A 141,512-nucleotide genomic window follows, 5' to 3' on the forward strand; every position below is an offset into this window, starting at 1 on the left:
TGATTGTGAAGAAAGCGAATGTAGACCTCTATCGGCGGGTCTTTCAATCGCCATACTCAAAACCTCCATGCTTTGGTAATTATTCCCTGTCAGGAGCCGTTCTCTTCATTATAGTTAGGTAGGGTTGTCAGATAAAATAGAGTCAGATTTGTTTTTCAGACAGCTGTAAGTCTCCATCTGGCAACCCCGTTGGTTTGTTTAAAATACAGTGGTTAATTGTAGGATGTGGAGCACCCCAGGATTCTGAGAACTACAGCTGCAATAATTCTGAGAACTACAGCTGCAATAACTGTTCCTGTCCCTTGGAAATCCAAAGTCCAACCTCATCCCAGGGTGCATGAGAGTCACTACTCTGTTAAGAACGTTATCCCCATGGAATCCTACCTCCCACCCATGAAGTATATAGAAGAGAACTTTACGGCTCTGTCGATCATTTTGGTTTATTCAAAAAGAGGATCAACCTACGTTAACACTGAAGAAGAGGACCAGTGGCAAAGGCTTAGTGTTTGCATAATTAGAGTTTAGGGGACAAACACCCGAATTTGGTGGTCCCAGCAGGTTAGCCTTGGCCACTCGCCCCATGCACCAATTAAAGACCCGAGCAATGCTGTAATGATGAAAGGCAGAGGGAAGAAAGTTCCTCAACAAAGCCACATTGGGCAGAGGAACAGTTGGTTACAGGGTCCAGTGACCCCCAGTTCCATCTTTGGGAGTACTACATGAGCTTTTGGGTTCTTGTTTCTTTAATTTTTAAAGCTTTATTTTACATATATGACTGTTTTGCTTGCATGTATGTATATGCACCACATTGATGCCTGGTTAAACCCTTTTAAAATACCAATTTGTGCACAACACAGTGATCACCACTAAACTACTCCTAAATTGTTCATTTTTAATTGCACATGGCCCCTGAGCTTCAGTCCTTCCAACAGAAGCTTCTCCTCTTCCCAGAGGGACTGCATTTCCCTATGAGTTGACTCCCAGTCCCAAAGATGAGAATCTCTCTCCACCTTCCTCCCCATAGTCCTTGTTCTTTGATTCTCCTTCAACTGCTTTTCCTGCTTGGAATGCTTCCTGACATTGTTCTAGGCAAGGTATTTGGAATTTGATGATGAAGCAAGGTAACAAAAGCAAAAAGAGAAAAGTGGGATTGCTGGGGAGATAACTCAGAAATGGAGGACTTGCCTAGCTCCCTGGGCTCAATAGAGAGAGGGAGAGAGGGAGGGAGAGAGAGGGAGAGAATATTATGTATGTAGGCACGTATGGATGTATATATGACATGAAAATAAAAGTAAAACTAGGATGACAACAGAGACTAATGGGAGGGGGAGAGGTGAGAAAAGGCATAATGGGGGTTCTGAGAAGGAATATACTTGACATACAGCATATACTTGTATGGAAATCTAAAGAATAAAAATTCGAAAGATGGGCTGGAGAGGTAGCTTAGAGGTTAAGAGCACTGGCTGCTCTTCCAGAGGTCCTGAGTTCAATTCCCAGCAACCACATGGTGGCTCACAAACATCTGTAATGAGATCTGGTGCCCTCTTCTGGCCTGCAGGGATATATGTAGACAGAACACTGTATACATAATAAATAAATAAATCTAAAAAATTTCAAAAATAACAAATATTGGTGAAGATATAAAGAAAAGAGAACCTTACAGTGGTTGGTGAGAGTGAAGATATAAAGAAGAGGAACCTAATAGTGGTTGGTAAGAATCTGAATTAGTGGGGCTGGAGAGATGGCTCAGTGGTTAAGAGCCCTGACTGCTCTTCCAAAGGTCCTGAGTTCAATTCCCAGAACCCACATGGCAGCTCACAACTGTCTGATACCCTCTTAAATAAATAAATAAATCTAAAAAAAGGATCTGAATTAGTAGCCTTAAAATATGACTAGCGTATGATCCAGCAACTGGGCATATATCCTAAGGAAATAAACTCAACATATAGGAGAGCATCTGCCTTACCATACTTATCGCAGCATTATTCTCAAAGCCAAGAAATAGAAATAACCAGCACCCACTAACCAATACATAGTTAACAAAATGTGGTACACAGGTACCACAGGGGCTAGGAGATGGCTCAGTCTACAGGGAGCTTGTTCTGTAGTTATGTGAGTGGAGTCATCCCTACAACACCTGTAGCTCCCATGGGAATGGAAGACTGGAACATTGCCAGGGCTTGCTGGCTTTCAGCCTAGCTAAGTGATCCCAGTTCAGGCTCTGCCTCGGAGGAAGAGGCAGAGAGTGATAGAAGAGGACACTGATACTCTCTTCTGGCCTCCATGTATTGTAGAAGCAGCCTGCATACACATGTGCATAAACACACACACACACACACACACACACACACACACACACATTAAAAGAATAGAAAATGGGGTACACATACACAATGGAGTGCAATACAACCTTTTAAAGAACGAAACTGTCAGCCAGGCAATGGTGAATTAGAAGCCAGCCTGGTCTGTAGAGCGAGTTCCAGGACAGCCAGGGCTACACATAGAAACCCTGTCTTGGTGAAAGAAAGAAAGAAAGAAAGAAAGAAAGAAAGAAAGAAAGAAAGAAAGAAAGAAAGGAATTGTCAATTGTGTCAAGATGGATGGACCTGGAGGACATTATACTAAGAGAAGTGAGCCAGGAACAGATAGACAGACACTTCATGATCCCATTTACATGAAGAATATTTAAAAGGCTGAGCCCATAAACATGGATTAAAATGGTAGTTACCATGGATGGGGAAGTGTGGAGGACTGGTCAAGAGGTAGAAGGACTTCATGCAGGATAAACATGTTCTGACCTATTGTACAGCTCAGTGGCTGTAGTAAATGACATGTATGGTGCACTTAAAATTTGTTGGGAGAGTGTCTTAGTCTGTCATACTTCTGTCCACACTACCACAGATTGGGTAAATGATAAAGCAATTAGGGGTGTTAGAACTCACAGTTCTAGTTCTAGGCTGAGAGTGCCTCATCTGGTGTTGACAGACCTAAAGCGTTCCATGGTGAGAGACAGGGCTGGCTCTGACGTCAGCCACTTTCATGATGATCCATTCACTTATTAATCAACTAATTGCAAGAATGGATACTACTTAGGGCCAAACCTTAATCGCCTCTTAAAAGCTAACTTTGCCCCGCTTACTATCCAGTAACGATGCTGAGGTTTCAGAGTTCCCGGGGTGACTCATCCAAACCCAAGCGAAGGGCAGAACTCAAGTGTTCTTGATTCGAAAACCTGATTCGTGGATACATGAGAATGGTGATTGACTGAATGATGAGACCAAGTCAGGCTTACCCAGCTTGTGAGCACAGCCCAACCTAAAACCATAGAACTACTTAAAACACTGTGAGGTGAGCTTTTTTTTTTTTTTTTAAATGGATTTCAAAATAACTCACTTGCATGATACTCAAGCATAAACCTTGAAGATAAATGATCATGTTGCAATCTCAAAAGTTTGGACACTCCTCAAACATATCTGTATATCTGACAGACACAGTTAGTATATGAAATTTTATTTATCACCAGACTGTTAAAAAAAAAGCTAATAGAAGTTCATAGTCAAATGTTCCCCTTAACTAAGGAGCTGTGACGGTTGATGGCTTCTGGGGAAGGAAGTCTGTTTTCCTTAAGGGTGTGGCTCCACACCCAGGAGTCATAGTTGGCACAAATTAGGCTCTGAGGTTATCCAAAAAAGGAGAGAAAAGGAAAAAAAAAGATGAAGACATGAAATTAAGGGTAAGGAGATGAAAATGGATATGGGAGGAATTAGGAAGAGTAGGGAGTAATATGACCAAAATACATAGCATGAAATTCTCAAGGAGTTAAAATATTACTCTCAGGTAGGCAATGGGAAGAGGTGGGGGTTGGGGAAGAGTCCTTTCTTGACCTGGCTTATGCTTATGGCCTTTCAGCAGGTGAGGGGCTGCATGGTGTAGGGTACTAGTCCAGGAGGCCTGAACTCATTAGACACTGCCTCTTAGGAACTTTGGCTATGAGAAATTCTCTTTCCCTCCCTGCCCCCCATCTTCCTTCTCCTTTAAAAAAGTTTGATTGTTAGCCCGGCAGTAGTGGCACATGCCTTTAGTCCCAGCACTCAAGAGGCCAAGGCAGGCAGAACTTTGTGAGTTTGAGGCCAACCTAGTGTCTACTAAGCTACACAGAGAAACCTTGTCTCAAAAAACCAAAAAAATTTTTGATGATAGATTTGTTTTCATTTTATATTTATACGCATGTGTCTGCCACATGGATGTAGGTTCATGCAGAGGCCAGATTCAGTTCTGGGAACTGAACTCCAGTTTTCTGGAAAAGCAACAAATGCTCTTAACTGCTGAATTATGTCTCTGGCCCTTCTGATTTTTTAAAACATGGTTTCACATGTATCCCAGGCTGGCCCTGAACTAGCAATCCCCCTGCCTCCACCTCCCAAGAGCTATGATTAAAAAAATAAAGCAAAACAAGAAACGCTGTGTCTGTGCACCATACAGACATACTTTTCTATAAATCTAAAATTTTTGAGGGACTGGAGAGATTGATCAGTGGGTAAGAGCATTCAGCACCTCTTCCTGAGGTTCTAGATTGAGGTTCCAGAACCTACATCTGGCTGCTCACAATTGCCTATAACTCTAGCTCCAGGCAATCTGATGCCCTCCTCTGCCCTCTGTGGACACTAAATTCATGTCTTAGAGTTTCAATTGATGTGATAAAACATCATGACCAAAAGTAACTTGGGGTGGAAAGAGTCTACTACAGCTTGTAGTCCGTCATCCAAGGAAGTCAGGGCAGGAACTCGAGGCAAGAACCTGGAGGTAGGAACTGAAGCAGAGGCCATGAGGAACACTGCTGGGACCTTGCTCCACATGGCTTGCTTAGCCTGCTTTTTATAGCACTCAGGACCACCAGCCCAGGGATGACACTGCTCACAGTGGCCTGGATCCTTCATACCAACCATCAATTAAGAAAATGAACCATAGGCTTGCCCACAGGGCAATTCAGGACATTTTCTCCATTGAGGTTCTCTTTCAAAATTACTTCTAGGGGCTGTAGAGATGGCTCAGTGGTTAAGAGCACTTGTTGCTTTTGTGGAGGACTCAGGACACAGGAAGCTCACAACCATCTGTAACTCCAGTACCAGGGGATAACCTCTTCTGACCTCCAAGGGCACCAGACACAGCCATAGTACAGAGACATGCATCAGGCAAAACACTTATACACATTAAATAAAACAATCAAAATGACTCTTGCTTGTATCAAGTTGACATAAAACTAGCCAGCACAACTCATGTGCACAAACTCCCTCTACATGAAAACACATAAACTAAATATTTCAAAAGTAAATTGTGTATGTGTATACATCCATGTATATGTCTGCATTTAAATTAATAAATATGATTTATAGAGGATTTATAAAAAATCATTCAACACACCATGAAAGCTAATTAAAAATAAGCAAGAATATAAATTAATAAAGTTATGTCATGTCTGGCTGCCAAACCACCTTCATGCTGCAGAACAGTGCTTTCTTGAGACTGTCTCATTAGCTGTTGTGTAGAAAGTATATTCCTCTCATTTTAAGTTCCCTGTTGACTGCCTTCATTATCGTAGGATGTAAACACCAATTACAAAAAGTTTCCCATAAAACCCCCAGGGAGGATCTCAAAAGGCGTGGGTTAATGAGGTCTTGTTACACTGCTCCCTCTGTCCCTGCCAACACTCCCCGTTCCCAGAAAGCCAAGCTGAGCTCCACAACCCCACCCATTTGCAAGAACCAGCAAGTGTCAAGAGGCCAGGAAGGGCTCATGGGAAGCTGGGCATTTTTTAACTGCATAAATGCATCCCCCTGACATGGAAACTGGATCCCCCAATCCTCACCCATCCCAGTGCCTAAGAAGGAGCCTTCCTAAGGTGGCTGTACTTTATACTCAAAACCTGAGTTGGCTATTATTTGAATCCAATGAGATGAGGCTTTCAGTAGAGCAGGAAGATCCCCTGAAGGAGCTCAGAAAGTAATGAATCCCTTGCTGCTGAATCAACAATCATTCTCACTTCTCAATGAGGCCAGAGGGTAATTAACCCCAGAAGCAAGGACTCACTCCGGTAGCCCCATTAGGATTGATCACAGGTGATAGTATTTCTATTAGTGGACACACACTCAATTATCAGGCTTGCCATAGCAATAGTGGTAATTCACACATGCCCTGTGTTCACACCTATCCTCTGTCCCTATGCTAATTTCAGGTATTCCTCCTGAAAGAACTGGGAATAGCCTGTCTTCATCATTTTCCTACTTCAGAGATGAAGTAAATTGGAATAATCTCAGCCAGGTCTTTGACAACCATTGGTGGCACAAAATTCCTTAAGAAAGATGCTAGTCTGCCGTTTACACACAGGCTTGCCTCATGTGAGGAAAACCTTGTGTTCCAACAGCATACTGTACTACAGGCCAGTTACAATGGTTGTGTGTGCCAACCACCACTGCCATGTGTAGCAGGATTGAAATGGTTTCTTTTGCTTTCCCTTTAAACTGAGTTGCCTTGCTGAGTGGGAGCCAGAGATCTGAATGCTGAGGCTCGGAAGGGAGCTGGTCTCTGCTTCCTTCCTTATCGAATATGTAAAGAATGAGCTGGGGCAGAAGCAGAGGAAAGGTGGGATTATTTTTGCCAGGCATTGTCCCTCCAGCAGGGAAGGATTTACCTGAATTATTAGTTCCAAGACTAATTTGGAATGAGTTAGGTTCTGGACAAGACTGAATTTAGGCGTGACAATGATCATGGCTTTGTTGTGTAGCAATTTCCTCAGAACTGAAGCATTCCACCCAGAAAGGAGCTCCTTAAGACTAGAGAAGTTCAGCACTTGGGTGGCAGTGGCAGGCAGATCTCTGCCACTGAGTTTAAGGCCAGCCTGGTCTACAAAGAGAGTTCCATGACAGCCAGGGCTGTTACACAAGAAACCCTGTCTTGAAAAAAAAAAAAAACCCCAAAAAAACTCCAAACAAAACAAAACAAAAAACCCAACAACAACCACAAAACCCTTCCAAAAAACCCAAAATCTAGGGAAGTTCTAAAGAGACACCCACTGAGACCTGAGAAGTAAACAATTCACAAGTCTCAGGAAATCCCTGAAGCTTATGAGATTTGTAAGTTTCTCTTTCCCAGGAAGATTCCAGTAGAAGGGAGACTCTCCTGCCTGTTGAGCTGCTTTGACTTCTGCAGAGCACTAAGGTTCATGAGTAGTCACCCATGCTGGGTAGTGGGGGGCTTTCAGAGATGCAACCATCTTTGAGTCATCTATACTCTTGTAAGTAAGCCCTCACCCATCCTCTTGTTGTTAACTCAATGAACTCACTGGTTTATCAAGTCAGACTTTAGTGATATTGTTCCTTAGATCTGTTGTTAGAGTAAATAAATGTTCATTCACATCTCTACAGGAATAGTGCCACAGAGCAGCCTTGTTGGAGATTGTATCTGTTTTCTACCAGTGATGTAACAAAGGAACATGAATTTGGTGGCTTAAATAAAAGAGGATTTACAAAGGTCTTAAAGTTCTATCTATCAGAAGTCGGAGTGTTGGCAGGCTGCATTCTTTCCGGAGACCTTGGGACACAGCATGCTTCCTTGCGTTGGATTCCCTACCATCCTCCCCCTTCAGGCTCATACTTGGTCCATTCTCCACTTGCAAAGCCAGCAGTGTGGGCTGAGTCATTGTCACACCCCCACGCCAGCTACTCTTCTATTTCCTTCCATATTCAAGGACCCTGTGATTACATCTGGCCCAACCCAGGGCTCTGAGCACCGCGTCTGTAAGTTCTGCTGATAAGCAGCCTCATTCTTTGTGCAGCCTTGATCCTCACCATGTTAGGAAACATGGGTTCTGGGGATTAGAATGTGGACAGGTATGGGGAGCAATTAGTCTATCTATCACAGGTGTGACAGTGCATCAGTGGCCTTGGGACCACTTTGAAATTTTAGTCATGGATTCAAGCTCACTAACCTTCGATACATTTTTAAAGGGAACGTGGGAGCATGTAAAATGTGCTTAACCTTTAGAATGTGTCTAACTTCCCACGAATGGCGAAAACGGTCATTCTGTGGCTGCCAAAGAAGCCAAAAAGCAGCCTGCAGTCTCGGGAGTTGGCATTAACAGGGGTGTGGCTGCAGGGATACTTACAAAGTCATTAGTGAGTAAGTGTGACTCAGGTGTATGATTACACTTAAATGGTGTGGAGGAGACTGTAGGCTACAAATACAATGCAGACAAGCGAGGGGCTTAACTGGGCCTTGTAATTACTGAGGCTTGTTCTGTAAATTTTTTATAGAATAGTTTTTCAGTTATAAGAGTCATACACATTCATTATAAAAAAACATACACACACCCATATATATTTAATATGTATGTGTATATCATGCAACAACAAATACATATGTTTATATAAACATATATATATATATATATATATATATATATATATATATATACATATATATCAGAGGGCTAACAGATATGTATAGAATGAAGTCAGGTGGCAGTTAAGGTGAAGTAACCCATTATTTTAACTTACAAAGACTTCCTTAATGAACTCCTAATGGGTGAGTCGTGTCTGTATTTTTTCTAGGTTTCTTATGTAAATATGCTTGTCCCATAACTAAGCTACTGTGACAAGTGCTGGAGTGAACATGGGTGTGCAATACATGTACCATAGAGTGGTGTAGCTGGGATCACACAGTACTTCCATTTTCAGTTTTTTTTTTTTTTTTTTTTTTTTTTTTGAGGAAGCTCCAAATTGATTTCCTTAGTAGTTGTACTAATTTACTTTTTTTTTTTTTTTGGTTTTTCGAGACAGGGTTTCTCTGTGTAGCTTTGGAGCCTATCCTGGCACTCGCTCTGGAGACCAGGCTGGTCTCGAACTCACAGAGATCAGCCTGCCTCTGCCTCCGAGTGCTGGGATTAAAGGCGTGCACCACCAACGCCCGGCTTCTAATTTACATTTCTACCAGCAATACATAAGGATTATTTCCCTCCCCTAAATCCTTGTCTGTCTTTTCTTTCTGTCTCTTTCAAAAAGATTTATTTAGCTAGACATGGTTCCAAATGCCTTTAATCCCAGCACTCACAAGGCAGAGGCAGGCAGATCTCAGTGAGTTGGAGGGCAGCCTGGTTTACACAGTGAGTTCCAGGGCAGTCATGGATACAAAGATTTCTTTCTTTCTTTCTTTCTTTCTTTTTTTTTTTTCGAGACAGGGTTTCTCTGTGGCTTTGGAGCCTATCCTGGTACTAGCTCTTGTAGACCAGGCTGGTCTCGAACTCACAGAGATCTGCCTGCCTCTGCCTCCCGAGTGCTGGGATTAAAGGCGTGAGCCACCAACGCCTGGCTAACGTGTTCTAATTTTGAAGGACAGTTTTCTAGACTTATTTATTTCTATTTGATGGGTATGAGTGCTTTGTGTGTGTGTGTGTGTGTGTGTGTGTGTGTGTGTGTGTGTGTGTGTGTGTGTGTGTACCATGTGTTGTTGTGGTGCCTGAGAAAGCCAGAGATGTCAGATCTCCTGAAATTGGAGTCACAGATGGTTGTGAGATGCTATGTGGGTGTTCAGAATAAAACTGGGGTCCTCTGAAAGAACACCAGGTGCTCTTAACCAGTGAGCCATCTCTCTAGCCCTTGTCAGTGTTTCTTGTCGTCTGTCTTCCTGATGACAGCCATTCTGACTGGAGTGAGATGGCTCCCAGTGTAGTCTTGACTACTTTTCTCATATATTTATTGGTCATTTGAAGAAATCTTTAAAATGGTTCAAGATTCTTAGCCTTTGGGAAAATGTAAGTCAAAACTGCACTGTAATATTTGAATTTCTTCTTTTGCTGACCATATGTTCAACTCATTTGTCCATTCATTACTATTGGTTTGTGTTTTGTTGTTTAATTTTTGGGTATTGATGTGCTGTTAGGTTTGTAGTTTGTGATGATTTTCTCCCACTCTACAGCTGTCTCTTGGCCCTGTCGATTGTCTCCTTTGCTGTTTAGAAGCTTCTTAATTTCATGCAATACCATTGTCAACTCTTGGGGTTATTTCCCAAGTTACTGGAGTCCTTTTCAGAGCATCTGACTATGCTTACACCTCCAAAGTTTTAGTTCTTCCCTTCCCTTCCCTTCCCTTTCCTTCCCTCTCCTCCCCTCCCCTCTCCTTCCCTCCCCTTCTCTTCCCTTCTCTTCCATTCCTTGCTTCCCTCCTTCTCTCTCCCTTTTTTCATTCCTTCATTTTCTTTTTCTCCTTCTTCCCTCCCTCCCTCCCTTCTTCCTTCCTTCCTTTCCTTCTTTCTGGGACAAGGTCTTGCTATGTATACCAGGCCGGCCTTGATTCACAGAGCTCTGTCTCTGCCTCATGAATGCTGAGACTAACAGTCTGGGCCACCATGGCTGGCATGTTGTCTTTGATCCATTTTCCACTGAGTTTTGTACATGGTGAGAGACAGGAATTTGATTTCATTCTTCTAACCCAAGCTATGTTCTTCTGGACGTGGTAGCCCATCTCCACAGAACCATTCATACAGAAAGTGCTGTTTCTACAATGTCTGTTTTTTACTTCTTTGGGAAAAAAATAGAGGATGTAACCATGCATTTATTCGGGATCCTCTGCTCATTGCCTTTGTCTGTGTGCTGTGCCAGCACCTTGCTGGTTTCATTACTGTGGCCCTGAAGTGTAGTTTCATGTCGATGCTGTGATTTCCAGTCTGTTCTTCTCCTTGGGGTTGCTTTTGTTATTTGGAGTCTTCTGTGCTTCCATGTATGTTTTAGGATTATTTTCATTTCCCTGAAGATAAGTTTGTTGTTGAATTTTGAATATTGCACTGGATTTTCAGATTGCTTTTGATAATGTAGCCTATTAATATTAATTTTGCTACTCTATGAGTGTGGAAGTTCTTTTCATCTTCTAGTGCCTTCTTCAGTTCCTTTGTTGTTGTTGTTTGTTTACAATTTTCACTGTAGAGGTCTTTCACTTCTTGGCTAAGTTTACTTCTAGATTTTTCTTTCAAGGCTATTGGGAATGGAATTTTTCCAGATTTCTTTCTCAATATGTTCCTTGTTGGAATGTAGAAGAGCTCCTGGCTCCTAGAACTTGATCCTGCTGCTCTAAGGGTTTTCTGTTGGAGTCTTTAGGGGCTTTTAAGAATCACATTGCTGAAAATAGAGAAAATTTGACTTCTTACTTGTGTCTTATTTTTTTTTGTCTTATTGCCTTATTGTTCTGGCTAAAATATCTAGCATAATATTGAATAAAAATGAGGAGAAGGGACACCCTTGACTCACTCTTTTTTAAAAAGATTGAGAGATTGATTGAGACAGAGTCTCATAGAGGCCATCCAGGGCTGCATAGTGAGACTGTTTCAATCAATCTGCTGAGAAAACTCATATTCCACAGCTGTTAGGAGGAATATTCTGTAGATATTATATAAGTCCATTTGATCTATGGCACACCTTGCTTCTGAAGATTCCTGGTTGATTCTGTCTGTCTGTCTGTCCGTCCGTCCGTCCGTCCATCCATCCATCCATCCATCTATCTATCTATCTATCTATCTATCTTCTATCATCTGTCATCTATCTTTCTATCCATCTATCATCTACTGGTATATCTGTCATCTATCATCTACCTGTCTGTCTGTCATCTATTTATCTATCTGTCATCTATCTATCTATCTATCTATCTATCATCTATCTGTCTATCTGTCATCTCTCTCTCTCTCTCTCTCTCTCTCTCTCTCTCTCTCTCTCTCTGGCATATTGAGGGCATCCACTATTGTTGTACTTGGGTCCATCTTTCCTCTCTGTTCAGTGCCTGCCTTATGAAGTCTGGTATGCTAATGTCTGGTGTGTGCACATTTGCAATTGCTGCCCCTTTTGATGAATTGTTCCCTCTATAGCATATAGTGACCTCTCCACCTTTTTTGACTAATTTTGCCTGTGGATACTCTTGCTTGGCTTTGCTTCCTCTTGCTTGGTATAGCAACTTCCATTCTATCTAGTCTGTGTGTATCTTTGCCAGTGCACTGTCTTTCTTCGAGACAACAGGTAGTTGGATCTTGTTTTTAGTCTCATCAGCTAGTCTGCATCTTTTAATTGGATAATTAAGACTACATTTAGGGTTATAATTGAGATCCTGTAATTTTCCTGGTTGTTTTTCTGGTTGAGTAGACAATTGTTGTTGTGTATTTATTTGGCCAAAGTCTTGCTAGGTAGTGCTACAGGAACTGGAACTCACTATGTAAACTGTATGTACCTCAAACTCCAGTAATCCTCCTAAGGGCTAAGATGCCCAGGTGAGCCACCAAGCCAGATCTCTTTTGTACTTGCTGATTCTATTTCTCTCTTTGTCTCTTCATTGAAGAAAGGTGGAAGGGTTGAGGTGTGGTGTGAGCACCTGGAGATGGACTTGCCCCTTCTTCCTCTGGTCCAGAGCTTCTTAGAATTCTATGAGTGATAGTGGTGAGGACAATGGGAGTTAATTTGGTTATTTGTAAAAAGCCCCTAAGTGGTTGGAGTTTAGCTTAGAGCTGGAATGTTTGTCTAGTATGAACAAAGCCCTGGGTTTGAATTTTAGCATCTTCATAAAAAAAGGTGAGGCTCTAGGTTCAATCCCCAGCACCACATAAACCTACCATAGTGGTCCATCCTTGTAACCCATGTGCACAGGAGGTGGGGGCAGGAAGATCAGGAGTTTCAGAACATTCTTGGCTACATAGACAGCTTGAGGTCTGCCTAGGCTACATTAGACCTTTCTCCCCCACCAAAAAGGGTAAAGTTTTGAAGCAAACTCAAAATCATGAGGCTATCTCCAAGTTCAGAAGGGCCATATAGATGCAGACTCCCCTTTCCAAGCTCAGGCTCTCTGTGCAGCCTAGCTTTCTGTCTCCACCATCTATCTCAGTATGTTCCTTTCATGTCTCTGCCTAGACTCCCAGTCTCTGCTTTTCACTCCTGCTTGGCCAACCCTGCAGTTATCAAAGCAGAACTACTTCACTAAACTCACTCTTGCAAACAGCAAAGAAAAAAATAAAAATGACACCCAAGTGTCCCCTTCATCCCTGGGTCACAGTTTTATTTTAAGTTTTGTTTTCATTTTTATTTATGTGTGTATCTGCATGGGTTTGTGCACACAAGGGCAGGTGCTTGCAGAGGCCAGAAGAGGGAGGGCATCAGATCCCCCCTGGAACTGTAGTTACAAGTGGTCTTGAACCACTCAAGTGGGGTGCTAGGAAGAGGACTTGGATCCTCGAAAGAGCAGCTAGCTATCATAACTGTGGAGCCATCCCTCCAGTCCCTGACAGCCAAAAATAAAGTGATGGTTCAATAGATGATGATATATATTTGTGCTATACCTATAGACATTGAAACTATGTTTAAAAAGTGTATATTATTTCATATTCTTTATTAGTAATTTTACTGTTGTATCAGTGTTCTTAATCCCATAAAACAAAAACAGGACCTGTTCAGAGTGGGACTTAGTAACAAATACTAGTGCAATTAACAAATGATACATAAGGGAACAGCATATAATATTTTTAACATTTTTTCCTGGTCTTTTCTGGAAGAGCTTTAAAAATGACTTAAGATAGATATTTGAATTTTGTATGTGTGCGTGTTCTTGTGTGTGGGTGTGCATGTGTACAGGTGATTGCACAAATGCATGAGGATGTGGGTGAAGTCCAGAGGACAACCTCAGGGTCCATATTTAGTTTTTGAAACAAGGTGTCTCACGGGCCCAGATCTCACCAAGTAGGCTAGCCTGACCATCTACCAAGCCTCCACAGACCTCCTGTTTCAGCCTCCCTAGTACTGGAATTATAAGTGTGTGGCACCATGCCCAGGGTTGTTTTCATCTGGGTCCTGGGGCTCTAACTGATCCTCATGCTTGTGTGGCAGGCACTTTACTAACTGAGGTATCTCACCAATCCTGATGTTTAAATTCTGTGGACTATGTTAGTGCACTTTGTGCTTTCTCTTGTCTCAAACACCTACCCCTGAATGGCAGGACATTTTTGAATCTGTGGGAGGGACATCCAGATGTTTCTTACATTAAATGTTTTATTTTTATTTTTATTTTTTTATTTTTTTTTGAAATAGGGTTTCGATGTGTAGCCCTGGCTGTCCTAGAACTTGTGCTATAGACCAGGCTGGCCTCAAACTCAGAGATTCACCTGCTCTTGCTTCCTAAGTGCTGGAACTAAAGGCATGCCAAGCCTGACTCTCTTTACATTACCATTTAAAACTGTTCTTGTATGTCCTCTGTCACAGCAGGGCTCCAGACACAACTAGAAATGGTTTTCTTTTCCAGCTGTGAAAAGTTTGCCTCTTATTTCAATACACAACTTATGGTTTAGCTTTGCCCACCTTACCCAATCTGAGTGTCATTTCCTTCTTTGTGATATGGAGATTAGGCTATTGAAAGGTGACAGTGGAAGGGATAAAGTGGCTGGGTAAGGGCTGTGGAGTGAGGCATGTATGTGGTTTAGTGAGGACCATGAGGAAGTCTAACCTAGGCACAGAGAACAGCCAGTATCAAGGCCCAGAGGTTGCAGCCTGCCTGAACTACTACTTAGTGGCCAGAAGGAGGCAAGAGCAAAGGAGGTTGAAGAGCAATAGGGGCAGAGGCATGTGGGGGCTCCCATCCCTGATTTGTCTTCTTTCTCAATGAGAAGGTGAAGCAGGGGAGGGAGGCCCAAAGATGTAGAGCTCAGGAGGGGAGGGCAGCCCAAAGATGCAGTCCATGGCCCAACACATTCACAAACCGTCCTCCGTGGCAGCTTTGAGACTTAAATTTGATTTTCCCCATCCAAACAGGTCTCACTGAGAGCAGAGAGGTGAACACTCTTGGGTGTGCCAGGTAGGAAAGCCATGCAAGGGCAGGCCACACCCAAGATTAGTGACAGAAGAATGGGGACAGCTGTTGCCAGAGACACCTGTGTAGATACCCAAGGTAGAAACATACCAACATGGCATCCCCAACAGAGCTCAACCACAGGTAAAACTTCCCCACGTGTACCTCCTCCACTTGTGTGCCTCCTCCACATACGCTCCTCCACACACGCTCCTCCACGCACGCTCCTCCACGCACGCTCTTCCACGTAGGCTCCTCCACGCACGCTCCTCCACGTGTGCCTCCTCCACAGGTGCCTCCACTGCAGTAGCTTCCTTCATACCAGCTGAGCCTCCTTCATGCATACTTAGACTACACATACCTCTGTCATGTGCACAGCCCACTGTTAGGATAAATCTTTCCGTGGAAAGACGGAGAAGGTCCAGAAAGGCCTCCCTTCAGTTCTGTTTCCAGCCCAGGATGAATGAGAATTTTTCCCATAATCCCCTTTGTTAATGAGTCCTTTAGGAGGGTATCTGAGGATATGGGTTGGCCCAGACACAGATGGGCAGTTTTTCTTGCGGTAACTCTGAGGAGAATCAGGGTCTCACACTATTCAGTGATCTGGAGAAGGCAGTGGGAAGAAAAAAGGTAAGAGGTAAGAGCAACAGAGATAGAGCCTGGTGGGGGCTATGACCCCTGATAAGGAGCCATAGCAGGTAGGAGGGGAGGGAGAGCAGAAGATGCAGACATATTCTTGAACAATCCCTGCGGCAGTCCAAAGGCTTAAACTTCATTCTGTCTTCATCGGTACAGGTCTCACCGGGCAGCTGTGTGGAGCTGTAATTCCATCACTCCATGTAACCCACATTTGCAGTCTTTTCCCGAAAGCGTCTGCCAGGGCAGGGAAGCCCCAGTCCTCCGCTCACACTGATGCTGTCTCTAGAAATGAAGCTTGCCCAGGGAACTGGGGCCTGCCATCTTTGAAAACCCAGGGAGGGGCTCACTGGCCCAGCTGGTCCTACTACCCACCTGTCTGGCTGAGTCCTAAGAGAGGGAAAGGCTGCCTGCCCTCTTGTCCTCAACAGGGTTGATTTTTCTAGATGGTTCAGCCTCACAGAAGACGAGGCTCAATGACCAACAGTGGGAATGGAGTGCAGGTGAGGGGGGTGCGGTGGGTGGCAGTAGGGGTGAAGGATGGGGGTGAGGGTGGAGGATAAAGGATGGCATGCAAGTGCTGAAATTCAAAATACAAAAAATTGTAGGAAGGTGGGGCTAAGGCACCTTGAGCTCCAGTCATGGGAATTCCCAGTGAGCCATATCGAAGTCAGTGATCCAGGGAGAGGGACTCACCCTTGTCATTGTCTTGTCACCATCACAGCCACCCCCAGACAGTGATCACCTTTTGTGTCCCTCTCTTCTCTCCCCTACTGTCTGTCTACTTTCATTTCTGAGATCAGCAATCAATTGTTTTGCCAACATAGTAATCTAAAATAGGATTTGAATAATCGTGAGTGAATGAATGGAGAAATACACAGTGGGATATGACTAAGCCCTGGACAGGAAGGAAAGTCTTTTGCATAGCTGAGCCCTGCGGACATTAAACTAGGGAAAACAAAAAAGTCTCTCTCTCTCTCTCTCTCTCTCTCTCTCTCTCTCTCTCTCTCTCTCTCTCTCTCTCTCTCTCTCTCTCTCTCACACACACACACACACACACACACACACATGAGAGGGGAATGAGTCTGTTTGTAAAAGGTGATGCACGACAGACATTACCACAGAGGCACTAAACACTATTGAATTGTACACTTAAGAATGATTTTGGGCCTGGAGAGATGGCTCAGAGGTTAAGAGCACTTGCTGCTCTTCCAGAGGTCCTGAGTTCAATTCCCAGCAACCACATGGTGGCTCACAACCATCCATTATAAGATCTGGTGCCCTCTTCTGGTGTGCAGATATACATGGAAGCAGAATGTTGTATACATAATAAATAAAATCTTAAAAAAAAAAGAGTGATTTCAACAGGGGCTGGAGAGATGGGTCAGCAATTAAGAGCCCTGGTTGCTCTTTCATTGTACCTGAGTTCTGCTCCCAGCACTCACAATGGGCAGCTCACAACCACCTGTAACTCCAGTTCCAGAGGATCTGATGCCCTCTTCTGCCCTGTGTGGGTACCTGCCCTGTGTGGGTACCTGCATTCTTGTGTACAAACATGCACACAGAGACACAGAGACATAGACACGTATGATTCAAAATAAGACAGATCTTTTTAAAAATGCATAAAACAGGGCTGGAGATGTGGCTCGGCTGATATAAAATGCTTGCCTAGCACATATAAAGTCCAGAGTTCCATCTCTAGCACTGCAAAAGCAGGCATGGTGGCACATGTGTGGCATCCCAGCACTTAGTAGATGGAAGCAAGAGGAACACAAGTTCAAGCTCATCCTTAGATAGACAGGAAATTCAAAGGCTGGTCTAGGCTACCTGAGACCTTGTATCAAAAAAAGGATAAAACAATAAATTTCAAGTTATGTATATTTTATTGCATAAGCATTTATATTTTTCAAGTGGAGACATATTCCCAGAAGTTCCCCCATTCCTCCCTCATGTTCAGCTTTCTGTCCCAGTCCCACCAGGGGAAAGATGTGTCAAAAAGTCAGAGGTCACACTAGGGGCATTCACTGGCCATCTTTAATCTCACCCATTGCAGACAAGGTCAACAGTGTCAACCGATGCTCACTGTCCACATTAGCTTTCTTTTGCTGTGACAAAATAGTATGGCCAGAAATAATTTTTGGAGACGAGGGGAAGGGTTTATTTAGCTTATATTTCACCACTAAAGTCCATCACTGAGGGATGTCAGGGCAGGAACTCAAGTGGCGGCTTCAGCTGCTGCAGGAACCATGGGAAAAAACTGCTTACTGGCTTGTTTCACTTGCCTGTGCTCAGCCAACTTTCTTCTACAACCAACGCCACAAGCCTAGGGGTGGCCCCACCCAAAGTGGGCTGGACCCTCCCACATCAATCATCTACCAGTCAAGACAGTGTTCCACAGACCTGCCCACAGGCCAGTCTGGTGGAGGCAATTCCTCAGTTGAGGTTCTCTCTTCTCTGGTGACTCTAGTTTGGGCAAATTGGTAAAAACTAACAAGCACCCTCAGGTAGGTCACGTCATGTCGCTGGTGAGAACTCAACGTTATCTTCAGACTTTAGACTGCCTGCTCCCTATTAGTGGTTGTCATCCCCTGCCTTGTTTGTGCAGCACCTCTGGAGAGTCATGTCGGAAGGCAGGATGTGGAGGTGTGGCCTGTTTGAACGGATCTAGACAGAGGGTGGCTTGGAGTTGGGGGTCCAAAGATAATGAGCAGGGCTTCCAGGACACAGATGCCTTGGGACAAGTTAGAGTCCTGCTCCTGGGCCTCATAGACTTGGACAAGGGTTTCCCTACTCAAAGCTCCTGCTCCCACCAGGGAGATGAGAAATTCGGAGGGGCTGCCTCCCAGGACCTGTCATTCCCAACCATCCTGGTCCTATTGTATCCCTGTGTACAGGAAGCTTCCCAGCAGGGCAACATGGCCAGCCTCTGATATCCCTGCATATGGAGAAAGGGGAGTATAGGATGTTGGACAAGCCCAGGACCTGGAAGTTAAGCCAAGGCAGGCATGCAGGGCGCTGGGGAAGGATAGCATCAGGCTCCAATCACTTGAGGGTCTGGGGATCAATGGAACTGAGACATATGTCTGTGGCTTGTGTGATACCCATGCCCTGCCCATTAGGAAGGGCAACCTGCTGTACGGACCACCCATTTAATGATAATATCACCTGAAATGTCCTCACAGTCACACCCAGAAATATGCAGGTAGACGGCTAGGTCCAATCCAAATGATGCACAGAATTAACCATCACAGGGAGAAGCTGCCATGATGATATTTATATACTTGACAGAAGTATCTCAGAAACTGTCTGAAATCCATCAATGCTCATGCTGTCCTGTTATCCTGCTGGAAGCCATATTTTAGGTTATTATTTCAGTTGCATGTCACAAAATGGCCAGATCTCCTTGTCTGTTATTCTATACTGAGTTCATGACACATTTTGATGCCTGAGCATGTGTGTGTGTGTGTGTGTGTGTGTGTGTGTGTGTGTGTGTGTGTGTGCATGCACACACACATGTATGTACATGCATGTGGATGCCAGAAGTTGATGTCAAGTGTCTTCCTTCATTACTGTCTACTTGATTTTCTCTAAAAAGTTTTTAATGTGGCCGGGTTTTGGTGGAGCATGCCTTTAATCCCAGTGCTCGGGAGTCAGAGGCAGGCAGATCTCTGTGAGTTCGAGGTCAGCCTGGTCTCCAGAGCAAGTGCCAGGATAGGCTCCAAAGCTACACAGAGAAACCCTGTCTTGAAAAAACAAACAAGAAAAAAAAGTTTGGCTGCATGCAGCACTCAGAGGTCAGAGGAGATGTCAGATCCCCTGAGACTGGAGTTACAGAAGATTATGGGTGCAAGGAATCCAATTTGGGTCCTCTGGAAGAGCAGCCAGTGCTCTTAATTACTGAGCCATCTCTCTAGCTCCCATCTTGTCTTCAGAAGCAGTCTGTAACTGAACTTGGAGTTCATTAATATAACTATGCTGGTTAGCTAATGTCTCCAGGGACCCGCCTGTCTCCACCTCTCCAGTGCCAGGATGCAGACGTGCGCCACCACACCCAGCTTTTTACGTGGGTGCCAGGGATTAAACACTGGTCGTTACGCTTGCACAGCAAGTGCTCTTATGCACTGAGCCATGACTGCGGCCTAATCAGGCTGGTTTCAGGGCTGCTATTTTGATTGGTGTCCTCACAGAGCCTTGGCTGTACTTTGATGTCTTCTTGCTTTCAAGTGAGATTGCAATGGTTATTTTTCTTCCTACCTGATAGCTCTATAATTTGGAAACACTACTTGAGAATTCTTGTTTTTATGAATACATGGTTATTTTCATAAGGCCAATAAGGGGCTGTCCTCACTGTAAGAGGGCAAAGTTGGAAATGTCACTTACATTGCCATCACTTGGATGAGAATAATGTTTTTGATAATAACTCATGAAGTGTGGTACAAGCAGGCAGATTTAAAGAGCTAAGCTTGACTTCACAGAGCTTATACTTGCAAAAATGAGTTTGGATTTTACCATGAGTGGGTAGGGGCATCATGAAGCTTCACCCTTCCTCGAAGATCTGCCTATACACAGCTAATGATTTCTGGAAGAGAGACATTTTCTTTAGTGTTGTAGCAGATAGTAAACTGACCATTCTCCTGCAAGCGACCCTAGTGAAGCTCACTGATTCACAAAACAAACAAACAAAAAGACATGAAGCAGAAGAGGGACTAGTTGGGAAGAGGTGGGAGTCAGTGGGAGTGGGGATGGGACAAACGAGGGTGAATATGATTAAGGTACATTATGTACAAGTGTGATAATGTCGTAACAAACCTGTTATTATGTGTAACTAATATATACTAATTTTTAAGAAGCTAGTCTGGAACCCGCTTTTTAGAATTCCCAGCATCTCAGGTCAGTAAGTTCACTTCCTGAGAGTCCTAAGCCCCGGGAGTCTTTTGGAAGAGAATCACCCCAACCTACCAACATTGAAGGAGAAGTCTGGGGGAGAGTCCTTGGCTGGGTGTTCTGACCTCAAGAGGCTTTGCAAAAGCTGATCTGCAGTCCCTTGTGTGACTTTGCAATAAACTAACGTTGGAAACGCCTGTGTGTTTAGCTGCCATTCTTGATATGCTCCTGAAGACAAACAGAACGGCCAGGTGTGGTCGCCCTGGCCTGTAATCCAAGCACTTGGGAGGCTGAGCAAGGAGGACTTGTGAATTCCTGGTCAGCCTGGACCACAGAGTGAGTTCCAGGTTAGCATGGACTAGAGTGAGATTCTGCCTCAAAAAAACAAACAAGCAAACAAAAACCAGTTGCCAAATATAATGAAACTAGACCTATTTGGTAAATAAGAATGGCCTTACATTGGTTATAGAGGTGTTGGAGGCCAGAGAGATGGCTCAGTGGTTAAGAGCCCATGCTGCCCTTTCAGAGGACCTGAGTGTAGTTCCTAACATCCACATCAGGCAGCTCACAATTGCTTGCAACTTGAGCTTCAGAAGGTCTAACACCCTCTTCTGGCCTTCGTGGGCACTGTGTTTATGTGCATATACCCCCAGACAGACACATATGCATATGCATAATTAAAAATAATGGTGCTGGCCAGGTGTGGTAAACATGCCTTTAATCCAAGTCCTTGGGAGGCAGACACAGGTGATTTTTGAGGCCAGCCTGCTCTACAGAGTGAGTTCCAGGACAGCCAGAGCTACATAGTGAGACTCTGTCTAAAAAACAGAACAAAACAAAATAAACAAACAAATAATAAAATAAAATCAATAAAAATAATGAGGCTGGACAGATAGTTCAGTGGTCAAGAGCACTTGCTGGGCTTACAGAGGACTCAGGTTCAGCTCCTTCATAGGACCCGAGTTCAGTCCCCAGAACTCACATCAGGAGCTTACAAACTCCTCTAACTCGAGTTCCAGGGGATCCAATATCCACTGGCCTCCAAAGACACCTACTTGCACATGATGCACACAAATGTATGAAGGCACACACACACACACACACACACACACACACACACACACACATACACACACACCTTTTTAAAATAGGGTAACTGAAAGCAGAAATTGTGTGGTTCAGTGGAAAGCTATGGGCCTCCCATGGAGTCTCAGTTCATGTAGTTTCCTTTGGAGTCTGGTTCCTGTGCTCTAAACTGACCTTTCTAGTTTTTCTCCCCACTCCTGATTTGGAATCAGTTCTTACACAACACAATATCTGCCTGCTTATCTGACTGTCTATCATCTATCAGATGAGAACGGATGCTGTCCTTTTCTCCAAGTTCTGAAAGCTGATGCTGGGTGATTTGATTGAGGCTTCAGCGACCTCATCCACTCACATATGTGAGCCTGCTGCCCTGGGGCACTCGGAGAACTAACAGGAACCAGACTGGTCTCAAACTCAGAGATCCTCCTGCCTCTGCCTCTGCCTCCTAAGTGCCATGATTAAAGGTGTGTGCCACCACCACGGGGCCACTGATCTCACTTTGAGGCAGGCACTCTATGTGGCTGGGAGCTCACTAAGAAGCCTAGACTGGCTAGCCATTGATTCACAGAGATCCATGTGTCTCTTCAAACTGGGATTCAAACCTGCACCACCACTCCTGCCTTTTGTTATTATTTCATTTATTAATAGTGTGTGTGGTGAGGGTGAGTGCTATACATGCATGTGGCAGCCAGAAGACAACTTTGTGGAGTCAGTTCTAGCCATCCATCTTCACCCAGGAATGGAACTCAGGTCTCAGGTCTGTGCCACTGGGTGGCAAACACCTTTGACTGCCAAGCCATCTTGCTGGTCCCATTTCTGGGTTTTTCATATGTTCCTGGAGATGAAGTTTAGGTTCTTATGGTTGCAGAGCAAGCACTGTAATGACTGATATATCTTCCTAGTCTGCTCTCCCCTCTACCTCTATCTTTCCTCTCCTCCACCTCCCATTCCCCCCTCCCCCTCCCTACTCTCCCTTTCTCCTCTTTTCTCTTTTTCTCCTCTCCCCTCCTCAGCTCCTCCCTCCACTTCTCTGTCAAAATTTGAGACAGGATCTCATGTATCCTAAGCTGGTTTTGAACTCAATCTGTAGCTAAAGATGACACCTGATCTCCCTGCCTCTACCTCCCAAGCACTATTATTCTAAGCATGAGCCACCATGCCTGCTTTATGCAGTGCTAAGGACCGAACCAAGGACCTCCTGCATGCCAGGCAAGTGCTCTACCCACTAAGCTATACCCCTAGCTCCTGTTTAATTTTTTATCCTCTTACATCCATTTGACTCCTTGGCTGTAAATCTCCACTTGTCCTTGTTGTATTAAAAATCCAGTCCAGTCTCTAATGTACCACAAAACCCCATTGCAGGGTAACAAGAGGATGCAATGGGGAAAGAATGTTGCTTACAGAATGTTATTGGGAAAATTGTATTTCTGTGTGCAAAACAATAACGAGCTGGCAATCTCCCTCCTGAATGGAAACACAAAGGAGATAAAAACACCACCTCTTCTTTCTTCTTTTTGTTTTGTATCTTTTGAGACAGGGTTTCTCTATATAGCTCTGGCTGTCCTGGAACTCACTATGTGGACTAGGTGGATCCACCTGACTCAGCCTCCTGAGTTCTGGGATTAAAGGTGTGCACCGTGACTCCCAACTTGAAATAATCACCTCTTAAAGATATCTGCCGTGAAATATTCATTGTAGAACTGTCAAAATAACTGAGCTATGGAAATAAACCTCAATCAACAGATGAATGGATAAAGAACATACACCAGTTATATCCATGATATCTCTCTCTCTCTCTCTCTCTCTATATATATATATATATATACATATATATGTATATATATGTATATATATACATACATACATATATGTATATATGTATACATATATATGTATATGATATATCTAAGCATATCTCTCCATGCATATACATATCCAAGTATATGATACACACACACATACACATATATACAGACACATAGGCATAATGGATTTTTTTTCTAGACTGGATTTCTCTGTGTAGTTCTGGCTGTCCTGGAACTTACTCTGTAGACCAGGTTGCTGGCCTTTAACTCACAGAGATCTGCCTGCCTCTGCCTCGTCCCAAGTGTTGTGATTAAAGGTGTGCGGCATAACCACCTGACATATAATAGACTATTAAACATGAAAAAATAATATTGCCTGAGCACATTTATTTGTGAAATATATTTTAAAATCTCATAAATCTCAAATATATGGTGACAGAAAATGACACAACAGTTCTCATGAATGGGGCAAGGGGAAGGGAGAGGAGATAAGGAGATGCAGGTTAAAAGTTATATAATAATATATAATAGGGGCTAGATAGGATGAACAAGTTTAAAGATCTAACATACAGTATGAGGACCAAGTTCATTACATTGTATTAAGGATTTTTACATGTTGTTGTTGTTGAATAGATTTAGCTGTTCATGTCACATATCACACAGGATGTAACCCATTGTAAGATGCTGAGCTGACTGGCAAGGTGCTCCATCTGGTGCAATAGTGCCATGACATTATGGGGGTAACTAACTGCCTTCTGGTGGGCGATGAGACCTGCTCAAGTGAAGGAATTTCATGCCTGGTATTGGTCAAAAAGTCCACGACTGGGGAGATCATAGGCCATAGTGGGGAGCTTACTATTGTTGTTGTGTTAAGTGGTCATGCTTTCAGACTTGCTTCTGAATCTTTATGTTTATACCCATGGATTTGTGTTGTTCTCTCAACTTCGGTCAGAGAAGCTTCATTCTCCAGCGGCTGGTGAATAATGCAGACACTCATGACTGGTCAAAGAGTCCAGTATAAGTAACTGTGAGTGCTCAGCTGTGGAAGGATCATCTGTATCAACCTCTCTCTTTCCCAGGCTCAGGGAACTTTGAGAAAGAGGAGATGGAAAAAAATCTAAGAGCTGGAGGATGTGGAGCTGTGAAATGTGGGCTTCTGGACATGACACGCCTATTGAAATCATCAACTCAACAGCAGTTTTAGGTGCCTGTATAAGACCTGCACAAGACCAAGCCAGTTGACATCTCAGTATGGCTCCTTGGTGGAGGAGTTTTGGGTTGGGAGATGGGTGCTGGCAGACTGCCCATGTCCTGGGCACACACCTATGCACATATAGACTGCACTAATGGACTCAGGAGGTTATTAATAACAACAACAACAAAGGTGGATCTGGAGTTGGGTAGGAGATGGGGTGGTAACACTAGGAAGTGTTAGACAGAGGCACTGGCACATACAATACATTGTATAGTACTATGAAAATTTGAAAGAATAAATGAAAATGATACATATCATGATAACATTCTCCTTAATTAGGTCTGCCTTGCAGTCTTTAACAAGGGTCATGAATAGTTCTTTTATTTAATAAGAGCCAGGCTCAGAATTAAGAAGGACAAGAGGCAGGGTATTCCCATTGGTGCTAACACCACATCTGCCACAAGAACATAGCTCTGTGCAAAAGGGCAGAGAAGACAGACCCCTGGGAGATTGGACAACTGGAGGCACAGGGCAAGCTCAGGCTGTAGCCCCCTTCCACCCAGTGGACTCTCTGCTGTGCTACCATCTCCCAGGAGACACCTCAAAACTGCCAGTCGTGCTAGAACCTTCTCTCCTTATGTAGCTTTGAGAAGGGAAATACCAGGAACAAAGGTGGGGACAGAAGCCTCCCCACAGGCACAGCAGGTCACTGGAGTTCACTCTCTGTAGGACATGAGGATACAGAGCCCGGGAGCTGGGTTACTGATGGTGGGAGGCAGAACTGAGGACCCACTCCCCACCCAGTGGCAGAGGTGCCAGGTCCTGCTGAGCCACTGGCGGGCACACCCTCTTGCACCATGCCTCTGCTTGCATCAGGATGAAAGCTTTGCCCTGGATGTCACACAGAGGCATATACATCTGTCTGAACCCACCCTCTTCTCTGTTCTTCTCCAAACTTCACCGGCAGGGACTGTTGGCCGACCTGGGAAGTAGGGAAAAATAAGGGAGCCCAGCTCATGATAGAGGAGCAGAGATGGCCACTTCCTGGTCCTGGACTCTGACCTCCACTCACCCTCCTCACCACTGACAACTTGCCCAAGCTCTGGCTCTGTGGACATGGATGCTACCAGCTCCAGGCAGGCTCCTAGGTAGGTCTCCTTGCCTTCTTTTCCTGGATGAAAGACCCTGGAAATGACCTCTCTCCCAGCTTGTCTGACACCCTAGAAGGGTGTGCTTGCCTCCTCTGCCTGTGCCAGGTCCCTCTTTGCCTAGACACAACAGCCTAAGATTAGTTTCTTGGTAGGATACTAGGACACAGGATAGTGAGGGTCCCTCTGGGGTGAGCCCTGACTTCAGTAACACAGAATGGACCCAACTCTCCTCCTATGCCATAGGAGTGAGATGGTACAGAGTCACTCTAAGGTGGAGAGAGAGAGAGAGGCAGACAGAGACAGAGACAGAGAGAATTGTGTGTGTATTTTCTGTAATGTGTTGTGTTATGCACGTGTGTTGTGTGTGTTATGCATATTGTATGTGGCATATGTGTATTGCATTTTATATGTGACATGTGTGTCCCTTGTGTGTGTGGTCTGTGCTCATTGGGTCTGGAACTGAACAAAGGAAGCGTGTGAGCTGTGTGTCCCTCTTCCCTGAGCTGTTTTGGGGGCAACTCTCCATTTTCCTGGGTTTCTTCTCTCTCTCCCTTCTGCCTTCTCTGCATACTTTCTCCGGCCCCACCCCACCCATCATGATGTTTTTGAACTTCTGTACTGTGCATGCATTGCAAGGCTAGACTCCTGACCTATATACTGACTTGCTGTGCCTTACCTAGCTGACTCTATCCAGGAGGAACCAGGGCTCTGCTTGGTCACAGTCTCTTTCTGTGTGCAGAGCACGGGTGATTCCTACATGGCCTGTGGAGTGGGTGCAGAGGCAGACACAGGAGGTGCAAAAGGAGAAAGGCATGCTTGCCAGTGCAGGCTCCCAGCACTTTGAGGCAGAGCATCTACCCACAGTTCCTCATCCTGCTTTTGTGCTTCCTGTACTCTTACAGGTTCTACTCACAGTAAACAGACTCAAGCATTGGGAATAGAGGACAGCCACCTCCCCCCATCCCCAAGCATTGCAGAAGAATCCTTACCCTTGCTGCCCCAGTCAAAGAATAAACTGAACTGCACATGGTGGTCCAAACCTGTAATCCCAGCACTGGGGAGGCAGAGTCAAGAGGACTACCGTAAATGGGAGGCTAGCCTGGTTCCCAAAGGGAATTCCAAGCCACGTGTCACAGACTCTTTCTCTCAAAGGTTATTTAGACTCTTTCTCTCAAAGAAGGGAGAGGATGTGGCTGGAGAGATGCTCAGAAGTTACACACTTGCTGCCTTTTGTCAGGATCTAAGTTTGGTTCCCCGTATCTACATCAAACAGCTCACAAATGCCTGTAACTCAGCTCCAGAGGACCTGGCACCTGGCCTCTGTGGGCACCCATACACACATAGCATATACTCAGACAGAGAGGCAGATGAACCCCAAAACAGACCACAGGACAGACCTCAGGATAGACCCCAGGACAGACACCCCCAGGATAGAATCTTAGGACAAATCTGGAAGCTAGACATTCAGGACACACCCTCAGGTTGACTCCTCCACCACAGGCCCTAGCGCAGACCCTCCTCTACAGATCCCTGAGAGCAGACATCCTGGGACAGTATCTTTCAGATAGAGATCCACATCAATCTTGCAAGCACATGGCAATCTCTTTGTTACTGGTGGTCAGAGTCTAGACTAGGAGTTTCCAGGTTCTTGGCATCTTATTCAGAAAACTGAAATAAAGACACACATAAAATAGCAAAAGTGGAGAGGAATTTATTCAAAGCAAAATGGTAGTGCTGGTCAAAATGTGCCCTCAGAGAGCTGTGGGCCAGGTGAGTGAGGGTACTGAAGGGCCCTAGTCATTGTTTGGGGGCTTTCCTTTTATGAAGTTCAGTAGAAGGAGGAGTTTAGTTGCTAGGAGGTGTCCTGTGGGTGGTTCTTTGTTTTGATTGACAGGCTTGGGTTATGTAAGATCACTATGCACATCCTTTCCCATAATGCATCTGATTTTAATCATATTGATGCCCAATTATGCCTAGGTATTAGATGGTAAATAGCTTACTCAGGGAACAGTTTGTCTTATTATGCATGTCACCCAATACTGGTCTAGGGTGACTCAGCCCATCTCTCTTGGTTTCAAGATGTGTTCTAGGATATGTGTAGAAATGGGGCATTATCAGGGGTGGCAAACAAGAGGAACTTACTTCCATTGCTTGAAGCAGTTATACATGCAGCCTGGCACAGATGGGGTCCTGGCTTGCTAAGCTAGTCCCTATTTGTGCCAATCTCATGTTGACCAAACTCTGCATCCCCAGGGCAGCATAACCCCTTCCTACATATGGAACAGAGGACAGACACCCATAGTAGATGAGATTTCCTTTGTGGTGCAAGTGATGAGTAGACCAGTAGCCCTGGCTGGAAGATAATCCCTTGTGTCAAAAAAACACATCTCATTTCACACTAGAAGCATCCCAAACACCACCTGACCTTCTATTCAATTATTATATTTTATTTTATCCTACCATTGCCTTATTGTCTGTACACACCCATGCGTATGTACGTGTGAATGTGTGCTCATGCAACACACTTTTTTTTTTTTTTTTTAAAGAGCTGGGTTTCATTTATTACAATCTGTCTTTGAACTTGCCACATAGCTGAGGCTGGCCTTGAACTTCTGATACACAGAAGGCTTCCACCTTCTGTCTTAGTTAAGGTTTCTATTGCTGTGATAAACACTATAACAAAAAGCAACTTGGGAGGAAAGGGTTTCTTTCTGCTTACAACTCTTAGGTCTATCAAAGAGGAAGGTGTTAGGTCCACAGGAAACTCCAATTCCCCAAACTCTCAAAGGCAGTCCAAATATTGAGAAATGAGCTCAACCTGGACAATAGGAGGATTTCTGGCAGTTAGATAAAACCCAGCCTTTCTCAGGAACTTGTGAAACTGGTTCCCACCTACCAAAGGAGCCATTTCTCTTACCTCTGGCAGAAGGGACATATGGCTACTTGTATTACCTATTAGCTCATCAAAGCACATACCAACCTCAAGGCTCGTTTGTATCACAAATACACATTTCAAAGTCCATGCTGGTAAGGACTTTAGCTCTTCTCAGCTCCTTTTCTACCCTAATCCCCCTCCAGCTCATTTCCCCCTTCCCCCCAGCTTCTCATTCTCCTTATACTCCTGCTATTCTTGCTATGTGCCCCTACCCCTGTCTCTGGTTTGCTCCTGCCTCTCTCACTATGTATTCTCTGTCCCCTGTTATTCTCCCCTCTCTTGCAGATAGCCCAGGCCAGGTACAGTCTGCTGGCCGTGTTTCTCTTTCTGCTCTGTCTGGCTGGTCTCTCTATTATATCTATAATAGAAACCTTCCCCATGGAGTGGCCATGTCATCAGTTTATACAGAAGGCCAAGGCAGGAACCTGTGGACAGGAATGAAGCAGACTATGGAGGAATGCTGCTTACTGGCTTACTCCAATGGCTTTCTCAGTCTGCTTTCTTATACAACCCAGGATCACCTGCCCATGGGTGGTACCACCCACAGTGGCTGGGCCCTCCTTTACCAATCATCAATCAAGAAAATGCTCCCACAGGCTTGCCTACAGGCCAATCTGATGGAGGCAGTTTTTCTCAGTGGAAGTTCCTTCTTCCCAGATGACCTTGGCTTGTGTCAAGTTGACGTAAAAACTAGCCAACATACCTCCCAAGTGTTGGGATTGGCCCCCACTTTTGAACCTAGGAAAAGCAGTGAGTGTGTGTGTGTGTGTGTGTGTGTGTGTGTGTGTGTGTGTGGGTGGGTGGGTGGGTGTGGGTGTGGTTATGTGTATGTGCATGTGCGTATGCTGTAGAGGCCAGAGAAGGCTGTTGGATATTCTGACCTATCGTGCGCCATTTTATTTCCTTGAGACTCTGTCTCTTACAGAACCTGGAGCTAGAATCCAGCCAGTAAGCTCCAGTGAGTCACCTTCTGTAACACTGGGTTCACAGGTGCATACAGCTACATCTGGCTTTTCACGTAGGTGTGTTGGATTTGAACTTGGGTCCTTATGATTACACAGCAGGTGCTCTTACACACCAAGTTGTTGCCTCAGTCCCTGAAAGAAAGAAAAAATTAAGCCAAGCATATACATTCCTTATTGAGCACTTGGAAGGCAGAGGCAGGAGAATTAGTAGTTTAAGGTTAGTCTTGGCTATATAGAGAGTTTGGAGCCAGCCTCAGCTACATGAGACACTCTCTCAAAAATTTTTAGAAATGTAATTTTAATGTTAGCATTGGGTTTACTTTTAAGTTTTAGAGCTGGCTTATGAAATTTTTATAAAACTTATACTGCCCTGCATACATACTCATGTGTCACTCAGGTGACATTGTAGAGAATTTCTCATAGGCCTAGGAAGGTCTCCCATGACTGGTCTCAAATAACACCTTTCAGAGATCAGCCCTGTGATCACTTCTGTTGTTAGAGACAGAGTGACCCTTAGCCCAGCTGGCCTGGAACTCACTGTGTAGCTCATGGTGACCTCAATGCCATGGATAGCCTCCAGCCTCAGCCTCTGGAGTGCAGGGACGGCAGGTGTGAGCCTCCAATGGTCCATTTATCTCCATTTTCAAGTCTGTGGGGAATCACTATAGATACGTCACCTGATTTTCTAGTTCATGGTGTTTCTGGAGTCCTCTGGAGACGCTGGAGACACCCTAGGAAGCAGCCTGCAGTGTTTTCCTGACTGGCACTATGTCTGTCTCTGATGATCCCCCCGGCCGCCGCTGTAGATCTGTCTGATTAATGAGCATGGGAGGAAATTAAATTGGAATAGCATGAGATGGGATTTGAGGGTCAAAACCCAGAGTCTGGCGAGGTTCTTGCTGGATAGGGTTGAGCTTCAGGAACCCTCATGACTCTAGATTTCTGAGGACCAGAGCGAGGCTGTGCCGGGCACCAGGTGCCTGTGCTTGTATTTGCTCTCTTCACCCACCTCTGCCTCCCACCAGGTCCAGGCTCGATCCTTCTGCAGGTGGTTCTGCAGGTGTACCATCCTTTACATAGACTCTACCACACCTCCAAGGCTCTCCATCTCACAAGAGGAGGGATAGGGAAGGACGACAGTTCTCAGAAGGGCTCCAGGAAAAACAGGCCCAAGTTCTGGAAGCCAATGGTGTGTCAGAAGAACAGCATGCATCAGGGAGCACCAAGCAGGAAACGAGCTCAACCCTGGAGTTTCTGTTCCTAGTGCCCTGGAGCACTGGAGGAAGAAGGAAGAGGTAGCCTTTTCAGTAAGAGAAAAATCTAAAAGGAGGGAAAGGGTGATAGAGAGTCTGAGGGCAGACTGGGATACACAGTGAGCTCCGAGCTAGCCTGGGCTACATGGTGAGACCCTGTCTCAAAAAAAGGAAGAGAGGAAAGAGAGAGGAATGGATGGAAAAGAAGAAACACACACACACACACACACACACACACACACACACACACACACACACACACGTTGGTGGAAGGAGGCAGGCAGAGTCACAAAGCCCTCAGTACAGATGGTGGAAGCAGTAGGGAATGGGCAAGAGGAAGAGGTATATGCTGAGGTAAGGGGTTCGAAGGAAGCAGTACTGAGGAGCCCTGGACACAAACTCGGGAGGGTCTAAATCTCTCCTAAGGTTTCTGGCCAAGAACTGGTGAAAGGATTCATTAATCCCCTAGTGAGTGATAAGAGCTCAGGTGTAGGCAGTACCAGATTGTGTATGATCCCCCAGGACTTGGGCTTTCTTCTCCAGCCGTCCCCTGCCCCTCCCGCCAGTGCCTCCTGTGGTAGAGTTGTGATTTGAGTCTCAAGACAGTGGAAGCTCTGAGGTGGGAGAGAGGCATGCCCTGACTGCCCACCCTTAGACAGACTCAAGGACCTGGAGCCAGCTGGCCCCAGGAGACCTGAGTCCATGCTGGGCTTTTGTGAGACCCCCAGGAGCCTGCTAGGCCAGGGCTCTGGACCACTTTCAGTCGTCCCTTGTCATTCCCACTGCCAAGCTCTAGACCCAAGGTGACTCTGGTTTCCAACCAATAACAGAAGTGAAATCACCTGACAGGTGTACTTTGAAGTAAACAAAAGACAGGCAGAGTTGGTTTCATTTTAATTAATTTGTTGTTTTGTTTTAGTGGTTTTTTGTTGTTGTTGTTGTTTTTTTTGTTTTGTTTTGTTTTTTTTTGTTTTGTTTTCCCAGACGGGGTTTCTCTGTGTAGCTCTGGCTGTTCTGGAACTCACTCTGTAGACCAGGTTGGCCTCAAACTCACAGAGATCCACCTGCCTCTGCCTCTGCCTCTGCCTCTGCCTCCACCTCCTGAGTGCTGGGATTAGAGGTGTGAGCCACCAATGCCTGGCGTTGTTTTAGTTTTTTAATGACAGGATCTCACATATCCCCCTCAGAGTTCAAACCGTAGCTGAGGACCTTGAATCCTTGGTCCTCCTGCCTCCACCTCCCAAGTCCAGGGATTACAGGTGTTCACCACCACGGCCAGCTCTGCTTTTTTTTTTTTTTAATTGCACATAATGATCATATATATTCATGGAGCACAGTGTGATAATTTAGTACATAATACAGTGTGTAATCATAGGGCAGAGGCAGTTTTCATCCATTTACACAGTTATTGTTGTTCAATATCTTTCCAAATTCCCCTCGTCTTGTTCTTTACAAAATATGTAAGGAAGCCAGACATGGTGGTACACACCTGTGGTCCTGTCACTTGGGAGGCTGAGGCAAGAGGATCGAGAGTTCAAGGCTAGTCCAGGCTACACAGTAAGACCCTGTCTCAAAATTAAACTAAAGCTGGGCATGGTGGCTCAGGCCTGTGACCCCAGCACTTGGGAGCTAGAGGCAGGAGGATTAGGAACTCAAGGCCAGCTTTGGCTACCTGAGATCCTGTCTCAGAAAACAAACAGGAATGTTAATTAGGTTGTCAGTTACCTTATTGTAAAACATTAGAACCTTTCCTTGCCCTCTTTCTCTTTTTTGATAGGTATGCATGTATGTATGTGTGTGTATATATACACGTATGCAATGTATATGAATGCTTTGTTTGCATGTATGTCCTGTGGTCATATGTATTGTGTCTGATGCCCATGCAGGCCAGAAGAGGGTATTGGATCCTTTGGAACTAGAGTTACAGATGGAGGTGAGTCCCTTGTGGGTCCTGGGAATAGAACTTATGTCCTCTGCAAGAGCAACCAATGTTCTAACTGATGGGCCATCTCTCCAACTCTCCCCTTGGTAGATTTTTGCTGTTGTTTTTATAAGACAGGGTCTCTCTGTGTAGTCCTGGTTGTCTTGGAACTCTCTCTGTATACTGGGATAGCCTCAGACTCTAAGATCTGCCTTCCTCTGACTCCTGAGTGCTGGGATTAAGGTGTATGCCACCATGCTCAGTCTTATTTTATTTGGTAGACTTATTTTATTTTATTTTTTGAGGCAGGGTCTCCTGTAGTAAATTCCAGGCCAGCCTGAGTCGCTTTGGGTGAGGCTTTATTTCAAAGAAACAAACAGATTCAGGATATGAGATTTCCATGTCCTGTTCCCCACTTGCAGATTTTATCCATTCCTCCAACAAAGTCATTACACGTACATACACACTATTTCTGTGGCCATTAGGGTTGATGCAGTGTGAATAGGGCAAACATGGCTCCTGACTCCAGCAGACACATGGGGTTTTCAGTGGTCACCCTACAACAGGCACAGGCAACCACACTCTTTAAAGCCACGGGTGGGCAGAGGGACGCTAGGGCTGTGGGCCTGGTGTTGGCTTCATCTTGTACAGTAAATGCCTGTGGTTGCCTGGGCCACCACAGGCTTCCTGTCTCTGTTCTTCCTGTCTCTGTTCAGAGACTGTGGGTTGTTTTGATAGCTCCTGAAGCTCAGAGATACTTTGTTCTCCTCTGCTCTGTAGTCACCTTGCTGGCATGGCTCTCCAGGGCAGGGCAACTGACAGGAAAATGAGAGCAGCCCAGTGTAAACTTCCTTCACTGGGGAAAACAGGTCAAGGTAGCTGTCTTTCCCAGAGGGGCCCAGCCTTTTTAAAGGAATGGTTGCTGGGAATTTCAAGCAATATTTTCCAGCAATACAGCAACACAGTAAGGTGATGGGTGCATGCCATATGTGTGTGTTACAGAATCATCTTGAATCATGCACCTATGTACAAGGAATAAATGTAAATAAGTGCATCACAAGGGGGTAAAGAGGGAAAACCCCAGACTTCCGGTTTCAAAGTTAGAATCCACTTCCTTGGTCCTAGAGATGGGGGAATCCAAGGGGTGAAGGAAGGCTGGGCTTTGGTCATGGTGTGTGTGTGTGTGTGTGTGTGTGTGTGTGTGTGTGTGTGTGTGTGTTCATTCTCAGTGATAATTAGAAAGTTAAATGCCCAGTGCACAGGTTCACAGAGGGAGTCTGGAGTCAGGCAGGCCCTGAGGAAAGCAGACAGAGGAGGTTGTAAAGCTGAGTTGAAGGATGAGCAATGACAAGTTCAGATGAAACCCCAGCCCCTGGCCCTGGCCCCAGGCCTGGTGTCTGTGATGACTGCAGAGGCTGGAAGACAGCCTCTGTCCATGTGTCCTTCCCTCTGTCTACTCATCCACTCCTTTACCCACCACTTTGCCCTCTGTTCACTCTCCACACTCATATTCCTCAACTGCTCTGAGAACTCCTAGGAGCCACTCTCTGTACAGACAGAACTGATTTCTGATTCACGCCGGATAAGACAGGTGGAGCAATTATCTAACGTACGGAGTACTAGCATTGGACAAGAACACAGGGGCATGGTGATGGGTGGAACGGGATGAGAGAGCAATCAGTCATACACAGGTGGCAATCCCTCTGCCTCCATTTTCTGGAATGCTACTACATGTTTCAGTGGTAAACTCTGTTCCTGGAGAGAGGTACCCAATTGATCTTTTCTCCACCATCATGGGGAAACATGCAGAGGAACAACCTGTATTAGTCAGCTCAAACTGTGTTAGAAGAGTATGGTATGTCTCATGGTGGATGGATGTCTCAATGAAGGTATTGCTTGTGGGCCTTGGTCTCTTACAGTTTCTCATCATGTCCTCATGGGTATCACCTTTCTGTGTGGGCATCCCTGGTGTTTCTTTTAGGGTCCACATTTCATCTTCCTTTTTAAAAATACAATATTATTATTACTCTTTTGAGACTTTCATGCAATGTACTCACTCTTAACAGCTCCTCATAACTTCCCAGACCTACTCTCTCCTCCTTATCCCTACTTCCTGTCTTTTTTCTTTTTCTAAGAGACTATCTCAAAGTAGATGTCCTGGTCCTTTGGCTCTCATAATTTCTCTACCCCGTCTTTCTTGAGCAGTAGCTGTAGGGACTGTGTTGTAGATGTATCAGTTGGGGCTGGGTACCCACAGTCAGTTGTTCTCCTCATTGTGACTGCTGTGACTTCCTGCAACCGTCTCTGCTGCAAGAAGAAGCCTCTTTGCTGATTGATGAGGGCTACACTCACCTGTGGGGCTAAGGATAAGTATTTAGGATGCAGTTAGAAAGTATACTGGTAGCTGGGCAGTGGTGGCACAAGCCTTTAATCCCAGCACTCCGGAGACAAAAGCAGGCAGATATCTGTGAGTTCGAGACCAGCCTGGTCTACAAGAGCTAGTTCCAGGACGGCCTCCAGAGCCACAGAGAAGCCCTGTCTCGAGGCGGGAAAGAAGTATACTGGTTTAGGCAGGAGGCAGTACTAGTTCTCCTTTAGGCTCCATGGTCTACACACTTCCACTTTTTATGAGGACATCACTTTGTTGGGGGAGCCACCCTCACAGCTTCATTTTAACTCAGTCATCTTTTCAAAGGCCACTATCCCTAAACGGAGTCCAATTGTGAGGTGTTGTGGGTTAAAGCCTCAATATAGAAATTCTGGGAAAACACAATTTGTCCCATAACACAGACAATAGCTTTGAAACCAAGAACTCCACTACCACAAAACACACACTTTTGATGGGCTCTCAGAGGGAAGGTGTGGCCTGCTTCTCCCACAGCGGAGCCAGAATTGACAGAAGCGCATCAAAGGAGAAGTGTGAAAACACAGGCTCACTGCTGGGCAAACTCTAACTTCAAGGAGCCATGCCCATCTCTGAGAGGCAACCCTATGAAGATCCTTTGGGCCTGGGGACCTGGTGATCTATTGTGCACATCTCGGGGATTATTATATATGGTTTCAGGCTTCGAGTCTTCCGTCTTCCACAGTGGTATAGTTAAGGGTCTTTACATTGCAGCAGTCTATCCATCTCAAATGGTGGTGGAAACGGGGAAAGCCAATGTGGTGGGCAGGTCTACCTCATTTGCGTGCATGGCAGTCCCACTGACTGAAGGGAGGGAAGGCACCTTGGGCAGACATGCACATGTGTCACTCCCTGAGTGAGAGGCTTTGGTACCTGAGGGGCATTTGTGGGCTAGCAGGAAGAGTGGCAGGTAAACTTGGGAGGACCCATGACTAAGGCTCTCTTTGGTAGGGGAGTGCCTAGTGTGTTGCATCATAGGTCCAGTGATAAATCTTCTTCAGATCAAGGGTTATGGCCAGTCCTCCTTCATCCCTAGTCATTTACCTAACTGCCATATCCACAGCTATGTTCCCAAGCTGGCTGGCTCTCACCCTCCTGTCTGTGCTGAGCTTGGATACCCAGGCCTTCAACAGCCAGCTTGTCAAGTGCTTTGAGGATCCCCGGTATGAAGAGCTGCTGCAGCTGGCTCGAAATGGACTGGGGCAGACAGCAGAGAGGAAACAAGTGGTGGTGATTGGGGCAGGCATGGCTGGGCTCACCGCTGCCAAGATCTTGCAGGATGCTGGCCACCAGGTATGTGGTGGGGCAGGGGACAGTCTCTTGTGGCTCTAAACAAGGAGGCAGAAGACCAAGCTGAGGACATCCCTGGGGAGCTGGGGCCAAAATGAAGTTCTAGGGCTCTAGGGGAGCTGGGGTAGGAGAGCAGGTAAGCTTACCTAGTAACAAAGAGCAACTTTCAGAAAGAGGCAGGATGAGCATAGGGTTGTAGCTCAGTGATAGAGTGAGACACACCATGTGGTTTTCATCCCCAGCACTGAAAAAGAAAGGAAAGAAAGAAGGAAGGAAGGATAGAAGAGATGGAGGGAGGGAGGGAAGAAGGGAGGAAGGAAGGGAGGGAGGGAAGTAAATTTGGGTCTGTCAAGGGAGGAGGGTGTTGTATGGAGGGTATTTGACAAGCCTCATTGAGTTCATTAAAGAGCTGCCTGTCTTTCCAGGTGACTGTTCTGGAGGCCTCAGGGCGTGTAGGTGGCAGAATTGAAACCCACAGAGTTCCTGGAGCACACTGGTACATAGAGCTGGGTGCCATGAGGATCCCTATCAACCACAGGTACTCCTGAGAACAGTAGTAGCAAAAGAAGGCTAGGATGAGGATTGTCACACCACAAGGACAGTGGATGGAGTTCTTTCCGGGAAGTTCAGGGGTTAGGATCTGACCCAACTGATTTCTCAGCCGTAGGGCAGCCCAGGAGCGTCTCTTAGTCTCGGGGTTTAATACAAGTAAGAAGATAACTGTGTTAGGTTTGACTGACAGGGAGGATGGGTTGAGGATTGCAGAAGACAGGTGGTCCAAGATAAACCTGCTAGAAAGACAAAAGCAGCCTACTGAGTTTGCAAATGACAGGAAGCCTGGTATCCTTCCAGGAGATTCTTTCTGAGCAGGTGAGGAGTTTGGAGATGTTCAGGAGAGCCATAATGAAGGATGGCTCCCCAGACACACTCTGCATGTACATCACCCCTTATTGTGCCTCCAGGAACTGGATTGCTCACATTTGAATGTGTGAAGGTTCCAGGTACCACACAAAGCGGCAGAGATCTCAGCCATCATAGAGGGCCACTGACAGGAAGTCCAGTTCCCTCTTGGCCTTATGGCCTCTAGTCTATTGTAATGACCAGGGTGCTTAGCATCCCTTTCATGGAGGAAGGCCAGGGGTAGTCTTGGTGAAGCCAAGGGAGGCAGGAAGTAGGCCCAGGAAACAAGAAGGGCTGTTGGCTCTCAGCCTGAAGTCTCTGACTCCCTTCACAGGCTTTCTCATGAGCTCATCAGGAAATTTGGGCTGATGCTAAAGGAATTCTGCCCCTGCAACAATCAAACCTGGGTGCTGGTGAATGGAGTTCGGCAGCGCTCTGGAGCAGTACAGGCTGACCCTGGCCTGCTGGGTTACCCAGTCAGAGCTGATGAGGTGGGGAAGACGGCAGAACAGCTCTTTGATAAGTCGCTGAGGAAGGTAAGGCAGAGTGGAGAGCAGCTCACCTCTTCCCTCGGGGCCACCCTGCACAAACAACCTCAAGTTCCTCTGATTACCCAGGGAAGAGCTTTAGGGGACCCCAGAACCTTGAGTGCAGGAAGACTACACCAGGTTGACCATTACTGGCCTCCATTCCCTCTCATGACTGTCCTGTGTCAGCCACTGGCTCTGCAGCCAGTGTATATATTCTCAGACCCCAGACACCTGTGCCTGTACAGACATGTATAACTGCCATGAAATTATCATGCTGGGACTAGGTTAATTTCAGAGAGAGCCCTACAAGCTCTGGGTTTGAATGTGCTGTGTGACTCCAGGCAAAATACTTGCTGGCTCCCTTCTCTCTTCTCCATTATTCTCAGAACCTCTTGTGTCCGGGATGCTGTGAGGATTAGGTGACAGGATGTGTGACAGTGATAAAATAGTGCTAGGGACAGGACCAGTGCTCACTCTATAGTTGTAATGATTGACAGTTTGCCAAGAAAGAGCAATTAGCCCTCTGCCCACTCGTGTTTTCTATCTGGCCCAGCAGTGACAATGCCTTTGCCTCCTCTGACCCATGACCTGGAAGGACCTCAGTATGACAGCTGAGCTCAGTGGGAACAGACAGCACTCCCAGGAGGCATCTGCTCAGATGTCCCCCAGTGTTGTCCTGCTGTGGCTCACTAGAGGTCAGCAAACCCAGCCTCTCTCTGCAGATATGTGGGTCCAGCCTCTAGAACCTATATGCTTCAGGGAGTCAACAGAAATGCTTCTAACACAGGACAAAGAGGTAGACTTCCTCCAGGCTAACAGAGGAGCCTGGACACCTACATTTTGTATACTTGGTGTCCATTCAAGAAGAGATGAAATTCCCATCATTCCCAGATTGAGGACACAGTTTTGGAATCCAGGATTCATACAAAGTGTCACATACACACAGGCTGTTGAACAAGTGTGGTGCATGGGGACGGACAGGGAAGGGATGATAATCTATGTGGGCTGTTGCTCACCACCTGTCCTCCCTGTCTTCTTCCCTCCCGAGATTGTGGAAGAGCTGAAGAACAGCAGCTGCCGTGACGTCCTGGAGAAGTATGACTCCTTCTCCACCAAGGTCAGTCTTGAGACCACTGTGCCCTGAAACCACACCAGCGAGAGTGCTACCTGGGGCACATTGTGCTGCAATTTAATTGTCTAGCTTAACTGTCTGCCCTGATAGAATGCAAGCTTCATTAGGGGAGGAAGGGAGAGAAGGAACTAAACAGAGACCACTCTAAGGAGGGCAATCAAGGCTACTTATGCAAAGCTTGCTGTATCAAGGAATCAACCATAACACAGAGTCAAAGGCAGACAGAGGTATGGGAAAGCCTTATATAGGTGTGTGTTGCTTAACAAGGGGTTAATGTCTTTAGATGATTATATAGTTGTAGAAAAATCACAATGTTTACTTGCACAAACCAAGATGGCTACAGTATCACTTGGCTACATACTCTGGGGACCACTGCTATATGCAAGTCACTACTGATGAAAACATCTTTCGTAACACATGACTATAGAGAATAGCAGGAAAGGCTGGGCCTACGGTATAGCCCAAAGGTGTAAGAGCTGATCTGTCATGTGTGAGGCCCTGGGTTCAACCCCAGCACTACCTATATAAAAACACAAGGAAGGTTCCTGATGTGGCCTTATTGGAGGCTGTTGGCTCATGGGTGCTGGAGCCAGCTCACCCATGGGCCTGGGGATGGGAGAGTGGTGGGTATTCTCCAGCTGATCTTGAGAGAGTAGGTGATTGTCATTTCCAGGTCTTGACCATTCTAAGTAGGCCATGGTTTGCCTCTGTAGGCTGCTTGCTTCACATGTTGGGTGGATCAAAGCCTGTTGCCATGTGTGTGGTCTGACCATTGTTTACTCAAGTGTGTGAAGAGAGAGATTAGAGAATAGAGATAAGTCAGAGATCACCAGGACCCACACCCACTGAACACACCCTCAGACTTGGGGCAGAGATAATCTCTTTGACCCTTGGTATTGAAGATCCTAACAGATCCAGCATGCCTTCAGGAACCCTGGTATTGCTGTTCCTAGGATTTCATGGCCCTGTGGTTTAACCTCTGGTTTATACAAGTATGTTGAATAGTGGCATTTTCCCCAACCAGTGGTATCCAGACATCTTAGCAGGTTGTTTCAGTGCCCAGTCTCTAGCCTGGATTGTGCTAGTGACAGAAAACAACGTAGCCCCAGGCAAACTGGATGGCCACACACTCTAACTGGTGAAGCCATTCCAGCCAGCTTTGTCATGTCCATCCTGGCTCTAAGGCAATGAAGAGACAGAAAGCACAGGGCACAATCAGGGCAACAGGTGCAGCATGAGCCAGCTCCGAGGTCACTGGCTGGGTCAGGAGGTGATGGGCAGGTCTGGGAGGTCAGTATAGGATAAGGAGGTTTTGGTACTCAGATTCTTCCTAGCCTAGTCTTCCGGAGAAACCAGGCTGGGTCCACATAGGAAGACATAGAGACTGGGCCTCAGTTTCCCCATTGGCAAAGCAGGAATCCTTACTATTATTTCAAGTATTACATGAATGAAAGGCTGAGTGTGGGCTGAAAACTATACCTAGTGCTAGCTGTTTTCCCTATACGGGGAACCAAGGGGATCATGTCTGGACACATATACATGGCAGCCTTGGGACCCAGAGAGAACACACTTGTCCTCCTACCCTGTGCAGATCTGTTCCTTGCTGTCCCTGGATAGGAAGCCAGGCACCCATGTTAGCTCCTTATACATTCTCATCTGCTTGCCTTATTTCCTCACGCACGCGGACAGGAGTATCTGATCAAGGTGGGGAACCTGAGCCGAGGGGCTGTGCAGATGATTGGAGACTTGCTGAACACAGACTCTGGCTACTATGAGGCCTTTACAGAGACCTTGCGTGGTATCATCTCCTTCTTCCAAGAGCCCCGGTGAGAAATGGTGCAGGGACAGGGGGTCACTAGTTACTGCTGAGGATAATAGTGAAAGGAGGGACTAAGAAACCAGGAAAAAAATCCCTCCAAAATGGGAAGCCAGGTGTGTTACTGCACACTACCTTTAGTCCCAGTACTCAGAAGCAGAGGCAGGGGGATCTCTGAGTTGAAGGCTAGTCTCAAAAACAAACAAACAAACAAACAAACAAACAAACAAAAAACCCAAACAAACAAAAAACAGGGAAAGAAGGAAGGAGAAAGGAGGGAATCTTGACTCCAAGACTCTCAGAGTCACTGGAGCAGATGGGGGTTTTAAGCACCTAGGGTAGAACCCGGAGAGATGCTTTCTGATATGCTACCTACCTCAGGACCCCACTCTGAGAACCTCTTGATAGACTAATGAGTGTGAGCCTCATCAGTTCTGTGACAGGGACTGTGGCCTCAGCCCTGCTTCAAGGGACACTTGTCATCTTTCAGCTCAGGAAGACTTATCAGGGATACAAACCTGAGACTCCAGTGTCACCATTGGTCACTGACCATGTGATCTGCAGCTATAAAGATAAAAGGGCGCCAGGCAAGGTGGTGCACACCTGTAATGTTAGCACTCATGAGGTAGGGGTGGGAAGATCTGAAGTTGTCTCAAAAAACAACAAAAAGATAAAGATGAACTGGTTTTATATTTAAAAGAATACAGGCTACAGAACAACTGAACTGAAGCCTGGGGCATTGATTTATTTAGACAAAGGAGTCCTTCTGGCAAGGACTCCTGCCCTTCCTATCAATTTGAATACAAGCTTTCAGGGAGCAAGGGAGGGGAGGATGTTTTAGGACAGACTAAGCAAAACAGCGCTGTAGCATTTAGCTACTTTCCTTGAGTAGCCCCTGAGGGTATTATGGAAGGGGCTGAAAGAACCCTGGGTCAGGGCTGGGGTTCTGGCTTAGTTGCCAGACTGCTTGTCTAGCATGCATGAAGTCCTGGGTTCCATTCCTTGCATCACATAAAACTGGGAGGAGCAGAAAATGCCTGTAATTCCAGAACCTGGGTGGTGGAGGCAGGAGGATCAGAAGTTCGATTTTTGTCAGCTCATAAGTTTGTCAGCTTATGACCAGGCATCCTGGGTGGCAATAGAAGGTAAGTGACGCAGAGGAGGGGGTTGTATGAGCTCAGAGCAGATGCACATTTCTGATTTGGCACCCCAAAGCAGTGCCTTTCTCTAGTTCCCTGGAGCTAATGGACAACCTGCTTGCCCTTGTTCTTTGCCAACAGTTTGTCCCTCTAAAATATGGTTGGGACATGCCCGTGAAGGGACTGAGACACTGTCCACTTCCAACAGTCTGTCTTCTGAAAGCCTGTCCATCAACCCACTCATCTTCCTGTCTGCTGGTTCACTCTTAGGTTTGATGAAATCGTTGGTGGCTTTGACCAGCTCCCCCAGGCCCTACACAATTCGCTCCTCCCAGGAACTGTCTGGTTCTACTCAGCAGCAGAGGAAGTGGAGATGTCTGGAGACTGTGTCCACGTGACCTACAGGACACCTGACCCTCTGCAGCCCAGGGCCCGGCTGACTGCAGATTTTGTGGTAGTAGCCACCACTGCCAAGGCTGCCCGGCTCCTGCGATTCCAGCCATCTCTCTCACTCAGCAAGCAGGATGCTCTGCGCTCTGTCCATTACAATAGTGCCACCAAAGTGATCCTGGCCTGCACACAGCGTTTCTGGGAACGGGATGGCATCTTCAGCGGAAAGTCTAGCACTGACCGGCCTTCCCGCTTCATCTACTATCCCAATCACATCTTTCCCAATGGTGTGGGGGTCATCCTAGCATCTTACACCCTGGATGATGACTCCACGTTCTTTACAGCCCTGGACCACACCCGAGTAGTGGACATTGTTCTGGATGACCTAGCTGCTATTCACAATAGAAACAAAGAAGAACTCCGTGCCCTCTGTCCCTATTTTTCGGTCAAGAGCTGGAGCCAGGACCCCTATTCCATGGGTGGATTTGCCTTTTTTACCCCTTACCAATATGTAGACTATGCCCAGGAACTCAGCAAGCCGGAGGGGTTGGTCTTTTTCGCAGGGGAGCACACAGATATGCCCCATGGCTGGATTGACACTGCTATCAAGTCAGGGCTCAGGGTGGCAAAGGACATTCAGGAGGCTGTGGACTTGGCTTTGACAAGGAATCCCAGAAACATAAAAGAATACTTCCCCAAAAGTGAACTGTAAACATCCATCTGGGCTTCAGGACCTGGCTGGGGTGATTCCAAACAAGTTTGTCCATCCCACTCTCACCCATCTTCAGAGATTTGACCCAAGGCCCATAACTGGATCCCCAGAGTAACAGACTGCCATGACCCCTAGATTTATGACAGTAACTCAGGAAGAATGTGTGGCACAGACATAAAAAAACAATAAAGCAATTGTTTAATTCAACCATTACTGTTTTATTTTTATTTACAAATTTTTTTAACTTAAATTTTATTTATTCAGTGTGTGTGTGTGTGTGTGTGTGTGTGTGTGTGTGTGTGTGCAAATGCCATGGTTTGAGGCTTGGAGGTCAGAGTGTTAACACTGGGGAGTCAGTTCTCTCCTACCATGTGGGTTCCAGAGACTGAGTCCAGACCACTGGCTCGGTGACAGGCATCTTTAGCCTCTGAGCCATCTGGCCAGCCCAAGTGTTTCATGACATTCTAGAGTCTCTAAATAATTTTACAGTTGAGTCCTGAGGGCAGGTGAGACTCTTGCCTTTCTTGGGCCTCTCTTTTTATCCTTTATCTAGTCCTAACTCTCTGGCTTACTTTTCTGTTGATAAGAAGACACCATGACCAAGGTTGCTTACAGAAAAGAGAGTTTATTGGTGGCTTACAGTTTCAGAGGGCGAGTCCATGATCATCGTAGTGGGATCATGGCCGCAGACAGGCAGGTGTGGTGCTAGAGCATCAGCTGAGAATTCACATCTTTATTTGAAAGGGGGAGGGAAAGCTAAGCTGGAAGTGGTGTGGGCTTTTGAAACCTCAGAGCCCACCCTAGTAACACACCTCCTCCAACAAGACCAAACAGTTCTTAGTCCTTCCCAAACAGTTCCACCAACTGGGGAATCAAGTGTTCAAACATCAAGGGGGTTGTTCTCATTCAAACCACCACCTCCCCACCTCTTTTCCAGTTCTCTGCCTTCCATGACTGCATTTAAAAACAAAAAAAACAAACAAAAAAAACCACAGGTTTCTTTGTGTAGCCCTGGATGTCCTGGAACTCATTCTGTAGACCAGGCTGGCCTTGAACTCACAGAGATTCACCTGCCTCTGTCTCCCCAGTGCTGGGATTAAAGGTGTGTACCACCACTGCTCAGCTCCATGACTGAATTTTAAGGGAAATTGAGATGTTGGTCACTTGAGGCCACTGTAGCCAGCATTGTGCCCCATGCTTCTGTGTTGTTGCAACAGCCTCAGTGGACAAATGATGATAGTGTTGTTTCTGTGATTTTCAGGGTCAAGACTTAAGCCCCAATAAGTCAGGCTTGTCCACCCATCATTAACTGACTGTTTAAGGAGACAAATAATGGGGCTAGCAAGATGCCTCAACAACAGGTAAAGGCACTTACCACAAAGCTTGATGACTTGAGTTCACTCACCAGGTCCCAAGGAGTTGGAGAGAGAACTGAGAGAACTGACTCACAAGTTGTCCTCTGACCTCTGGGCATGACCCTGGAACAATCTCTCTCTCTCTCTCTCTCTCTCTCTCTCTCTCTCTCTCTCTCTCTCTCTCTCACACACACACACACACACACACACACACACACACACACACACACACACTCCTGTAACTCCAGGTTCAGAGGATCCAATCCAGGCAAACACTCAAATACATAAAAAAAATACCTTTGAAAAGAGAGAGTAAGTTAGTGCACACCTTTAACTCCAGCACTCAGGAGGCAGAGACAGAGGAATCTCTAAGTTTGAAACTAGCCTGATCTACACAGAGAGTTCCAGCCTGCCAGGGCTACATAGTGAGTCCCCGTGAAAGGAGGAGGGTAGCCATAGCTTAAAGTAGAGAAAGGAGACTTAGTCAGTGTAGCCACACTGGGAAGAAAAAAGGCAGTCCATCTTCAGGGCTGCTGACAAAAGTGTAAATAGAAGGCACAAAATTTGAATAACTAAGCAATTGTGTCACGGTCCCTGCCCACATTGACCCATCACTGTCTCAGCTCTCCCTGGGAGACAAGCTCCCTCTCTGCCTGGCACCAGGCTTTGGCTTTGCCCTCTCTCTGTAGGAGACTTCAGAGGAATTCCAACTCCTTGGGGCCCATTGTCTCAATAGTCTAATGGCCCAAGGGAGGACACCTGGGCCTCTCTGCAGAACACCTCCATTCTTACCAGAACCATCTAGTTGTCACTGCAAATCCTTGGCTCTGGCTTACTCTCCTTTGTGCTCATATAACTAGTGATTCACATTAGGGACCTGTCACAATGAGTAGGTTAAGTGTTTGATGAATACAGTGTCTCAGAAGGAACAGGGCTGCATCCCCTCCCTGTCCCTAGACCCACGAGGAGGAGTGTAGAGATGGCAGAGTTGATGCTGATGACGCCTTTTCATCAGAGAGATAACAAGATGAAGGGCATAGAGGTGGGTGCGCTGTAAAGGAGCCCATCATTTGGCAGTGGCTTGGCCTGAATTTTGTCCTGAAGGGACTCTTGGGGTTATGAGTTAGTCTCCCTGAGGGTCACAGGAAGAGACCAGGTGGCTACATAGTGAGGTGACAGTTCAAAACCAAAGGCAACTAGGCACTGTCACGAATCTGCTGAGATAAAGTTGGGCGGTGGTGGCACAAACCTTTAATCTACTGCCTTATTTTCTCTGTCCCTGCAGAGAGCAGTGAGCTGTGTCCTCCCACTTCTGTAGTTGGGTCAAAAGCAGCTTAGGGAAGGTAGGGTCTGAATTATAGCCCATCACTGCAGGGGAGCCTAGGCAGGAACATAGAGCAGCTAGTCATAGTCCAGAGCAGAGAGAAGACACCTGGAGAAATGGCTCAGCGGTTAAGAGCACTTGCTGCTTACTCATGAAGACCAGAGTTTGCTGGCCAGGAACCATGTTAGGTGGCTCACAAACACCTGTAACTCCAGCTCTCAGGGTCAGCCCTCTTCTAGCTTCTTTGGGCACCTGCGCACATATGTGTGCATACATTGCAGAACACACACACACACACACACACACACACACACACACACACACACACACCAGAACAAATGAGGCTGGAGACATGGCCCAGTGGTTGCTCTTGCAGAGGACCCATCTTTTTTAAAAAGAGCAAAAAGAGAATAGATGAATGCACGATTTGTGCTGAACAGCTTTCTCTATTCTTACAGTTCAGGGTCCCAAACCAGGGAGTGATGTTGACCTTCTTCAGCTAGGGCTTTCTACCTCCCTAAAGCAATCTCCACGTCCACATGAGTTCTTGTTCAGGGAGGCCTTGGACCCTCTTACAATACAGCTTCTTGTTATTCCTCTTGGGTGTCCAGAACTAGTTAACAAGACCCTGTTGCTGAAGACATTACATGCTCTCAAGGCAAATTACGGAGAAATCAAACTGGAACTGAGAAATCAAATCTGCTGACCAGTTTTCATAGTGTAGGAAGGTACGATGGTGGCTGCAGGAGAGAAAAAGCATCAATGGTCTCGCCAAGCTGAGAACCCTATGAACTAAACTACCAACCTTCCAGGTAAGATGTGCCTACTAGTGCAATAGTGGCATGACTACTACGGGGCAAACCAAACCCTCTCTGATAGGGTTTGAGACCTGCTCCACAAGAGGGAATTCATGCCTGGCATTGTAAACTCAGTTCAAAACCTATGGCCAAGGAGGTGTTAGGTGCTAGGCAAAACTTGCTACTGCGATTTAGCTAAATCAACACAATGCCAAGCTGTCTTCTATGTATTTACATTCACATTCATAGCCAAATGCTACTCTCTTAGAGAATCTTTTAATGGATGGTGATGAAGGCAGAGACACATGGCTGCTCATGGTGCTGAGAATATGTGATGGTTGAATGCTCAGTTCTACACAGAACATTGACACACCCCCCTCTAACAATGCAAAGGGAAAAATGCAGAAGAGGGGGCAGGAAGACTGTAAGAGCAGAAGACAGGGGGAAAGGCTGTGAAATTCCTTCTCTGAGCATGACATAACCATTGCAACCATGATCTCAAAGCACAGTGCTGACTGCAATGGGAATGCATGACTGGGTCTGTACAAGATGTCAGTCATAGGTAAGGGAGGGGCCATGAAGCGTTATATCTTCCTGTTGAACAATGGGGGTACTGATGGATTCTGGGGGTGGGGCAGAATTGTCTTAAGTCTTGTACCTACTGGTAAACCCACCAGGCTCTAAAGAACACTTTGAGATCCATGGTCACACAGCCCTAGTTAAACTCAGGGGTAACAACATAACAGAAAGGCGTGAATGGGAAAGAGACTGGGGCGGGGGCGTGGGGTGGCAATAGGGGTGGGAAGGAGGGAAGAAAGGACCAGGAGTAGTCGGGGTGCATTATATGCACTATGAAATTATCAGAGAACTAAATGAATAGACTAGTTAAGGGGGAAATAAGGAATTTACAATCTCAGGACAAGGGACTGCCTTCCTAAAGTCCTTCAAATACAACTCCACTCAAAGGGCCCAGAAGGCCAGGCCAGGTGACTTCTCTCAATTGCTATAAAAAAAAAATCCCAGCCCCTCTCAAGGGAGTGATTATTTATTAAAATGTTTATATCAACTCTGATCTGGTAAATTCTTTTGACTCCAGGCTCTGGGTCACTCCACCTACAACAGTCACCTTGGATTTCACCTTGTGCCTATTACACAGTGCCTAGTAGACAGATCCCTGTGTGCTGAGGTTACCCCTAAGTAGAAGTCATTGTGAGGGAACCAGCTTGTTCCTTCCAGCAATAAGGACTTCTTTGAGCTGTCCTGCAGAGCCAGGGTGGATCAACCAGAGCACACCTTGACCAGGAGCAGTTATATAGGCCTTGCTCCCTGGTCCACTTCTCTGTCCAGGGATGGGCTGGAATGCTCACTTTCTACCTTCCCCACACTTGAGCTTAAATTTGTGTTTTATCATTTAAAAATATTTTAGATTATTTTTCTATGTTGTGTGTGTAAACAGAACAGCGATAAATATGGCTGAGCAAGTATCTCTATTGTAGGATGGACAGTCCTTTGGGAATATATCCAAGAGTGGTGTGGCTGAGACATGTGGAAGTTTTTTTTTTTTTTTTTTTTTGTGAAATCTCGATACTTGTTTCTGCAGTGGCTTATATCCCCACTAGCAGTGAGTAATGGCTCATTCTCCCCACATCCTTGCCATCATTTGCCATCATTTATTTTCTTGATAGCCATTCTGACTGGGGTGATATGTAATCTCAAAGTAGTTTTAATTTGCATTTCCCTGATAGCCAAGAATGTTGAACATTTCTAAAAACATTTATTGGCTGTTTGTATTTCCTCTTTTGGGAACTTTCCGTTCAGTTTGTTAGTCCATTTTTAAAAGTTGGGTTGTCTGTTTTCTTGTTTAGGTTTTAATTCTTTGTATATTCCAGGTATTGATCCTCTATCAGATGTGTATCTGGCAAAGGTTCTCTCACATTCTGTAAGCTGATTGACTGTAGAGAAGCTTTTCAGTTTCATGAGGTTCCATCCGTCAATTGCTGGCCTTATTCCCTGAACAACTGGAGTCCTGTTTAGGAAGTTCTCTTTTCTGTTTTGAAATGTTTTCCCTATCTTTTCCTCTATTATTTTCAGAATTTGAGGTCTTAACTTAAGGTCTTTGGTTCATTTGGAGAGGATTTTTATGTAGAGTGAGAAGTAAGGGTCTAGTTTCTTCTATTGGTAACACCCAGTTTCCCCAGTACCATTCATTAAGAGATTGTCTTTCTCCAATACAGACTCTTGGCATCTTTGTGGAAAATCAGGTGTATGAGTTTGTATCTAGGTTTTCTATTCTGTTCTTTATTTAAAGATACATTATCTGTTTTTTTTCATGCTGTTTTGTTTTGTTACTATGGCTCTGTATATAATATCAAATTATACTTCAGTGTAATTTGAAGTCAGGTTTAGTAGTGCTTCTAGCGTTGCTTTTGCTCAGGGTTGCTTTGGCTGTCAAAGATTTTTTTTTGTGTGTTTTTAAATAAAATTTAGATTCCTTTTCTATTTCTGTGAAGAATGGCATTATGATTTTGATGGGGATGGCACTGAATCTGTAGATGGTCTTTGGCAAAATAGCCAGTTTTGCAATATTGATTCTTCTGATCCATGAGCATGGGAAGCCTTCCCATCTTTAGAGTCTTCTTGAATTTCTTTCTTGACTGTCTTTAACATTTTCATTGTAGAGATCTTTTACTTCATTGGTTGGGTTCATTCCAAAGTATTTTAAAAAATTGAGTCAATGTTGGATTTCTTTCTCAGTGTGCTTGTAATTGGTATGTAGGAGGGATCCTGATTCTTGTGTTAATGTTGTATACTGCCATTTTGCTGAAAGTGTTGTCTCAGTGTGTCCTGGGTCTCCATGTATAGAATCAGATTCACCTTCAAGTAAGATACTTTGTTTCTTACTTTCCCCCTTGTATCTTTCTTATTTGTTCTCTCTTACTGCTCTGGGACCTCCAGCTTTATACTGAATAGGAGTGGAGGAACAGAACACTGATTCTAATGGAAAAGCTTCATTGTTTCCTCCATTTAGTATAATGGTGGCTGTAGGTTTGTCATATGTAACCTTTATGTTGAGATATGTCCTTTCTATTCATAAAGCAATGTCAAAAGCCTTTTCTACATCTTACTGAAATGATCACATGATTTCTGTCCTTAACCCTTTATACTATGTTTTATATTTATAGACTTGTTTATGTTGAACCACTCTGTATCTCTGGAATAAAGCCAACTTGATCAGGGCGAATGATCGTTTTGATGTGATTTGGAATTTGATTTGCAAGTACTTTGCTGAGAATTTTTGCATCCTATCCCCATCAGAGAGGTTGTTCTATAATATGTGTGTGTGTTTGTCTTGTTTTAGCATCAGGGCAATAGCATCAGGCCTATCAAAAAGAGCTTGGAGGTGGTGCTTCCTTTCTGTTTCATGTAGGAGCTTGAAAAACACTGCTGTTAAGTCTTTGAAGGTCTCATAGGACTCAGCAATGAAACCATTAGGACCTGGACTTTATTTAGTTAGGCAGAGCCTGCCTCTGCCTCTGAGTGCTGGGATTAAAGGCCTGTGCCACCCCACCAACGCCTGGCTCAACCTCAAAAATCTTATACAATTGGCTAACTTAAGCAGTGCAGTTGATAGGCACTCTTTGACCTTGATCACAGAAAGCTTTTCATTGCAGGACAATGTTAGGAGGAATCATTGACAAATGGTGTTTTTTCGTTTTTTTAAAATGGTGTTTCTGGGGCTGGAAAAGATGGCTCAGAAGCTGCAGAGTTAATTAGGTAGCACAACAGCCATGTCAGGCGGCTCACAATAGCTCGAGGGAGGGGGGCGGGGGTAGGGCTGGCTCCTGCACTCACAAGTACATATCATACATATGCAGGTGCACACACATAATTTAAAAACAATTTAAAAATTTTAATGGCATTTCCTTTGTCATATTTAACCCTGGAAGAAAAGATGGCATAGATCTCCCATAGTTTGCACAGTCCTAGGCACACAGAGTGTACACAACACGGATCTGGAGAGCTAGAAAAAGGGCCTGGGGAGAAATGAATAGTTTGATTGATAGCAATAGAAATTATGATAGAGACTCACAATCTTATGAAGATGGTGAAGATGCTAAGAAGATTAACATGTGAGGCCTGGAGACATAGCTCACTGAGAAGCACATGCTTGGAGGCTTTTGGCTGAGCCCCAGCATTGAGGGAAAAGGAGCCTGATATTTAGAACACAAGTGTCATCTAAAAACTTGCACTTGTTAATACGAATTATTTTCCACAGGCAATGGAAATTCCTAGAATGAAAAGCATGACCACCGTGGAGGGCTTAGTTTCAACTGAAGTTTTGCACTAAAATCCCAAAGAAAGTAGGAGGACAAGCTAATGTCAATGTTCTTAGGTGTCTGTGTGAAGTAACAGTAGGAAACTTTCAAGTGGTAGGATAGGGAGATGGACACCTGTGGATATTTATCTGTCTATTAACCACCTGTTTATCAGTTATTTATTAATCTTCTATTAATCTTTTTATTATCTGGCAATCGCTATCATTCATTTATCATTTTATTTATTTATTGTTTTGGTTTTTTGAGACAGGGTTTCTTTGTGTAACCCTGGCCATCCTGGAACTTGCTTTCCAGACCAGGCTGGCCTTGAACTCAGAGATCCACTTGCCTCTGCCTGTGCACCACCACCGCCCGGCTCATTTTATTTATTGTATTATTCATTTATTATTTAGCTATTATTCATTTGCTAATTGATTCGTTCATCCATCTATCTATCTGTTTGTCCATGATCATGAATAGTCTATCATCTGTCTACCTATCATTTATCTGTTTATCACCGATAATCTGTCTTCAGAGAGACAAAGAATGTGACAAAATATTGACCAGCGTTGACTCTGGGTAAAGAGGACACCAGTGTTTTCAGCACTGTTTGAATTATTTCTATTTATTTTCTAACTCGGAAGGCAAGCAAGCGCTGGCAGAGGACACCCTGGTAGCCTAGGGAATCATGGTTTCGGGCAGGAGTCTCTGTTAAAACAGAAAGTACCGAATTCTAACGCGCTTTTATTTCTTAAGTGAAGTGTTCAGTCTGATGTTTTTTTTTTTTTTTTTTTTTTTTTTTTTTTTTTTTGAATAGTGGAACTTCAGAAAAATAAAGCAAAACAGAAACTTCCCTGACCGGGAATCGAACCCGGGCCGCGGCGGTGAGAGCGCCGAATCCTAACCACTAGACCACCAGGGAAGAGATACCGAACTTCCTTTCTAGCGACTCTAGACTAGATGACGACAGGATGTTAGGCAACTACAGCTATGCCCGGGAACTCGCAACTAGGCAACCTGGCGACTCGCCGTTCTGGAGGACCCGACAACACCACCAGGTGAAAGAAATCTTGCATGGGAGGGATAGTCTCCTAAACGGAGGAAAATAAAAATAACACGTAAAAAGTTACATGTGTCAGAAGTGGGATTCGAACCCACGCCTCCATTCGGAGACCAGAACGCCCGTAGGGGAAGACTTACGCCTTGAGTCTGGCGCCTTAGACCACTCGGCCATCCTGACACCTGAGAATTTTCGGCTTCTCGCTTGTCCTGTAGCCTGTGCTGTGCGCGCTGCTACGTGTAGCCGCCCTACAACGTTCCTCCCAGTTGGCTCCAGCATCCAACAGTGAGCGAGCTCCACGCTGTCGCCGCCTCTAAACCCAGAAATGCAACGCGGGAGAGAAGCAGGCAGTATGGAACAGCAGCCGCGGACCGCAACGTCATCCTTGTTCCCCTGCAAAGGCACTCAGCGTTCGGGGTACAACCGGAGACCAGAATGGGAGCTCCGTGCTTCCCTCTCTGAGCGACCTGGGTTACGTGAGCGTCGCTTCACCAACGACGACACAACTCTGAGTGAGTTAGCTTGCAAAGGAAAGGCCCAGGACCTCCCTGCAGAACGGTTCTGGACAGGCCGACCGAAGGCCGAGTGAGTGCCTTCCACCCAGGACCCCACCCCCGCCCCCGCCTCTTCCTCCATGTGACCCCCAAACTTCCCTTTGTCCTGGCGAAGTGATGACGGAGGTGATCAGTACAGCTATTCAACTCGCGAGAAAAAACAAACAAACAAACAAACAAACAAACAAACAAACAAAACCAAACAAGGCTATGGGAAGGCAGAGGGGTCAGAACTGCTGCGGAAGGCCTCATTAAAGGCAGTTTCCTATTGAAAAAGTATTCCTCAAAAACTAATATGCAAAGGCAGGACGTAGCCTACAATCCCATTACTCAGAGATGGAAGCAGTGGGACTGGTTCAAGGTTATTATCCCCAGCTGCACAGTGAGTTCTGGAAAAGCGAAACCTTGTCTCAAAAAACGAAATGAAGCAAAAGACTAACATACGCCCCACCCAATCATGAGTTTTATATATTTATCGAGATTTTATTTAATTAACGAGTGACGCTAAGGAAAAATATCCGGCCCTTGTTCAAATGGAGAAGAAGGCTATTCTAGTCAGATTATCGTAGAAGCAGAGAGAACGCAAAGACAGCTGGGGGTTGTAGCCAGGGAAATGGTGGCCAGCGTGGGTGGAGAGGTCTTAAGAGCAGATGTCAATCAAGGACAAGGGGCTTCCCACTAAACAGGCCCTAAGAAATTCTTCCAAAAACCAAGCCAATGGCTTAGACGTTAAAGGTGAGGGATGATGATAAAAGGCTATTTCTTGGAGCAGGGGTGGGGAGAGAATTCTCCATGGACTAATCCAGGAGGGTGGCTAGTGCCAGAGACAGGTGGGGGTCAAGGTACAGGCCTAGTCAAAGAAAGGGCTCTGAGGAGCGGAACTACAAGTTGATTAATGATGGGTTTGTAGGACGTTAAAACCATATACCGGAAAGTTTGAAGAGATTTAAAAAAAAAATAACTCATGTACCCAAATTAGTGAATTAATAATAAATAAATGGTGTAAAGAGATTGCTGATAGAATCGGGTGAATTTATGTCCCCATTGTAATAAGTGATGCTGGACTGCTTGACGTTTTATGGCTTCTTAAGCATTTATTTATTTACTTAGTTTTTGGGTTTAGAGACAGGGTTTCTCTGTGTAGCTTTGGAGATACTGGAACTTGCTTTTCAAACAAGGCTGGAATTAATCCCAGGACTCGGGAGGCAGAGGCAGGCGGATATCTGTGATTTCAAGGCCAGTCTGGTCTACAAGAGGTAGTTCCAAGACAGGCTCCAAATCAATACAGAGAAACCTTGTCTGGAAAAACAAACAAACAAAAACCCCATAAAACAAAACAAAAAAATTATATGGGGATGTGTCTGGGTGTGGGTTTGTGGGCAGAAGTGCAGTTACCCTCAGCGACCAGAAGAGGGTGTTGGGTCCCCTGGAGCTAGAGTTACAAGTGGTAGTACCAGGAACAAGTCTGGTCTTCTGTAAGAGCAGAAAGTACTCCTAACTACCAAGCCATTCTTCCAGCCCCAGGAAGACAGTCTTTAAAAAAATTTTTTTTGGAGACAGGGTCTCACTTTATAGCTCTGGTTGGCCTAGAACTCGATATGTAGACCAGGCTGGACTGCAACTCTCAGAGATCCATTCACCTCTGCCTTCTAGGTGCTGGGATTAAGGTGTGCACCACCACATCTGGTGACCATCTTTAACAATAAAAATTAATTATTTTGTATGTATGTTTGTAATATGTGTGGGCATGTGTGCCATGGCTCATGTCGTTCTCTCCTTTCACCATTATGTAGTTTCTAGGGATTAGAGTGAGGCCTCCAGACTTGCTCAACAAACACCTTTCCCTGGTGAGTTACTTCACAGTTTATGATGAGGGTCTTGCACACTGAAACAGTCTCCCCAAACATCCATGTTCTAACTACTGGACTCTATGAAAACTGCTTTCTGTAGCAAACACTTTGCAGAAGATTGCTTGAAGCATTGAGATTGGGAGATTATCTGGATTACCCAAGTGGATTCTATATTTGAAAGAGGCAAAGGAAGGCTTGCCCTAAAATGAAGCCTTTCCACCATGGAGTCAAAAGCTGATGGGACATGGTCAGAAGTCAGGGAATGCTAGGCACCACTGGAAGATAGGAAAGGCTCTGCGGGCCTTCTGACCTCCAAAACTGTAAGGGAGCTGTCAAGTTTGTGGTGATTTGCTGTAGAAAAGCAGTCAATAGTGCAGGTGGCTTGGAGTGAGGTTTGAGCTCACCCCCGCAGCTGTTCACTGTTAATATCCTTGTACTAGGCACTACCCTAAATTCTTTATCTGCATGAAGTGTATTAACTCAGTTAACCATGGAGGGTCAACTAGGGAGTCAGAGGAGTCTGGAATCCAAAGACGGTAGCCAGAAACATAAACCTGGGGGCCATCAATGGGTGACTTAATCAGATCACACCCAAACAGCATATCCAAAAGAGAGGCTTGCCAGTTCCTGAGCCTGGTACACTCCATCCTAGAATAACAGAATAATCCAAGAGAGAAGAAAAGCCAGCGAAGAGGCAGGTGACCAGCGGTAGATGAAGCTGAAGCTGAGGAGAAAGTGAGAGGAGTGCGGTGGCAGACGGGGAGAGAGCTAAAGTTTCCTGCAGTTTAGGGCAGAGAGGAAGCAGAATGGGCACTTCATTTAGCAAGGCAGAGGTGCAGGCCTGTGATCCCAGCACTTCAGAGGTGGAGGCCCAGTTCAAAGCCACCTTGGCTACATAGTGAATTGGCCATCAGTCTGGACAATATGAGACCTTGTCTTACGTAAAACAAAAAGCAAAAAGTGTCCTTGGAAAGCCCTCTTGCGGTTGCTTGATGGAAATAACTCCACCAGAGCCATTTGTAGATAATGTGAAATGAAAGCGTCTGCACAGAATCTAGGCAACTTATTGAAGGAATGTTGACAGTGGCAGCTTATGGGCTGCAGCTAGAGGGGGGGTCTAGCGTTCAGAAAGGGCTCTAGTTGACTTCAGGCGACGGATCCTGCAGCTCGCGTTTGCTTGGTGGCAAACAAGAGTCAGAGATGCTAATAGAGAAAGTTACGTTTACAGCACGATCCCATAAGTCTCATAAGACCAGGGCTAACTACAATTCCCGGCAGGATTTGCGTGGGGCTGCGCAGGCGCAGGCCCCTGGCTGCAAGACCGGACTGCAGCCGCCGACGCCGAGGGGGACGGTTTCTTCTTAAAGGAGAAACAGAGGCGGCGGCGCGCGGTGGGCCCCAGTCCTCCCCGGGCTCTCGGAGGGAGCACGCGGGACCGGGAGGCGCACGCGCAGTCTATGCGAAGGCGGGTTGGGTCGCGCAGGTAAGACCCCAGCGTGGGCCAGTGCTGGGCAGGCCTCCTCTGCATGAGAGACAGTCAAGAGGCCGAGGCGCGGCTGCATGCAGACCCTACCACCCGCAGACAAGGAGGGCAAGTTTCCCAGTGGAGGTCTCTTGCCCCTGCCTGCGACTTCTGTACCCTGAGTACCCACCCTGGCTCTAAGAATGGGTGGCTGGATCCAAGAGCCGCGAGTGCTTTGGAGGCAGTGTGGTCTGGCCCCCATTCAGCGCAGACGGAGCTGGGGCTGTGACTGCCCGGCACGTCCCGACAGCACCACGTCCTCCCGCAGGCCCGGGTGCGCATGGCCTCTCAGGTGGCAGATGCATCCCGCCGCCGGCGGGAGAAGCGTAGGCAGCTGGACGCGCGCCGCAGCAAGTGCCGCATCCGCCTGGGTGGTCACATGGAGCAGTGGTGCCTCCTCAAGGAGCGGCTGGGCTTCTCCCTGCACTCACAGCTCGCCAAGTTCCTGTTGGACCGGTTAGGGGCCGGGAGGGACTGGGGTGGGCACCGAGGCAGAGCCCCCAATCTGTTCCTACAGCCTTGGGTTTCTCGATTAGGCAGGGAAGGCTGCTCCTCCCCTCACAGCCCCAGCGAATAGGAGGTCTGTAGGGTTGGCCCCTTAAGTGTGTGCGTGCCTGGATGAGGGTGGTTGGCTTCCTAGATTCTGAGCTGACCCCGAGCTCTTCTCTGGCAGGTATACCTCTTCAGGCTGTGCCCTCTGTGCAGGTAGGTAAAAGATGGCAACAGGTACTGGTGGTGGCAGTTCCCAGAAACTTACGCCCCAAGAGAATTGGGTCAGAAGTCCTTAATGAGTTTCGAAGGGGACCAGCCCGAAATAACCTAGTGCAGCAGCCTTTGGGAAGGATGTGTGTCTAGACTTAAAGCCAAACCAAAACAAGAGCAAAACAAACAAGCAAACAAACCCAAAACTCTCCAGGGACAGAAGAGATGGCTAAGTGGCTAAGAGCGGGTGCTCTCTGGCAAAGGACCCAAGTACATTTTCTAGCACTCATGGCAGGGGCTCACAATTGCCTGTAACTACAGGGAGATCCAACACCTCTGGCCTCCAGGAGCACCTGCATTCATGTGCACGCCCCCAACACATAAAGCTAATTAAAAATAAGATTTTTTTTTTAAAAAAGAATACTTTAAAAAACGATAAACCAGATTTGGACTGAGGTTGCCCATGGCTTTAGAGGCATTCGGATTCTCTGAGTGGCTTTCTGGGTGAGAAGGGTTTTCAACCTTGCCTGACTGTATTATCTTACCTCCAGGTCCAGAGCCTCTGCCCCAAAAGGGTCTGCAGTACCTGGTGCTCCTGTCTCATAGGCACAGCCGGGAGTGCAGTCTAGTGCCTGGGCTTCGGGGGCCTGCAGGTGGCGATGGGGAGCTTGTGTGGGAGTGTTCAGCAGGGCACACATTCTCCTGGGAACCTTCTTTGATTCCTACTCCCGTGGAGGAGCCCAAGCAGCACCTCCTTTCACACACTACTGAGAGGACCTGGTGTTCAGGGGCCAGGAGGAAGGACCCTGAGGGTGAGTGGGGAAAGAAGGGTTTCGGAGAAAGAAAAAAAGCTCTCCAATCTTCTCTAGCTCATAACTGGTCTGTGAAAGTGATCTTATTATTATTTGTTAATTTATTGGTTGAGATAGGGTCTCATGTAGCCAAGGAGCCTTGAAGTCCTGGTCCTGCCTCCACCTCTCAAGTGCTGGAATTACTAATAATGATCCTTTTATGCCAGCAAGGAAATAGATCCTCCCATGGGTCGTTAGGTATAGAAAGCAAAACCCTAGAGTGATGGTATGCTACCTTTGACAGAAGCTGGAAATAAGGTTTAAAAGAGAACGCATTTGTAAAAAGCACCAGGTTGCCACTGGGAAGAAACTGTCCTCAGACTTTGAGCACAGGCCTCCTTCTCTTATGACCTGCTTGTGCCAGCAGGTTTGGAATGTGAACAGCATGAAAAGACTCAAGAAAGCAGGCTGTCCAGGTGAGGATGGGAGGTGAGGGGCAGGACAGACCTGCACAGGTAGTGGGAGTGCGGTGGCAGTTTCTCAGGATTGTCTTTCTTGAGCTTGCAGGGGAGTGGAATCCCCACTGGAGACCTTCCCAGCCCCGGGAGAGGAGCAGGATGTGGAAGAGGATGAGGATGAAGAGCCACTCAGTGATGCCAGCCCATGGACCTACAGCTCCTCCCCAGATGAGCCAGTTGGGATTGAGGGAGGAGGCTGAAGATTGAGAGAGGGAGGAGGCAGCTGGCCCCTGATAATTCAGAGATGTGTCAGCTGGAGGGATGGACTTGCTGCAGGGTGGGCAGGGTAGATGTTGGGGAAAGTGAACTGTAAGCTTTGAATTGGGAATATGGAAAAGGGATTAAGTCAGGCTTTGGGAGAGGCTGAGAACAGGAGAGCCTTCTGTGGGAGTTGGGATCTTTTCCATTTAGGGGTTAGGGCTTGGTTGGGGCTGACTGATTGCTCAGAGGGATAATGGCCTTCTCTTCCTGCTTCTCTTTCCAGCAGTGAACCAGATGTTCCTAAGCCACCTCCATCCCCTGTTACCCACACACCTAAGGAGGGAGAGATCCCGCCAGTACCTACAATTCTCCCTAGTCCTTGTGCTGTTCTTGCCTCTCTGGGTTCTACAGCTGCTCTGACATCAGAAGCTGAGGTGCGGCTAGAACTCAGTAGGACCCCTCAGACCTCTGTAGAGCTGCAAATGACCGAGTCTCTGGACAGGTAACGTGATGGCTGAGACAGAGAGGGCAGGGATGTCCTGGGATGTGTCACTCTTGAGGCCTTTGGCTGCTTCTTTGCTACCCATAGCCCTGGGAGTCAGGCCCAGTCTACTGCGAAGCCAACCTGGGATGAGGATACTGCCCAGATTGGACTCAGGAGAATGAGGTAGGACTGGGGAGATGGGGCTCTGGGGAGGGTCAGGAGTGAGGCAGAGTAGGTGAGAATCCTGCTGTCATTCTCCACATACACAGGAAAGCTGCCAAAAGAGAGCTGATGCCTTGCGACTTCCCTGGCTGTGGAAGGATCTTCTCCAACCGGCAGTATTTGAATGTGAGGGGCACAAGTTGAGGCCTGAGTGACTACTGGGGTTGGGGGTAGGGAAAAGACACCCCTGGGCTGAGGTGTAAATATAGTTTAGTTGCAGTGCAATTGTCTGGCATTTATAAGGAAACACACACAGTTTTTGGTGTAGAGGTGAAGGCCCAAGCTCCACAGTTGGTAAAGGCCTCTGGCTCCAAGTATAGGGAGGGCCAGAGAGATGGTGAGGTACAGGTAGACAGGATGGACCTGAGAAGGGTATCTATAGGTCAGCTTTGAGCCTTTTATGTAGGAGACTGCAGCAGCTGCTGCCGCTAACTATGGGAACACAGGATTAGGATGCAAGCGGCACCCAGGAATGCATGCTCTAGGATGTGACTAGATCACCCAAGAAGGACTTCCTTGTTGGGAAGTTCAGTTCGAAGTACCATCTGCCAGGTGGGGTGCAGCTCAGTGGTAGAGCACCTGCCTGCCATATGCCAGGTCCTGGATCATAACCCCAAACTGAAAAAAGAAAATAGAAAAAAACAAACAAGAAAATCCCCAAGCCTCCACAGAACCCTTTCCCCTCAACAGTGCTCTTTTGAGAGCCTATGAGGTCTATGTATTTCCAAAGCAGATGTAGGAGAAAACCCCACATTGGTATGGATAAATAGCATAACCAGAGACTGCAGCACACACTAATGTGGGTCATCATGTTCCGCCCCTGTCAGACAAGGTAGGATACACCATGAGTGTCATGCGGAGTGGCATTTTGTACAGGGAACTCTAGACATTGCAATGATGGTGTGTAGTGGGTAGGCATCCAGAGGGAACAGTTAAGTGGTCAGGGTGGGAGGAGAGTTGTGCTACTTAGGGCGTAGGTGAGGGTGGGGCCAGAAAGGTGGTCCAGACACTGATAGAACTGTGGTGAGGAGACAAGGGCAGAAGAGGAGCCTGCCTGCTCACCTAGCTCAAGCCAGTCTCCCTGGGGAAGCAGCCATTCTTTTGCCTCTTATCTCTGTCACCCATTAGCACCACAAGAAGTACCAGCACATCAACCAGAAGTCATTCTGCTGCCCCGAGCCAGCTTGTGGGAAGTCCTTCAACTTTAAAAAGCACTTGAAGGAGCATGTGAAGCTGCATAGTGGTGAGTGCTGGAACCCCTTCAGCTCCCCTGGGGAGGACCCCATCCCTTAGTCCCTGTATTGCCTCCTTGAGATTGTTACTGGGTTCTGGGTAGCCTGACCCTTGTGAAATGTCAATTCTTGTCACGTAGAGCCATGAAGAGATGGGAAAGAAGGGGAGGGTGGAAAGCAGGAAGGGCAAGCTGCTTCTGTGGCCAAAGAATCCTTGTAGCAAGACCTGAGGGAAGTGAGGAACGGAGGGCAGTACATGTAGGGAGCATCTGTATTCCAGGAACGGAGAGGAGGCCTTCAAGGCCACAGTAAGGATGGTGTGGCTTCTACTTTGGGATGAGACCATTCGAGGTTTTCCGCGGTGGGGAGATAGCTGACTTCCAGAGATGGCTGTAGCAGCTACGCAGAGAATCAGGGACCACAGATGAGTAGGGATGGGTGTACCCTGATGGTGATGGCTTGGGTTTGCCCATCATAGTTGGTAAGCAGTGGCTGAGGCTCCTATGAGAGTGTAAAAGGACTGTGTGAGAAGGAAGGGTGAGCCAGGGTGGGACTGGCAGGGAAAGAGGATGACTAAGAAGATTCCAGCCTGGGCAGCTGGGTCAAAGGTGATGAGTCCCTGAAAGCAAGGAAAGGGGCTGGTGGCATAGGACTCTGGGCTAATGTGTGTTAATCAGAGGTCAAGATTTGAATATAGGGTTTATAGAGTGAGCTGAAATCTGTCACGACCATGTGTGTAGTGTTTGGAGCCATGGGGCTGGAGTGTGCCTGCACAGGGATGGAGGGAGGGAGGAAGGTCTGACATGGTGCATCTGCCTTCAGAGGGTAGGCCGGGGGGTGGGGGGGGGGGAGGGGAAGAGAGGAAGGCAAAGAAAGTGGCACTAGAGGGCACTAGAGGAAGTAAGTGCAGAAACTGCTCCAGGAAGGAAGGAGAATAGGTTGACAAAAAACTGCAGCCCAAGGAAGGAGTGGGGACTAGATAACAAGACAGTGTGACAAGAGCTCTCCTCTGGGGATGACAGCCAGAGTGGAGTGGGTTCAATGCCAAGCAGAGCTGAGGAAGTGGGAGATGCTGGAGTTCTGCCGGGCAGATGAGCAGAGAGGAGTAAGGTCTCATATGGAAGGCTATAAGTTTAAGATGCAGAGTGGGAAAGGAAGGCTTACTGACATCAGGGTGGGTGGAGACTTTGATGAGAAGAGGTGAATCCTGAGAGACATGGAAGGCATCCACATATTCACATTATATGGGCAGGGGGGTACTAGATAACTGCCGGATTTGAGGGGCAAAGAATGGTACTAGGAGGCACAGGTGCTCTGAGAGGAGACTAGGGGTTTCCAGTTCGGCCAACCTCTTTCTCTTCAACGAGGCGGCCGAGCGGCAGACGCCAACATGCAGATCTTTGTGAGGGTGAGCCCAGTGACACCATTAAGAATGTCAAGGCCAAGATACAAGATAAGGAAGGCATCCTACCTGACCAGCAGACACTGATATTTGCCGGCAAGCAGCTGGAGGATGGCCACGCCCTGTAGGACTACATCAGAAAGAGTCCACCATGCACCTGGTGCTTCACCTTCATGGTAGCATCATCGAGCCATCCCTTCGTCAGCTTGCCCAGAATTGCAACTGTGACAAGAAGTGCGGCCACACCAACAACCTGCGCCCAGAGAAGAAGGTCAAATAAAGCTTCGGCCATACCTGGCCCATGACCCTGGGACTAAATAAAGTCCTCTTCCATTGACTGGGGGAAAAAAAAAAAAAAAAAAAAAAAAGAATGGTACTAGGAGTGTTGGAGAGAGCAGATGCTCTTCAGGATTCTGGATGGTGGCCACTGCAGAGCTCATCAGTGAAAGACCATGGGGAGGGTTGAATATTCATGCCCCATCTTAGAGGCCAGGGGTTAGGTTTGGCTTGAGTTGGACTTTCACCAAGCAAGTACTGGTAAGGGACAGGACAGATTGGTAATGTGAAAGAAGAAAACAACAGCTGTGAAAATGGAACTGAGAGGGAAGGGGCTGTGAGAAGGCTGTAGGGACGATGGGTGGCGGCCTGGAATTGTCACATTGTCACCCTGGACAAGGCAGGAGGAACTGGTTGGAGGCAGGATGCTCGAATGTCTGAGGTGGCATGGTACTTGGGAGTGGTGTCTGAGTGGAAGGTCTGAGGGTACGGGTACTGTGACAGCAGACACAGAGGACTTGAAGCCAGAGCTTGTGTTGTGAGGGGGTGATGGAGATGGAGAAAGAGTCTACAGGTGATGGCCAGGTCTTCAGAGAGCTGGTGAGATAGTCTGAAGGGCACCGCAAGAAGCAAGGATAATGTTTCTGTTCTAGGCATTTAGGTTTGGTGGCATAGGAGAGGAAGCACAGCAGCCTGAGAGCTGTGATCAGTAATGATGGTGATAGCAAGTGCTGTTGGAACTAGCAGGTTCAGTAAAAGGAAGACTGGCCACTTGCAGACATGGGACTGGGGGTAGCAGGTGGAATATGCACCTTGAGGATTTCTGGTTCTGGGGTATCCTTGGAGCTTGTACTGAAACCTTAACTTCTGACTCCAAGCTTGTATGTGGCTGTTACTTGGGGCTTCCTGTCCACACAAGGCTCCATCTTTCCATCCATTATTCCTTTGACAAAGACACACAGCCCAAGGCCCTGGATAGGAGAGTTATGCCTGTGCCCTAGAAGATAGTTGGCACTAGGGACTAAAGGTGACAAGAGTACAGTTTTAGATGCCCCACTGTCTGTCTCACTCAGTTTTCAGGACCAATCAGATACAGGATGTCCAGATGCTTATTAGGACCTAAGACTCCTGCCCCCAGTACTTACCTTCTGTTGGGGATGGTAGGCTAAAGCCTGAAGATAGATGACTGAATGTCCCTTATGTGCCTACAGATACCCGGGACTACATCTGTGAATTCTGTGCTCGCTCTTTCCGTACTAGCAGCAACCTTGTCATCCACAGACGAATCCACACAGGAGAGAAGCCCCTGCAGTGAGTGCCAGGGGCCATGGAGGGAGCTGGTATCTGGCAGCCAGGAAGTGGGCAGCAGAAACTCCAGGGAGGTGAAGGTGGACCAAGGCTTCTTCCTGTCTCTGGCTGCAGGTGTGAGATATGTGGGTTCACTTGTCGTCAGAAGGCCTCTCTAAATTGGCACCGACGCAAGCATGCAGAGACTGCTGCTGCCCTGCGCTTCCCCTGTGAATTCTGTGGCAAACGCTTTGAGAAGCCAGACAGTGTGGCAGCTCACTGCAGCAAAAGCCACCCAACCCTGCTCCCCACACAGGAGTCACCTGGCTCTTTGGAGTCTAGTCCTAGTGTCTCTGCTGCTGAACCCCTGCAATCTCCTGAGGGGCCAAGCCTTTCCTCCTCTTCTGACTCTAATCCTGCCCCTTCAACAGCCAGCTCTTTACAACCTGGGGTTCTAGACCCCAGGGATTCAGAGAAAAGTCAGATGGTGGTCCCCAGGAACTAGGTGTTAGGAGTGAAGTTGAAGGTAGGGCATGACTGGGCTCTAGACTTAGCCTTCCTAAAGGAAACAATAAATGGTTTTTTTTATACAAGTGTGGGCACAGCATATGCTTTGGTGCTACAGATTTAAGATTCTGGCAATCTTTGGAAAACAGATGTTAGCTGTGCCAGAGTGCAGCACAGAAGCTGACCCCATTCATATGCCCAATTTCTTTCTAGACTTTATCTGCCATGGTACTAGGGGCAGGCTGGACCAGGAGGCAGATGACTGTCTGTTGTCTAGCATTTGCCTCTAGCTGAGCTCTGCAGTTTGGCCTTCTGTTATAGAGCCAAGCCCTACAGCAGAACAACTGAACTAGCCTACAGTAGATGGGCTTTTGAGGTAACTGGACTGTAGGTCATGACTTGTCAATGAGTTGATCCTTTGATAAGTTCATAGCAGAAGGCCTATTAGGCAGTGAGGCCACAGTCCCTGAGGAAGTGCTTTTGAAGGGTACTCTGGTTCTGTATCCTTCCTGTATTTCCTTGCCCCGAAGTAGTTGGCCTCCCATGCCTTTACACTTTGCTTCAGGCTCACAGAAGTGGAACAAGTTGACAACAAAATGACACTATTGAAACCATGAGCTAAAATAAATCTTTAAGTTGATTTTCTCAGGCATTTTGTCATAGCAATGAAGAAACCACCACCAAAAGGGACAAGAACATGAAATTCATTTTGACAAAGGGTTTCTTGGTGTCACAAACCCAAACAAGTAACAATTTTACCAGCTATAAGCAGTCATTGACCGATTCCAGGCTTTATATCCTGCCCTTGCCCAGGACTCCAGGGAACTTGTTTCCTCGTGCCTTGAAGCTTCATCTGGAAATACCATTCTTTTGTTTCATATGGTGTCACTGGGCTTTATGGACCCATACAGTCTCAGGCTGCATCCCAAGGCAAATATTTCTTACCTGGCTAGAGAAAACTGTCCCAAGAGCCATTTATTGGAAAAAAAGATTACTTCTTTGTGTGTGCACATGTGCCATGACACATGTGGGTTCAAGGGGTCAAATTCAGGTCATCAGCTGGTGCCTTTACCTGCTTTTACCTTTTCAAGGGAGTAACTTGCAACAGATCTTGGACCTTTAATGAAGGGAACTATTCAACCCTTCCATACTGCCTTTGTTTCACCTCTGCAACTACGTGTCTCAAGCAAGAGAAAGTAGGAGTTATTAACAGGCAGATGCGAAGACACCTAACTGACCAAATATGTTGCCCGAAGAGCCAGGAAAGAAACTGAGCTCAGGCTCACACAACAGAGAGCACAGTGGCAGCAACAGGGCACGTCTAGACATCTGGTCTGTCTTGCATAGGGGTTTGTTTTTGGCTCCCTGACTCATGGTACTCAGAGTTGGGGAACATAAGGGTGGATGATGTTAGAGCTAGTGGGGATCTTGGTTTGGAGGCAAGGCAAGCTAAGCTAGGTAAATACCTAACAACAATGCAACAGCAGTAGGTCTGGCTTCCAAACCATCTGATATGCCCTTTTCCTTGGTGCTGAATGTGTGTTCACCCAGCTATCTCACAGGGCCCTCTTAGCAAGTTTCCTGAAATGGAGACATTAAAAGCTCTGATTTCTCCTGTTCTGTTGGCCCTGTGAGGGCAAGGGGAGGACCCACTGTCACCTCAGTGACTACAGTGGTGGTAGTAGTGGCTGCCACTGCAGCTGCTCGAGCACGTCTGTGGGACCGCTGGTGCTGTGACAGTGACCGGCCGTGGCTAAAGAATTTGCCACACTCCGTGCACTCTGCTGTCCTCTCACCTAGGTGTGTTTTTCTGTGCAGTGCAAGCTTGGAGGCAACACTGAAGGACTTGCCACACTCTGGGCACTTGTGTGGTTTATGACCTGCATGATTGCGCAAATGCACATTGAGGTTGGAGATGCAGGTGAATCGCTTGCCACACAGCTCACAGTGGTAAGGCTTTTCCCCAGTGTGTGTGCGCAGGTGTTTGGTGAGGTCTGAGCGGTCTGTGAAGCCTCGTCCGCACTCTGGGCATGGGAAGGGCCTCTCCCCTGTGTGGCTGCGCTGGTGTACCACAAGGTCATATCGCTGTCCGAAGCCCTTGCCACAAGTGGGGCACACATGTGGTCGTTCACCCTGGTGGCTGCGCTGGTGGCGCAGCAGGGTGGAGCTCTCACTAAAGCAGCGTCCACAGTCGCTACATGAGTATGGCTTTTCCCCGGTGTGTGTTCGCTGGTGCCGCACCAGCGTGGCACTCTCCAAGAAGCCCTTGCCACACTCTGGGCACTTGAAAGGCTTCTCCCCCGAGTGCCTCTGGAGATGTCGTGTGAGCGTGGAACTCTTGCCGAAGCTCTTACCACACACACTACATTGGTGGGCCTCAGCGCCTGGGTCGCTGAGGCTGAGGACTACGTGGATGCGGGAATGGTTCCGTAGCCCAGCACTACTACGGAAGGCTCTTGGACACTGTGTACAGTGGTGGAGCGGGCTGGGGGAAGGGGCAGTGGTAGTGGTAGTCTCTGGGGGATGCGCCCGAGCCAGGTGAAAAGGAAGAGCACTCTGCCGAAAGGTGCGGGCACACAGTGGGCAGCGGTGGGGCTTCTCAGGTGGGTGCTGATGGACCCGATGCAGCAGCAATGCAGGGATGTGAGGGAAGCGGCGGCCGCAGAGGCGGCAAGGGCAGGTGCGGCTACGCCTCCTGTGCGTCCCTAGGTGCAGGTCCAGCAGGCTGTTGTGATTGAAGCTCTGGCCACACTCACTGCAGACATACAGGGTCTGGCCAGCATGGGTCTGCCTGTGTGCACGCAGGTCTGAGGCTCGAGCATAGCGTTCACCGCACTCTAGACAGCGGAAACGCTTGTCACCACCATGGGCACGTTCATGCCGCAGCAGCACTGCACTGTACCGAAAGCTCTTGCCACACACACTGCAGGAATAAGGCCTTCCCCCAATCGCTGCCAAGCCAGGTACTGTGAACATGATGTCTACCTTTTCCAGCCAATAATTTGCAGTTTTAAGGCCTGGAAAATACCAGTGGGAAAAGGCTGTGGTCTTGAAAACTGGTGGGCAGATTCTTGGTTTCTTTTTTCAGCAGATGTCCTCACTGTCCCAAAGGCAGGTAGCAGCTGTATTCATCACTGTGATCCCTGTAGGGAGGTTACCCTCAGTTCAGCACTGGCTGCAACAGCTCTGGCTGGGGACACAGAAAAGGCACCTTGAACTCCCTAGGCCTGTAATGTATTAGCTAGTGTAGCTCTCAAGAGAGGAAAACCACACAAGTCTCAGAAATTCAGAGGAGTGTCTCTGTAGTGCCTGGAAAGGAAAGAGTGACTGATCACACCTGTCCAGGAAAGAAGCAGGTATGGATTTCAAGGAATGTGTATGGGGGGAGTTCTTTACTAGAACTGGGAACACTTAGCATTGCTGGAGAGGCTAAGAGGGAAGTGCCCAACCTGTTTTCTGGTGTGGTTGAAGCCCCTGGGGATTTCTCATTGCCTGGCATCCCCCCTTGGTCATTTCCTAATGCATCCCCTATCTACCAGAAAATAGTTCTGGCACAGGTGCCGATACAATGGGTGCCATAGCTATACTGATGTAAGGATCATACCTCATAATATATGTCCTGGGCTAGTGACAAATCCCAGGTCCCGAGGGAAGAGTCATTTATAAAGACAAACAGTTGAGAGATCAGTCTGCCTTTGTTTTTATAGGCATGGGACATCACACAATCTCTAGTTAAGTGTGCTCTTGGATCACTGAGGAAAAGCAAACAAAATGGCCAACAGTCATTTTCTTGTGGGAAATGGAAATCTATCCTAAAAGTCCAGCAGTGTTGGCTTGGCCAAAGAACCCATGGACTGGGCATCTACTTCTGTATGTAAGTAGATGAAATGCTTGGCCAACAGCAAACCTGAGCAAACTCTGTATCTGCTGATTCTCCATGATGGGTAGAAGGACCACCAGGGATATGTTCCTCTTGTTCCTTTTCTTTTTTTGGTTTTTCAAGACAGGGCTTCTCTGTGGCTTTGGAGGCTGTCCTGGAACTAGCTCTTGTAGACCAGGCTGGTCTTGAACTCACAGAGATCCACCTGCCTCTGCTTCTCCAGTGCTAGGGTTAAAAGGGTATGTCACCACACCAAGCAGGAGGAGTGTATTTCTTAAATAGTTATTTCCAAACATCAAAACTGGGGCTGGGGCAGGGTGTTGGTGGCGCATGCCTTTAATCCCAGCACTCGGGAGGCAGAGGCAGGAGGATCTCTTGGAGTTCGAGGCCAGCCTGATCTCCAGAGCAAGTGCCAGGATAGGCTCCAAAGCTACACAGAGAAACCCTGTCTCGAAAAACCAAAACCACCACCACCACCACCAAAACAAACCAAAAAAACCAAAACTGGGGCTGGAAAGATGACTCAGCTGTTAAGAGCACAGGCTGCCCTACCCCAATCTGGACTATTTTACACCCCAGACACTTTATTCAAAGACAATTTTTAAGTCCTGCAAAGCATGGGCACCTTTGCAGCCACAGAGCAGAATTCAGAGTGGTTAACTCTGAATCCTCTGGGGGATGGGGGGCTTTGCTCCTATTTTTTATTTAATTTTAACATTTATCTTATGTTTGTTTATGTGTATGCATATGTACCTGTTAAGGATATATGCATGAGAGTGTAGGTACCTAGAGACTAGAGGAGGGTATCAGATCCTCTGGAACTAGAGTGACAGGTAGTTCTGAGACACTTGAAGTATGTGCTGGAAACTGAACTTGGATCCCATAAAAGAGCAGTATGTACTCTTTCTGAGCCACCTCTCCAGCCCCTTATTTTTTATTTTTGAGTCAGGTCCTCATTATGTTGCCTAGGCTGGCTTTGAACTCGCCTCTACCTCCCGAGTGCTAGTCATTTAAAGGAATATTTGCATCATAAGACTAAAACCCAGTGGCTAGTTTCAAATGTCCAAGAACAACACTGACTCTGTGAGGCTGGCATCTCTCAGCCAGTGCTTCTGGGAGCTCATTCTCTCCTAGGCCAGTGCTTCCCAGGGAACACGCCAAAGGAAAGTAACCCAAACACACAACACATATATGCATACAAAAGGCAAAAAAAAAAAAAAATCATCTCTTCAATATAACGGACATGAGTGTAGGGTGTAAGCTTGCTGCTTGGCACTTTCACATCTTCCTTACCTCATCCCATTATGTGAGCAAAGAGGTCTGTTTCTGGAGTAGAAACCTGTAAAAAACAAACAAACAAACAAACAAAAAACCAATGCTTAGAACACTTAGAAATCACCCTAAATATCACTGACCTGAGAGTGAGTCCTTTTAAATAAAATTATTTATTTTTTAAAATTTAACTTCATTGTCTCTTTGGGAGTGTCCCATTATGCACCCCAATTTTACTCACCTCCTGGTCCCCCCATATTCTCCCTTCACCCCTCACAAAAGAAAAATAAAGTAAGCAAGCAAGCAAAGTAAAAAACAACAACAAAATCCCTGTTTCTGTTTCTTTCCTGCCTCCCCAACACTTCTTCATTTGTCCTGGTGTGGCATTGGAGGGTTTCATGTATCATATAGTATATCCCTTTGTCCCACTAGCTTTACTAGCAAATGTTCATTGCAATGAGTCACTGGTCTGGTGCAAGGCCTCTGGTTTCTGGTATACCATCATCACTGGATCCTCACCAGAACTCCTCTGGGATATCCTATGGGTATCGTTCCACATGACCAGTCTTTTCATGAGCTCCAACAGGTCCTAGATGGTAGATACTAGGCTGTGGGCCTGGATGGTAGTTGAGCTGGTCAGTCCAGGCCACTGGGGCCACCCACCTTGGGCGAGGGGGTAGAGTCAGCTCTCCTACACGCATGCCCTCAGGGCCGGTTCAGCCTCACCTGTGGTGAAGGGTGTGGGCCATCTCTCCCAAGTACAGGGACCTGCTCTCTTGCTGTTGTGGACATTGAGAGGCAAGGCCAGCTTTCCCAGGGCCAGCAAAGGGTGGGGCTGACTCAGCATGGCCCTGCTTTCACCTTACATAGTTCCTAAGGCCTCCTGGGGTAACAAAGGCCACAGACATCTATGAACACTCCAGCTGCAGCTGGACCATGGATCTGTCATGGCCCTCGGAGGCAGTTTGGGGCTGGATGACATCCTGACTCTGCTTGCAAGGGCTACTCAGGTGGCCACCAGATACCACCAAGATCTCAGGTTGCAGCCCCAACCCTGTGCCTCTATGTGACCTTTGATGGCAATACAGGACCCAGACTTAAACCTGACCCCAACTGGGGTAGGACCACAAACCCCAACATGGTCCTCAAGAGCAGCTGGTATGGATGTCACCACTGCCCCAGCATCAGTATGGCCCTAAGACATCAGCACAGTTGCTGTAGGGCCACAGACGCTGACATTGCCCTCAGCTGCAGCTCTGGCTCAGATATCACCATTACATTAAGAAGCAGTGCAGACCACTCAGTTCTGCATGCATCCTGGCCCTCTGACACCAACCTGGACTCAGGTGGCTGATCTGACCCTGGGCATCCTCATGGTGCTCGGTGGCAACACAAGCTACATGTCAATAGGACTAGCTGTATAAGGGCCAGGGAACCAGACATGGTTCTTGGGCAGCATCCTGGGACTGGATGACACCATCCTTGGTGAGGGCCATTATGCTGATGTGGAAAGACCACAGAAAGGACAAATCAGGAGAGATCAATTACGAATTCTTAATGATTTTCAGAAATTAACTGGCTACAGTCCACAACTAGATTGACAACTCAAGAACTAAGTAATTTATTTCAAACCTTACAGGTGATAAGGACTTAAATAGTCCAAGAAAATTGTCAGCTGAAGCTGGATGAGAATTGGCTTTGGCAGAAAAATTACAGGATGCACATGTGGACCATGTAGACCCACAGCTTAACTGTATTCTGGTTATTTCACCTTCTACACATTCTCCTACTGGAATTCTGGTGCAGAGAGAAGATAATATCTTAGAACAGATATTTTTACCACACAAAAATAAAAAAATTAAAGACCTATGTAGAAAAGGTTTCTAAGTGGATTCTGAAAGGAAAATGAAGACTTCAACAATTAGCAGGAATAGACCCAGCAGAAATGGTGGTACTTTTTACGAATGCTGAAATGTCCTCATTAAGGAGAGAAAACAAACACTGGCAAAAAGCTCAAAGTAATTTTTTGGGAGAGATTAACAACATATATCCCAAAGCAAGAGACTTCAGTTTATAATGAGAACTAATTGGGTCCTTCCTCACATTGTAGGGGGAACACCAATTTCTGGAGTCCCTCGATTCTATCCTGATGCAAACAAATCAGGAAAGGCCAGTTACAAATCAGAAAATTTAAGTAGAGTGACTAAAGCCCTTATGATTCTGTTCAAAAGTCAGAATTATATGCTATTTTCATGATGTTATTATATTTTCCAGAACCTTGACTCTCGATATGCAGAAAGGTTTACATATTGAAACTGCTGAACTTATTCCAGATGATTCAGAATTGACTTTGTTATTTATTCAATTACAAGAAATAGACAGAAATAGAAACCATCTCTTGTATATAACACATATCAGATCCCATATGGGTCTACCAGGCCTTCTAGCCCAAGATTATGATGAAATTATCAGCTATTGGTAGGAAATATGCTGGAAGCCTCACAATTTCAGAGGAAGCACCACGTTAATAGCAAGGGTTTGGAAAAAAAAAAATTCTCTTTTGGCAACAAGCCAAGGAAATTAAAGGAACTGTCCTACTTGTTTTTTGTATAACCAAACTTCACTACCTACAGGAAGTAACCCAAAGGTTATTCAAACAAATGAAATTTGGCAAATGGATGTGTTTCATTTTTTGGAGTTTGGAAAATTAAAGTATGTACACCATACCACAGATACATACTCAGGATTTCAATGGGCAACTGCTTTGAGTTCTGAAAAGGCTGATTCTGTTAACTATACATTTATTAGAAGTTATGGCCATCATGGGGATACCTGTATAAATTAAGACTGATAGTGCTCCAGGATATGTCTCCAGTAAAATGGAAGGTTTTTTTGCATATTACAACATACAGCATGTTACAGGTATACCAAACAATCCTAAAGGGCAAGCAGTTAGTTATAGTAAGATCTAATCGAACACAAGAGGTAATAAAGACCCCCAGAGATAGATTGCACAACGCTTTATTAACTTTAAATTTTCTAAATGCTAATGAGAAAGGAACAACAGCTGTGGAGACATTAGATGGTAGAAAAAAACTGAATTAATTCAGCCTGTATACTTTAAAGATGTTTACCTCAGAAAAGAAACCAGGATATGTGTTATGTTGGGGAAGAGGTTTTGCTTTTGTTTTCACAGGAGAAGAAAACCTATGGATACCATCTAAACTGATAAAGCTTAGATCTGAACAAGAGAGACCTCTTGATTAGAAGAGGCAATAATTCGTCAGACAGCATAACCATTCAATATAAACTAACTTATAAGACTAACAAATGCTTTTCATTTGATCAGATATAACTTGCCAAAAGGGAACCTCCCCAAAGTTAGGGTTGAGGTAGAGTTTTGTTTTTGTGTTTCCAGGAGAATGAAGGCATCTGACTAAGGAATCTGAAGACCACTGGACAAATGAGACATCTGAAGAAAAAGGTCGAATCATTCAGAGAAAATGTCTCAAGAAAGAGTAAATAGGCCTACTCATGTATCACATTTCCAACAAGATAAAAGTTCATAAATCTTTCCAAGTATTTGTTTCTGCTGTTCTCTACAGATATAAAGTGCAAATGGTCTTTTTATAGTCCCAGTTCAATTAAAGGGAGTGTAGCTCTCTCTTTCTCTAAACCCAAGCATGATTGTCAAAGAAAATCCAAAATCTATGTCTCATGTGAGAAGAGCCACCTGACATGGGAGAGAGAAAAAAAAAATCAAAATTAAGGAGTAAAACCAAAATTCTTTGGTTTTACTTTGGTTCTCTAAAACTTTTCTTCTTTTTTATTTTAGACAGGGTTTCTGTGTATCCTGGCTGTCTTGGAACTCACTCAGGCTGGCCTCAAACTCAGAGATCCAGTTGCCTCTGTCTCCTAAGTGCTGGATTAAAGGCATGCACCACCACTGCCAGGCCAAAACTTTTCTTAAGGTATAAATATTATCTCAAAATTTATAAGATTAATATATATTTACATTAAACTTTTTGTTATCATATTAATGATCATATAGAGTACTAACTCTAAAAAAAAAGCTTCATCTAGCTTTCTGTACATGATTTCGGGTTTGAGTGTCTATCAGGTAGTTAGGAATTAAGCTTGTACTCTGGATGTACTTAACAAATTGTGGTCCTTTAACCTCTTTGAGATCTGCTGAATGTGACAATTAAAATGTTTAAAAGTTTAAAAGTTTTCTGCAGTGAACCATGACCATTCCTAACAGTGATTCTTGAAGTCTCCAAAAGGAGGATGGGCCCCACAACGATGATTCCACCTGGATTGTGGTAATGCCACCAAGCTAACAAACACCACTTAAAGATAGGCTTTGGACTATGAACTACTCAGGACATTTTCAAGGTGGCTAGCTGAAATGGTTCAGCCACACTGACCATTATAGCCAGGACTTGAGATAAGCCCTACACTTTCACATTACATAGAGACTAGACAATAAATGATACAACTAACTCTCCCAGGACTTGGTAATTATCCCATTTTTTTTCAGGGTCCCCTAAAGATGTCCCCAGACAACAGGAAGTAATTTTAGGAACACAATGCCCATATTCCCAAGAGGTGGAGTGGGCGGTTTTTGGTCATTCAATGGGTTATTGATATTTGTCATTGGTTACAAGTTGTTATTGGTAATGGTCAAGAAAAAAGTTGAACAAAGATTAGAATCAGGGATCTTGTTCTGAAAAGAAAACGGGGGAATATAGAAATGATAGGATAAAAGGGTATTTTATTGAGCCTAATTCCCCCCCTCCCCCAAGACAGGGTTTCACTGTATTGTTTTGGAGGCTGTCCTGGAACTCACTCTGTAGACCAGGCTGGCCTTGAACTCATAGAGATCCACCTGCCTCTGCCTCCCGAGTGCTGGGACAAAAGGTGTGCGCCACTAGCGCTATTAGTCTTAAATATTTTACACTGGTATGGATTTTTGTATATTGATATAAATTTGAGGTTATTTTTGTTATACTGCATACAAGTTTAAGAGCAGAAACATGTATACAGTATAATACAAATTTAAGGCTATTTTTTGTTAGAATCTACTGTACCTACATTTCTACTCATCTAAGGTATTGTACATATACAGCTCATTCAACAACGTAACATAAATTTCTAGTCCTTGAAAGTTATTACAAACTATTTAAGGTAATAAAGAAACACAGGTTAGTAGTTAGTCACTTATTACAATCAAACTTGTAGTCATGTTAGGTATCTTTTCAAGGTCAAATATGTATTTTAGATAGACAGGTGGCCTTCAAACACTTCAGAAATCTATAGTATAAGGTGTTTAAAATGTTTTAATAACATAAGGTTTTTTATGACAATGAGACATTTCTGCTCCTGGTAGCACCAATCTACTTCAAAAAAGGATGATGGACATCAAAGAAACTCTACATGGAGTTTGGTTTCTTTGTGGCAAAAGTTAGCCACTGGGCAAGAAACTGCCCTTGCTTTGACTGCTGATAGTATGGTGTCCAAATTGGACAAGCAGGACACAGAAGAATGTAACTGCTGAACTTTCCCAAGACAAGTGGAACAGTCCTTCAAAATTCCAGAAAAGTCTGTCAGATATTCTAAGCCTACAGGCTGAAGATGAATGCCCCAACATTATAGAGAAACCTTGGGTGGCTGTTCAGGCAGCTAGCTTTTTCTGTAATTTCTTAGTTTTAGAGTTGTTTGCTCTGTACTTCTTATTTACTCAGGTAATATATCCTTCTCAGGTCTCTGATGGAGTCGAAGACTAGATAGTTTTCCTTATTACCAAACTCAGAAAAGAAACTCACAAAAGAGGTGTAAATTATGTAAGGTTGAGAGACATAAAAAGTGTTTTGGGTTGGTAATACAAGTTAGGATACAAAGTAAATTAAGTATAACACTTTGGACTCACCAAAATAGGATAATAAAGTATTTTCTCTGAATTTGTCAAATGCAAATGTACTGGACATTTTTAATGTAATTCTTACCTGTATCTATTTGTATAGTTATTGTACTTATTGTTTATAGTTTTACTACATAAGTTAAAATCTTCCTTTTTGTTTCTTTTACGACAAAAAGGGAGACATATGTTGTGATATTCTGATTGTGTTCTGCCAAATAAAGTTGGCTTGAAGTCAGAGGGTGGAGATAGCTACTAGCTGACCAAACTAACCACAGAGTTTTTGCAGGGCAGTAGACAGACTGGACAGGAAGTAGTAAAGTGGGGCAGAGAGGGTCTTGACCCTTTTGGAGGAAGGAATGGAGCAGGTAGGAAAGGACTGGTGGCTTCTCTTCTCCTTCTCTTCTCTTCTCACCCTGATTCCTGAATTTTTATTGATAAAGAATATAATCAGAATAATGCTCACCCAAGATTCAGGTACATTCATCTTAGGGCCCTGGCCAGGAAATGAAACTCAAATGATAGACAGGAACTAGGAGGAGGAATGGACTGTGGCTCTCTCTAGGGAAGTGACTCTTCTGTTGGATTCTTCCTACCTCTGAGAAGCGGAAAGACACTATTGTCCCAAAGGTACTGTGTCCCTGACCCCTGAAATTAGGTAGAGGCCAATTACCCATTCTTTATTGGGTAGTATGTCAGTAGAAAGATTTATGGCCAGTGTGACATATTCAAGGAGCTGGCAAAAATAGGAGTGACAAATGCTTTCATCTCAAGAACCAAGTCTGATCATAATCCAAATCTGAATCCAAAGTTTTTCTTTTACAAAGACTGAGATCTGGGAAGGTTAGAGATTAGTATGTAGGTAGGGAGACAATACAGACAGCAAGAGCTTATCCTCTGTCTCTAACAAATGGGCAAAACTGAAAGCTAGAAATCTCAGAACAGGGAGAACATGGGAGAAGAGACTAGTAGGTCACTTGTATCTTTTCTGGGAGCTCCGATGAATTGGACACAAGTAACACACTCTAGGCTGTAAAATATGATGTGGAATCATGTGTCAATTAACAATGTGATGAGTCCAGAAAATGTGGGCTCGTCACTGTAAGCATCACACAATTTACTTATACAAACTCAATTATGACAGTACCAGGTGATCCAATCTTAAGGGATCACCAACATACAGATTAAAATGCCATTTTGTGGCAAGTAGTTGTATTAGTCTAGTATCCAGCTCTTTCAAATCTCATCCCCCCCCCCCCCCCCCGTGTGTGTGTGTGTGTGTGTGTGTGTGTGTGTGTGTGTGTGTGTGTGTGTGTGTGGTCTGTCTGTCTGTCTTGGATAGCTGAGTTGGGTTTGAACTGTGGAGTTCCCTGAAAAAGCTACATATATGCAAAGTGATTAGAACTTGCATGATTATGAAGACTTGGGAATGCAGCAGATAGAGAGCCCAAAACATCTTGTGTCATCTTTAGTCCTTGTAATAGCCATTCATCACCCACCTCTGCATCTGACCTAAGATCCTTTACAATGTATCAATTTAAGAGACTGTTATTTTCTAACTTAGAAGCTAAGTATGTCACCAGATAGCATCTAAAACCTATAGCATGGGCGGGTAAGATGGCTCAGTGATTTTAACAGAGCCTATTGTTCTTGCAAAGGACCAAACTTTGGTTGGTTCTGAACACCCACATTGGGTGGCTCACATGCCTATAACTGCAGCTCCAGGGGGCCTGATGCTTTCTTCTGACCTCCATGGGAGAGTTCATGTATACACACACATACACATACACTCAACCACATAAATAAAGCTAAATCTTAAACAAAAATCAGTCTTCCCATCCCTTTTATTTGCAGGTTTTTCTCATCTGCTACCTTTATTTTAGGGAATACTTTTTTTGTAGACAAGGTCTCATGTAGCTGAAAGCTGTCCCTCAAACTTGCTACCTGATCATGGTGGCTAATAATACAGGAACTTGTTTGTTAAGTTTGTCTCTTTTTTTTTTTTTTTTTTTAAACAACAACAACAACAACAAAACCAACTGCTACTCTGAGGCTGCAAGACTGGTAGGGGTGATAAATTTTTCTTGGGTGTTTTTTCCTTTTTTTGCAAGACAGGGTTTCTCTGTGTAGCCTTGACTGTCCTGGAACTTGCTCTGTAGACCAGGCTGGCCTCTGACTCAGAGAGTCAGCGTGCTCCCACCATCTCCATCAGCCTTAGTAGTCATTTATCTCTCACCTCTGTATCTAACAGCCTTTGAACCATCAGGTAAAGCCTTTGGAAGACATTAACTTACACCATTAGCTCCCACTAACCTGAAAGCTAAGACTATAAACACACAGCATCTAAAACTTACAGCAGCTATCTCCCCAATTCTGCTGTAGCCTGCCTACATCTTACATTACCTTTGAAGAATCGTTTGATGTTGACAAACCTGCTTAGAAGGACCAGAAAGGCAAGCTTCCAAGCTCTGGCTCTTCCATGATTAATTGTGCGACCTTGAGGACAGGACTTAGGTTACCTGTCTCTATAACCTGGGATAACTCAATACAGGAAACCAGTATAGTTTTCTATGAAAAGCGAAAGAACAAAGCAGCCATAAACCTGAGAGAACAGAAGTTGTGCAGCACTCGCGATTAACTCTTCATGACCGTCCTTATTTAGGCAGGCCCTGAATCAGAGGCTTAACTTACTGGCCGACAGCCTGCCAGGTCTTTCTGACTTTCTCGCTCGGCCCCAGAACCCTGTAACATCGAGTTGGTGCACGCGGGCCTTCTTTAGCTACAGGCGGGTGCTGGCACCTGGGTGACCTAAACTGCGGGGCGCGCAAGCACTGAGGCAACACGACGCGCAGCACCCGCTTCCTCGGGTCTCCTGAGGCTGTCACTACAGGCCGGTGGCTGTAGTCGCCCCGTGACCCGCTCTGGCAGGCAGACGATTTCAGGACGCGCGGTCGTCCCGGAGCGGCCTGCACAGGCGCACTGGCCCGCCGCGCGTGCGCCGCTCGTCGCCCTCCGGTCCGGACCGCTGGACCCGGGGTGGAGGGGAGACGGCGGCCGTCGAAGGTCGCGGCCCCGCCCGCCCTGCCTTGTGGCCCTCAGCCCCCTCACCAGTCACCGGAGGGCCGCTCCAAGCTGCGTTCGCCTCAACGCGTTAGGGACGGTGCAGGGCTCAGCGTGGGGAGGAAGGGGCGGGTGCAGGCAGGGCGGGGCCAGAAGACAGCATGCTGATTGGCTTGCTCTGCCTGCCCGGTCACCACATCGCTGTCGCTGGTGCTTCGATCCTGCGCAAGCGCACTGTTGACCTGACCTGGCGACGGTGTCACCTGCTAGGCTCAGTTAACTTGCCTCCCGTTTCAGGTGTCCCTTCCTGCCACTCAGAGGAAGGGGTTCCGAGGCTACCTGGAGACGGGTCAAGGCCCGTTACCAAGTTTGTGCCTTCCTATACAGTGAGGCCAGACCGGATGTCCACTATCTTGATTCATCTTTACCATTGATTAGTGACCTGCCCAAGAGCACTGCCAGAGACAGCGGTACTCCTGTTCTGCTGGTCAGGTGCCTTAGGCTGAAGCATGTGTGAGTGGAGAAGGCTCCCAACACTGTAGAGCAAGGATGCAAGCAGCCTAGGACGCCTAGGAGTGAGGCTCAACTCCAAACTCTAAACCTGCTGTGGAATTAGCTCAATTGGCAGATCGTTGAAGTAGTCAAGGTCCGGAGTTTATTTACCAGCACCACATAAAACACATTGGTGCTACGCAGCCTTAAAAATTCAAGTACACCAAAAGTGGAGGTAGGAGGATCAGAATTCAGTCATCCCTTGCCTCTGCAATTCCTAGCTAGTATAGGCTACCTGAAACTGTCAATTCGATAAGATGTAACATAACCTGAGCAATCTGGTTGACACGCCGGCAAAGTTGTGAGCCATTTTCACGGAGGTACCATTTTATGGATTGGGTTCTGTACTATGCAGGATACATCCATTCACTCTGTTCATGATTGTGATGTGGGGCAACCAGTTGCCTTAAGTTCTTGCTGCTGTGACTCCTCCGCGGTAATGGAATATAACCTAGAGTTGTACGTAAGCTAAAGTCTTGCTCCATTTAGTTGCTCTTTGTCAGGGTGTTTTACTACAGCATCAGACATGAAATAGGTACAGCCTTATGTTGAAATAACAAAAGTGTACCTTAAAAGTTGTTTTTGTATGTGTGACTTCTATTGTAACAACTTCACAGTTTACTTTTAGACAACAGATTGAAAAGTCGATGGCACAAAATAAAAATATGGCTTTGTAGTTATGTACGTGCAGGCTCTGTTTTATGGTGGTTTCAAGGGTGTTATCTTCTAGGTGCAGACAGTGAACTGGCACAACCAGATGTTACATATGTTTGTAGTGACTTGAGTGAAAGGCAGCGTTTATTGAGGTTTTAACTTGTTATTGCAAAACAGGTAGGCTTTGTTTTGGGATGGTCTCACTATGTAGCCCTGGCTGGCCTGGAACTCAGACTAGGGTGGCTCCAAACTCACAGAGATCTACCTACCTCTGCCACAGCAAAATAAATAAAAATTAAAACAGAACTTCTGAGACAAACTACATATGAAGGATGGTTGTTCAGCAAAAAAGTGGACAGGTGACTACATCTTCGTTGAGGTACTCTGCTTAATTTGTAGGGAATTCATGCAAATTTTCTAAGACTATGACTTGAAAGGCATTATATTCAAAGACACACTGCCAAATTAGGTGCTTACCAAGGGTTGTGCTGTAAGGAAAAACAGAACTGGGAAACTTCATTTTGGTACACCTTCCTCGTCTCTTTTCAGTTACTACCTGCCATTTTTCAAATGGAATGTAGAGCTGCAATCTGACATTCAAGTTAAAGGAAAATTTGATCATATCTGACTTTTATAGGTTTCATCTTCCTAGATACAGGCATCACTCACCTTAGGATCATACCTTATTCATGGCAGCAGTTACATTTGAGAAACTATTTTCAAGAATGAAGTACAACTAAGAGTAAAGTTAGAATAAAAATCGGATGAACATCTGGGAACTGAAACTAATTCCACAGAACTAGATATTTATGTATTAGATCTCCAAATATCCCACTATCTGGGACCTGCCCCTTGATCTTAAGACTTTCTGAACAGAATGCTGCAGAATTAGAATTATTATGCAAAACTTTTTTGCTTATATATGCAAGCAGAAATCATCAAAGTTGTACATGGACCCCCCACCTTTTTTTTTGCTAGTGTTGTGTATTTACTAGGTAAAATGATAGTTCTTGTCTAGTGTGGACCAGAGAAGACAAAGGGTTAGATACCAGCTGTAGAGCAAGAAGAGTGGTGCAGGGCAAGATTTCTAGGAAGTGGAGTGGGTAAAGATTTTGGGAGAGCTAACAAATCATGGGACCCCTCTTTTCCAGTAGAATGAGGCGTGAACCCAGACCCTTAAATATGCTTGGCAAGTGCTCTATCACAGAGCTACATCCTCAACTAACTTTTCACAAGCTTCTACTGGTGCCAGGGTGTCTGCACATGGCTGGCTAATGGAATATAAATAGAACATTACATGCCCTATCCCAAGAGTGTGAGCATCCCTTCAGTGGGAATGGCAGAACCAGCTGCATCACATGAGCCCTGTGAATGTAGAAGGCTTGCTGTTACTACCATGTATGGGTGGAATCCGGTTTTATTCATCATGTTACTAATGACTAAATATGTTTTCCAATATGTTTCAATTTCAGTCCCCCATGCAAAACATGTCTGCCTCCTGCATCTCATTCTTTTCCAAATAACTTGATAGTGGTCAACTGAGTTTTCAGTGGTGGAAAGAACCAAGTAAAGCAAAAGTGGATTAACTAAGTCCTGAATTGCAGACCTCAGTTTTTTTTTTTTTTTCAGAATGAAGGTTTTAATTAATCTCATTATTAATGGGAAAGCTTATCAAAATAGATTTCAGGAAATTAAAGAAGGTAAGCAAAAACTCACCAATAACACCAACCATACAAATGATTCTAATGGCTTGGCAATCATCTTTTTTTTTTTTTTTTGGTTTTTCGAGACAGGGTTTCTCTGTGTAGCTTTGGAGCCTATCCTGGCACTCGCTCTGGAGACCAGGCTGGCCTCGAACTCACAGAGATCCGCCTGCCTCTGCCTCCAGAGTCCTGGGATTAAAGGCATGTGCTACCAACGCCCGGCATGATGTCTTAGTCTTTAAGGATGAAATTAGGCAAATATAAGGTTAGGGAAAAAAATTTGGTTATGTCACAAACTAATGTATATACCAATGTTTACAAAGCAGAGGCAGAGGATCATGGCAGTTCCAGGGCTGGAGTACAGTGAAACCATCTCAAAAACTTCCCAACAACCTGCTACTGCTGCTGCTAGCCCTCTAAGGTCCTTCTTTTCTGAGTCTTGCCTGACAAGCTATGCCCCCTCTCACTTTAATGCTTTTAAATTTTATTTTTTTTTAACTTTTAAAAATCTATGCACATATGCATGTACACCACATGCACTCGGTGCCCACAGAGACCAGAAAAGGGTGTCAGAGGCCCTAGAATTGGAGTTACAGATAGTTGTGAGCCACCATGTGGGTTCTGGGAATTGAAGTTGAGTCCTCTTAAAGAACAAATCAAGTTGTCAGGCTTGCACAACAACGACTTTATCCATTGGGCTTCTCAGCAGCCCAGACCTTTGTTGTCATCTTTTATCTCCCTCACAACATACCCTAAACTATCTTCATTAAAAACTAGTTTTTTTTTTTGCCAGGTGTGGTAGCTCATGCCTTTAATCCCAGCACTTAGGGAGGAGTCAGAGGCAAGTGATCTCTGTGAGTTCCTTGGCAGCCAGAGCTACAAAGTGAGACCCTGTCTCAAAAACCCAAATACAGTAATAACAATAGCAACAATAACAACTAGTTTTCCTTGGTCTGGAGAAATGGCTCAGTGGTTAAGAGCATTTGCTCTTGCAGAGAACCTGAATTTAGTACCCAGCACTCACAAAATGGCTCACAACTTCTACAACTCCAGTTGTAGGAGATCCGACATCTTCTTTTGACCTCTGAGGCATGCGTGTAGTACACATACATACATGTAGGCAAAACACTCCTGACACAGAAAATAAACAAAATCTAAAAAGAATTTAAAAACTAAAACTTCCAACTTCTGCTGTGCTAGAACTGAACTCAGGAGCTAGTGCCTCCCACATGTAGACAAGTGTTGTATTAGCAGACTCTATTTTTACTTTTCTTGGAGATAGTATCACACTGGCCCTTGATTCTTGGAGAAGGACACTCCTAAAGTGTAAGAAATACGTACATTATCATAAAGGGACAAAGGAAGGATTCAAAATTGTAGGTTTTTTAGTAAGTGCTCTAAGAAAAGTCAGTTGGTAACCTGTTATTGGCAACCAGGTGTTGCCCAAAATAAACAGTACTGTTTATGCTATGTTTATTAGAAAAAGACTAGGCCTCCATCTCTTAGTCTTGGAGACTTGAAAATGATTCTTTGGTCTAACTTTAGTCGGGTCTCTTTTCTAGGCCTACCTGTAGGCTATCTTGTAAAACATAGTTTTAACAAGGAACTTTGTGCCATCAGGCTCCTCAGTATAGACATAAGCCTTCCAGGATTGTCTTCAGCAAGAATCCACTTAGGTTGGCTTAAACCAGCTCCGTTTTACCCTACTGTTTCCTCTTATCAATTTTCTGTTCACTGACCCCAATACCGATCTTTGACTATAAACTTCACTTTGTTCACGCTGCAGCTGGAGTCCAACCGCCCCCATTGTATTACCCCTATATCTCGGTTCTACAATTCTTATACAGCCTTCCTTGTCGTTCTTTAACAAACAGCAATGCTGTTTCACACGGAGCAGAATCCTAACGTAACCTAGAAGCACCTAGAACGACAGTGGCCTTATAGCATCGACAGTGACTAGTCCTGTAAACAAATCCTTTTACTTCTCTGACTACGGGACCCCAGTTCTCCTTCTACATTCACATTCCCCTTAAAGCACCTAAAGACCCCTACACAAACAGGAATGCAGTTCTTGACTAAACAAAATCTTTTCTTAACCGCTTTACCAAACATGGGTTGTGTCCTACAGAACCCAATGGAATGGGAAGAGAACTTGGCCCAGGTGCGTGCTTCATCTCCAGGGAAAAGCCTGATCCGGCTGAAACAGTCAGGCTAACGTACCAAGCAAACACCCCACCTTGCAGCTCTTAGCCGCGGTCCTTCTTGCCTAAATAGCAGGGGCATCCAGAGCACCCATTTATGGAGTAGGGAGTGATACACTGGGCGAAGTTCGAGCCTCCTCGTCGTCCTCCTGAAAGCGAGCTAGCGCTGAGATCCTCGGCATTCACGGCGTAGCTGGCGTCCAGTGAGGCCCGCTACTTAGCGGGGGCGCCGGCTGCAGGGATCGGGAGAGGTTCGCTCACCTTTCCTGACCCAGAGTCCGCCGGCCCCACTGACGCGAGAGCAATCATCTTTGGATAACGACAGCTGTTTTTAATAGTAATCCCTAGAGAGCAGAGGCCACCGAAACCGGAATCCTGCAAACCATTCCCTTCCGGTTCACGCCTGGAAGTGACTTGTCTACTGCCACCGCCTCTATGCCGTAAAGCAAGATGGCCACTCTCTATTACGACCCTATTGCTAGCACTTCTCTTGTCGAGAGGTACTATAGGTCTCCATCACCCCCTGAAGTTCTCCTCGGAATCTCATATTCATGCATTCATTTCACCTAGACTCGGTGGGGGTGAACTGGAAGCTAGGAAAGGCGACGCTGGACATAGAGCGGCGCCATCTTGTACGGAAGCTGAAAGACAGCATTCCTGAGCCCACACGGGGCAATGCTTGTCAGTGAGGAAGGGAGGGATTGCGTTTCTACGTGATGGCGTATTTCCCTTTCCTCTCCGCCGGGGCGTGTTTTGGTTGGACAGTCTTGTTGCGGGGAGGGAGGGGGGAAGATTGTTTGCTCCCTAGACGCTCCCCGCACAGCAAGGTAAACTGAGGTAAAGCCGGGAAGGGGAGTTTTTGCTCTTGGTCGTATGGGATGGCGTGGACTCAGACCTTGGGACTGCGGCAGAGTGTGGGATTGGAGCGTGGAGGCTCAGACGGTCCGCAGGGCTGGTGAGGCGGGGGTGAGGGTTAGAAGGTGAATTGCTAAGCTGGGAGGGTGATGGGGGACCGGCTGGAGAGAGAGAGGATGTGGATGAGAGGGTGGGGGCTCAAGTCTGGAAGGTGCTGACTAGGGAGAGACTGGAGTGAGAGGAACAGGGACAGGAGCAGAGCGGACCTAAAGTCCTTGAGGCCCGAGGAAAGAAGTTGAGGTGGGACTGGTCGGACTACACAAGTGTGTGTTGGGGATACAGTGGTGTCTTTGGGAGACCCAGGACGTGGAGGAGGCTGCTGGCCAAGGTTCCGATGCTGACATCATATGTAACTTGGCCTTTGTTTCTCCTGCAGCTCCCCAGAGGCTTGTCTCTTAGCCTCTGCTCGGACTTAGCCTTCTCTCCATCTGCCACCACAGCCTGGAGGTGCTTGCCTCCACCCTCCCGAATGGTGCTCCTCTTCGCAGGCCTCGGCCCAGGATCCAGGCCCCCTTTGCTCCTTGGTTTGGAGCTGTTGCTGCTGGGGTCTCTTGGTGGACTCCCAGTGGTGGGGTGCGAAGAACTTTTGCACACACGAGGCTTTAGTTACAGGGACCTAACCAACACTTTGAATCTCAGCCTCTAACTGAGGGTGAGGCTCTTCCTGTGCCCCTTATTTTCTCCCTTTGAGAAGAGGAAACCCTTCTGTTTGACATCCAAAGCCCAGGAAGCCTCAAGCTGGGGCCCTGGTCCCAGCATGTCAGCCCTCTCTTGTGCATAGGGCTCTGCCCTCTTCCAGCCGGCATGGCTGATTTCAAAAAGTCTCCAGGGGGCCGAGAGACTCCACAGGGGGAACTGCGGCCAGAGGTGGTAGAGGATGAAGTCCCTAGGAGCCCTGCCGCAGAGGAGCCTGGAGGAGGTGGAAGCAACAGCGGCGAGACCAAATTGTCCCCTAGAGAGGAGGAAGAACTGGACCCTAGGATACAGGTGAGAACACTGAGTGGAAGGAGTGGGAGGGAAGCCCAGATTCCAGACTTGCTGAAGAGCTGACAGAGGAATGAGGCCTTAGACTTACTCTCTCACAGTGGGCTGGGATGGGGAAGGAAAACAAGTATGTCCACAAAACATTGAGGTTTGTCGTGTTAAGTGCCAAAAGAAGTGCTGACGGGAGAGCCGGAGTGCTTGGGGTATGCTGGATGATGATACACTTTAGGGCCTAGAACCATCGCTTGTTCTGAATAAGCAGAGGGACTGGTAGCCCAGATATCTTGCATGTACTCGAGGTGACTGAGATTGGGAGGCAGTTTTGAGACTAAGTAAGGGGATCTTTCCACTTTTTCTGCCTTCTCAGCAATGTCTCTCAGAATCTAGTTGTGAGACCTTTCAGGTATTAGAAAGGCACTGTAAACCTTGGACCTGTAAGAAAATTCCTGTCTGTCTCTATTTTCTTTCTTTCTTTCTTTCTTTCTTTCTTTCTTTCTTTCTTTCTTTCTTTCTTTCTTTCTTTCTGACAGGATTAGCTGTGTAGCCTGTCTGGGAACTTGATTTTTAGACCAGGGTCACCTAGAACTCAAGAGATCTGCCTGCCTCTGCCTCCCAAGGGCTGAGATTACAAGTGTTCACCATCATGCCCAGCAAGAAATCTCTTATATTGCAAGGATTTTGATCAATTGGGATCAGTCATTAATACACATTCCTAGTTCTTAGAATTATGGATTTACCAAAAGAATGGCAGAATAATTTATTGTCATGGAATGTGCCAAGTTCTGCCATTGTTTTGGTAAGACAGGGAGATGGTTGTATAAAAGACAACAGGGAAATAGGTATGAGGAAGACTGGTCATTGTGAAGGAGATGGATGGCTAGGTTATCTGTAGTGTTTCAGGAGGACTCTATGGTGAAGTTTCTTGGGCAGATAATGGCCCGAATGTGCCTGTGTGTTTGGGGCCCAAGAATGCCACTTGGGTAGGTTGTATCTCTGAGGTTCTGTTATTTGGGGCCATGATTTAGCTCCTAGGTAGCCTGAGCATCCTAGAGTTTGAATTCTTGGGCATCTCTGTCAACAAACCTTACTGGATAATGACAACAAATTGCAAAGAAAGTCAAGCTGGTCCTAGGTGTGTGTGTGTGTGTGTGTGTGTGTGTGTGTGTGTGTGTGTGTGTGTGTGCAGTAAGGCTCCTCTTGGGCTGTATGTGTGATTGTAATGGAGCATTAGTGAGCTATTTTCTGGCATGAGTCAGTATTTTATTTCTGCTGTACTTCATGGTGCTGAATTGAAAACAACTCAGCTTCTCTTGCTCATTCTAAAGATTTGTTCTCACTGAAAAAATACATTAAAAAAAAGTCTTGGAATAGACATTCAAGCAACTTCAGCCTCGTGATTTGTGATTTTTGAGAAAGTTAACTTTTTTGAGCTTCAATTTGTCTGTAAAGTGCGGGATTTGATTTGTCTGATTTGCGCAGCTCCCATTCACTGTGCACAGAAGTCTAGAATTCTTTCCTTTTGCCAGTGCTTTTGCTTGTTTCTTTGGTAGACTTTATAGATTGTTAAGAAGGAGCTCTCTCTGTTCCTTGAGGAGAAGGGCATATAACACTTCATATACCTTCCTGAAAGACCCCTTGTTCTGCTCTGGAAAAGCCTTCTCTCCTGGCTTTCTCCATCAGCCTCTTGTTCTGTGTACTTTCCCAGTAATCATGAAGGCAAAGACAGCAGAATGAAGAGGCACACTCATGTAAGCTGCACTGCCCAAAATGTAACCACCAGAGTCTCTATGTAAATATAATCAGATAAAATAAAAACCACAGTTCTGTACTGTAGTGATGGTGCTGATGGGACATTTCTGCCATCACAGTTCTGTCAGGTGGGCTCTGGGAGTGTTGGAATACCTGAGGATGCATAAGGTCTGCTTTGCCTCCAGTGAGCTTGCAGTGTGACTAGTACTAGAAGGGCAAACGAGACCCTTGTTTCTCTTGCTAAGCTGTATAGCACTTAGTGGAGGGTTGTAGGCTGCCCAGGGAGGGAAGGTCTTACACTCTGTCTCATTTAATGACACAGGCACAGACAGGTCAGTTCTTCAGCCTCACCAGGGATTTAGAGTTTGCCGTATGGAAAAAGCAGCTGATGGTGGAGGCCACAACATTTTGTATTCTTCTGGGTGCTGAGGAGGTGAGGTTGTATGCCATTGAAGTTTGTTTTAGTGTTGATATGACATGTCTTGAAAATGTGCTTTAGCCCTTTCAGGGAGTGTCTATTTAATGTGTCTCCATTAACAGATCCATCAAAATCCACTAGGGAGTTTTAAAAAACATTTTCATTTACTCTGCTGAATAGGATAAGATGTGAAATTAAGGCACAGCCAGGGCCGAGTCCACTAGGCAAAGGGTAGCTCAGAAGCAGGGCTCTGACCTATTTTGGAATGTTTTGAATTTCTCGGAAATGCTTATCCTCAGGGTGAGGCTTCCTAATGTAGGGCTGGGTTTCTGTGGCTGACAGGCAGGTAGTTCATGTGTGTCGTCTGGTGGGATGTCTCTGGAAGTAGACTAGCCCGTACCTGCCTCTAGTATGTGTTTGCCCTTTCAGAAAAGGCTGTGTCTCCATCAAGGTTTCATTGGATCATTGGAGTTCCTCAAGTCCTCCAGCTTTTGGAAAGAGGGTCTTAGTGGATGGAAGTAGGGTTTGCTGGTCAAAGGAGTTAGCAGTGCTAGGATAGGCCTGGCCCCCTCTCCAGTTTTCTCTGTCTCCTTGTTTTTTTTTGTTTTGTTTTTTGTTGTTGTTTGTGTTTTGTTTTGGTGAAATAGTGTTTGATGTAGTCCAGGATGGTCTTGAATTCACTATATAGCTCATGCTGACTTTGAACTCCTGATCCTTTTGTCTCTGCATCCCAAGTGCTGGAATTATAGGTATGTGCCGCCATGTTTGGTTCTCCTTCCTTTTTGATGGATACATTTTTTTTTTTTTTTAAAGCTATGTTGGACACACTCGCTTTACTCCCCATTCTTCAGGGTGACTTTGCAATCTTAGTGTTCTCATCTTCAGGTGTTGGTTTAACTCTCGAAGTACAGTCAGCATCATCCCGGCCCTATTACTCATCATCTGCTTGGGCCTTTGGTGGTTTGTGGAAGAGGACCATGAGCATCCAAGGGTGGAGCAGAAACATTTGTAGTCAAGCACCCATGCTTTGACTCAGTGGCTTGGCATTCTGGAAATGCACTCAGAGTGCCCCAAGAAGGTCATCCTCCTGCTAGCTGCTGGCTTTCTGATGGATGATGCATGCTGACTCAGACCCTGTCCTCCCCGAATTCCATTTTCGCTGAGTGCCAGGAGTTCCTGGTGGAACAGGCCAAATGGAATGTGTTGCTGACTGCCCACAAACAGCAATTTGGGTGCTCAGTGCTTTGCCCACTGTGCTTTGCCCTGATGCTTCAGCTTGGCTGTTCCTCCCTGCTTGCCATATCCATCCATCTGTGGGGGGGCTTCTCTTTGTTCTGTTTGAGCTTTGTGAGCACTAGTTAGACTTATCAGTAGGCCCTTTCTCTTTCTTTCTTTCTTTCCTTCCTTCCTTCCTTCCTTCTTTCCTTCCTTTCTTCCTTCTCTCTGTCTGTCTCTCCCTCCCTCCCTCCCTCCCTCCTTCCCTCCCTCCCTTCCTTCTTTCCTACCTTCCTTCCTTCCTTCCTTCATTTCTTTTTTGAGACAGGGTTTCTCTGTGTAGTCCTGGCTCTCTTGGAACTTGCTCTGCAGACCAGGCTAACTTCGAACTTTTGAGACAGGCTTTATCCTATAGTTCAGGCTAACCTTGAACTTGGGATCTCTCTGCCTCAACTTTCCAAGTGTTGGGGCTACAGGTGGGTACCACTGGAATTGGCAGCAAATAAATTTTTTTCTTTTTGATTGCAAGGAGTGCCATTGAGGTGCTAGTTCTGTTGAGCTCACAGATTTTGATATGTCTGCCTCTGCCTTCCAAGTACTGGGATTAAAAACATGAACCACCATACCCAGGCCTGTTTTTACTTTTTAAAGGTGTGGTTGGTAGCTCAGTGTGGTGGTACTGATTTTTAATTTCAGCACTATAGATACTAAGCCAGGAGGATCAAGAGTTTTGAAAAATGGCTTTTGGAGAATGAACCATTCCATGTGAGCTCACAGCATTGTTCTGTGACTGGCTGTATCGAGTACAATCAGCTTGATTCATGGTTCTTTTGAGGTAGGCTATGCACAGTTTCATGTCCTTGTTCCTAGTTCCACTGTAGGTCTCTGCATTTGTATTATTCTTTTTATTTTATTGGATGCTTGGGAACAATTTCCTGTACTTTTAGTTTTTCAGTATTTTTTCAAAGTGTATACTCCTGTGTCTGCATTATAGAAATAAATGAGCTCTTTTATTCCAGCACCCCTCCACCACTGGGTTGCTAGAAGGGCCAAGCAAGGTGAATGGTAGCCAACCAACATCACATCTACGCGGATGGGGCAAGATGGTGGAGTTGCTGTTCAATGCCTGTCATGGATGAGCAGCAGGCAGACTGCATGGGCTGGTGGAGGCAGTGCCTGGAGCTGAGCCCCTGCCCTGTGGAGCCTGTTGCTTATGTACCTGGCATTTCCACATGCAGAGCCCTTGGCACAGCCCAGCACCTTGAGGAGTATCCTCAGATTATCAGGATCTGGAATTGGATGTTTTTTCTTAGGCAAGGGGGAATAATTTGTGGCCAGCACCCTTCCCAGTTCCCTGCCCAATCACTGAAAGATCTGGGTGATTCCATGCTTTTCTCTCAGGCCCAGGGACCAGTGAGACATTCAAACTAGTAGGTCTAGTGATTTTTCTCTGAGATTCCTCCTTCCCACTACAAGATCATTGCACTGGGGGCTTCTGAGATGACTTAGTGGTTAAGAGCATGTATTCCAGCACCCTGTTGGGCAGTCCATAACCACCTGTAACTCCAGGGGAATTTGATGCCTCTGGCCTCTACAGGCACCTGCACTCACATGTGTACCCCTTCCCCCATACTCATAATTAAAAAAAAATAGATAGATAAGGAAAGTTGTACTGCATTGGATGGTATCTAGTCAAAAAACCTCTTGGAACCCTAACCTGGTGATGATCCAACAAGCCCTTGTGTTTCTGTGTCCTGCATTTCCTTGGGGTCTTTCCCCTCTTCTTCCATTTAGAACACAGTAAATAGCTTTTGCTTCTGTTTCTGTGGTCCCTCCAAGCTTTCCTTCCGTTGCTCAGATTTGCTGTCTTACATCACAAACTGAGTGGTCCCACACTCTGGGGACTTGCTTTACCATTGGCATCTATTTTCTGCTCTTCCTATGGTGCTTGTCTCACTGGTCTTTATTCCTGCCTCTCACCTTGTCTCCCTGGAGCATGTGCTCTCCTTTGCCTTCTTGCTGGGAAGATGTGCTCTAGGCTTCTTGCCCCGGCTTTTTCTTGCCCGGTAGATGACCCTACTGCCTATAGGGCACCTGTGACCATCTTCATACAGGTTTACTGTTGCGAGAGCCCTTTGCTCACTGATGTGAGTCACCACCTCTGTGTGTGCTGTATTCTATATTCTTTTAAAAGATTTATTTATTTTATGTATGTGTTTTGCCTGCATATATGTATGTGAACCCATGCAATGTCCTTGGAGGCCAGAAGAGGACCCTGGATCCCTTGGAGCTGGAATTGCAGATGGTTGTGAACTACCACGTGGGTGCTGGGAACTGAACCTGGTACCTCTGCAAGAGCAACAAGTAGTCTTAAACCCTGAGCCATCTCTCCAGGCCTCATGTTCCACATTGTTCTCAAAGTACTGAGCAGTAAGTATGCAGTAAGCATGAGTTGAGTGAGTGGCCTCCTGGCCCAAGGAGGAGAACCCTTTCCTCATCAAGAAGAAGTGGTTCATCCTGGTGGAGAGCGAGGCTCACCTCCACTTGCTCTCTGTATGGTAGAACTGCATTCCATGAACTGCAGTTTCCTCATCCTTGCAATGGGGTCTGACTACTCAGTTAAGAGGAACTGTGAAGAATACATGAGACTCTCCCCTGGCATAGACAGGGTGCCATTGGAGCAGTACCTCCTGCACTTCCTTGCCCTTTTCCAAGTGACTCACTTTGCTCCCCAGTCTGCTGGGACTTTCTGTCTGTTTTTCCTCCCTGCCTAATAGAGTGCACTTGAGGCTACTTGCGTCTGTTCTAACTCCCACCCTTCTTTGGCAGGAGGAGCTGGAGCATCTGAACCAGGCTAGTGAGGAGATCAACCAGGTGGAGCTACAGCTAGATGTGAGTGTCTCATTCCTCACGCCCTCGGGTTGGTCTCTGGAGATGTCTCCATTTGTGTTTTCCTAGATTGAGACAGTGGTAGAGAAATGGGTGTGTCTGAGAAATGAGCTTCTGAGATCTGTATGCCTGCTTTCTATCTTCCCTCCCAGGAGGCCAGGACCACATACCGGAGGATCCTTCAGGAGTCTGCAAGAAAGCTTAACACACAGGGCTCTCACTTGGGGAGCTGTATTGAGAAGGCCCGACCCTACTATGAGGCTCGACGACTGGCTAAGGAGGTATGCCTGTGTTTCTGCCACTGTGACAAATACTAAGACCTTAGGGAGGAAAGGGATTATGTAATTTACACTTGCAGGTCACAGTCCATCATTGATGGAAATCAGAGGAGCAAACCAACCAAGAACTGTAACAGAACCATTAGGAACCCTCCTTGCTGGCTCACTTGAAGGCTTATACTCAGCTAGCATTCCTATATAGTTCAGGACCACCTGTTCAGGGAATGTGCTACCCATAGTAGGCTGGGCCCTTTTACATCAATTAACAGTCAAGTCAATGCCCTACAGACATGCCCACAGGCCGATCTGATCTGGACAATCCCTCCGCTGAGATTCTGAGATTCCGAGATTCCCTAGGCTGTATCTAGTTGACAGAACCAGGTAATAGGGCAGTTTGACCTACAATCAGGGAGGGCTTTCTACAGGTCTATCTCTGGACTCTCCAGACTGTGTATGTAGTGGAGAATAAGAGCCTGTGAGTTGAGGAGGTTCTTAGAGTTGTAGGAAATGGGTTCAGGGGGCCAGTGAGATGGCTCAATGGATAAACGCTCCTCCTGCCATGCCTGATAACCTGAGTTCATTCACTGGGATCCACATGGTGAAAGGAGAGAACTGACTCTTGTGTATTGTCCTCTGACTTCCATATGCATGGTGTGGTGTTTGTGCTGACACACGCACATACACACACATATAAATATGTAAGAAAATGGGTTCATGGTCAAGAAATGGTTGTGTGGAGGCATTGGGTTTGCAGGGAAATTTGTTCAGTGTCACTAATGACTTCATTCTTTCTATCCTTCCTTCTCCTCTTCTCTTCTCTTCCTCTTCCTCTTCACTTCCTTCCCCTGTCTTCCCCTCTCCTCTTCTCTATTTCCTTGGGCTGAGATCAAACCCAGGGTCTTGGGAATACCATACAAGAACTCTACTGCTGAGTTCAACCCACAGGATGTCTTCTGTGTTTAAGTAGTTAGGATTCAGGGTATGCCTAGGATATCCACTCTGACATCCTATAGTTTTCTTTGTTTCTCTCTTCCTCTTCCTTCCCTCTCCTCTCTCTCCCCTCCCCTCCCTTCCCTCCCTGGCTTTGGTCCTTCCTTTTAGAAACAGGGTCTCTCTATGTAGTTCTGGTTGTTCTGGAACTCTACTGAGATCAGTCTAGCCTCAAACTCAGAGATTTGCTTGCCTCTGCCTCCTGAGTGCTGGGATTAAAAACAAGGGCTACCACACCTGGCTCAATAATTCGACTGCTGTTTTTTTTTTTTTTTGTCATTTATTATATCAATATTTATTATTATTAATGGGAATTAAATATGTGACCAATATGGATTCTACACTATATTACCCACTTAGGTATATATAATCACCATGCTATATTCAAATTTCATTACAAAATTTCATCCAGCCCTGTCATTTTCCACTTATATTTTGCATATGAGAACCACTTCTTAGTAACTTGCATTTTTTCAGAGTTTCATTTTGAACCAAATTTGAATTTGATGACAAGAGAATTTCTAATTATATATGAATTAAACAAAATATAGAAATAGTAAGGTGGGAAGCTGATGTTCTCTACTCCTCTCAGCAGCCTGTTTTTTGCTCTCCAGATTCTTAAATTTGCATATATGATAGATTTAGCTTTAAATAGTATAAATTGATAATTAACATTCATTTGAAAACAAACACATAAACTCTGCTCAGGAAATTTTATATTTATTTCTTCTTTTGTTTATACAATTTTATTCACACTGCTAAATTTGGTAGAGTTGTCTTTTTACACTAATACCTTTTATAAATTTCATTTAAAAAGTCTGTTCATGCCCTAGGGATAGATCCTGGTTCCATCGACAGGGTTCCCACAAGGTGTCAGGGAGGGGGAGGGGGAGAGGGAGAGGGTGGGGGAAGAACTGGTGGGTATGTAAAATAAATTAAAAAAATAAAAAACCTCATTTATTCTACAATCTATAACAAAAAGTTTGATTTGATAATTTATGCCATTCACTTGGTCAAATGTGCAAACTATTCCTGTTTTTAGAGAAGTACAGGAGATTGATGAGGTTATATTAGAAGTCTGACTTTTAAAAAAGTATATCCATGCAGAATTTGATGAGTTGAAATCCTTGAACTGATTCCTGATTCATGTAGTTTCTTAACCCTGTTTGTGCCCAGTGTATGTCATACCAACCCTAAAAGCGAGTATGTTTGTTGCTATGAATCTGTGTTTCTTTGTATGCTATAAGCAGCTAATCATGTATTCTTCCCTTTACTATTATTTCCAAATTTTGCCTTTTTTTGTTTTAAAAACTACTTTCTTGTATAAACAGGGTCATATAATATGTGCTATCTTTGTTCCTTCATCTTACCTGTGTTACTGTGTTATGACATAATAGCAAAGCTGTAGACAGTCACCTTCTGGGGATGAAGTGCTTTGTGGGGCTGGAGAAATGGCTCAGTTAAACACTGTTTTGCTACTGAGCCACACACCTAGCCCTGTATTGTACTTTATAAGCTCAATAGCTATTTTCTTTTTGAGACAGAGTTTCCATGTAGTCCTGTCCTGGAGCTTATTATGTCCAACAGGCTGGCCTCAATCTTAAACTCACAGAGATCTGCCTTCCTCTGCCTTGTGAGTGTTGTTATTAAAGGTGTGTGCCATCATGCCCAGATGTGCTGTTTCCATTTGTAAGACATGCTCTTTTAGTCCATTTCCTGTAAACCTGGAAGCTTGTGTTTGCTTCCAGGTTTTAGCTTGGCTAGTACTGGTTGAATATCCCTTATCTTAATTTTGGATAGAGGATGTATCAGATGTTAAACTGATAACAGATGTTATGCTTGATCTTAGCCAGTGAGCTGAGAAGTGGTCTTTATCTTAATTTTGGGCTAAGAAGTATTTTAGATTTTTTTCCCTAGATTTTGGAATATGTGCCTATATATAATGACATACCTTGGAGATGGCAATTAAACTCAAATAGGGAATTCATGTAAATTTGATAAACATCCTATACATATAACCTGATAGATGTAAATATTTTTATTTAATTTGTTTTTATTTATGTGTATGTATATATGTTAGTCTGGCTAGATTTCATGTGGCCACCATGCACTGACATTATCTTAATATTTCTACATTTCTTTTTCTAATCTGTGTCTATCCTTAGTGTGGTTTGAGAAATGAAACTGACATTATAAGAGGGTCTTCCTCTTTCTCTTGTCCTTAGCCCTTTGAGGGCTCTCCGTCCTGATGGCCCTCTCCCCACAGGCCCAGCAGGAGACACAAAAGGCAGCATTGCGCTATGAGCGTGCTGTGAGCATGCACAATGCTGCCCGGGAGATGGTCTTCGTGGCTGAGCAGGGTGTCATGGCTGACAAAAATCGACTGGACCCTACATGGCAGGAGATGCTCAACCATGCTACCTGTAAGGTAAGGGTCTGCTAGGAGGTCCCCTTCACTGCTCCTCCACTCTCCCGTTTCCTCTGGGTGGGGCGACCCATGAGCTTCTTCCAGACAGTGACTCTGGATTCAGTACTTAAGTGTTAGGTTCCATCATGTGACTCCTTTTTCCCGTTTCCAGGAAGTTTCCCTTCACTGGTCTTGCACTCTGCCAGTGTATCTTGGAGGTTTAATTTGTGTACCATTTCCAGGTTCCTAAAAGTAGACTGGGAATTCGGGCACCCTGCCTCATTCTGCCTCCTTCAGCTTGTTCATGGCATGTATTAGCTCCTGGGTAGTGGGTGACTGTGTCTTTCAGTTTTTGGGATGCCTAGAGAAGACACTTTGTCCTATTGTGGGCCTTATGAATGAGTGTAGGTGTGTTGGCTAACCATAGGAATGGGAGTACCCTTGGGGTTGACTGGTTCTGGGAGACAAGGTAGCTGAAGCCTTCTCCTGTTTCCTGGTTACATGCTGTTGTGGGCTACACACAGATAGGGAGGGTGTGGAAACTAGGAGAAGCCAGCATGCCTCTGTGGCTTTCCACAGGCAGTGCCTTCTGTCCCTGACCCCTAGCCATTGGCACTGAGGGGTCCCTCAGGATTATTTGGTTGCACAGTTGCAGTGTGCTTGAGGTATTCAGCCACTCCAGCTTAGGGAATAAGCTGGCTGTAGCACCCTTCCATGGTATCAGCAAAGCTGGTGGCAGGTCATATAGGTGGTGACAGGCAAGACAGTGGGGAAGAGTAAAGACCTTGTGCTTGAGGTCTGTGACCAAAAGAGATGGGAAGAAGCTTGTGTTGTCCCTGAATGCCTATTGTCTCACTTTGTAGACAACAGGGGTGGAGGAAGGACTTCGCAGAAAATGCTATTCAGGTTCCCCCAGGGCAGCGTATATATTGGCAGCCTAGGGCTGATCCCAGGGATGTATGTGTGCCAGCTCATTGATGTGTGTCCCCCTCCCAACCTGGGCCAGGTAAATGAGGCAGAGGAAGAGCGTCTTCGAGGCGAGCGGGAACATCAGCGTGTGACCCGGCTGTGCCAGCAGGCTGAAGCTCGGGTCCAGGCCCTGCAAAAGACCCTCCGACGGGCCATTGGCAAGAGCCGACCCTACTTTGAGCTCAAGGCCCAGTTCAGCCAAATCTTGGAGGTAGCTAAGCGGGGAGAATGGGCAGGTAGAGGGAGTGCTGGTGTGCTTCTTTTATCAGTGCTGGGGGCTGATGAGGGTAAAACCTTGCTAGACTAGCCAGTACTCAAAATGATTCTGCAGGAGTGAGAAGCTGGGGTGAGTGGTTTATGCTGGTCATTGATCAAGAAGCAAAGTTGGAATGGGGAAAGTGAGAATTGATGGAAGCTGGGAATGGGGGAAAACCAGCCAGATGGAGAGGAAGAATGGAGAGAAAGGGAGGAGGAGCCAGTGGGGTGAAGACCTGGGAGAAAGGCTGGGTGGGGCTCAGGTCAGGAGGGACATTCAGAGGGTATAGTGGAACTGGAGAAAGTATTGCAGTTTAGAGGTGCTGAGGCCATCTGGGGCCTCTGGGGTAGCAGGCCTGACCTTGGGGAAGAGTGATGAATGGGTTCAAGACATCTTACAGGTTACCTGTCTCCCTCTGCAGGAGCACAAGGCCAAGGTGACAGAACTGGAGCAGCAGGTGGCACAGGCCAAGACCCGCTACTCAGTAGCTCTGCGTAACCTGGAACAGATCAGCGAGCAGATTCATGCCCGGCGCCGGGGCTTGCCTCCTCATCCTCTGGGCTCGCGGCGATCTTCCCCTGTGGGGGCTGAAGCTGGGCCTGAAGGCATTGAGGATGGGGACAGTGGGATCGAAGGGGCAGAGGGTGGGGGCCTGGAGGAGGGCAGCAGCCTTGGGCCTGGTCCAGGCCCAGATACGGACACGCTGAGCCTATTAAGCCTTCGCACCGTGGCCTCTGACCTGCAGAAGTGTGACTCAGTGGAGCACCTGCGTGGCCTCTCGGACCATGCCAGTCTGGATGGCCAAGAGCTGGGACCCCAGAGCCGGGGACGCCGGGGAAGTGATGGTGGAGTCAGAGGGGGCCGGCACCAGCGCAGTGTCAGCCTGTAGCATTGTGGCCAATGTGCTGGCTTGACTTCTACTATGGGCAATCAGGGCCCCACAGGCCTTTTTCTCCTCGAGTCCTGTCTGCCCCAGATTTGGTCTGCAGCCTTCCCTGGGCAAGGTCAGCTGTGTCTCAGTCCTGTCTCCCTAGCTTTCTCACAGTCCCTTCTTTCAGGAGGCAGCTCTCTCTTTGCCTTACCCACACCCAGAAGGCTTGCGCTCTGGCCCTGTCTCCTTGTCCCCTCCTGGCACTTGAGTCTCTCTGATGCTCTCTGATTTCCTCTTCTGACCTGACTTCTATCTGTCTGGCTTTTCCCCTCAGGGAACTTGGTCTAGAAGACACAGAAAGGTCACATGAGAACACATGTCCTAGCCCAAGTGGTTGGACAGGTCCTCACCTGTTGACTACTGGTACTGTCTTCCCAGAAGGCAGCTCCCCAGGGTGCCCTGGGTATGCTGCTGAGTCCCGGCAGCCTGTGCTCTTGTCCTGTCCTAGCTTGCCTGTGAGCAATGTGTAAAATGTCCATGTGCCTCTGGAAGACACCACCTTCTGTCAGTGCACCCCTTGTGACCTTAGCTGCTGTTCTGTGTCCATAATTCAGTGTCAGGTGGGGGAGCCAAACCCTGTTATCAATGCGGCGATTAGGACCAACTCCAAATGGCCCCTGTCTGTGTGGTTTGTCTTCAGTTGGGCTGGGCCCTTATCATTGCCAAGGTGCTAGTAGCTCCCTGATGGGGTCTATGCTGGAGGATAGAGACATGAGATTCTCAAGGCTGAGACCGTGCCAACCCCACCTGCCCCCTTGTGTGGCTCTGGGCTTGGTTTTTTTTGGTGGAGGTTGAACTGGAGCTTGGCACCCTCCTCCAGGGTGGCATTAGGGAACTTGGTGCTCAATTGCTCTCTATCGCTCTTCCTCACACCAGATAGTACCTACTCCAGGAACCTCTGGGAAGCGCTTTAAGCATGGCTGCAAAGCCTCCCTTTTGTGGGAGGAGTTGACCTGAAGTGAGGGGTCCCAGCCTCAAAGATCACCTCTGGGTGCTGGTGCTCCTGGGTTGTATGAAGGGAAACCACAGCAGATCTTGGTGCCTTGGAGGAGCTGCTGACCTCCTGCCCCACCAGGAGGATGGGGAGAGTGCTCACCCAGGGGTGGGAGAAGAGGGCCCATGTCTCAAATGGGATCTCCCAATTTTCAGGTTTGAGGATGGTCACAATGAGAACCTGTGGGGTTTGAGGTGGCTGTTCAGAAAGAAGAGAAATGAGGACACGAGTGTGTGAGTGCATGTGCTGGTGTGTGGGAAAGGGTCAGTCCTGGTTTATTTAAATAAAATAGTTTATGTAACAGTGATGGTTACTGTCTGTTGAAAGAGGAGTGAGGGTGAGTTAGAGGGCTCTTTAGACCATGCAGCCAGGAAGTCAAGAGTATACACACCAACTCAGAAGAGGGAAACAGGTGCCAGCTTTTGGTGGTCACACATAGGTGGACAAGGCTGGGGAGAAGGGGGTGTTGTGCAGTAATTAGTGCCAGGGGTGGGCTTGCGGCAAAGGGCCCGCATAGTTGGAGTGGCCACTGTTGGAGCTAAGACTCTAGAGCGTTGACATGACACATAGTATCCTGGATGTGTTTGCACAAGGAACTGGAGGGATCAAATTAGGGATGCTTGATTATTAAGTATGGCACGGTGCTGAATCTTGTATTTTCAGTAGACCGTGGGCTCTGTCTACTGCGATATCATGACATATTTACATAGATAGTGACTCCTGAGTTGGAGCTTGTCTGGTTATAGGTGGGAGAGGTCTGAGTATATTTAAACAAGGGTGAAAGATGCCTATGAGACATCAGGTAAATCAGGTCCACAAGGAGCCATGGAGGTGAAGATTGGGCTGGAGCTGAGCCTTGCCACTCCCCAGTGCCTTGTAAACAGATGTGGCCCACTCTGCAATCCCATCATTCAGGAGGCGAATGAAGGAGGATCAGAAGTTCAAAGTTACCTTCAGCTACATAGTGAGTTTGAGGCCAACTTATGCTACATAAGACTCTCAAAAACAAAGCCATGATCAAAAGGCTTTGGGCTCCATCACATGTGGGGCATGCTAGAATTTAAACTGGATTGAGGCCAGCCCAGGAGAGAAAGAGAATTACCAGTGTGGTGGGGCTTTCAATGCCAGGGAAGGGCAGGATGGAGGCCAAAGAGGAGAGGTACAAACAGAACAGTGAGCCGGTGCACACTGGGTATCCAGGGCCATCAGGAGCCAGTACAAATGAACACTCACTGTACCTTTTGACAGGCATTGTCCAGGTCTAACTTTGAGGCCACCATCTCTGATCTGTCAGGAATACTGTGAGTGCACGGCTTACATCTTTGGGTGGACACACTTAAAAATCAGTTGTGTAGATTAGAGGTGTGGAATGGGGTGTTCTGCTGGATGTAGTGAAATAGTTACTATAGTTAAGCTTAGTGGAGTGTTTGTATGGTTATATTCTCTTTTTTTTTTTTTTGTTTTTTGTTTTTTGTTTTTCGAGACAGGGTTTCCTCTGTGTCGATAGCTTTGGAGCCTATTCTGGCACTCGCTCTGGAGACCACACTGGCCTCGAACTCACAGAGATCCGCCTGCCTCTGCCTCCCGAGTGCTGGGATTAAAGGCGTGCGCCACCAACGCCCGGCAATATTCTCTTTTTTTGTTAAAAACAACAACCTGAAGTGAATCTTAGCAAACTTAATTCCAGTTCTCAGGAGTGAGCTTTTGAGGTGGTGCTGGCCAGCCCCTGGGGATGGGCAGGGACCTCAGAGGAGAATGCTTGGGCTCTTTCCTTGTAGTTTGGTCTTGGCTTATTCACCTGCCAGATAAGGTAAGTGAGCAGAAACCAGGAAGATCAGAAAATGGTATTTCCTACAAACGGAAAAAAAATAACAGCTTCTTCTGGGGTTCTCCCCTCCAGCAAAGTCCTGCAAAGGTGTGCTCCAACTTTGCTAACAATGGTGCTTTTTACCTAACCAGTGTATCTCTAACCGGACACACCCACTTGTGAGATCTCAAGATCTCATCCTCATTTCCACACTGTCATACTACGTTATGGGGGTGAGTTCTATATGGTGTCTTCTCTAGAAGGACTGGGGCTTCAGTCTCCTCTATGCTGAGCATGCACCCTGCACCTGGTAATCTGTAAAGGTGTTTTTGCTGTTTGTCCCTCTTGCAGCTCAAACCTACAGCTGTCGACTTGATCTTCACACGGGTTAAGAGATCAGTATTGAGCAGTACAAAGCCCCAGAGTCAAGTCTTCAGTCTTTTGGGGAAATCTCAAAACTGCATCCCAGTGCAGCTGTGTGTAGCATGGATGCTACAGTGACTGTTCCTCATGACTCTTGTTGATTCTCTGCAGGTTCAGATGTGTAAACCCAAACCCCTGCCCTTGTGCATGACAAGAAAATGTTATGCAGACATTGCATTTTCTTCTCTTGGGTGAATTTGACAGCTTAACACCTGTAACTTGGAGCACGAGGGTGCTTCTCCGGCTGTCAGTCATGCTCTACATGCAGCAAGCAGAAGCCACCTGAAATCCGAGATCCCTTGCATTCTGACCATGGCTCTGACCTGAAGGTCTGTGTGCACATGAATGAGTTACTCAGCTCACAGTCCCTGTTCCTGTATGCAGAGAGAGGGCTGGACTAGGTAGCAAACCTCAGGTAGGCACTGAAGACTAGACCTTGTGGGCATGTGATGGGTGATGTAAAATAGCGAATGAATGTGGTCATACAGAGAATGGGGAGGGACAAACTGGGAAGACAAAGTCCAGCTTGGAGTAGCAGTGGCTGCTGAAGATTCAGCTTTTTTGTGTGAGGCGATGCTTGTTGGCATTGAGTGTCTCCTTTCCTGGGGCAGACAGGTGGTACTCACTACACAGTATGAAAACAAACCAGCAAGCAGTTAATTTGTTGAAGTATAACTTGGAGAAAGGGGTTGTCAAGTTGAGTTTCTTTCCTAAGTAGGAAAGAACATTCTAGACCTAGGTAGGATGCATTGAAGGAGCAGGGCCCTAGGGTTGAGAGAAGGGGATTTCACCTGCTACCTCATTGTGAAACTCTGTGTAGGCCACAGTCTATCTTTTTTACTCTTTCGAAAATAGATGAATGTATTTTGAAACAAGAAGATATTGTCTACTTGTTGGGGGAAAAAAAAACCACATACTTTTCATCCACAAGCATGAAAAATGTTCAGATTGCATATTGCTACTAAAAAGGCTAACTTCCTGGCTACCTTAGATTAAAAATATAGCTGAGGGACAATGGTTTGCAGGCATTTGAACATTCTCTTTTATAATACTGAGGTTTGAACCTGCTGAACTCAAATGATCTACTGCTGAGCCACACCCCCACTACCCACCACTGATGTACTCATCGAGCTCCACCCTCAGTCTGCCTAAGCATTTACATTAGGAAAATACTAGTTCAGATTCCAAAAGTAACAACTGCTTATAAAAAACCCAAACAAGACAATGAAATAGTGAAGGATCCCTGTCCTCTGTGGCTCATCCTCACATCATTGTGTGGTTTATTTGGGTCCTGGCTTTCCAAATCTTTTCTTCCACATAGTTGCAAAATTCACCTCCATTTGGCTCATATCACACCGTTTTGTAATCTGCAATTAGATTTCATATGTCTTTGACATCTTTACAAGTTGGCTGGACATATTTCTATCCTTAGACATCCCTTTATGATTGAATGTGGGATCTCAGTGCTGAAACTGAAGCAGAAGGATCAGAGTTCAAGGTCAGCATTGGCCACACAGTGAGTTAGAGGGCTACCTGAGCTACAGAAGAACTTGTCTTCAAAAACTAAAGCCAGGGGCGGGCGTTGGTGTCACACACCTTTAATCCCAGCACCCATGAGGCAGAGGCAGGTGGATCTCTGTGAGTTCAAGGCCAGCCTGGTCTCCAGAGCGAGGGTCAGAATAGGCTCAAAGCTACATAGAGAAACCCTGTCTCAAAAAACCAAACCAAACCAAACCAAACAAAACCCCCTAAAGCCAGGGTCTAGAGAGATGGCTTAGCAGTTAAGAGCACTGTGAATGAGTGTGTGTGTGTGTGTGTGTGTGTGTGTGTGTGTGTGTGTGTGTGTGTGTATGGGTGCTGGGGTGAGGAAGCAGCATAAATGCCACAGCTTGTGTGGGGAGTCAGAGGGCAACCTGAGGGAGTGGGCTGTCTTCTACCATGTAGATTCAGTATATTGAACTCAGGTCTTCAGGTTTGGTGGCAAGTATCTCTAAGGCTGAGCCATCTCACTGGCTCTTCTGGCAGGATGTTAATATACCTATATGGAAATACAGTCTCAGTCATCCTGATAAATTTATAGGTGGTACTCTCTTTGCTCCCATGAGTAAGTCATTTATCAGCCTATGTCATGTGGGTGGAGCAGGACAGATGTCCTCCCAGGTACAAATGGAATAAAAAACTACTTACCCTCTCAAGGCAAGGCACAACCTGAAAAAAGTTTTACACTGTATTGGAGTGACTTACAGCAGGACACAGGCTGAAATTAACACACAGTATTTTTTGTGAGATTGCCAGAAAAGGTCTGGGAGTGGTGAGACCTGCCTGACCTCAGGTCATATATATTTTGGCCTTAAGCCTAGTTAATTGTCTTTTAGCATTCTTACTTGAAATATTTTCATGTAAGAGAAATACTAACTCTATGCCTTCAACTTCACAGTAAATGTTAATTGTGCTGCTGTTTTAGGAGGCTTCAACCAGAGTCTAGAGTGAAGGGTTCTTTTTCTTCCCTATATCCCTATAAATCTCCAAATCTTCCTATCCTGCCTTAGTGCCTTAGCCAGGGTTGCTATTGCTGCCATGAAACACCACGGCCAAAGAAACTTGGGGAGGGAAGGGTTTGTTTGGCTTATACTTCCACATCACAGTTCATCATCAAAGGAAGTCAGGACAGCAACTCAAGCAGGGGAGAGACCCAGAGGCTCTAGCTGATGTAGAAACCATGGAGAAGTGCTGCTTACTGACTTGTAACTCATGACTTGCTCAGCCTGCTTTCTAGAACCTGGGACTACCAGCCCAGGGATGGCCCCATTCACAATGGGCTGGACCGGCCCCCTATCAATCACTAATTGGGAAAATGCCCTAGAACTCCATCTTATGGATGCATTTTCTTAAATGAGGTTCCCTCCTCTCAGAGGATTTAGTTTGTGTCAAATGGACATAAAACTTTCCAGTACTCCTAGGTTAGCTTATTTAAATTTTATTTTTATTTATGTGTGTTTCTGTGTGTGCCAGAAGAGGGCACCAGATCCCTTGGAACTGGTTACAGGTTATTGTGAGTGGCCCTGTGTAGGTGTTGGGTACTAAACTCACATCCTCTGGAAGAGCAGCATGCATGCTTAACTGCTGAGCCATTTCTTTAGCCCCAAGTTGGTCTTTTTTAATTGATATATTGGTTTTGAGTGGCAGAACCTAGCTTCTTGAGGCTCTCAGGTTCAGGCTTGATGGAACTCTAAAAATAAACAATATCCTCTGGTAGCAATCGAAGAGAATGCAAAGTATGTTTGTGCACCAGCAGAGGAAACGAGCCTCAAGATTTGTGTGATTAGCTGATAGAAGATCCCTTAGGGAAATGCCTAGTGACCTGCAGCATAAACAGTGCCTACTATACACAACCACACTAGCTTTATTAGTCCTGCTTATCTTTGACTTGCCTTAGGTTCCTAGGCGTAGGGCTGTTTCTGAGGCTTACTGAAATTCCTCAGCTGTTGACATTCAAGAGGTTTATGGGTCTGGTGTCAGAGAAATCACTGATAAGTGGAGTTTTAGACAGGCCCCACCCTCTGTTGGCTTCAGTGGTGTTTGATATTTAATACTGTAACAGGAAGCCAGACCCCTTGAGAGAAATAGAGTATGTAGTATACAGAAGGCATGGGGGAGAGTAGTCACATTCCTGGAACATCTTTACAATTTTCCCTGGAAGGTCTAGAGAGATGGCTCAGTGGTTGAGAGCACTGGCTGCTCTTCCAGAGGACCCGAGTTCAATTCCCAGCACCCACATGGCAGCTCACAACTGTCTTTAACTGCAGTTCCAGGGGATCTGATACCTTCACACCAATGCACATAAAATAAAGTTAAATAAATTATTAAAAAATATGAGGTTTTCTTTATACACTTAGGGCTTTTATAAAAAAAAGATTGCCCAAATTAAACAACAACAACAACAACAACAAACCTTTTTCCTGGAAAGAAGACCAGGGGAGGAAGAGGACCGGGAGAATGTGCCTGGGGATTTGCCTGTGAATTCCACAAGACACATGCCTGGAACACGGCCAGCTCGAAACATGCCATTTTTCAGTCAAACAAAATTTAGTTGCTCAGTATGGATCTTTCATGTTTTGTGGGATTTTTGTTAACTATTTCATTTTATCATGTGTTTTTTTGTCTGCATGTATATCTGTGTACCATGTGTGAGCAGTGCTCATGAGTCCAGGCCAGAAGAAGGTGTTGATCCCTGGGAACTGGAGTTACAGATGGTTGTTCCCATGCAGGTGATGGGAGCTGAACCCAGGTCCTCTGTTGAAGCATCTCTCCTTCACTTATTTTTTGTTTATTTAAAAAGGATAGATGTGTGTGTAGTGTGTGTATATTGTATGTGTCTATCTCCCTCTGTGTGTGTGTGTGTCGAACATTTGTACATGAGTGTGGGTGCTTTCAGAGGCCAGGAGAAGGCATCAGATGTCCTGGAGTTGGAGTCAGAGGCAGTTGGGAGGTACCTGATGTGGGTGCTGAGGACCCAAGCAGGGTCCTCTGCAAGAGCAGAGAATACTCTTAACAACTGAACCATTTCTCTAGCCCCTGTTTATTTTTTAATGAAATGTGTTGGATGTCTCTGAAGTTATGTTCAGGTGACTACAGAGCCCAGCAACTGCCTCTGTTATTGATGCAGAACATAGTAATATTATTGGTATTTTTTTTTTTTTGAGACAGGGTTTCTCTGTGGCTTTGGAGGCTGTCCTGGAATTAGCTCTTGTATAGACCAGGCTAGTCTCAAACTCACAGAGATCCGCCTGCCCTGCCTCCCTAGTGCTGGGATTAAAGGCTTGTGTCACCACCATCCGGCATATTATTGGTATTTTAGCACATATACACACGCATATATTTTGAAATTTTGGAAATTTAGTTGTATTGTCAAATTTGGTATTAAAAAGCCTCCCATTGTACTGTGTTGAGAAATTAACAGCTGTATTGGTCTAGACACAGTTAAACTTATTCCCTTCCTTCCCACCACCTGGTACACTAAATACTTGCCTTGTCTACGTGAGTTAGACTACAGAAGCTAGTATTTCATTCTCTAAATAATGAAGAAAACATTGCTGCTTTCTGGAAGACTCTCTTCAAGATGTCTGTGCCTCATGGGATGCGCTTTTTCAGGGCTGGGCATCCAGTGCCTACGTCGCAGTGAACTGCAGCCCTCTTGGGAACTGACAGGAACAGAGGCCTCACAGGCTTGTCTGCACCTACTTGGAGTTGTTTTCATTCTCCCTGGGCTGGGGATAAAACAAGTGGGTTTTCCTCAAAGGGCTGCAGGTGCTTGCTGTCCTCAAACGTCCTAGAGGATTTTCTTGAATAAATGCCTCTTCATCTGCGAGATGTACAATTTCAGAGATGGCCGTTTGGCTGTTGATCAAAATAGTTTCCCCTGACTCAGCTGACCTGTCTTGGGAAGTGTGTGCACAGACTCCTGACACTGCCATTGTACACACGGAGTCCACCTTTGTAAACAGGAGCTTTATTGTCCATGGAGTACTTGTGCCAGCTGTTTTGAATTCCTTTCATCCCTATGATCATTTTTGAGGACATTTGAACCATAAGATAACTTTGGAAAGGTCTTATAACTTTGGAAAAGTCCACTCATGTTCTACACAAGCCAAATGGACATATTTGAGATAAGAAAAAAAAAAGACTTAAATTGGGTTGGAGTTGTACACCTGAAGCCAGGCTGAACTCTGGACATATCAGCAGCTTTACTGGCTTTGGATCAAAGTGACAGCCTGCAAAAATCAGATGTGAATATCCGTTCTCTACTTTCCATGCTACCAACATCACATGTTGGCAATTCTCACACAGTTCCTAAAATAGCACTATAGTCCAGAGGAAGTCATTCCAGTGCTTCAGAAGGTACTGGAAGCCTGGGGAGCAGGTACAGGAAATAGATTCCCTTCATGTTGCCTGCCCTCATTGGTTCTTCTGTTTATTTTTTTCTTTAGACCTGCTACTCCTCCACAATTCTCCATTCTAGCTGTTGCCTTTACAACAAACCAAATAAAACAACAAAATGCATACATTTATGGCCCCCAAATAAAACTGTTGAACTGTTGTAAAGTTTCTAAATTTATTTTCTTCCCTCTTTCCTCTTCCTTCTTTTTCTTGGCTTCCTTCCTTCCTTCCTTCCTTCCTTCCTTCCTTCCTTCCTTCCTTCCTTCCTTCCTTCCTTTCTTTCCTCCCTCACTCCCTCTCTCCCCCCTCCCTCATCTCTTTCTTTTATTTGAGACAGGGTTTCACTGTGTAACAGCCCTGGCTGTCCTGAAAGTTGCTCTGTAGACCAGGCTGACTAGATATCAGATCCCACTACTTCTGTCTCCTGAGTGCTGGGATTAAAGGTGTGAGCTACCATGCCTGGCTTTGGTTTACTTTCTTGAAAATTATTTATTCTCTCTAACTCCCTACCCCTCTGTGTGTGTGTGTGTGTGTGTGGGGAGTGTTAAAGTCACAGCACTTTCAGGAGTCAGTGTTGTTCTCTCCCACCTTTCTGAGGTAGCATCTCTCAGCACTTGCTGCTGTGTTGTGTACTCCAGGCTAGCTGACCTGTAAGCGTCTGGTTGCGTCTCCTGTCTCTGCCTCCTACTTTGCCATAGGAATTCTTCGATTACAGATGCATGGCATACATCCAGCTTTGTATGTGGCTTCCAAGGAATGAACTCAGCTCATCAGGCTTGCAGGAATAGCATTTTTACCCCCTAAACTATTTCTCAGGCTTTTCCTTGTTTTTCTCATGTTGACTGGGCTGCCTCAAATTCATTATTGGGAGAGTTTATCCCTGAAATCCTGACCTCATACATCCACCTCCCAGTGCTGAGATCCCTAGCATTCCAGCACCCTTCCTTTCTTCCTCCTCTTCATTTCTTCTCTCACAGAATTTCTGTGTAGCCCAGGGCTACCCTCAATTTTGCAATTCTCCTGCCTCTGCCTCTGCCTCTAAGAGATGAAATTACAGGCATGGGCCACCATACTCAGACCTGAATTTCTTTATTTTTGATAAATTGCTTATTTTACTTATTGGGTGTATTTGTGTGGATGTGTACTTGAGGCCACTATGTATGTATGGTGGTTAATGGTGCTTTACAAGGGTCTATTCTTGCCGGGTGGTGTAATTCCAGCACTTGGGAAGCAGAGACAGGCAGATCTCTGTGAGTTCGAGACCAGCCTGGTCTACAAGAGCTAGTTCCAGGACAGCCTCCAAAGCCACAGAGAAACCCTGTCTGGAAAAAACCAAACCAAACCAACCAACCAACCAACCAACCAACCAACCAAACAAACAAGCAACCAAAAAAAGAGTCTATTCTCTCTTTCTGCCACAGGGGAGCTAGGGATTGAACTCAGGTCATCAGGGTTGGTAGCAAGTACCTTTACATTCTGAGCTATCTTGAAGGCCAATTCTTTTTTTTTTCTACTTTAAAAAAAAAGTTTAAATTGGAAACAAGCTTCTTTTACATGTCAATCTCAGTTCCCTCTCCTTCCCCTCCTCCCCTGCTCCTCACTGACCCTCTATCCCAACCCCTTTCTGCTTCCCAAGGGAGGGTGAGGCCTTCCATGGGGATCTTCAAAGTCTGTCATTTGGAGCAGGGCCTAGACCTTCCCCAGTGTGTCTAGGCTGAGAGATTATCCCTATATGTGGAAATGACTCCCAAAGTCCATTTGTGTACTTGGGGTAAATATTGATCCACTACCAGTGGCCTCATAGATTGTCCAGACCTTTTAAACTGACCTCCTGGGTCAGGGGGTCTGGAACAGTCTTATGCTGGTTTCCCAGCTATCAGTCTGGGGTCCATGAGCAACCCCTTGTTCAGGTCAGCTGTTTCTGTGGATTTCTCCAGCCTGGTCTTTACCCCTTTGCTTATCACTCCTTCCTCTCTGCAGCTGGATTCCAGAGTTCAGCTCAATGTTTAGCTGTGGGTCTCTGCTTCTGCTTCCATCAGCTACTGGATGAAGGCTCTAGGATGGCATATAAGGTAGTCATCAATCTCATTATCAGGGGAGGGCATTTAAGGTAGCCTCTCCGCTATTGCTTAGATTGTTAGTTGCAGTCAACCTTGTAGATCTCTGGAGATTTCCCTAGTGCCAGGATTCTCTTTAAACCTATAATGGCTCCCTCTATTATGGTATCTCTTTTCTTGCTCTCCTCTATTCTTCCCCTGACTAGATCTTTCTACACCCTCATGTCCTCCTCTCCCCCCCTCTTCTTCCCTTCTAACTCCCTCTCCCCTCCCCCATACTCCCAATTAGCTTAGGTTTTCAATTCGATTCCATTGGTCTACCTGTCTATTTTTGTGCCAATATCAAGATGCTTTTAGGACTATAGCTCTATAATAGAGCTTGAAGTCAGGGATGGTGATGCCTCCAGAAGTTCCTTTAATGTACAGAGTTGTTTTGGCTACCCTGGGTCTTTTGTTTTTCCATATAAAGTTGAGAATTGTTCTTTCAATGTCTGTGAAGATTTGTGCTGGGATTTTGATGGGGATTGCATTGAATCTGTAGATTGCTTTCAGCAAGGTTGCCATTTTTACTAAGTTGATCCTACCTATCCAAGAACATGGAAGATCCTTCCATTTTCTGGTATCTTCTTTAATTTCTTTAAAGATTCAAAGTTCTTGTGATACAGGTCTTTCACTTGTTTGGTTAGCATTACCCCAAGGTTTTTATGTTGTTTGTGTCTATTGTAAAGGGTGATGTTTCTCTGATTTCTTTCTCAGCACATTTATCATCTGTATATAGTAGGGCTACTGATTTTTTTTTTTAGTTAATCTTGTATTCTGCCACTTTGCTGAAGGTGTTTATCAGCTGTAGGAGTTCCCTGGTAGAGTTTTTCAGGTCACTTATGTAAACTATCATATCATCTGCAAATATTGTAAGTTTGATTTCTTCATTTCCAATTTTTATCCTCTTGATCTCCCTTTTGTTGTCTTATTGCTCTAGCTAGAATTTCAAGGACAATATTGAAGAGGTGTGGAGAGAGTGGACAGCCTTGTCTTCTCCCTGATTTTAGAGGAATCACCTCCACCTTAAGTTTCTCTCAATTTAGTTTGATGTTGGCTGCTGGCTCGCTGTATATTGCTTTTGTTATGTTTAGGTATGTTCCTGTTATCCCTGATCTCTCCAAGACCTTTATCATGACGAGGTGTTGAATTTTTGTCAAAGGATTTTTCAACATCGAGTGAGATGATCATGCGATTTTTCTTTTTCCGTTTGTTTATATGGTGGATTACATTGATGGATTTTCATATGGTGAACCATTCTTGCATCCCTGGGATGAAGCCTACTTGATTATGGTGGATGATTTCTCTGATGTGTTCTTGGATTCTATTTGCCAGTATTTTATTGAGTATTTTTGCATCAATGTTCATGAGGGATATTGGTCTGTAGTTCTATTTCTTTTTTTTTTTCAACTTTTTTATTTGAATTACAAACAGGATTGTTTTACATGACAATCCCAGTTCCCTTCTCCCTCCCGTCCTCCCCTACCCCCCCCCAACTAAAACCCTATCTATCACATATCCTTTTTGCTCCCCCTGGATGGTGAGGTCTTCCATAGGGTGTCATCAGAGTCTATTGTATCCTTTGGGAAAGGGCCTAGGCCCACCCCCGTGTGTCTTGGCTCAGGGAGTATTCTTCTATGTGGAATGGGCTCCCAAAGTCCACACCTATGCTAGGGATAAGTACTGAACTACTACAGGAGGACCCGTAGAATTCCGAGGTTTCTGTGTTCCGGAACACAGAAACCCATGTTCCTAGGGTCTAGATCAGTCCCATGCTGGCATTCCATCTATCAGTCTGGGGAGCAAGAGTCCCCTGATGTTTCTGTGGTCAGCTGTTTCTGTGGGTTTCACCAGCCTGGTCTGGGCCCCTGTAGTTCTCTTTCTTAATTGTGTCTTTGTGTGGCTTGGGTACCAAGGTTATTGAGGCTTCATAAAAAGTTTGGCAATGACCCTTCTGCTTTTGTTGTGTGGAATACTTTGAGGAGAATTGGTACTAGCTGTTATTTGAATTTCTGGTAGAATTCTGAACTAAAGCCATCTGGCCCTGGGCTTTTTTTTGGTTGGGAGATTTTTGATGACTGCTTCTATTTCATTAGGGGTTATAGGTCTATTTAAATTGCTTATCTATTCTTGATTTCATTTTGGTAAGTGATATCTATCCAGAAAATTGTTCATTTCCTTTAGATTTTCGAATTTTGAGGAATACATGTTTTCAAAGTATGACCTGATGATTCTCTGGATTTCCTCAGTGTCTGTTGTTATGCCCCCCTTTTTATTTCTGATTTTATTAATTTGCATGTTCACTCTTTGTTATTTTATAAGTTTGGATAAAGATTTGTCTATTTTGCTGATTTTCTTGAACCAACTCTTCGTTACATTGATTCTTTATATTGTTTTCCTAATTTCTACTTTATTGATTTCTGCCCTTAATTTGATTATTTCCTGGCATCTACTCCTCCAGGGTGCATTGGCTTCTTTGTGTTCTAGAGCTTTGCTGTTAATTCTCTAGTGTGACTATTCTCTTGTTTCTTCATGTGGGCACTTAGTGCTATGAACTTTCCTCTTAGCTCTGCTTTCAAAGTGTCCTATAAGTTTGGGTATGTTGTGACCGCATTCTCATTGAATTCTAGGAAATCTTTAATTTCTTTTTTTATTTTTTCCTTGACCCAGGGATGGTGCAATTGGGCATTATTCAATTCCTATGAGTTTGTAGGTCTTCTGCAATTTGTATCGTTGTTGAGTTCTTACTTTAAAGCATGGTGGTCTGATAAGATACAGGGGGTTATTTTAAGTTTTTTGTACCTGTTGAGGTTTGCTATGTTGCCAAGTATGTGGTCAATTTTAGAGAAGGTTCCATGTGGTGCTTAGAAGACGGTATATTCTTTTGTGTTTGGATGGAATGTTCTATAGATGTCTGTTAAGTCCAATTGGGTCATAACTTCTATTAGTTCCTTTGTTTCTTTGTTAAGTTTCTGTCTGGTGGTCCTGTCTAGTGGTGAGAGTGGGGTGTTGAAGTCTCCCACTATAAGTATGTGCCGTTTTATGTGTGATTTGAGTTTTAGTAATGTTTCTTTTACGAAAGTGGGTGCCTTTGTATTTGGGGCATAGATGTTCAGAATTGAGACTTCATTTTACCATCAAGATGTGATTTCTCCTGTGATTAGTAGGAAGTGACCTCCTTCATCTCTTTTGGTTGATTTTAGCTTAAAATTTAATTTGTTAGATATTAAGATTGCTACCCCCGCTTGTTTTTTTTGGGTCCATTTGATTAGAAAATCTTTTCCCAACACTTAATTCTGAGGTACCGTTTGTCTTTGAAGTTGAGGTATGTTTCTTGTATGTAGCTGAAGGATGGGTTCTGTCTTCGTATCCATTCTGCTAGCCTGGGTCTTTTTATAGGTGAGTTAAGACTATTAATATTGAGGGATATTAATGACCGTTGATTACTCATTCTTTTTTGATTTGGATTTGTTGTTGTTGTTGGAATTGTGTGTGGATTTCCACTCCATTTTTCTTTTGGTTGTTGGTAAATTGGGATTATCTACTGCCTATGTTTTTCTGGTTGTAGTTAACTTCCTTGGGTTTGAGTTTTCCTTCCAGAATTTTCTGTAGGGTTGGATTAGTGGATATGTATTGTTTAAATCTGGTTTTGTCATGGAATATTTTGTTTTCTCCATCTATATTGATTGAAAGCTTTGCTGGGCATAGTAGTCTGGGCTGGCATCCATGGTCTCTTAGTGTTGGTAGAATATCTATCCAGGACCTTCTGGCTTTCAGAGTTTCCATGGAAAAGTCAGGTGATATTCTGATAGGTTTGCCTTTATATGTTACTTGACCTTGTTCCTTAGCTTCTCTTAATATTCTTTCTTTATTTTGTATGTTTGGGGTTTTGATTATTATGTGCTGAGGGGACTTCTTTTGTGATCCACTCTATTTGGTGTTGTGTAGGTTTCTTGTACTTTCATTGGCATGTCTTTCTTTAGGTTGGGAAAGTTTTCTTCTATGATTTTGTTGAATATGTTTTCTGCACCTTTGAGTTGGGTTTCTTCACCTTCTTCTATACCTATTGTTCTTAGGTTTGGTCTTTTCATGGTGTCCCATATTTCCTGGATATTTTTTGTTAGGGATTTCTTGGACTTAAGATTTTGTTTGGTTGATGAGTCTGTTTCTCCTAGAGTATCTTCAATGCCTGAGATTCTCTCTTCCAGCTCTTGTATTCTGTTTGTTGTGCTTGCATCTGTAGTTCCTGATCGTTTACCCAACTTTTCTATTTCCAGCATTCCCTCAGATTGTGTTTTCTTTATTGTCTCTATTTCAGTTTTTAGGTCTTGAACTGTTTCCTTAAGAGATTTGTTGATTTCTTGTATTTTTTGGTTTGTTTTTTCTTCCATTTCTTTAAGGGATTTTTTTCATATCCTTTTTGAGGGCCTCTATCATTTTCATGAAGGTGTTTTTAAGGTCATTCTGTTCTGCTTCATCTGTGTTGTGATGTTCAGGTCTTGCTGGTGTAGAGTCCCTAGACTCTGGTGGTGTCATATTGGTTCTTCTGTTGTTGAATGTGTTTTTATATTGTCTTCTTACCATCCCTTCTTCTGGTGGGTGTAGAAGGATTCTCTTTCTCTCCTGGTGGGTAAGCGACCAAGGTTCCCTTCCGGTGGGTGCAAACAGGTCCAATACTCTGATGTCTTTCCTCTTCCCATGGATGGAGGCAGGACTGGTACTGGGCCTTGGCAGTCTCTGGGTGGGCTGGATCACCCCAGGGATGGGATCTGCAGTACACAGTCCCAGAACTCAGGTGTCTCCAAGCAGGGCAGAGGAAGGCAGGCTGGAAACAGGCCCAAGCTTACCTAGTCCCGTGGGTGGAGGAAGAGACTAGGACCCTTGCAGTCTCTGGGTGGGCTGGATCCTGCCGGGATGGGCTCCACAGTGCGCAGTCCCAGGCATCAGGTGTCTCCGAGCAGGGCAGAGCCAATTCTTTTTTTATATTATTCTCTCATATATTACATCAAGACTGCAGTTTCCCCTCCCTCTCCTCCCCTAGTCTCTCCTCCTACCTCTCCTCTCCCTCCATCTACTCTCAGAAAAGAACAGGCCTTCCTGGGACATCAACCAAACACAGCATAATATGCTGCTATAAACCCAGACATATGGGGTCATATCAAGGCTGGATGAGGCAACCAAGTAGGAGGAAAAGGTCCCATAAGTAGACAAAAGAGTCAGTGACTGCCCCACTCCCACTTTTAGGAATCCCAGAAGAACACCAAGCTACTCAGCCATAACATATGCAGAGGACCTAGGCCGGGGATCCTTACAGGCTCCCTGATCTCTGCAAGCCCACATAAGTCTGGTCAATTGATTCTGTGGGGCATGTTCACATGGTGTCCCTGTCCCCACTGGTTCCTCTCATCCTTCCTCCTCCTCCTCCACAGGACCCCTGAGCGCCACCTAATGTCTGGTTGTGGGACTCAGCATCTGCTCCCATTAGTTGCTGGGTGAAGTCTGTCTGGTCTCGTTGATGAGTATTCTGCTAGGCTCACAGGACACTCTGCAGGCAGGACAAACTGTAGGTTGAAGGTTTGGTGGCTGGGTTGGTGTGCCAATCCCTCCACTTGAGACCTTGACTGGCTACAGAAGATGGCTGGTTCAGGCTCCGTGTCCCCCATTACTAAAGGTCTTTGCTAGGGTTCCTCTTGTAGATTCCATGGAGTTTCCCTTGCACTAGGTTTCCACCTTGTCCCAGAAATGTTTCTCTCAGCATTTATTCCCCCCACCATGTGATCCCTCCTGTTCCCAACTCCACCCTTTCCCAGTCCACCCACAAAATCTGTTTCCCCTTCCCAGGGAGATCCTCGAATCTGCCCTTAAGCCAGGTGCATCTCTGAGTTTGAGGTCAGCTTGGTCTACAGAGAGAGTTCCAGGACAGCCAGGGCTATATAGAGAAACTCTGTCTTGGGAAAAAAAAAAGAGTCGGGGTACTGCTTGAGGGCCGATTCTAAACTTCTTTTAAAGGAGTGTTGTTAAAGACAACATAAGTAAAAACAGCAATGCCACCAGTCATCACCATTGGAGCAATAGGAAGGTAGTGTACCACTCGGACACAGACCCGGCTCATCCACCTGTCTTTGATGTGGTGCCCATGTGGCTCCCACACAGGGTTGCACAGAGGTGACAGAGAGAAGGAGAGCTCAGCACCATCCTTCTTCTTTCTCACTCTCTGCCTCTCCATGCTCCTCCCTAGCCCCCCCCCCCATGAAGTCTTCCTTCTTCTCTTCTTCTCTTCCTTCTTTCCACAACCCAGGGAACCTCTGTGGCATCCTAAGGGACCTGGAGCCTCACCCTGAACTTTCTTCTGGAGGTTCTGATGCCATGGCCCTGGGATCTGGCCAGGTGCAAATACAGCTGTTACCTGTCCATGCCTTCTGGGTTTGGAGGGTAGGTCCAGGTTGGGCTCCTCCGCTGTGGAGCTCACACTTCCTGGGAAGGAAAGGTGAGTGTTTGTGGTTGTCTCTGCACATTTTTCAGCCTCATGTGAGGAAAGCAAGCTCTTCCTGTTCTCTGACTTTGGGCCCCACATGGGAAGACTGTCCTTAACAGAACCGTGAGAGGACACCGGACTTCCTCCTGGGCTCGGCTCAGCTGTCTCATTTGTTCGGTAAGTGCGGGCCAATGGCAAATTGTTTCCTGGACTGTTTCATAAACGAGCGGGGCTAGGCACATTTCATTTCCCCTTAGGTAAGTATAACTGATGTTGGAACTCACCATTTTTACAGATTATGAAGGTGTGACTCATAGAGAAGTGAGCACACGGCTCATAAACTTCCACACGGGATTCCAAACAAGCCCGTGGCTCTTTGCGCATCATCTTCACTGCTTGTGAAAAGAAGCAACACAGAAAGTTAAATAGGGCTCAGCAGGTGTGAATATTGACCCTGTGACATCCCAGCAAGGCTGGTTTCCCCTCGTTGTTGCCCTGAGCAGAAGTCCTCTTCACCAGTGGAACTTTTAAACATTTTATGTGTGTGCCTGAGAGTGAGTATGTATGTATGTATGTATGTATGTATGTATGTATGTATGTATGTATGTATGTGCAGCATACATGTGTAGGTGTCCATGGACCCACAGTCCAGTTGGAACTTACTGACTGATACTGTTGCCTTGATCTGGTGCAGGTCTTGGGTTCCAACCATAACTCAAGTGAGTAAAGGAGTGTGACAGCTGTGTGGTGTCCAGAAGACTGAATTTTACAGCACTCCTCCACATCTTTATTTTTTAAAGATTGAATTACTTCGTGTGTATGAATGTTTTGTCTGCAAGTATGAATGTGTACTGTGTGCATAATTGGTGCCCTCTGAGAGCAGAAGAGGGCGTTGGATCTCCTGGAACTGCAGCTATGGATGGTTGTGAGCCACAGTGTAGGTGTCTGGGAATTGAACCCAGGTCCTTTTTGAAAGCAGCAAGTGCTATTGACTGTTGAGCCATCTCTCCAGCCCCATTTCCCTGTATTTTCATTTTTAATTGACACAAAATAAATAGTAATTTGTATCATGTGGACATCATCAGTACTTTCTGCAATGTGTAATGATTCTTTTAGGGAAATTACAATTTGTCATTTTGGACATTTATCATCTCTTTGTGTTGGGACATTCAAGATCCTGCCTAAGCCAGCCCTTGGTGTTGCTTTATAAGTTCCAGTACTCAGGAGGCTGGGGCAGGAGAATAGTGAGTTCTGAGATTGCCTGGGCTACATAGCAAGATGAGACACTGTGTCAAAACAATTACAATAAAAAGAAAATCCTCTCTATTGTTCACTTAGTTGTAACCATAGTTACACTCAGTATTATATATTTTTGGTAACCATAGTTATACTCTGTACTATAGACTGTTAGTAACCATAGTTACACCCTGTACTATATCCTTTCAGAAGTCATTACTTCTAGGTTTTTTTCTTTCTTTGTTCCTAAAGACCTAATTGATAATAAAAGTGTAAAAGCCCACCGGAAGCTCTATGGCTTCAGAGTAGTCATTCTGACTGTATAGAAAATGTTCACTAAGAGGCATGGAGTTTTGGACTGGACGAATGTTTATTTGAGAAGCTGCCTTTATCTATCTGTATGATCCTTTTATTTGTGATTTCATTAAAATAAAGAGATTTATTCTGATAGGAGTTAACCTGAACCTATAGGTGGGGATAGTGGTCTTTACTGTTAAAACCTCCCGGAAACGCCTTCCTAGCCACAGCTGGAGGTGAGCCTCCTGGGTGTTTCTAAGTCCTGTTGACAATGAAGATTGACCATAACAACAGGGTGACAAACAATGGAAGTTTATTTCTCACAGCCTGGAAGACTGGAACCCCAAGAGCAAGAGGCCAACATGGACAGTCTGTGGTGAGGTCTTTTCCAGGTTGTGAACCACTTCCTATTGTGTATCTACCTGGGAGATGGGCACACACCTGGGCTTGCTTTTTAATGGTTTCACCCTCATGATCACCCTTATAATCCACCTTCTGAGGACCCCACCTCCAAATACTATCACATTGGGGGTTAGGATTGTTAGGATTCCAGTATATAAATTTGAGGACTCTATCTACCTGTTTGCTTCCCAATGATTTTTCTAGACAACCTTCTCTGTTCCCCTGCCTGTTTTTAGAGCATCCTTAAGCTCAACAATCTCTCAACTTTGTGTGTAAGAGAAGTTTGTACTTTAGAGGAACACACACCTTTAGTCCCATAGAGGGTCTGACTCTTCCTGATGGCTGGAGTCTTTCTCTCACCATCTCCTGTCTCTAGGACACATGAATGGGATTCCAGAATTTGGTGGAGAGGCCTGGAGGTCAGTGAGTACTCCTTTTCACTCTATCTATCTATCTATCTATCTATCTATCTATCTATCTATGTGTGGACACTCAGATGTTGCAGTGTATATGTGTGTGTGCCATATGTGTGCTGGTGTCCTTGAAGTTCAGAAAAGGGACCGGATCTCCTGGTGCAGGAGGTACAGGTGGTTGTGAGCTGCTCCATTGGTTCTGGGAACTGAACTCAGGTCCTCTTCAAGCCATTTCTCAAGCCCTGCTACCTTTTATTTATGTTTTTATTTATAGGCTCATCCTTTGTGCCTGGAAACTCCCATATTTCCTCCACTCTCCTGGTTCCTCCTCCTTATTATGCTAGCTTACAAAAGGTCATTTGCATTCAACTATATAATGTACTTTGGGCACATTCGCCACACACCTCAGTGAACTCTCTCTTCTTATTCCACTCTATCTTTTTTTCCCCGAGGTACAATTTAGTTCCCAACCCCACTACACCCTGCCCCACCTTGATATGTGTGTGCTCATGTGGGGGCTGAGAAGCTCTTTCTGGAAATGTGAATCAGTAAGTGGAAAACACAGCTTTGAGGCAAGAAAGCGGGCAACTTCAGCCCTTTCTTTCAGGTTGCCAAGGCACCTGTATCTTCTCTCCAGGGTTTCCTTGATGGGTCACCTCAAGGAAGCAGCCTGGTGTTGCCATCCTGTCATGCCCTGGAAACATGATCTCCCCAGGTCACCTTCAGTGATGCCCTGCATGGTGCGCCAGATCTGCAGCGGTGCATGCCATCACCAGGTCGCCTGCTGCCACCTCCAAATCTGACTCCCCACTTTTTGGTAAGCAACTGCAAGCCTTCTGATGCACTTTGGTCCTGGACCTCTGTGTTGTGGCGCTCTCTGAGCTCAGGTTTAGACTGCCCAGACTTTGTTTGGTGGCTCCCCTCACCCAACAGCCAGCTCTTCATTTTTTTTAAAGATTTATTTATTTATTTATTATGTATACAACATTCTGCTTCCATGTATATCTGCACACCAGAAGAGGGCACCAGATCTCATAACAAATGGTTGTGAGCCATCATGTGGTTGCTGGGAATTGAACTCAGGACTTCTGGAAGAGCAGTTAGTGCTCTTAACCTCTGAGCCATCTCTCCAGCTCCCAGCTCTTCATTTTTTTAGGCTCCTGAAAATGGGGCTTCCATAGTGGTTTGTGGGCCCAGCTGACTCTCCTGCATCTTCCCAGCCTCAGGCTCAGACCAGCCCTGATGGGTCAATTAGAAGTTCCACAGAAGCACTTGACCCAGACAGTGTTGGGGCAGAAGCAGCTAGAACATATCCAGAATGCCTCATATCAGGTACCCGACTGTACTCATAGGCATTCTGGAACTAGACCTCATGTAAAAAAGATATGCTTTTATCTTCCCCTATGTCTGGGCTTTTATAAGTAGCTTCATGGATCTGACAAGTTCTTGGGGGCTCCTGAAGCCAGGAGAAAGCCACACAGTTGATTGGTTATTCTCTTGTGGGCCACACGAGGGCATTGTCTCCCATCCAGCTCAGCTCTCCCACCTCCAGGCCCTCACACTTTGACTAATTTTTCCCGGCCATTGCATGTGTCCAGGAAGAACATATTCAAATGACTTGGTTGGCTGCCAGGCATATGACTAGTGTCATAAAAGAGGGACTGAATGTTTGCTGAGTCTTATTTCCTTTTCTACCTTTGCACGTCACAGATCTGTCCTTGAGAGATGCCACCTGTCCTTTGTTCTTGTGAGACCTTATACACCCCAAAAGATCTTGTTATGCTGGGTGTCAGGATGCTGTAAGCTGTAAAAGTGGTGAGTGATTCTAGGCAAGTGTGACATCAGCACAGCTCTGCATTTCATTGGCTTGTGTTATTGGCACAGTATCAGGAGTGGGTGCTAATAATGTTCCTCACTCAAGAGGATGGTGATTAAGACTTCTAACCAATTTCTCTTCCTCTGTCCACTTCTCTTAAGGATGAGGAAATTGGATGTGACTCCCTTCACTAGACTAACCTACGTCAAAAAGGCCCTCTTTTTAAGAAAAGCCTTCCTTCACAGTCTAGAGCATGAGGCTCTTGGCCTTGGTGAGTGCAGTTATACAGCTGTTTTCTGCCTCTGCTTTTTAGCTTCTTCCACTGCAGGTCTGCATCCTGCATTTGAGGTTTTAGAATATAGAAACACATTTCCTCCCTTTGCATAAGGCCGATGCAGTGGCACCTTCATGGCTGTTGCCAGTAGTGTGGATAACAAGGGAGAGACAATAGTCATGTTATTCTGTGTATCAGTCATTATAGGTTATGTGAAGCTGCATTAACAAGCCATCCCAAGGTATTAGAAGTTACAACATGCAAGATTTTTTCTTGCATATGTTATCTGAGCTGGTTGCATTTCTGTTCTGTGTCATCTCAACCTAGATTCAGGGAAAAGATTCTAGACTGGGGATAGTGGGGTATGCCTCTATCCTAGCACATGAGAGTCAGAGGCAGGAGGATTGTTGCAAGTTCAAGGCCAGCATGGTTTACACAGTGAATTTCATGTTAGCCAGTATAGTAAGATCCTGTTTCAAAACATCAACCAACCAAAAGGGGAAAAAATGGGGGAGAAGGAAGGGAGGGAGGAAATGAAGAAAGAAAGAAAGGAAGGAAGGAAGGAAGGAAGAAAGAAAGAAAGAAGGAAAGGAGGAAGGGAGGAAGGAAGGAAGGAAGGAAAGAAGGAAGGAAGAAAATATTCTACATGAAGAATTATTGAAAACTGGGGAAGGTGGCACACACCTTTAATCTCAGCATTCAGGAGATAGAAGTAGGCGGATCTTTGACTTTGAGACCAGCCTAGTTTATATAGTGAGTTCTAGGACAGATAGGATTAAAGTAGAGAGAATCTGTTTCAAAAACAAACAAATGACAAAAACCAACCAACCAAAAAAAAAAAAACCCAAACAAACAAACAAGCCCCCTAAAACCCCTACAAAACCAAAACCAAAAGCTATTAAATAACAGCAACAAAAAAGAATTGTTGATTGCCATGGGGGAGAAAAAAGAGCATTGTACCAGGCCTGCCAGAAATGAAGTTATTCTAAAGAGACACTTGTATCCATCAATCTATGAGACTGTTGAAACAATGGACCACCTAGGAATAGGGCTTATGCCAGGAATTTCATGCTGGGAGAAACAAAAGGTGCCAGCCAGAGTGGGTACTCATAGGTTCCCAGAAGGTTATTTCACAGGGTTCTACCCACTCATCAGATCACCTTACAGGATTAGACTGCAACCCAGATGATGGCAGGTCAGTAGTGTGCAGAACCACACCTTGACAGGGACTGATTAGGAGTGCGTCCTTGACTGTCTACTTAAATTTTAGTTTTACTTCAGTACCTAAGAATATAGATTCAGGGAAAAGATTCTAGACTGGGGACAGTGGGGTATGCCTCTATCCTAGCACATGAGAGTCAGAGGCAGGAGGATTGTTGCAAGTTCAAGGCCAGCCTCTTTGTCCCTCTTTCCAATGAATAGATCTCCCTTTTCAGCTTTTCACTTCTAATTTGGCTTTCATTCACCTATTGAGGACAGGCAGCCCAATCTGAATTGGAGCACAGGTCATGACCCCCCAAGTTCAATAACAGTATGACAATCTGTCACTAGTGCTTTTTTTCCAGACAGGGTTTATCTGTGTAGCTTTGGAGCCTATCCTGGCACTCGCTCTGGAGACCAGGCTGGCCTCGAACTCACAGAGATCCACCTGCCTCTGCCTCACGGGTGCTGGGATTAAAGGCGTGCGCCACCAACGCCCGGCTGTCACTAGTGCTTTTACAAACTGTGATGTAACTTCTGCTAAATCATTAGACCAAGTTTGACATCAGTGAGGCAGGACTGTCCAATATACCCCAGATCCCACACTCTCAGCCCCTGCTTGGATCTGAGAGTACGATTTTCCTCTCAGAACTGGGAAGTGGATCTGGAGCAAGGGTTGTACCAGCCCTTCTCTGGATCATCTGATGTTGACAGAAGCTGGTGGAGAAAATGGGCAAATGAGAGAATCAGGACACCTGGGTCTTTACCAGAGTTGCCAGGGCCAGAGCCTGGGCCCTGTATTCCGAACAAGTGAATTGATCATCCATCCTTGATAGGTCAATAAAGAGACAAACCATAGTGACAAGCAGGGAAAGGATATTCAGTCAGTATGGCCACATGGGGAAGAACAGAAATGTCAACATGTCCTATCTGATGTGAGGCTTAAGTTTAAATAGAGGGCAAAGTGTGTGAGTAGTGGCGAAGGTGTGGTCCTGCCCATCACTGATACATCATTGTCTCAGCTCCCACAAGGTGGTCTGACAAGTCAGAACTGTGTGAAATCTCATTCTGGATTTTTCTTTCTTCTAGCACAGGACTCCTGGAGACATTCTAATATCTTGGGTTCATGGTTTCAATAGTCTGATATCCAAAGGAAGTGTATAAGCAACACTTTAGCGCTGTCTTTCATGCCTGCAAGGATGGTTACAGGTAGATTGTCATTTAGCTTCAGTCAAGTTTTGCATCTTCTCTGAACCTCTGACTCCTTATCCTCAAAGAGGGGCCTGAACTGTCCAAAGGATGAGGTTGGTCCTGTCTGGAGGTGATGATAATGCCATAGACACCCTTGAAAGTGAGTCATGCGTGTGTCCAGAGACCAGAATATCACAGAGGAGCTGCAAATCTTTTCTCCGTGCTCTCACCAGACATGACTTGGGGACCCCATCCATGGACTCTGCAATTTCAATTTCCTTTTATTTTTTTAAAATTTGGCTTTGCCCTCTTCTGCCGATTGTTGTTCCCTGTTCTCTGCTTCCTGGAAACCTGATTTTATTTTCCTCAGGGTTCCCACATCAGGGGTAGTATCTTATAGTTCAATCTTGACTTCCCTCTTGCCAGTGACCTCCCTTAAAGTCATGTCTACATTTTTAACTTGTTTCTTGAGCTATCTACTGTGTTTCTTCCCACCTCCTACCATGCCTTTTATAAAGTCTAGCTCAATCGCAGTTTGAAAGCAACAATTGTTGAAGGAGATTTCCTGTCCCAACCACCTTCTCCCAAATAAACACACTGATGCTTATTATTAATTATGAATGTTCAGCCAATAGCTCAGGCTTATTACTAACTAGCTCTTACATTTTTAAGTTAACTCATATTTCTTATTTATGCTCTGCCATGTCACTTATTAACTTATTAACATGGCATGTTCATCTCCGGCTCCCTCTGCATCTGGCTGGTGACTTCTCTGACTGCACCCTTCTTCTTCCCAGAATTCTCCATGTCTGGCTGTCTCACCTATACTTCCTACCTGACTACCAGCCTGTCAGTATTTTATTAACCTATGAGAATAATAATACATATTCCCAGTGTACAGAAGGATTATTCCACAGGAAACAATCACTACTTAAATACCTTATCACATTAAATTACCATAAGGTAGATATTATATCTTCCAAGATAACTTCTGTTTCATAGGTTTTCTGCCAGTCCAATAGAACACAAAATGTTCTATTGCATGAACCTAGTGACCCACTTCCTCCAAGAAGGTCCTGCCATATAATGATTAATCTGCTCAGTTAGGGATTCATGAATGTGTTAACCCATAGGTGAGGTCAGAGCCCTCATGATCCAGTCTCAAGGAGCCATCTCTGAACTCTGATGTATTAAGTACCAACATGAGAATCTTAGGTGGCCATTAATACAGCTGAGCACTGGCTTCAGAAAGTCTAAGTTGGAGATCCTGGGGACAGTATGCTTGACTCTATGACCACATTCTTCCTGGTCAAGCCACTTCTTGGAGCAGGTGCATGTGACTGACTCACCCCTTAGACCGAAGTGGGAGTTTACCCCAATACATGTTTTCCCTGTTCCTTCAGGTTGGTCTCTGTGGTGCGCTGTATTGACAATAATACTGTATTGACCCACAATACACTCCAGGCTGGCCTCTGTGGCAGGCTGTATTGACAATACACAGTGAGAGTGTTTCAAGAGGATGGAGTGGCCATCATGTATGTGGAGGTGTGAAGTGGAGGCATAGGCGGGGATGGCTTTGAAAATCCTTCAGTGGAAGGATTCTTCAGCTTTGTCCTTAGATATTTTTTATTAAGTTTGTCTCAACATGCCTGTTAGCTTATTGAGATGTTGGCCTAGAGCCGAGCGTTGGTGGTGCACGCCTTTAATCCCAGCACTGGGGATGCAGAGGCAGGCCGATCTCTGTGAGTTTGAGGCCAGCCTGGTCTCCAGAGTGAGTGCCAGGATAGGCTCCAAAGCTACACAGAGAAACCCTGTCTCGAAAAACCAAAAAAAAAAAAAAAAAAAAAAAAGATGTTGGCCTAGATGGTTTAGTGGACTAACTGCATCTTTGTGTGTGTGTTTGTGTGGTGGTTTATTGCAGGACACAGACAACAAAACTCATTTGAGAACAGCCTATGCAAGAGACCTATTCTACCACCTATCCCCACTTATCACCACACCCTTCCATGATGAAGTACCATTTCACCTAGGGCATCATAAACTAGATTGCAGGGCTCTTACTGGGAATTTCCAAAGGTGACTTTACATGGGTTGGAGTCCCAGGTTACTATAGTAGCTACAGCATTATAAATCTAGAGAGAAAGCAGTTAGTGATTAACCTCTCCTGTTAGTCTTTGGAATTGATTGTAAGCAAGTGCCACTCATACAAAAATTAGGGGTGGAAGGACAGGGGGAGCATGGTATGCTTCCTAAGCTCTCCATAGGAGCCTGTGGACTATGCCATGAGTTGCTGGCATATATACTGGGGCCACTGTAGAACATCATGAGGACCCAAGCTGGGTCTGTCCACTGTGTAGTAGTGTTGATGGGTTTTGGCACCAGGGTTGTAGTGTGCAAGGCTGTCGTGAGCAGGCTGTGATGTTTAGGCTGTGGTATGTAGGCTGTGATGTATAGGATTATGGTATTCAGGTTGAATACAATCTGAACACCATTCAACTTGTAGAATGCAGGGCTGTGGTTTTCAGGCTGTGGTGTGCAGGGTGGTAGTGTTCAGGCTATGGTGTTCAGGTTGTGGAGTACCGGGTTGTAGGGTACAGGGCTGTGATGTTCAGGCTGTGGTGTTCAGGTTGTGGGGTGCAGGGCTGTGGAATTCAGGTTGTTGGCTGCAAGGCAGTGGTGACTTAGGGTCAGAATCCTTGAATATTTTGTAAAGTTCTTACTCTATTTTTTTGTACAAGGACTAGCATGATCTCTTTCATGGGTAGATGGTCTGGAATAAATCAAACAAGGGAGGCCTCTCAGTGTGACTTAATGACACCTATGTCCTTCCTGTACTCATGGAAATGATGCCTGTATTTCCGTATTTCCAGGTGAGACCACGGAGGTTTGAGCAGATATGGACAGAGTGAGAACCCTGACTGAACTTCTGCAGGCAAATCCAGTAGAACTTCGGTGACCCTCCTTGTCTTAAGATAGCCAAAGAAGAAAAATGAAAATCCTTGTTATTTTAAGATTAATGTATTCTTTCCCTGCCCACCCCCACCCACGTCAGGGTTTCTCTATGTAGTCCTGGCTGTCCTGGAGCTTGCTCTGTAGACTAGGCTGGCCTCGATCTGCCTGCCTCTGCCTTCTGAGTGCTGAGATTAAAGGAGTGCACCACCAAAGGTGTATGTGATACATTCTGGTCACATTTATGTCCTCCCTTATCTTCTTCCCACACTCCCTCCTCCTGCTTTCCCCTCTTCTCATCAAGTCCTTTTTCACTTTCATGTTTTTTGGTTTCATTTTTATTTTTATTGTTTTATAAGCCCATCAAGGTTAGCCAGACAACTCATGTGGGTATGGGTGTGACACCATCCACTGGAATGTGAGAAGTTCACCAGGGCTATGTCACTGAAGACAATGGCCTCTTCTCCCCGATCAGCCACCTACAGCTATTAGCTCCCCTGGGTGGGATTGGGCCTCCCCCATCCATGATTGAATGAAAAACTTTGGTTTTGAGACCTAGCTCTTTTCCTCCACGTCTTTGAGGTCCTGGGGGCCTAGGGTCTCTCTTTTTCAGATTTACCTGCATAACTAGAGCTGTTACATGCATACCTAGAGCTGTTACCTGCATACCTAGAGCTGTTACCTTGCATACCTAGAGCTGTTACCTGCATACCTAGAGTTCTTACCTGCATACCTTTGTGGAAATACAAGACAGTTTCCTATTGCTCAGAGAGCCACTGTGACATGAGCAGTGAAACACACAAACTCCGTGTGTTTTCTCTGAGTTGTTTCCATAGCCACAGGAAGCAGAGAGGCAAGGATTGACAGTTGAAGATGCTGTGGGAGGGGCACAGGAGGGAAGAACCTGGTTTTTGTATCATCCACCTCTGTCACCCACCAGAGCCTTTTTTTTGGGGGTCAAATTAGACTGAAAGAAGTGGAGAAAGGATCCTGGGGAGCATTTTTTTGGGAGATGCCCCTTTGGGATTGGAGAATCATGAGACTCCATCAGCAAGTAGGCTATAGATGACCCCCTTGAAGGGATAGTGATTCGAGGCTACCTGTCTCCAATAGTCCTTCAGGATGAGTACTGGGTAACTGCATGATGACTTCACACAGGGTGTGTGCGTGTGCGTGGGTTCTTCCTGAGGATGAGCTTGGACATGTGAAGTCAAGGGATTTGGCCAATGTCTATGACACCATGAAGGCTCTGGGGAGGGGATGGTGAATCCTAGGACATAGCATCTTCCCTTCTCCAGATTCCTGCTGAAGAGCAAGGGTTTGAGGACAAATTAAAAGAATCAAATGTCCATGTATGTTGTGATAATTTTTGTAATTAAAGACTTTACTTTAAAAAAATATATTTATATGTTTGTGTGTATGCCTGTCTGTCTCTGGTCTCTGTCTGCATCTCTCTCTCTCTCTCTCTCTCTCTCTCTCTCTCTCTCTCTCTCTCTCTCTCTCTGTATGTGTAGGTACTCACAGAGGCCAGAAGTAGGCACCAGATGCCCTGGTGCTAGAGCTACAGGGAGTTTTGATTCACTTGACATACTTAGCCACTGGGCCATCTCTCTATTCCCTGGAGTTGGTGCATGAAAAAGAAATTAAGCAGAGGGTGGAGGGTTTCAATATGCCTTGACCCACTGTTAACCTCCCCTCCAAAGGGGACAGTTACCACAGGTGCGTATCATGCCAGCTGACAGCCATAGTACAGATTAAGTGCTATTAGTACTATTAAGTGCTGCAATACAGTGTATCTTTTTTCTCCAGACTTTCTGTGGACTGACAGCCCCTGAGAATGAAAGGCTGTGAATGCTTAGCTCTGGCATCTCTGAAGGATGACTAGAGTTTTAGAACTTGTGCATATCCTCCCTCAGAACAGAAAGGGTTGTTGGGAATGCTGGGACTATTATTTCAGCTTATAGATGAAGAGTCTGAGGTCTAGAGAGAGTCAGTGGTGTTTTCACGACCATGCAGCCAACCAGAGCCTGAATGGGATGGGGGATGCTCTTCTCTGCATTTTCTTGAGTGCTGGTGAATTACTGCAGGGTGATCACTGGTCACCTGCTGTGTGAGGTCTGGAGGATCCCTGGAGACACAGGGATGACATGCTGGAGAACAGCCAGGTGTTTTTGTTTGGAGGGGGAGTGGAGGACTGCTCACCTCACACCAATGAGGGGCTGGGGTTCATGTGGGTTACCCTCACATTCACTAAAGCCAACCCTAGAGAGGCATTTTCAGAAATGAAGCTTATGGCTGATAGGTCTGAAAATCAGGATGGCTTTCAAGGACCACAGCTGCCCTGCCCCATGCTGCCCAGATCTCCATTCCTCTTGCCCTTTGACCTCTGACAATGTCTGTCCTTTTCCTGCTCCCTGAAGAACCTGCCTTTGAGAAGTTGCCAAGAGCTATTTAAAGTTGGTGGCAGGGTGGAGGAATACCTCATTCTTCCTTGAGAAAGAAACAAAACCAGTTTTCCTCCAGCTTCTCCTTCCGTCCCGACCCTGACTCTTCTCAGGACTCTAGAATCTTCCCTTCCCCTATCCTCCAGAGAGAAGGAGAAATGTAACACTGTGTGTCATACTTAGTACATTCTGGAGTTCCTTAGTGGGGGCAGTTCTGTTATACATGAAATTTCATTCATGCTACATGACATCTGTTTCACTAACATACCAAACAACTGGTCCAGTATGGCATCAAGGTTCCTCCAGGTACCCATGGCTGCATTTAATAAATGACTGATCACCAAATATGTAAGTGCGTGGTCCTGAGTGGCTCAAAACTACCCCATTTTGCTTTTCTTTAGGTGACCACTACTAGGCAAGTTAGTGAGACTTCATAATCTACCCAATCTGTGAGCTTTGGCTTGTCTCACTAGATCAGGACTGTGTTCTCAAAGCCTGGAGGCTGGACCTGTCAGCCTATAAATGCCCAAGGTTCTCCTAAGCTTTTCTTATAATCAGTAGGGATTGTGTTGTTGTCAGGAGTAGGCTGTGAAGTTGCAGGGGCAGATCTTAATCTGTGATGTTCTGTGGCAACAATGATGTGGTTAGCTGAGTCAACCTCAGTGTACACAGAGATGCTTATGTTTTAATCAAATGCATTTTTTCTTTAGAAGGTATGTAGTTGTCTTATGTGGTGGTTTAAATGAGAATGGCTCCCATAGACTCCAATATCTGAATGCTTAGTCATCAGGGAGTGGCCCTATTTGAGAAGGATTAGAAGTTGTGGCCCTGTTTGAGTAGGTGTGGTCTTGTTGGAGGAAGAGTATAGTTGGGGGTGGGCTTTGAGGTTTCAAAAGCCCACACTGGGCTCAGCATCTCTGTCTTTCTCTTGGCCTGTGGATGAGGATGTAGCTTTCAGCTGTTTCTCCAGCACCATGATGACAATGGACTCAACCTCTTCAATTGTAAGCAAGTCCCCAATTAAATGTTTATAAAAAGAAGAGTTGCCTTGGTCATGGTGTCTTTCCTTAGCAATAGAAAGATGACTAACACATAAATATTTTTAGGTGTAGGAGTTGTGTTGTTATCACTCCCTCTCAAATTCATGACCTCTTTATTACTGTTATTCTCATGACCTGCCCATAGGCATGCACTCTCTCTCTCTCTCTCTCTCTCTCTCTCTCTCTCTCTCTCTCTCTAACACACACACACACACACACACACACACACACACACCATGGTACATTTGTGGAGGTCAGATAACAACTTTCAGGAGTTGGTTTTCTCCTTTTGCCATGTAGGTTCCAGGGACTGAACTCAGGTTGTCAGGTTTGGCAGTAAGCACCTTTACTGGCTTAGCCATCTTAGAGATTAAAGTGTATGTTTTAGAGCCATGCATGTATGTGGTGTGCACCATGGATGTGCCTGGAGGACAGAAGAGGTGTTGGATGCAGCTGTTGTGAGCCACCCAACATGGGTACTGGGAACCAAACCAAAACTCTCTTCAAGAGTAGCCAGTGTTCTTAACTACTGAGTCATCTCTCCAGGTCCTTGCTGGCCCTAATCTGTGCCTCTGATTGGTGTGTTTAATTCATTCATCCACACATGGTTCTGGGCATGGGTGGTGTGCATATGGCAGAAGGGAGTGTCTTGTTTGCACTTCTCTGGAATTCAGCTCTGCAATATGGGATGTGCTACATCTCCCCACTCCACAACTAGGTTGGATCTGGGGAAGCAGCATCCATCTTGGCTGTGCTTGCCTGGTGTAAGGCTTCTAGCATGCAGAGAATGAGAAGGAGTTGGGGTGGGGTGGGAGTGGGTTGGGGGTGGGGTGGGGGTGGATGTGGACTCAAGGCTGCAGGTACTGCTGCTCTTACAATGTTTTGCCAGACCCTCTTGAATAAATATTTTTTAAAAATGAATTGATTTATTGTGTATGTGTGTGTGCTTGGGTGTATGTATGTGACCCACTTACATGCAGGAGCCTGTGGTGGTCAAAAGAAGGTGTTAGATCCCCTTGGAACTGGAGTTAAGGACAGTTGTGGGTGCTGGGAACTGAACCCCAGTCCTCTGCAAGAGCAATAAGTGTTCTTAATCACTGAGCCGTCTCTCCAGCATTGAATAAATACTTGTTCATTACAGAACTTTTCTTGGCTGGTTGTCAGAATGGTTTTCAGCAGTTCACTTATTTCAGAGGGGGGGGGGAGTCTGTGTGTTGATTCCTAAGACTGCTGCTTCAGAAAGGGAATCCACCTTCTAGAATATTGGCTTCATTTGGAAATTGAATGTTATGTTTGATTTTATCATACTGGGTTATATAAGGTGTGTAAGTCACAGTTATCTAAAGGTACAAAATTGACAGAGTGAATACATATATATATTAAAAGAGGATTTATTAGATTGGCTACACAATGTGGCCCAGGTAGCCTAGTAATGGCTATCTCACGCTGGAGAGGCTGGATGATGTCTCCCCACTCCCCATCTGATACTGAAGCTGGAGGGTTCCCAAAGAGTTACTGGGCTTCAGTCTACTTTGGAGCTGAAGAGGATACTTCTTCTTCTAAAAAGATTTATTTATTTATTTATCATGTATACAGTGCATGCTAGAAGAGGGCACCAGATCACATTACAGTTGGTTGGGAGCCACCATGTGGTTGCTGGGAATTGAACTCAGAACCTCTGAAAGAACAGTCAGTGCCTTTAACCCCTGAGTCATCTCTCCAGCCCTGAGGATAGTTCTTATATTGGCAGAGGAATGCATCAGCAATAGGGTAGATGGACTTGCCAGCAAGAGTGAGGACAAGCAGGCAAAAAACAAAGTTTCCTTGTCTTTTAATCTGGGCTGGTTTACTGTGGGTTTTCCTGCTTGAAATAATCTGATCAAGAAAATCCCCCCCAAGAAGTGCTCAGTGGCTTGAATTTTAGTTGATTCCAGATCCAAATTGACAACTGTGATTGGCCAACACATAGGCCAATTTTGCAAAATTATATGAAGTTCTTTGGGCATAGGATGACACCCTTAGCACTACCTCTCTCTCTTGTTTCTCTCCCCTCCTCTGTTCCCTAGACAATCTCCTTTCCACCTTGATGTGATGTGGACACACATGATTTTATGCATCTATATAAAATCTAGGTCCACAAATGAGAGAATACATGTGCTACTATTTTTTTTTTTGAGGCAGACTTAATTTGCTCAGTATGGAAATCAGTGTGGAGGCTCTTCATGTAACTAGTAGATAGATGTACGTGACCCATCTACAGCACTGCTGCATATCTACCCTAAGGACCCTGAGTCAGTGCCACAGGTACACGCATTACAGTGTTTACTGCAGCACTGTACACAACAGCTTTGTTAAAGAACCAACCCAGGAGTTCAAAGCAGAGGAACGGGTAAAGAAATGTGGATTATGCACACAATCGAAGCTTTTCCAGCCATAAAGAAAAGTGAAGTTATGTTGTTTGTAGGAAAACAAATGCAACTGGAGATGATCAAATTAAATGTTACTGAGAGCTATGTGTCTATGTATCTATGTATCCATCTATCTATCTATCTATCTATCTATCTATCTATCTATCTATCTATCTAATCTATCTGTCTTACCTTTGTTCTTTCTCTGTGAACATTTCAAGAACCTTTAAACTCACTAAATAACTTTGAAAGGCCTTGCATGCTAGTGTCATGCATGTATGGTCTACATAAAGCCAGTATCTAAATTCAGTGGCCAATTTTGGGATTCAGAAGAGAGATGAATGGAAGACTGAAATGGGAAAGGAGCTGCTGGCTCTGTTGGAATAACACACCTAAAACTAGACTAATAGAACTGGCAGCACCGTTGGTCATCATCTTCAGAGAGGCTGGAGGCAGGGTCTTGCTCTGAGACAGACCAGGCTGTGTACCTGCATCTGATGTGGTACCCAGGTGGCTCCCATCCTCAGTGGCATGGAAGTGGTGAGAGGAGAAGGGAGGGCTCAGAGCCACCCTTCTTTCTTATTATCTGTCTCGCCTTGCTCATTTCCAGATTTCTTGCCTCTGTCACGTTCTATGAAACTTCATTCCTCTCTCCCTTCTCGCTTCTCTAGGAACCCATATGCCATTCCAGGGAACCAAGAACTTTATCCTTCGCTTCCTCTTGGAGTTTCTGATGCCTTGACTCTGTAGTATGGTCAGTTGCCAGTGCAGGCTGTCATCTCTTCTCTGTCCTCTGTGCCTTCTGGGTCTGGAGGGTGGGAGAGAGAGTTAGAGGATATTTGGATGTAGGCCAGTACCCTTAGCAGTGGGAAGTTCCTCACCTGGGAAGAGTGTTCTTGACACACCATGGAAGGATGTTGGAGTCCTGGGCCTGACTCACATGTCCCATTGGTTAGGTCTGATCAATAATCAATTGTGGCCAATTGATTATTTTCCAATCTATTTCACAAGTAAAGGGTGATAAGATTCTACACATTTTTCTCTCAGATAGATACATTTTCTTCGTTTTTTTGTTCCTCTTTATTATTGCCATTTGACACATAACAGCTATACATATTTATTGGTACAAATTGAGATTTTGCTATGTGAATTTGAAATGTAACAATTAAAGGAAGGTAATTATTATGGCCATCAACTCAAACACTTATTATTTATTTCATTATTGTTATTTAATTGTTTATGTGTTTGTGTGTCTCAGAAGCCAGAAGAGTGTGGTCAGATGTCCTGGAGATGGAGTTACAAATGCTTTGAGTTACCATGACACTGCTGGGAACTGAACCTGGGTCCTCTGGAAGAACAGCAAGTGCTCTTAACCACTGAAGCTATCTCTTCGGCTCTGATCATATCTTTATTTTGGGACCCTTTAAAACCTATTTGTTTAACTATTTTAGGATATGCAATAACCGTGAACTCCACTATTCCCAAATGCTACTGTACTCCAGGACTGATTCTATACCTAACTGACTTTTCTAGTCTCAACTCCTTCGTCCCCCTTGTAACCTCACTAACCCATATTCTTCTCTGTATTTCCTTTATGTTTTTCCTAAATAGCCAGTATTTATTTATTTATTCCCAACATAATATTTTTATTGATTATTTGGGAACTTCACACATTGTACCCTGATCACACTCAATTTCCATTCCTTCCAGGTTCACCCTCCCATCCCTTTCCCTCCCCGCTGCCCCCAAATTTGCCAAGTTCAATCTGTATTGTTTGTTGTCCATATATTCATTGGAGCATGGTCAAACTCCCAGTGGCCAGCCCCTTAAAGATAACTGAGACCTCCACTCTCCCTGTCATCAGAAGCCATCAATGGCGAAGAGCTACACTACAGCAACCCTATCGTGATTTTCAAGGACTCTTTTCAATGGCTTCCTGCCTAGACTGTTTCTTTTTGTGGGGAGGGTTGGGGTGGGGAAAGGTTGTAACAGATGTCTTCAATGTCTCTCATTCTCAACTATGCCTCTGTAGTCGTTGATACCACTGTAAAGGAAGTTTTCTTGCCCATAACAGCCAGCAGCAGCATAGATTGTGGACTTCCACATGGTTTCTAGTAGCAGCACAGACCACAGACATTCACATGGTGTCTGGGTGCAGCATGGACCATGGATCTCAACATGGTCCCCAGTCATGGTCCCCAGCCCTGATCATGAACATCAACATGGCCTCCTGCAGCAGCTCTGATCACTGACATCAGCATGATCTCCTGTGGCAGCCCTGATCGTGGATGTCAACATGGTCCCCCATGGTGGCATGGATCATGGACATCAGCATGGCCTTGTGCTACTCTGTATTTCTATGAAACCAATTGGGTAAGTTCCCATGTATGAGTGAGAACATGTAGTGCTCCTTTTATTTAATACAGTGCCCTCCATATAGGTTGCTACAAATGTCAGAATTTCATTCTTTTCCATGGCTATCATTCCATTGTGTATATGCACTACTTTTTCCTAATCCGTTCATTGATGAGTGACCACTGTTGGGGACTCTATATCCTGGCTGAGCAGTGCTGCTAGGACCAAGACAGTTCGGTTACATGGCAGTTTTATTTCTAGTTTTCTGAGAAGCCTCCATGCAGTTTTCCATACTGCATTCGTGTATGAGCTTTCCATTCTCCTCAGGGTGGGCAACATTTGTTATTTGTCTTATTATTTGTTTATTTATTATTTATACCTTTTGTTATTTGTTATCAGCATTTGTTGTCTTTTTCATTCCATGCCACCTATGGTGAGACAATGTCACATTGTGGTTTTAATTTGCATTTCCTTCGTTAGTCATGCTGATAGCATTTTATAAATAATACTTCATGGCTGTTTATAGAGCATTTTTATGCAATGGGTACTCAGGTTATTTGCCTGTTTTTGGCTGGACTACTTTTTCAGCAGTTGAATATTTTAGTCCTTGTGTATTCTCAACACCAGTTTTTTTCTCAGATGAACAAACTACATATCTTTTCCCATTGTGTAAACTGTCTTCTCATTCTTTGTTTCCTTTGCCGACCAGACACTTTTCAGTTTGAAATAATTCCATTAGTCAATTTTTAATTTTTTCTTTTGTCTTTATTTTTCTTTTACATTTATTTATTCTTTTTTTCCTACATCAGACTGGTATTGCTCTGATGTGGTAACAAAGTTTGTGGAGACACATGCCACTCAACGGTGTGGACATTTAAGCTTCATGCTGATGAACCAAAGAAAGGATCCTGTTTGTCAATTTTTTGCTTTTGTTTCCTGTGCTTTTGAAAGTAGTTATTGCCTTGGGTAGGTGAGATGGTTCTGCAGGTAAAGGTTTTTGCTTCCTGAGTTTTATTCCTGGAACCCACGTGATAGAAGAAGAAAACTGACCATTGTCCTCCTACTTACACACACACACACACACACACACACACACACACACACACACACACACACACAATAAATGCAGTAAGAAGTTTTCTTTGACAATATCCTGGAGCTACCATTGGTAGCTTTGAGTTGAGTGGAGACATTGCTCTTTCATTGTTCTTATGGATAGCCAGTTTTCTTATTATTACTTATTAAAGAGATCATCTTTTCCCCAATAAATATTTTGGGAGTTGTATTGAAGATCAGTTGTGGGGGGTAGATGCATGGGTTATTTCTAAGGTTTAAATCGTGTTCTATTGATTTGTGTGTTGATATTTATGCTAGTGGTGGTTTTGTTTTTATAGCTTTGCCCTATGTTTTAAAGTCAAATGCTGTGATTCTTTCAGACCTTGTTTCTGCTCAAGACTGACTTGGCTATTTGAAGTCTCTTATGCCTTTATATGAAGGTTAATATTATCTTCTCTAGCTCAGAGAAGTCTCATTGGTATTTTGATGGGGATTGTATTTTGCAATGAATCTGGAGTTGTTTTGAATAAATGACATTTTACCAATATCAGTTCCTCCAATTCATGATCACCCATTCCTTGTGCTTTCTTTCACCAGTATTTCATAATTCTGTTATAGGAGTCTGTATTAGTTACTTTCTTCACTGCTGTGAGAAAATACCTGGCAAGCAATGTAAGAAGTAAAGGTTCTCTTTTGGCTCACTGTTCAAGGGTGTAGTCCATTATAATGGGGCAGTCGAGTTGGCAGGTACTTGAAACAGCACAGAAGAAAATGGATCACAAGACATGAAACTTCTAGTAGAAAATATAGGGGGAATGCTTCAAGCATGAACAGGGAAGGTCAGGGAGCAGAGAGAGAGAGAGAGAGAAAGAGAGAGAGAGAGAGAGAGAGAGAGAGAGAGAGAGAGAGAGAGAAAGAGGAATTCCATTCTGCAGTTCATTTTCTCCTTTTGTTCAGTGTAAGACTCCAGCCCATGGAATGGCACCACCCACACTTAGGGCTGACTTTCCCACCTTAAATGACCCAATCTATAAACCCCCTCACTGACATGCTGAGAGGTCTGCCTATTAGGCGATTCTAGAACCTGTCAAGTTGATAGCCAGTATCAGCCATCACAGACTTCTTTACTCACTCTGTGAACTTTATCCTTAGGTATCTTATTGTTGTGTATTTTGGTGGGTATATGAATATAATTTCTTAAATCTTCTCCCGTGTATGCTTATTATTGGTGTGTAAAGATGCCAATTCTGAAACACACCATTTTATGGAGAAGGAAATTGTAGCCTTGGAAGGAACATTGACTCACAGACCATAAATTGCTCTAGTGTGTTGCAAGCAGCTCAGGTACTCTTTGCCCATAATCTAAGCTGATTATGAGGGGAACAAACATAGAATATTAAAATGAGCTCAGGAGGAGGGTGTGAGCGAAGTCCTGTAAATTCTCCATAAACTGGTTTCTTTCATGAATCCTGTAGTAAACTTGGTTTAGTTCCTTAAGCAAGTCACACTGTTCCAAAGCCAATGAGACTTTTGGGGCCATCTTGCCTTTCTAATTCCCAGCCTGGTTTCTTCTCATTTTTCAGAACGGTCTTCCTTGCTGGAATTCTGTGTGTATGCAGGGTCAGCCCCTTTATTTCCTTTGTTTGCTCCATTTTAATTCTATGAAAACACTATGCATTGATCTATACATGTCTGTCTGCTTGTAGTTGTTTTCTTTAGATTTTTAAAAAGCTAGGGTGGGCAGGGAATTGACTTGTTTTCTTCAGCTTTCTGTTAGTGCCTTGTTGAATAAATGAGTAAATTTAAAACTTGCTGGTGAGGATGCGTGTGGGTGGGAAATAAAGGTCAAATGTTAGAGAAGGACAAGGAGGGAGGGAGCTGCCACCTTTTAAATGTGAACTTGTGTGTGTGTGTGTGTGTGTGTGTGTGTGTGTGTGTGTGTGTGTGTGGCATATGTGTGCAGGTATGCAAAGAGGCCTGGAGAGGCTGTCAAATCCCTTGGGGATGGAGGTGGCTGTGAGCTAGCCTAACATGGGTGCTGGAATCTTGGTCTTCTGAAAGAACAATATGTACTCTTAATAGCTGAGCCATAGGTCCAGTCTTATTCACAGGTTTTGCAGAAATGTTTATACTGAAAATTTCCTCAGTGGTTAACTGATTTGCTCCTAGACACATGCTCACCAGAAAGGACCCTGTTGGTGGGTTTGCCCAAGTCACTGACAGCACCGTGAAAATTCTCTTGGGCCAGCCTTATCATCTTCTGTGCATTGTGCAAAGATCAACATGTATTTATATTTTCATCTTTTGTTTGTTTTTGTTTTTTTGTTTTTGCTACTACTTTACTTTATTTCAAGGATTGGTGCAAATGACAAAACGTTAAGTGAGCACTTTGGCACAGCTTACAAAAATGACAAAGGTAACTCCCAAATCTCTTGAACTTTACAACCAGTCAGCTATTGCAGCTTCCTTCCCCCACCCAAGGTGAAGAACCAGAGATTAAAATGGTATGTAAGCTTTTAAGCTCACTTAGCTGGGCAGATGGCAGGGTGCACTCCGAGTCTGGGCTTCACTCAGATCACTATGCTGTGTGGCCTTGTGTGTCCCTCTAGACTGAGGGTGGGGGGGCCTCAGTCTAGCCATTGCTCCTGTGTCCCCTATGACCTGTATGTATGTATGCCAAATGTCTTCCCCATGATCTCCCCCGCCTCACTCAAAGGTTTACTTAATTTTTTTTTTTTTTTGGAGACAGGATTTCTCTGTGTAGCCATGGCTATTCTGGAACTCACTCTGTATACCAGGCTGGACTTGAACTCAGATATCTGCCTGTCTCTGCCTCCTGAGTGGTGGTATTAAAGGTGTGTGCCACCACTGTCCAGCTTAAAAAATATTTTTTTTTGTGTGTGTGGATAACTGTTAGTGCATTACACAATGCAACATGTGTGGAGGCCAGCGGACAGCACTGGATCTACCATAACTGGAGTTACAGAGGATTGTGAGCCACATGACGGGTCTGGGAACTGAACTGGGGTCCTCTGCAAGAGCAGCCAGTGCTCTTAACCTCTGAGCATTTCCCCCTGTTGCTATGCTCTCCTTTAATTCTTAGAATAACTTAGGAAGTGAGTGATGATGTTTTTCTCATTTGGAAGACATGAACAGAAGTTGAGCATGGACCATGGGTGAAGATTACGCTTCAGGACATGCCTAGGTCCTCTGTGAAGTGACTCGGGTGGGGGCGGGAACACTGAGGGCAGTGATTTTGATGATTTTTTTGCCTGTTCTAATATTACAACTGTAGGAATAAGGTAGCCACGAGAGCTCCCAGAAGCAGACAGAGAGCAGGTGGGATGAAGGTGGTCATTCTTGATGGACTCCTCTGCTGAACCCCTGTATTGCTCCAGCTTGTCTTCCCTGATTACTCTGCACACTTTACTACAATGGGACTCTTTGGGGAACTCACATCCATGCTGGAGGCTGAGAGAAACCCTGGGAGGAAACCACTTCCACAGTTGCTCTAGGCTTACATACTGGTATGGCTTTCTGAGACCCAGCTAGGCTCTCCTCAGCTGAACCTGGCATAAGAATGGGTGACCTCATCCTCTTTCCTAGAAACGATGGAACAAACATGTAAGCCACTCTCCGGGATGCTCAGCTCGAGTGAAAGTTGAACTGAACACTGGGTCTGGCTTTTCTTGGGCCTTGGGCTTCTTAGCTAGTTAGCCCAAGGGTCTGATCTGCTTTAGGAAGGTGGCTTCGCATAACTTCTGGTGACTGATGACAGAGATGTTACCCCTAGGATCTTATTGAGTGGAGTCAGTGTTTCCAACCCGTTGGGTAGAGAGAGAGGCTCAGTGCTACTGAGCTCTGCTGGGATGCAGGAAAAACTGGCTGACTGAAGGTCTAGAGGAAGCACGTCTTTGGGCCTCAGTTTCCTCATCTGTCAAAGGAAATGTGATACCTATTTGTGCCATTCAGGACCTCAGGGGCACTAAACCCAGGGCTGTGATGAGTGGTCATACAGAGCTGCCCATCCAAATCCATGGCTTGCTGTTGCCTTCAGTGTTGACACTAATGGAGGAGGAGGATGATTGAGATCATCTGTGTGACTCCAAAGCTTCCACACCCCTCCACCATTCCTGATAGAGGGCCTTGGAAAACATGGTGGAATGACATGAAGGCTTCAGGAGCAAATAAACAGCAGCTATTTTATTAGGGCTACAATTGAGATTTCACACAGGTAGCTTGGGTGGTGAACAAAGTTAATAAATAACTTATGAGATGTGAGGAGCAAAGTCTGGATTCAGCCCATATCTTTTGGTTGCTTCTGTCTCTGTGGCCTGGGAATCGGAGCCTCTTGGGGAGGGGAGACTTAGCTTTGGTTGGTCTAATTTTCCTGTGCCCATCTTCATTCTAACACTGGATGGGCTTCTGAGGCTGTCAAACAAATTCAGGCATTTCAAGTCCTCCATATGCACCCGGGGCAGCTCCATGCTTAGGACTCCTCATTCACCCCATCCCTGCTCATTCTCCTGTATCCCCATCTGATCCTGTACCCCACTAGCTGTTTTTGTTGCATAGGTGGGTGTGTGGCTGGAAACAACAGGATTCTGTGAGACAGAGGACTTCTCTTGTTCAGGGAACCTCCCTCATCAAACAGCCTGAGGGAGGATGGAGCGGAGAGAATAAGAACTGGCCAGAGTATCTGCTTAGATACTCAGGTTGTGCCTTCTCTACTAGATCATTCTGATGTTTCTACTTGAAACTTAGCCCTGTGCTCCCGTTTGGTTGAGGCACTGACCCTGATCTTTTTGTCTATTTCGCTTGTTTATCATATTTCTTTATGTTCTGACTTTCTCTCTCGAGAGTACTTCAGGAGAGTAAAGGTCACAGGCTCTCATAATGGCTAGAGCCAGCTTGACATATGGAGAGTGTTCCAGGATGTCTAGGAAAGTGTGTGTGTGTGTGTGTGTGTGTGTGTGTGTGTGTGTGTGTGTGTGTGTTGATAGGACAACAGGAAGGTGAGACACAGTATCACATGAGGACCCGGGTGGAGGGGGTCTCAGTGCACCTGACCTGGGCTCTAGTTATTGCTGGCTGCCAAGATTGACCATAGGAAGCTGCCCTGGCTGTCAGACAAGGCAATAATCCTGCTGGGAGCCCTGACTCTGTGTAGAGCCTGCTATGGGCAGGTTTCCCATCGTGGCTCACCTATTATCCCAGGCAGCTGCACAATGGCTTTAGCTTTATCTTGGCTGGAAGACTCTGAAACATAGCCAGGTTAAGTCATTTGCCACAGACTCTTTTCTGAGCGGTGTGGTCCTCCTGTGATCTATCTGGTTCTTCTCAGTGCCCTGCCATGGGCAAGCCTGTTACATTTTTGTTCTGTTTCTGGGGTCCTCTTCTATAAATGTGGATTTTGCCAGAATTAGGAGCGGACTGGCTTATCAAACTGCTATTATGGAATGCTATTTCCAGGCCATGGCAGTGAGTCAGTACTACAGCATACACTGGAAGATGCCAGGAACACATTGTATCCCCCCATACACTGTGGGAAAGGCAGGCACTTCCAATTCCTGCAGGTCTCAGAGAGAACACCACCTACATAGGGGCCAAGGGTTAAGTAGCTGGATCACTATGGTTGGGCAGGGCACCATCTAACAGCCCTAAGCTGGGGCTTGGATAACAAAGAGGCACCTCCCTAGAAGGCAACTGGACTTTTAGAGCATACAGCCACCTGCTATATAAGGCCTCTCCCACACCTGCTCCAACACATTGCCAGATCCACTTTCCTCAGGATAGTGTCCCTGACTGGGCCCAGAAGGTGAGAGGATGCTGAGGCTGGAGCCTGATGCTAGGAGAAGCTGCATCCTGGCGGGGGTGGTGTCACTAGGGGAATCAGGCCTGCTCTGGCTAGCTTTCAGAATGTTCTTGAGGTTCTTTTCTGCCAATGCTGCCCCGGATGTGCAGACTGGAGTAGAGGTTGAGGCTAGGGGTGTGCTTGCTTGGCATTCTGTTGTCAGTGTGTCACTGTGTCTCTGAGCTCTGGCTTCCCTGGCAGACATCAGCAATTGTGGCAGCATGCTGCTAGACTGCTGAAAGATTTAACAGTAGATTGTTGCAAGGAAGGGAGGAGACTGGAGAGGTAGCTCAGTTGGTAGAGTGCTTACCTAAGAATCAGGAAGTGCTGGGTTCAATTCCTAGTGTCTCATAACCTGGGTATCGTGGCACATGTCTGTCATCCCAGCACTCAGGAGGCAGAGGTAGGAGGATTAAAAGTTAAAGGGCATCCTTGACTATGTAGTCAATTTGAGGCTAGCCTGGGCTACAGGAGACCTAGTTCTTCTGGCAAAAAGAAGTGATTAACAGGCCTCCTGCCCCACCACAGGATTATCTCTGCCTCTCTGTTGTCTGCCAGCTGGGTCCTAACTTCTCTGGGTCTGAAAATAAGACGGCACCAGGCTGAGGTGGTATGGGCAGTGAATGTCCTACTGTGATTGCTTCTCCCCCAACTTTCGTCTCCCTTCCCCTCCTCCTTCTAGTAATAATGCTCTAGAAGTCTTTCCCCAGCATCTGGGGGTTCAGGCCTGGAGAGGTATCTTGGTATATGGAGGACTACATAGTTGAGTGCAGAGCCCGTGTGTCATATACTCTACACAAGACATACTCGATTTGCCCTCTGGGTTTCTGAACAGTGTGACCACTAGGAAAGCATGTGGGTTATTTGTCCCTTGACTGGGCTAGTTTCCCTTATTTTTTACTAGTCCCCAGTAAACCAACCTGAAGGCCATACTGCTGTGTGTGCTATGAGGCCGGACGTGTGTTTGGTCTGTGGTAAGGGATGGAGCAGGAAGAGGGATGTTCTCTCAGAAAAGGTCAGCTCTCTTTAGTCTGTGGCAGCTGTCGTGGGGCAGCCAAGCTTGAGAGCAGGAAGCACCTGGAGTGTGCCCTGCTTTGGGCCCACAGGTGAGCCTGGCCACGTCTGCTTCTGCCAGAGGTTGCCTGTCTGTGGGGTGGAGACACCAGCCTGTCTTGAGGCAGCACTATTCACTGGGGCTCCACGGGTTGCAAGTGTTCTGCCTGCCATGGTTAGTGGCAGCTGCTCAACACCTGCAGTTGCTGACCATCTGAACAGTGGTTCCTGTGCAGAGGGATGGACGTTCCTGTGTCTGTACCTACCTTAAGTGAGCTAACCTAAGGAGCCACATTTGACCATGGTCAATAAGATTATGATCAAGGAGGGCTCCGTGCAAATGTCTGCTTCCTGTGCTGTATTGCTACTCAGGCAAAGAGAAATTCCTTGAGTGGAGACATAGGATCCTAATAAATGTGGCAAAAACCTAAGAAGCCTCAAGTTCTAGTTCAGATGATTTGCAGGTAAGGAATGCCAGGCACTGAGAAATTGGTGCCACTTTATCTGTCTCAGGAGCTTCGATGTGTTCAGGCCCCCACTTCCAAGGTCTGTCACATGTGTTGGATAGCAGACTCGGGAGTGGGAGCGAGGGGTCTGCATCATACCCCAGTTCTGACACCTCTCAGGAGTAAGATCTTGGTTTTGAATCCATCAATTCTCTCTTCTAGGGCTCAGTTTTTTTCCAGATACTAAGAATAGTACCTGGTTGCTAAGGTGGACAAATTACTCAAATTAGTGTATGTAAAGGGCTTGGAACAGAGCAAGAGCTCCCAGGTGTCTGTATAGGTGGTGGCAGCGAAGCTCCTGTGCATCAAAGTGAATATAGGAGATGTCTGCAGTGAGAATAGGCATTGCACTCTGGAGCGGTGCAGGGGGCGGGGTGGCGACACAGATCCTGTGGCAGGGGAAATGAGGGGACCACAAAACCTGAGGGAGGAGAGGAGGACATAAAACCAGGGCTGCTCTTTTTATCCTGTTAGGATTTGTATGCCACAAAAGCCCATGGCCTGGTCATCAGCCCACGGCTCTATAGTGAGATACTGGAACTTTTGTGTGTGTGTGTGGTGGCCTGGGAGAAGGAAGTTAGCTAATTGAGCAAAACACTGGGACACTCTGTTCAGACCTTCTTGGTCATGAGCTTCTGAAAAGT

General features: G+C 45.6%; 4 protein-coding genes, 1 long non-coding RNA gene, 3 other non-coding genes and 1 pseudogene across 21 annotated transcripts; 3 read left to right on the top strand and 6 right to left on the bottom strand.

Moving 5' to 3' along the window:
• Positions 1 to 36,104: 36,104 nt before the first annotated feature.
• On the top strand, positions 36,105 to 43,170 carry LOC118237661 (L-amino-acid oxidase-like). Its single transcript, XM_027426206.2, has 6 exons — positions 36,105 to 36,386; positions 36,809 to 36,921; positions 37,618 to 37,819; positions 38,862 to 38,930; positions 40,635 to 40,771; positions 42,171 to 43,170. The coding sequence occupies exons 1-6, from the start codon at positions 36,105 to 36,107 to the stop codon at positions 43,000 to 43,002; spliced, it is 1,635 nt and encodes a 544-aa protein (XP_027282007.2). The 3' UTR covers positions 43,003 to 43,170.
• Positions 43,171 to 51,569: 8,399 nt separating this feature from the next.
• LOC118239213 lies at positions 51,570 to 54,043 on the bottom strand. Its single transcript, XR_004770891.1, has 2 exons — positions 51,995 to 54,043; positions 51,570 to 51,885 (listed from the first exon to the last, which is right to left on the bottom strand). It is a non-coding gene; the product is annotated as an uncharacterized LOC118239213 (long non-coding RNA).
• On the bottom strand, positions 51,645 to 51,716 carry Trnae-cuc. Its single transcript has one exon. It is a non-coding gene; the product is annotated as a tRNA-Glu (tRNA).
• On the bottom strand, positions 51,928 to 52,034 carry Trnal-caa. Its single transcript has 2 exons — positions 51,997 to 52,034; positions 51,928 to 51,973 (listed from the first exon to the last, which is right to left on the bottom strand). It is a non-coding gene; the product is annotated as a tRNA-Leu (tRNA).
• A 1,491-nt stretch (positions 54,044 to 55,534) lies between the features above and the next one.
• Znf692 (zinc finger protein 692) lies at positions 55,535 to 64,042 on the top strand. Of its 4 annotated transcripts, none has more exons than XM_027427373.2 (12): positions 55,582 to 55,741; positions 56,049 to 56,236; positions 56,454 to 56,485; positions 57,034 to 57,294; positions 57,701 to 57,749; positions 57,841 to 57,963; positions 58,276 to 58,494; positions 58,582 to 58,659; positions 58,746 to 58,824; positions 59,827 to 59,941; positions 62,820 to 62,919; positions 63,031 to 64,042. In XM_027427373.2, the coding sequence occupies exons 2-12, from the start codon at positions 56,061 to 56,063 to the stop codon at positions 63,398 to 63,400; spliced, it is 1,602 nt and encodes a 533-aa protein (XP_027283174.1). In that variant the 5' UTR covers positions 55,582 to 55,741; positions 56,049 to 56,060; the 3' UTR covers positions 63,401 to 64,042. The 4 variants fall into 4 exon arrangements, with proteins under 4 accessions (XP_027283177.1, XP_027283174.1, XP_027283175.1 ...); XM_027427374.2 differs by having other exon boundaries at positions 58,279 to 58,494; XM_027427376.2 differs by lacking the exon at positions 56,049 to 56,236 and having other exon boundaries at positions 55,535 to 55,741.
• Znf672 (zinc finger protein 672) lies at positions 64,017 to 83,027 on the bottom strand. 8 transcript variants are annotated; one of them, XM_027427383.2, is made up of 3 exons: positions 82,677 to 83,027; positions 68,576 to 68,621; positions 64,017 to 66,592 (listed from the first exon to the last, which is right to left on the bottom strand). In XM_027427383.2, the coding sequence occupies exon 3, from the start codon at positions 66,376 to 66,378 to the stop codon at positions 64,972 to 64,974; it is 1,407 nt and encodes a 468-aa protein (XP_027283184.1). In that variant the 5' UTR covers positions 66,379 to 66,592; positions 68,576 to 68,621; positions 82,677 to 83,027; the 3' UTR covers positions 64,017 to 64,971. The 8 variants fall into 8 exon arrangements, with proteins under 8 accessions (XP_027283184.1, XP_035303081.1, XP_027283179.1 ...); XM_035447190.1 differs by having other exon boundaries at positions 64,017 to 66,711; XM_027427378.2 differs by lacking the exon at positions 82,677 to 83,027 and adding an exon at positions 77,580 to 77,683 and having other exon boundaries at positions 64,017 to 66,711.
• A 314-nt stretch (positions 83,028 to 83,341) lies between these two features.
• LOC100771043 (SH3 domain-binding protein 5-like) lies at positions 83,342 to 97,943 on the top strand. 4 transcript variants are annotated; one of them, XM_027427389.2, is made up of 7 exons: positions 83,342 to 83,468; positions 83,933 to 84,543; positions 90,752 to 90,814; positions 90,964 to 91,092; positions 94,346 to 94,507; positions 95,493 to 95,666; positions 96,133 to 97,943. In XM_027427389.2, the coding sequence occupies exons 2-7, from the start codon at positions 84,361 to 84,363 to the stop codon at positions 96,598 to 96,600; spliced, it is 1,179 nt and encodes a 392-aa protein (XP_027283190.1). In that variant the 5' UTR covers positions 83,342 to 83,468; positions 83,933 to 84,360; the 3' UTR covers positions 96,601 to 97,943. The 4 variants fall into 4 exon arrangements, with proteins under 4 accessions (XP_027283190.1, XP_027283191.1, XP_027283192.1 ...); XM_027427390.2 differs by having other exon boundaries at positions 83,362 to 83,478; XM_027427391.2 differs by having other exon boundaries at positions 83,462 to 83,596.
• LOC113836855 lies at positions 93,845 to 93,948 on the bottom strand (annotated as a pseudogene).
• A 35,259-nt stretch (positions 97,944 to 133,202) lies between the features above and the next one.
• On the bottom strand, positions 133,203 to 133,306 carry LOC113836844. Its single transcript, XR_003487366.1, has one exon. It is a non-coding gene; the product is annotated as a small nucleolar RNA U13 (small nucleolar RNA).
• Positions 133,307 to 141,512: the final 8,206 nt, after the last annotated feature.

This window comes from Cricetulus griseus, chromosome 7, assembly GCF_003668045.3.
Source record: "Cricetulus griseus strain 17A/GY chromosome 7, alternate assembly CriGri-PICRH-1.0, whole genome shotgun sequence".
Classification (NCBI taxonomy): Eukaryota; Metazoa; Chordata; class Mammalia; order Rodentia; family Cricetidae; genus Cricetulus; species Cricetulus griseus.

Excerpts from the sequence above, each read along its gene's own strand:
- Znf672 (XM_027427383.2), bottom strand. The coding sequence starts at position 66,378 with ATGTTCACAGTACCTGGCTTGGCAGCGATTGGGGGAAGGCCTTATTCC.
- LOC118237661 (XM_027426206.2), top strand. The coding sequence starts at position 36,105 with ATGGCCAGTCCTCCTTCATCCCTAGTCATTTACCTAACTGCCATATCC. Across the intron at positions 36,387-36,808 it reads TGCAGGATGCTGGCCACCAG|GTGACTGTTCTGGAGGCCTC; the intron begins GTATGTGGTGGG and ends CTGTCTTTCCAG. Across the intron at positions 36,922-37,617 it reads AGGATCCCTATCAACCACAG|GCTTTCTCATGAGCTCATCA; the intron begins GTACTCCTGAGA and ends CTCCCTTCACAG.
- Znf692 (XM_027427373.2), top strand. The coding sequence starts at position 56,061 with ATGGCCTCTCAGGTGGCAGATGCATCCCGCCGCCGGCGGGAGAAGCGT. Across the intron at positions 58,495-58,581 it reads ATGACCGAGTCTCTGGACAG|CCCTGGGAGTCAGGCCCAGT; the intron begins GTAACGTGATGG and ends TGCTACCCATAG. Across the intron at positions 58,825-59,826 it reads CCAACCGGCAGTATTTGAAT|CACCACAAGAAGTACCAGCA; the intron begins GTGAGGGGCACA and ends GTCACCCATTAG.
- LOC100771043 (XM_027427389.2), top strand. The coding sequence starts at position 84,361 with ATGGCTGATTTCAAAAAGTCTCCAGGGGGCCGAGAGACTCCACAGGGG. Across the intron at positions 91,093-94,345 it reads CTCGACGACTGGCTAAGGAG|GCCCAGCAGGAGACACAAAA; the intron begins GTATGCCTGTGT and ends CTCTCCCCACAG. Across the intron at positions 95,667-96,132 it reads AGTTCAGCCAAATCTTGGAG|GAGCACAAGGCCAAGGTGAC; the intron begins GTAGCTAAGCGG and ends CTCCCTCTGCAG.